Genomic DNA, 122,445 nt, shown 5'->3' on the forward strand with positions numbered 1-122,445 from the left:
TCCTGAAATGACCTAGTTTGTGTCGAGTGGGCGTTAAACCCCATTTCTCTCTCTCTCTCTCTCTCTCTCTCGCTTGTCAATTGTTGAGTTATTAATCAAGTTCGGACTACACTTTTAATTATGTGAGTTCAATGAAAAATTCAATCACATAAAAAGATATTGGTTTGTTTACAGTTTTCCATGGAACATTAATTGTGTTACATTTGTTACCTGAAAAGAAATATAAAAATATGTATTATTACCCAATCCTTGTTTTTGATATTTAGTTACATACATTTTTCATTGCTCATAAAACATTATAAAACATTATGATAAATAAAAGCATATGTTCTAGCCTACAAATGATGAAGCAGTTTTTATGTAATGTTTTAAAGGATTTGCGTCTATTTTTGCATGCTGTCAATCAGTTTTATAATGTGAAAGCAGATTTAAAGGAGCTAAAACGCTAATATATGGGACCTAGAAATTCACACAAATGGGCAGCAAAGCATATAATAATGTAATATGAATGTATATAAACTGATTTACATTTAATCATTTCCAATTTTACTCTAATTTTAAATCCGTTATGTTCGGCGAACCAAAAGTCTCAATCGAATGGCAATCTCTGGTGCCTGGATATTCTAGTCTACACCGGTGGTATTTACTGTACATGCTCTCCAGACAAGAATATTGCGTCACCGCTTGACATGACTTGTGGAATATGTCTACCCTCGTTCCTCGAGTCCCAAGTTATAAATGGCGCCGAAGCGCATTATGGTACACGATTCGTGTACCAATGATACAATTTTTTTTTGTCTTAAATATTGGATATCAGAAGTCCATCTTTTCCCGGTAAGATCACAACATCAATTTTGGCTTAAATTGACAAATAATTCTTGTTTTCAATGTCGAAGAATTTGAATGATACTGATTTAGAGACTTAGCTACTTTAAGTAACGTTTTATTAACTGGATTAGCCCGCTAAAATATCTGAACACTTTTATGTTAAAATCTTAATGTGTATCATTTTTAGTTTTAATAAAAGAAGGCCATCTGACACATTTATTATATCAACTAGAGCTGGTGTTAATCTAAAATTTACACAAGCGCATTTTTGTCTCCCAGGTTGAACACATGGGCATTGACATAATTATTTTTTAAAAATTGGGGTGCTTTTTCCGAATCTGTCTACAGATAGTATTTCCTAGCAAGGCGAGGCCTAATAAGACACGTTTTGGGAGAAAATGAGATGCTTTAATATTTAGCCTTTTAAAGGGTTCTTTCATATCTTTTTGAAAAAATCATCTGTTACTATTAGTGAATGACGGGTAAGACAATTTCTAGTATGTCTAAACATTTTTTCACACATGCAAGATGAAAACCGAGTATATGATAGGTTTTGAAAACAACACAAAATCACTATACCAAAAACTGGCTATAACTTTATCATTACTATTCTGTTCGTTTACCTAGTTTTTCTCAAACGTTAAATGGTGACATACTAAGTTATGCCAAAAGACGGTAGTATTATTTTAAAACTTATTTGATGCATATTATTGTTGTATAATATCAAATAATTGCATCGTATATATCATTTCCACATGAAACTGTATATATGTTCGGTTTTACAATTTATTATATTTAATTTTATTTTTATGTTTATGTTATATTTATCGTTTATTATTTTCTGTATCTTACTTACTTACTTAGTTGTATTTTACGTCCACTTCCACCGAGGTGATATCGCAGACAACTTTTCTGTATCCCTGCGGGTATCCCTGGGAAAGAACTTATATAGGCTTTGCCTGTTGTTCAATCCTTTTCAAATGAATAAAATATTGTTTAAACTAATGTGGTCGTTTCGGAATTGTTTAATATTCCATTATTATTTTAAAAGTTATTCGCTGCCCTTAGCAATGCAGGTAATGCAATTAATGGTGGCAGATTATTGTCATTTCGAAATTATTTAAAATTTCATGATTATTTACAGGATCTGGCTGGCATATTCGCCAATCGGGATGTGGTGTGGTGGGGTATGTGATATTAAGTCTTTGCGCAGGTTAGCTCATCTTCAAAATCTTAGTTAGCCCCCATCATGTAATTAGATCCCTCACGTGTCCCCAGTAATACTGCAGAACTTATAACAGTCTTTTAGTAACAGATGGTTTGGTTTTAGCTCAATTTACAATCCTCTTTTCAATGAATCGAAATGAACCGATACAAGTTTACTTCCAAGGCTTTCGCTGTATAGAAGAAAGACAGTTTGAACAAAAAATAACAAAAGACAACGTGGATTGAATACATGTGTTGAATATATGGCTTACATCGTTGTTTGATTCGTCAGACTCTCTGGCTTTTCATTCACATCCACTCAGGCATCACGTATGTTGATTTACATGTAATAAGGCAGCCAAGAGTATCGGTAAGCTGTGATCGCCATTGAACGGTAGACTGGAGTCGGTTTCAATTGTTTGACTGAAGTTACAACAGACCGGCGTATTAATGTATCGAATGGCATGTATTAAACATAGAAATATAGACGAATTTTACTTAACCCACGCCATTTTAAACTTCGAGAATTTGCCGATGTGAAGCATCAGACTAATAATAGTTCAGAGTAGTACAGAACTTCGCGAGGTTTCTGTGACGCCACGCGCTATTTCTGTCGTCTGCTAGTTCGGGATCAGTAGTGTGTGAGGAAGGCTGTTATTATGTTGGTAATACAAGAGACTCAGCCATAACTAAATGGTGCTTTACACCGTGGATATATACACAAAGATTACTGTAAGCCATGGATGAATCTTTTTAACGTGGGGCACATCGTTTTGTGAGAAAGGATAGCTGCAAATATGGAGAATACACCGATGCTAAAACAGGTTAAAAAGCCTCAGTTCTGTCGCTTTTTCAGTCGTTATCATTTTGATTGCGAAGAATTGGAAAGTTTATATAACCGCTATGTTTACAAACTACAGCAATCGTCTATTGAATACATGCTTATGTTGTTTATAGTGCTCACACTGTGCTTATCCATACTGAATTTTGTCTATGCTGAATATATTACAGTATTGGCACTTTATCTGACTGTCCACTGCATCTTCTTTATAGCAATCTTTATTTACATCAACACAAAGTTTATGAAAGAATCTCATTTTTCTTGGCTGTGTTATCTTTTGCTTTTGTTTCTTATCGGATTTTCTGTGTTTTCTTTTCCGTCGGATTTTGGAATAATAATACCAGGAAGTCCACGAGCAGGGCACCACCCAGCCAACGGAGTTTGGGAAACGTTATATGTTATTTTTATGATATATTCCCTAATGCCTCTAAGAACACTGATTGCAGCTGTGATTGGAATAGTGTTACCTGTAGCTCATTTGGCAGTTTCGGCCTTCCTGGCCAACACCTTCCCAGCGTTGCTATGGAGACAGGTAGGCATCTTTAACTTTTTTGATTCTTTGAACAGCTGGTGTATTTCAGCACCACTTTCTCTGTATAACCAGTTTGTAATAATCTATATATACAACCTGTACCGACTGTATACCTGATAACAGATTTACTCACACTGTCTCATTTAATTCCAACATTAGCGATTAAACGCTTCCCTGCGTTTTAACAATATACTTCCCTGTATTTTGACTAAATGCTTCCCTACATTTTGATTAAATACTTTCTTACATTTTGACTAACCGATTTCTTACATTTTGACTAACCGATTTCTTACATTTGGAATAAATTTTTCCTTACATTATGAGTAAATACATGGTTTCGTCCATTTTAAACGCTTCATTATAAATGCTTCTATATTTTGAATTTTAGCATAGGCTTCTTTGAAAGCATATATTTAGTCAAAATGTAAGGAAGTATTTACTCCAAAAGTAAGCTGGCTTTATCAATAAAACCTGAACAAGTTTTACAAGAGAAAGAAATGTCTTTTTGGATATTGCGGAAGACTATATTAAAGTTGAGTAGTCAAGTCAAGGTTTTGATTTACTTCTAGCTTACGAAGACAATTCAGGCGCAAATAATTCGAACCAGGTTTCAAAAATATTAACCACGATTAACACCATTTTTACCGCAGCATCGATAACTAACCATGAGGATCTGACTTCAATATACAGTGAAAACTCGTTTATGCTGGAACATAGTGAATCGTCCGTAAATTACGTAGTTAAGTGAATTCCGACCGTTTTTTAATCACAACGAAGGGTTTTTAATGGCAGCTCATCTGTGAAATTATCACGACTGATGCATCATAATCTTCTTATCAGCTAAATCTTTAATAAAATTGATTAAAATTGCCAAAAGCGCAAATTGAGTAAAAATTCCCAAAGACCCCATTAATCACAATGCAGCTCATTGTTTAAGCCGAATTTTATTGCTTAAACAATGTACAGCTTTATTTGGTCGTCAAGTGATTCTTTGGAATGCGCCATCTAGTTGTCAGCAGATGTGGACGATTAAAGGATATAAATCTCTAATTGTTTTATTATCTCGTTGGATGAATACGTGATGTAATGTTATATAAGCTGACACGAACCCCTGTTAAATAAACAAACGTATCTGCTGTGGAGAGAGAGAGAGAGAGAGGGAGAGAGAGAGAGAGGGGGGGGGGGCGTTCACGCGCGGATCTATCTGGATTTGAAGTATGCTAGTGTGGCTCATGGGACATAAAAATGTTTTACTTTCCGTCTTGTGTTGCTGAAAAAAACCCAAGAGAACCTATATATCAGCATATCAGGAAGAAAAACCCCAACAATACCAGAAGCTAATTGTAATGCTCCCTCCCACGCCGTCTTGTTTTGCAGGAAATTAATTGCGATATGCATTTACACTACACAGGTTCGTGTCACGAGGAGGCTAAAACGTATCTATCTTGATTATGAAAGGAAACGTGTCCAAGTTACAGAGCATTTCTGGGGAAGTATAATATATTGATTGTATAACGTTATTTAACAAACACCTATTTCGATATTCATTTGTACATGATGTCAATAAGAGACCAAACCCGTATACTTTGATTTAAAGGTCCAAGAATTAGTACAGTAACAATATTATTAAGAATGAAAGATAACTGTAAAATAATTATACAATATTTAGTTACATTAATTTTGTGACATCCGTTAGATCGGCTTGATAACTGCTGGTTACTTTTTATCATTAATCTCAGTGGTGTGTGTCGTTTTTTTGCCTTTTCCCATAGATTCCGCGTATTACAATTTGTTACAGATACGTGTATATCATCCCCATCCTCATCATCTTCATCATCATTGTCGTCTTCATCATCAACGTCATTTACACTGTTGATCTTATCCTCCATAAACGTCTCTTATCAGTTGTTACAGGTGCATTATTACTTTAAATCATGTAATCGATGTTATGTCTACTTAGAGCCCATTTATCAGCTGGTCAGTGAAAGCTGGTTAATTGCTTATTAAATCTCATCTCTATAACAGAATACCTATATAAATATAATCACCTATTAAACTGATTTACTCTATTCACTGGACACACGGGTCTTTAAACAGATTAACAGTCACGACCATCTTAATTAGTAATATTTTTTGTTTTGTTTGGGGCTGTGTATAGCAACGGCCAAAGGTAACAAATGGTTCACCATAGCTTGGGTTTAAGCAATCTAAGTCAAAACTATGGGTGTAATGCAGAAGGTACGGTATGCTAAATGTTTTCCAACACATGATTCGGGATCGAAACCACAGCGAAATAAAAATAAATTGTGAAGGGGTGGATTATCGTGTTTTGATTTTTTACATGTTAATCAGTGTCATCGAATTTAAACTATTAATTTGTTGTCCTTAAGAAAACTGGATTTTACTTATCATTTACAATCGATCATTGTAAATAACCCAGTGATGATACACCCTTTAATCCCTGCTAATACAGACGCCACATTATCTACACCCATAGCAGACCGTTTTGTTTCGGATGACCGGAAGTGTCTGACAACAGTATTATTATTGAAGACAACGTGAATCGAAGCTACTCATTTGTTTGTCACGACCCATTAAGCCCATTGACGAAAACCAGGTAATACTTCAACACCTTTCTGAGTTTTTATTATGTCTATTTTCAGAATTATTGCTTATTTCCGCTTGACATTTGAATCTCGTTCGCATTAAATGGTATTTCGTCTCTAGGGACTTATTGAAGATGCATTTTTAAGTCTCAAAACGACCAAAGCTAAGCATACTTATAATTGACAAATTACACATCCATCAAAAAGATGTCACCGGCACTCGCTTGAATGAAAGGATTTTTATTTATTTTGGATTTAAGTTTTACTTTGCTTATCATATATACTCTTCAAAAAAAGTAGGGGATATTCAGAAATAATACGAAACTGCGGAAATGCACTGGTGTTTTTATTAGAGGTAACCAGTGTATGTTAATAACAGGCTAATTGCCTACACATGAACATAAACAGTTCATATGGGCGGCTTATCTGACGGCCCCATTTCACTCGCAAAGAGATACACTGTCAAAAGTGAAAATGGACGTTTTTGATTTTTGTCTTAATAATGAGTAATTGCTCCACCAATCCTCAGACATTCAGCAATTCATCGTGGCATGCTCCTAATCAACCGTCCAATCACGATTTGGGGCAATCTGACCCACTCCTCTTGCAGTGCCACGGCCAATTCTTGCAGTGTTGTCGGTTGACGTTGACGTCGACGAACAGGTCTCCCGATCACATTAAACGTAACACACTAAAGCAAAGATACACTAAACAGTAAATCTTATGCAAGAACCAATGGGAAAGCAAACACGGATAGTATAAACCAGCAAGCGGCAGTTTTCATCAACCCTTCCTTGAAGTGTCAAATTTGACAACTAATCCCTCCCACGTGTATGGTGCTATTGCGTGTCGCACATCCAGTTCAGTGGTTCTGTTGGGCGATAAGTTCTTCATCTGTGAACATACTCTCAAAGCATGTCAAGTGTCCATTACTATTTATCATGTCACAACCTGCATAGGTATTTGCATTTCAATATCCCCTACTTTTTTGAAGAGTATTACAACCAAGGATCTAACGGTACATTTGTCCATCATGAAATATCTAATTTAAGCCACTGTGATTGGTTTAAATATTCTTACCCAAGCAGACATTCTCAGGGAAATCGCTTACTAAAATGACGCCACTGCCTACAGATTCACTTGGCCAGGCCTAGCAAAACATCTACACTATTATTTCTATTAGATGATCGTAATGTATTGTTTTTTTTGTGGTTATAGAGTTAAAGATAACCGGAATATAGGCCAAGAAATGACATGGCTTTAATACTGATGTCGTTGGGGGAGAGAATTACTAGCCTAAGTGTTTGAACATAATAATAGACTGATGTACTATGGAAAAACAAATCAGAACTTATTACCCCTTCGCATACATATTTCCAGATACGACATGCTTTAACCCGCTGTTCACTTGTTGGTATATTGATCATTAGAGGTTTCCGGTTCCTATGATAATCCCCAATTCAAAAGCCAAGATCAATACATATCATTCATATATAATTAGAGGCATATTGAATTATCGCTATACCGATTAGTTACGAGTAATGATCAGCAGTGAAAGTCAATATGGCCGTTTAATACAGAGCTCAATATCTAGTGTTCCTTTAAGCGAACTATTTGTTGGTATTGTGAAGTAATAATTCCAATGTGGCCCCAGTGTAATTAAGTCTAGTTCGGACAATCAATTTATAAGAGACCAACTAGCCTGTCGATTGCTCTTAGTAGTATTAAGTATTAAAGACAATCTGTTCACCACATATTACCATGTGTACATTATAGCTACTTTGATAAATGAATTGGACCAGGAACAATTATTGAAAGTGAATTCCGTCTTCCCTGCGATTGGCCGCTATGCATAACTCTAACTTAAATATGCAGTATCTAAGATTTAAATAAAGATTTAAATAGTAGTTTGAAAATACTAAACTATAACACATACTTATGGAAAACACCAGGACCTACTATTTATTTTGGGCGATGTTTCGCAGGGCATTCTCTTATCAAGCGAATACAGTTATACGTAGTTCTCAAAAGCCAAAAACACACTTTTATGGATAACAATTACTATGGTTTATTTCACTGCGACGTTTCAACAAGGTTTCACAAGTCGTTATCAACCTTGTTGAAACGTCGCCGTGAAATAAACCATAGTAATTGTTATCCATAAAAGTGTGTTTTTGATTATATTCCAATTACTAAATGCCATTCAAAGAATAAATACGTAGTTCGTTCCCGGAGTTTTACGTCCACTTCCACCGAAGGTGATATCGTAGACAAACAGTAATACAAAATTGCCAATATATCCAGAAAAACTATAACAACAATCCATGAAATCATATAGGACAATAACAAGATCAAAGGACATGGACTCAAGGGGATGATAATCTACAAAAACTAATTAACTAAGGATTAGTGAAGCCATAAAGTAAAGTTAAGCAATTAAATAAAAATAGATAATGAAAAGGGAATATATTAAAACTTTCAGTCAAGTTAAGCAATTAAATAAAAGTCGATAATGAAAAAGGAATATATTAAAAATTTCAATCAAATTACTTTATTTGATATGAATGGCATTGTCTTTATTTTCATTACTACCATTGTTACGATTATCCATTCTTAAATTGAATTATTAAATGGCGAGCTTGTTTCAATCAATTAAAAATTACAACCATCCGATGCTCTAGAAGGTTGATTATAGGCTTGTCATGTGAGTAAATGACTAATTAATAATTTTTTATAACATTTGAGGTTAGGAAAGACCCGCGATAGGCAGATTTAGCTCTAACACAATGCATACTTAACAAACGTTGAAGAGCTAACAATATGACGTCGTCTCATATATTTACTGACAATAAAAATAATAACGAAATGTTAGCACCAACTTATTGCAATTGTTAGACTAGCCTAACTCTTCGGTTTATACTGAATATAACAAAATATGGAAAACATAACCAGGATTATGATGTTTATGAGAGCGAGTGAGAGAGATAGAGAGAGAGAGAGAGGGGTTTAACGTTCACTCGACACAAACTAGGTCATTTCGGGACTAACATATGGTTTAATTTTATTTCAATAATTCGCTTGCACGTAGGGGTCTTTAGCAGTGGGAGGAAACAGGAAGGCTCGGAGAAAACCCACGAGGTTGGACAGGCGACAATACACCTTGTCACGTACAACCGGGGATTCGAAACCACGCCAGTTGACTCAATGACAGGCCTTATGATACAGCACGCACGTGCTAACCATTCGGCCATCCAACCCCGCATGATGTTTATGAAATCAATTTCTTGTGTGGGGATATTCTCAATCTGTGCCATTTCTTTAGCGTGATTGACAAAGTAAAGTCAGAAAGTTGATCTCTTTAGAATTTCGATCTCATCACAACTGCCAGCCACTGTGTTACTCTAAAACAGTTATATTTCACGAGTGTTACATTTTCCGTTGTATTGAAATCAGATCAATCTGATATTTCATATTTTTAAAAATACATACCAGTTTGATGAACAGTTGTGATTCTCCGTTGAGACCACCGAGAGCACCAGTTTAGATCTATATTTTATTCAGATTGTAATCATATTGAAGTTTCAAGAAATACACGAATAAATAACCCACAGCACACCTTTCGAAACACCTTTCTCTCAGAGATCGTTTAATAAACATGGCAGCTATTTCGTAATGCATACCAACAACAGATGGCACACCCGTCACTGTTTATACCATGTGATAATCTAACTCAGTAAAATAAAACCTTACTACAAACATCAAACAATCCAGTTTTGTGTTTCTTATGACCAGATGTTTACATAATAAGTAGATCGTTGTGAAGACCCCCTTCGAGTCATGTCTGTAAAGAAAAAAAAGCGCCAACACCTAGTATTTTATATCAAAAATATCATATAACACACGGAAATAATTATACACATTCATGAAATATCTGAGTGTTTTATATCGAGGTGATATAAGCTAAACCAAAAACTACATTTGCCTACTTTTTTGTATGCCCAATTGCATATAAGAATGATTATATTATAATATGCGATCATACCAAATTGCAGCTTTTCAAAACTAACCCCTCACATCAACCATAGCGGCTTATTTTAACAATTCTTCCAGATCCTCGTGTACTAAAGACAAGTGAAACGAAATTTGAACTTTTATTTTAAATTATATGTATGACCAACTGAATGACGCCAAACGTATGTAATTGGTTTGTTAAGGAGATAGTCAAAATGTCTGACATTTGAACAATTTACATTTATATCAATTTAAATCAATTTAATACGTGTTCTTACACAATTCAGACTCGACAATAACCATATTAATATTTTAAATACAATTTAGATACATAAAAAGAGAACATAGTCTAGATTTGTGTTCTTAAGACATAGGCACACCAAACGATATGATCTGATATATGTTTCTCGATCCGACATTAGGATTGGAAAAAAATGAGGTCCCACGTGAACTCTGGCGTGCACGTAAAGGAACCCATGCCAGACGGACTTCAGTTACGGCCCGGGCAAAATTTCCCTCATAGCACACTTCATGGCGTATGTCCGTCGCCATTAACCCGGTTGGAACCGAAAAATAGGGGGTAAAGTTCAATTTCATTCATTCATTCGATCGGAAATATAAATCGCATACAGCCACAATAAGAAAAATAAATCGACTAAACGCGAAATAAGCTGTCCTTTGAAATATGGATGTGCCTATATATGTGGTGTAAATGAGCTTTTACGACTACTGTAATTATTATGTCTTAATTACATACATTATTTAATCATTGATGTAAATTATCACAATTATTGATATACATGTACATTATTACATACATATTATATAATTAGTATCTATATATGCTATGACCTGTATATAGAAATGTCTATTATCAGTTTGGTGCACATTTCATTAGTAAAGTTCAAACATCAAGTATTAAAACTATAATATTCATTACTGACTGTAGCCATTTCAATGGATTTTTGAAAATAAGGTTGGAATGGCCATTAGGGATAAAAAAAAATAACCCATAGATTATATACGTTTAGTCTTTTAAAAAAACTATGAAGAAATACATGGCATACTTCTCAATTTATTGCTTATTAGGCCATTGCAAAAACCTTGTCAATATTCAAAAGTCTCTTATTACAAATCCAAGTCTCCGCCCACCTCTTAGAAATTTCAAGTTTGTAAACGCAGTGTAGGGCAGATGTATCCATGGAAGATTTTAAAGTTTGTGAGAATCTTCATCAGGTCACTAACATCACAATTTAATTAAGGCGACTTTGCTGATCATGATGATGGGCGTATAAAGCTAGTCGAGTGGTAGACCATCGTTTCTGTTATTCCGGTTAGAAAACTAAATTAGCTGAAGAATTCGAATTAAGCAGTTACATGTTCTTTGAAATACTGACACTAATTATGCAATAATGTTGACTGTTATTTATTTAATGGGATCGATGAAGATAAATGTTTCTCTCGGTGGGTAATAAATAGCTACTAACCTTACCTAAAATAACCTAAAATAAAGAAGGTTGTCTTAAGATAGCCAGATATTCTCTTATATAAATATTTGTACACCTGACTAAATGGCTTAGGTTTGTTTGATGATATTGTTATGGATATGTAAAATTCATATGATATATTACTTAGATTTTATTTTTACTTAGAACGTTATGGATGAAACTGGTGTCTGAAAACATATCAGGCTTTCTAGAAGTGTGTCCCTGGAACTTGTCCAAAAGTGCACCATTGTAATGTTCAACGTTTATGATAAGTTTCCAGACTTATCAGTGGGTACCGAGTGCAGTGCAAGAGATTGGGTATGCTTAATACAAAAACCTAAAGTATACGCTTAACTCCCTGACTGCGGCAATTCATTGATAAACTACGAACTGGTGTAGTATATGAAGCGAAGGATTTTAAACACGGATATGCACAGCTTTAGGCATCTCTTTTTAAAGCATCCCATACCACCTGTCGATTAGTTTAGTTAGTTATCTAATGCTAATTGATACCTGAACACGGATTATTGCCCTAAATCAGTTTTAGTGCCTTGTAAATAAGTCCAGTTAAGAAACGAAATGAAACAGCCTTGATGATCTGTTCAGACAACCTAGCTAACATTGGCGTATGTTTCGTTACCTGGAAACCTTTATTTCTGGATTCCTAATTGTCATCTTGTATTATTAAAATAAGACGTTTCTTTGATCGTTTATTGACATTCTGTCTCAATCACTGTCTTTGATGAGAGGGAATTTGATTGACTTCATCAACTATTATTTAGTTTTCAAAGACATGCTTTTATCGATAATTGCGATAAATGTAGCATTGTACGTCGACTTTGAAAATACAAGACCGTGCATAAAGACAATGTTTTCTCTTTCGATTTCCAACGGACAATGCCAGGGTCTAGAGGATATGCTGAGTTTATCTAAAATAATTTGAATAATACTCCGAAACTAATTTTAAAACTGAAAAAAAAACCCCGACAAAAATAAACAAAAACATAAAAGCCCCCCCCCCCCCAAAAAAAAAAAACCAAAACAAACAACCCAGAACAAAACACCACCTTAATAAGTAGCATGGTTTCTCATTCGATATATTTCGTGCCATACTTATCTTTACTATGAGGTCCTTGAATTGTGTAATTCCAATAAAAAAGGGGCCATGAAAATTCCCGTTTCTCGCATCGCTAATGTAAACATAGAAACAAAGTTATAATTTGCAACCACATAATGCAATTGTCAAAAAGACAATATTATTGGGTTTACGAAATAATAATCGCCACTTCATTTACTTTTAGTGGAATTTTAGGGATTGTTTCTTATAATAATAATAATAATGTCATTTATATAGCGCTAGTCCACACAGAGTATGCTCATAGCGCTTGTGATTCAGTACTGTACAATAAAAGTTCACTACCAAGGCACCACTAAACATAACGTTTAAATAAATATGTCTTCAATAAGGTTTTGAATGTCGATAAGGATGGGCATTTTTTTAGGTGGATAGGAAGATTGTTCCAGTATACTGCAGCAGTGTATTTAAAAGATCGTGCACCAAAAGATTTCAACTTGTAATTAGGAATCGTTAGAAGAAGTTTATCATTTGATCGAAGGTTTTTAGACGAGGAATGGTGACGGATAAGCTCTTGTAGGTATGAAGGTGCAGTTCCATTCACTGATTGGTATGTCAGACACAGCAATTTGAATTCAATCTGCTCATTTATCCGAAGCCAATGTAGAGAAGTCAATACAGGAGAAATGTGTTCACGTGGGTTCGTTTTACAGATTATTCTGGCGGCTTTGTTTTGTATTCTTTGTAAATGTTGTGATTGTTCATGTGTTATGCCAATTAAAATACTGTTGCAGTAGTCAAGTCGGGAAATGACCAAACAACGAACCAGTGTTGACGCAGCATCTTCAGTGATCAGATGGCGTATTGATCCAATATTCCCGAGCGAGATGGTAACTACAGGTTTAACATAGAAAACTAATGTGGGATTCCATAGAAAGATTATTGTCCATAATCAAACCAAGATTTCTAACTGATGCTTTAAGGTTTATAACTGATTGTTCAATATATAGATGGTTGATTTCACATTTTTCCAGTCTGCGAGCTGGACCTACAACTAGGATTTCAGTCTTATCAGAATTTAGTTTCAACATGTTGGTGTCCATCCAGGATTTCACATTTTTATCAAAGACTAGTGGATAACCAGGCGCTGATCGGGTTGTGCCCGTAATACCGAAACTGGAAGCGAGAGGCCAACGCCACCTAGCCTATGTTATTCCTAGGTCCAAGCTACCCCTTTATACCAAATTTCAGCCTTGGGACAGCCCTAGTGTAGCCGCGAACCCTGAACAGACGATCAGACAAATAGACAAACGAGTCACATATCAGCCGATTGCCACTCTACTTGTATACGTAATTACACTGACAAAAAGGCCACCCGTGTTTGACCTCCTAGGATGTATTTTAGTTCTGTAAAGTTTTGTGATAATTTATCAAAGTATTTATCACTGTGATAAGATATAAGAAATAACGTTTAGTACTTCTCTATAATCTTATACGTACTCTTCGTAAATATTTTGTGTTTATTTAACACTTAACTGGGTCATACTTGTCGGGTCCAGTCAGTGCCGGATTAACCTACAGACTTGACACACTGGCATGGGCCTTTCTCACACGCACTATAGCCTTAAACACCCGTTGTCATTCTCGGCAGTTTTGTTTATCATTTCTTCCATTTTACTCTAGTCGTGAGGGTGGGGGATTGAGAGGGTCCTCAAATTGAAATAACCTACGGCCTCTCTTCACCTAAATCCGACACTGGGTCTACTAATGCCATTAAGAATACAGAATAAGCACGGGTGATTTGGAAGTTATAATATTGGAAACTAAATTTACATAATATATACTATATTGTCTAATTCCCCAGAAAGCAATTAAATATATTTTATTTTTTCTTAGAACAATATTGAATCAACCGATAATAAAGTTGTTTCAACAAATAAGTTTATCATCACTAGTGTGTGGGTGTGTCATTGCTTCTCAGTCTATCTTTTAATCATTTATGCGAGGACATCCAAATGGGTCTGTTTCCAAAATCTAGTCTTTTATTCTTCTACACCATTTCTAAAAAACTACGTTCCACTAACCCATAGTTTTAGGCTGTGTTCATATTGGAGCTAGAAATCTACCCGGGGTATGTGAACGAACATTATACTTCTGGTAGAACGTAGGTTATTGATTTGGATAGAACCTGTTCCGTTAGGAGTAATGTCAGGTAACATACATAGGCGTACGGGGAAATTTTTGACTGGGGGGGGGGGGGCGGTGGTTTTTGGTGCCCAAAAAATGTAGTTAAGTTCTTAGTATGTTACATAATAATAATGAATTCGCTGTTAAATTGGACACATTCAAGAACGCAATATTATTTTATACAACTTTTACAAAGTACAATTGTGTGCCCGAATTTTCCCAGCATTTGGTGCCCCCCCCCCCAGCTCGTACGCCTATGGTAACATATTTCAGCACTATTAGCTTAAGTACAAGCGCAAATTTTAATCCGAACCTATCAGTTTGTTAGGATTTTAATGGTTGCAGTACCAGTCTTTTCTAAATATTAAACCCTTTTCCCTCTGTTTGTATAAACTATATAGTGTATTAGTTGTAGTCAAGAATGGGCGGTTATTATACAAAACATGGTAATAAAATATTTATCTCTCCAGAAATAATTATAGGAAGCTTGTTATAATGATATTCTCATCTAAGTGGCAATGGAGTGATAACGATCTTAAATAGTTGACATATCACGTGTAAATTGTCTGGTAGAAATACCACGTTATTATCAGAAATTAACAAAACCTGATATGTGTTAATAAGTTTATGTAGATTTATTTTTTGTTGTTCTACACATGCTTGGGTGGCACTTGTTCTGTATTTTAAGCCATGTTATCTATGCAAGTGCCATGGGTTCGACCGCATACACGTATACGTGACAAGGTATAGACTAGCCTTCTGTCTTGGGGTATGGCCAAATACTCCGGTCTCCTCGCACTTCTACCACGCAAACGCAAATTATTGAAATATCCTTCTCCCTCGCTCTAAAACATTCCTGAATCATATCCACTGCATGATTTGTATTAAATTTCAAATCAAGCACCTGCCAATATTTTTTTTTCAAAAATCCGTTAAATTACACATTTTTAAGACGATAAAATAGAAGTCATTTAAGTACCGACGTTATTTGTAGCTCTGCCGGGTGTTAAACACCTAAATAAATATTTAACCCAGGTTGTAAATGTACTCATGTATATTACGACCTAATAATCGTATTGACTAGACTATTTGTAGGAATGTCTGTTCTGACCTTATATTTATTTATAAACTCTGCCATTCTGTTCTAGAAATATTATGAGACTAGAAGCAAAACATGTACCAACCGTGCATTGTTCTATTCATGTGACTTCCATAACAATTTGTCTTTTGTCAGACATAACTTAAGGATGACTGGCAGACGAGTCATAATAAGCAGTGCTTTGAATTTGAAAATATCTCAAAATAAAATGCGATTTGGAAAGAATTTTATATAAAAAATATATGAGTAATATTAGAATACATTGACCTATTACCATGCAATGTTATGGGTTTCAACTGAAAGGCCAGCTGTCATTATCTGACCATATGTATAATTTAATTACAGTCCCCATTTCCTTTCAATCACTGCCACACCAAGAAGCCAGAATTCATAAATGAGCTACTTATAATTCACGTATGTTGTAGATCAAAGCAAAATGGGTTATAGTTTATATTTGATCGTAAATTTTTGTCCGCATAATATAGTTCACGGCTAATCCCGTGTGTAATATAGAATGTCACGCCTAATATATCGAATTACTATGGACTTAACTGACCACCTTCAAGCAAACCCTCTTTCACTATACACCGGAAACTGGTCAAAGTAATATATTTGTCCAAAGAATAAAAATATGACACATTGAATACTTTTTTTTCCAATTAAAATACGATATTTCAGACTTAAAGGAACATTTAGACTTTTAGACCATACACCAAAGGTAAGCATATTAGCCCAAACGTTATGGTAGTTCCTATTACTTATTATTGATTACTAATCGCCGCCTGAACTATATTCATATCTACGAATATCTATTTCAAGATGGCACCTTATCTACGTTTGTTTTTGTTTTAATCTTTTAAATAACAATCTAATTTTAATTAAGGATACGAGTATTAGCCTTTAAAGAATAACATGGGTCAATACGTATAGGTTAAATATATATTTGTTATGCTTAATATAAAATTCAGAATCGTGACATTAAGATAACAAATAGATATTAAAGTTATTATAATCACTATTGATAATCAGTTGTTATCCCTATAAGTTTTTCGTAATAAAATACAAAATAAAATTTAAATCCGGAAAATAGATGGAAATAGGTAAAACAATATTTTGAACTATAAAACATGAAACGAAACAAGATCTGTGTTTTAATCAGATTGAGATCTAGAAGAAAAATCATTTCTTGTTACGTTTTGTTGGATACTTAATATCATGTAGCCTTTTCTAAAAAAACTAAAATATCATACTCCTTATGTTTAAAACGTCCCAGGTTTATTCTTATAACACGCCGGCATTGTTTGCTGCACGTTCTGCAAGGTGATCCGTTGATGACAAGTAGATGGTAAAAATGGGACAAGCGAACACATTTAACACAATATTATCGTAGCTGTATATAAGTTTACCTTTCAACTAATACTGATATATGAATTAAGCTCTTGGAAAACACCGTTTTTGCAAACTTCACAATTTCTCCGCCAAGAAAAGTATCTTTTGTATATACGCAGAAATATGAATGAATGTATGAATAGGGTTTAACGTCCTACTTTTCTGAAACTATCGGGGTAATGAAGACGGGCATAGGCCATAAAACGTGCCAGACAGCAATTGAATTCCAAGTATCAAATATTGTTTTTTTACCTGCACGCCAATGTGTACATGGACACGCAAAGTCAGAAGTAACATGCAGGAAACAAAACCACAAGTTATTTCTCCAAATTCTCCTTTAAAGGCATCGATCTTACCAATTATATATCAAATGTCTTAATAACGAGTGCTAAGTTGTGTGTCACTGAATTATTTATTTGATAGTTGCACTACGTTAAAGAATAAAAGATTGTAAACTCGTCTTCAGATACTTTTTTTGTATCACTCCAGTGCCATTTACTCCACGGCAGGTGCAAGTCTTTAAGAAACGCACAAACTAAGATAGGTATAGGACCCGGGAAAAAACGCCATTTTACATATTTTTGCAATGCAAAGCATTTTTATCCTGTCGAGCTGTGTTCTTTCGTATTTCTTTTTCCTATTTGATTTGGATCTCTTGGAGTGTTTGCGTTTCGACTTATTGTCCGCTATCTGACTAGATATAGTTGGTCGTTAGAGAACAGTTTATTCTAGAAATAGATCATTACTCAAGTTGGAATTGGGCTATGAAGTATGAGAGATATCGGTTGAGTAAATGTTATATATTTAGTAAAGATTGGTAGTATGGTAGTAAACTTGACGGACGGCTGCTTATTTTTATAGTTTTTATATACCGAAACAAGTGTGGAAAAGTATTAATCAGAGTTCACACACATAACCAGTTTTGTCGAATTTTAGAGAACGTAGTTGTTTTATTTTAAGTGTAGGATAAAGCATGAGACTGAGGTATGCTGGGAAAAGAAAGACTAAAGAAAATAACCTGAGAATTTTTTTTTCTTCTGAAGTCTTTCTTCTCAAGCATAACCGAAGTCGAGGACTTTATCTTGCTTATAAACCGTCTATGTTTACATGTACGTAAAATGAGAATATCCCAGAATTTCAGCAAGAAAACCTCTATATCATGTTATCTTATGGAAAAAAACCTACCCTGGAAGAATAAACCGATACAGGTTTAAAGAAACACCTTTAGACGAATAACCCCAAATTCCTCTCTATATATTCAGACTGCAAGTTATTCCGGGCATAGAATATACTCCAAAGATCAAAGAGATTTACCGCTATAGGTTTATAAAGCTCCATCTTGTCAGAATAAAGGTTATGTATTTATAGTTTAAGACTATATATAATCACAATTACTTAACAGTTTGGTCCAAAATCTATAAATGGTGACTTGAGTTCTGACCATTTTAAGTATACATTGGTTTATATTTATCTGACCCTTATCTCTCTTGACAAATATAATACATGTAATGATAATTGTTCTATCTGCACGCCAGTTTTATATATGTATTTATATATTCAGATGTGCTTGATTAAATAACAATAATAAAAAGAAGTATACATGTACATATTTGATTTTTGACGATAGGTTAAGACCCGGATGCTTGATAGACGATGGTCTGGATGATATCAACTTGACATTAAATTAGCTCTCCCGGTTACCACATTTATAATTCATAGTCTTTGAGATATTATATTCAACAGACTATTAAGACATTGGCAAAAATTCAAACCCAATTCATTTTAAAATTTTAACGTGAGATCGCTGTTAACATAAGTTATTATTTTAAAGAATTCAAACGATCTTCCTTACGCTTATCCTATTTTGTTTTTATCAAAAAGAATATTTAAAACCACTTTCTGGCAATAGAAAATTGAATGATAACTTTATTAGGGAACATTTTTGTAATGTGTTGAATTGCGGGCTTTTATCTTTGAATGTATAAATGTTACACCTCTTAGGTTAGCTAATTCAATTTTAGTGCACAATATTGGCCTTGATATTTAAGGAATTTCCGAACTTTAATGAAAGTTTCAATGGTCGCAATTCCCAGCAAGTATTCAGCATTGTGTTCTGATAACTGAGGGGCCTTTGAAGGAAATAATTCAATTGTGATACCGTTGTTCACAATATTCTACGAGGTGAAATTATTTGAGGAGAAAAGTCCTTAACTACACTAGTCCAATGCGTGTCAAGCAGATGTAGTATCTCCCTTGAATAGTTCTCGATTGCCAAACGGATGCAATCTTTAACTATTGCAGTTGAGGGGGGGGGGGGGGGGTGTCAAGTGGGTACAATCATCATCTAGAGTTTTTCCAGGGGTGTCAAAAGAGCGTAATCTTTAACTTCAGTAGACCACAGAATGTCAAGCGTATGGAATCCTTAACATGGATGTCAGGAATACTGCAAGCTAGAAGTATCTATTCAAAGTTTTGACCGCGAGTTTTCAAGCGGATGGAATCTCTTCCTAGATTACTACTTGGGTGCCAAGCAACCCGAATCTTTAACAAAAGTTTCCCGAAGGGTGTTTCAAGCGAGCGCAGTCCTTACCCACCATAATCAACTGGGTGCCAAGAAGGCTTAATCTTTAACTAGAGTAACTCATGGGATGTCAAACGGAATCTTTAACTGATGCAATCCACGTGGTGTCAAGCGGGTGGAATCTTTATCTAGGGTATTCCGGCTGGTTTAAAGCGACCACAGTTGTTACCCACAGTAGTCCACGGGCTGCCAAGCGTGTGAAGTCTTGAGGTGTCATGCGGGGGCTAACTTTAACTACAGGACTCATCACAGTGTCAAACGGGTGTAATCTTCATGTAGATTACTCTAAGCGGTGTAAAGGTAACCGAGACGTTACCTGCAGTATTCTTTCCGGTTATTTGGCGGAAGGAATCTCTTCTAAGAGCAGTTTGCGGTTGTCAGGGGGATGAAATCTCTTGCCAGAATAGTTCTTAGGGTGCCAAGATGTGCCAAGCGCGAGGAATCTCCGTCTAGAGAATTCGCGTGCTTTATCTAGTTTTACCTTTTGTTTAGTTACATTCGTGTATTCACTGATACTCTGAGTTAATCAAGCTGACCATCTAGCTTTGACTAGAGGACTTTAATTACGCAACTTGTCAGACAGACTAAGCTGATTTCCTTTTGGCAAACTATTTTCAGTATTTAAATAAATTAAGATTTGTTCATTGTAGCGATTTTCAAATAGTAATTACACTGTGATCACATGAACTTAGACAATTCTCCCTGCCTTTAGTGTTTGCTTATCTAATGAAAGCGCCCATATTGTGATCAGAAATTACAGACAAGGAATGGGGAACTTACACGCACATTCATTGATACGGCTGGATGTTAGGATGAAAATGTTAAAGAAACGTGCATGATCTTCGATGTACATCACAATTATTGAAGCTTGACTAATTCCTGTTTCTTGTATGTTCCTTATGTATCCAGTCAGCTCAGTATGTCTGCAAACAGTTCTTATTGTAAGCAACAGATCGACCATTTAACCGATTAGTTATTATTACAGGACACACCAACGAATTCATCACTGATATATTTACGTTTTAACGACTAATTTCTTTTTTAATACCCGCAATACAGTGGATTTCCATCAATTGCAGTCAAAAGAAAGTTTCTTTGCTTCTCCACATAATATATCAATGGTCCATGTTTTTTTCTCTGGGTTGTCACTAGACGCCATTGCCCTCGCTTCCCGTGTGGGATTCACTCTTAACGCTTTATGCTTAGCCGAGGGTGGTGCAAGGTATGTCCAAACCATCTGTTAATGGATTCAATGGTTCCCTGGTTTGCTCTTTGCCATTAGGTTCCGTATACCAATTCTTTACCAATGAAAAATAATAGCGGTGATAGGAGATATCTTTGTCTTACTCCATTGTCAACGCTAATGAACAGGAACAAACCTTTATTCTGGATTATGTTCCGGGTTCTGTCATCATATAGTTTCTTGATTAAGCTTGCAATCCAAATGGGAATCCGATAATGCCTGAGTATTTTCCAAACTAATGCACAATGTTCACAGTGGGACGGCTTATTCTTAAGATCCATGTTTGATCTGCAGATGATCTTGCACAACATGTCTTACACAGGGCAGGCCAGCACTGGGAGTTTGTATGTGTAGGTGAATCTAGGGTTAGTTTAAATATAATATCAATCAATACCAATTCAACATATGTTCTTATCGAATGTAGAAAACAAGTTTTTCTATCTATGAAGGACATAACATCCCGTCTTCATAAGTCTTGTTGGTCCGGTAAAGTTGAACGTTAAACCCCCGTTTATTTCTATGAAGGACAAGTTTATGTAACATACTCTATCAATTACTAAGAAATTATTAAAACGAATACTTAATCTTTTAAATTTAGCATTCTGATTTATACTGCATTTCTAACCAAATCCTACGTACCTGTGTAAGACATTGTATAAGTTTATTCGCTAACAAAGATTTATTCACTGTTTATAGTTACAGGAACATTTGTCAGAATGAATTGGCGCCCCCGGATGTTTGAAATTCCTAATAGACAAATTGAAGAGCATTTAAAGACATTCTCTGATAAACATATCAATGTAACAGAGATACATGGCAGTCTTGTTATAAACAAAGATAACTCTGTCAAATTTGGAACTTGAAATTTAAGGAAGAAGTTAAGAATTTAGAAAAATCAATCCGCGGAGCAGTTTCTGAGCTAGAGACATGAAAGGTGTTATCTATAAATTGACTGTTGGTCAAAGAGGCTCTGTTCATTAGCCAATCTTAACCAACCAAAAAGACCACGATGTAATGTTTAGGAGGAAATTTGTTCGACATAAACTTATAAGTTAAACACATGAATTGGGTTTATCACTAAACTACATTTTTGGAGTGTGTGTGTGTGTGTGTTGGGGGGGGGGGTGTCAAAAGTTACTTGCCTTAAAGCAGCAACTGAAAATATATTAAGACACAGCTGTTCCGTATGTATGAAGGCTTTTAGGTCATAAATCTCAGATCATGAACCATTTTGACACTTCCCCGACTTTTAGATCCCTTAAAATAATCTGGCTATTGTTAATTAACTAGATTGGCGCATCCATCTAAAAAATCTTTCGTACAGACAAGTGACTAGGAAGTTGCATTTCACCAGGTTACCAAACATAATTGAATGTGGATACGCAGGACTATATCAGTAACTTTTATCTCGCATCTCCAGTTCTCTGTGTTGTACTCGCTGATCTGGAAACATGATCTGAAAAATAAACATAACGTTTGGTTAGTCACACTTTTTAAAGAAAGCAGAAGTAACATAGAGGTAATGAAATAACACGTATTGAACATGGTTATCAGTTACCAGGAAGTCAGACTGTGATAATATTACCGTTTATTTTGATTTAAGTCTGGTAACCCAGGTTTTAACCAGGCCGTATCACACACCAAAAATAAGCTTGTTAGATTTTCGTTTTCTTAGCAGTAAAAACCAAACACTGTAACATTGTTTCAAATGAAATGGGTTTTCTATTATCATGAATTGAAACTCAACACGATTTTTCTTATTAATATAAAAAAAACAACATATGCAAATCATTCCCTATTTGGTTGTCAAAATATGTTTAAAGTGCATAGACTAGACCTGTTTTATCTTTCTGGCCTCTTCCTCCCACCAATATGTCGATGTTTCATTTTATATGTTTGTTTGCTTTGTAGGGAGACAATGGTTCTTCATTTAAAATTTTAATTCTAGAGATAAGTCCAGCGAACAGCGTTGCGATATAACCGATTGTATGTTCCAGTATCCACACAGAAAGTCCCAAAAAGAAATTAAAATTAGTGAACAAACCGACCACTGCTCAATCTTTCGAAACATATATTTAACTGTGTCTGTCTCATCACATAGCAAAATAACACACAATTTTTTCCAACGAGGGTACTTTATTTTTATACGTCCATCGTCCACAATTTCTTGTGAACACTCTACAGACAACATTTATCAACCGATAGTTTTGAAATTAATATATATGTTGTTTGCATTAGTGAGATGAAGAAGCCTATTTAATTTCAATAACTTCCGTTAATTTCTTCTGGAGTTATGGGCCTTGTTTCACTTTGTTGCACCTTGTGAACACTCTAACGACAAAAGTTATCAACCGATCTGTATGAAATTTATATGGATCATTTAAATTAGTAAAACAAAGACGCCTATTGAATTTCAGCAATTTCCGTTAATTACATCTAGAGTTATGGTCCTTGTTTCACTTTGTTCAACCTTGTTAATGCTCGATTGATGACAGTTATCATCCAATATGTATGAAATTTATATGCATCAGTAAAATTTTTGAAACAGAGGTCTATTGAAATTCAGCAGTTTCCATCAATTATTTCTAGAGTTATGGCGCTTGTTTTACTTTGTGAACCCTGTAAATGTTTGAATGACAAAAGTGATCATCCGATCTGTATGAAATTTATGTGCATTATTTACATTAGTAAAACGAAAAAGCCTGTCAAATTTCAACAATTTCTGTAAACTACTTCCAAAGTTGAGACCCTTGTTTCAGTTTGTAAAACCTTGTGAAACCTAATCCTTGTGAAACCTCAAACGACAAATATTATAATCTGAATTGTATGGAACTGTCTTGTAAAGGCTCCCAATTACCTACAAAGGAATAAATATGCGACAACCCATGTCGACCGCACGGACGATTTAGCTGCTGTGGGTGTATGTTTCGTTGTCTGGCAACCTATCTTTACCTAAATCAAGGAGGTTTAACTCCATTAATTTTTATACTGGAAATTTTCGTTCATGGGTGAACTTGCCTGTACTGTTTTTCACTGAGTCAGATTTGTACGAACACGAATGTTTTAATATCAACAGAGTTATGTTGAAATTGTAATACACTATTCAATATTTGCTAGATCGTTTGTATTTGCACGATCTGTAAATTGAGCCATGGGTGGAGAAATGAGCAGATGTTTTATCTGTTGTATGGACCGGGTACCAACGTACTTATCCCTTGCGTTCCTCCGGTATAGTTTACGAGAGTCCACTGGGATCTTGAGAATCAAATGCTTCGGTTATGATCTTAATAATATCACAAATACGGTCACACCCTTAGATGAACTGAAGAAGAAAAGCAGAAGTTTGTGCAAATTGACAGCTAAATGTTTTAAAGTGTACAAGTAATCAAATTACCGTGTTTAATAATCCACTGGTAATTCTAAATGTCTAGACACATTTTAGCTAATAAATATTTTACCACTTACATATAACCAGTGTTTCTCTTCAGTTCCACAATGTTTTCACCAATCGATACGTTTTTATGATCTATAGCAATTTAATATTTTCGGATGATTTGACTCGGGGGTATTATTGAATGTTACATTGATTATTTGGGGTCCTATGTAAGAAATGCTGACTAGAAGTAGACGATGTCATATTATCCGAAAGCACTTAAATAAATGTTCGATTTATAATATCGCTTATGATATTCGTCTGTATTTAGAATATATAAAATTTTATATTTCATATCACCATGGCTGATATGCTACTGGCGGGATGTCCGGACGTCTGTTATATGATGTGCTGTAATGCCATCGTATTGTCATCGTCCTATAATGCCATTAGTCTGTATGTAATCTGAATTACGACCTAATGACAATGCCTGTCTAGGTAACCAGATCATCAAAAATGAATAAGCATTTGCTATGACTTTTCATTTCAATGTTAGGTTTTATATGACGTCATAGGCGTACGGGCTCGATGACAGCTAGGGGGGCAGAACAAAATTTCGGGTTTACAGAGAGCGCCGGTCTTCCTTGAGAGGCGGAGAGAGCTGAGCTTACCTTACCTTGCCCCCCCGCCCCCTCAGGTGGCTGACTCGAATTCCAATCAATCGTTTACAGTCCACGAAGACGGGACCGTTGGGAGAAAATTTTGAAAATTTAACTGGCACAAACGCGTTTTCCTGCTATTCCAGCCTGTGAATACAGCAACTTCAATTTGGTCCAATATAGCCTACCTGGCTGACCGGAATCCCAAACAACCATTCAATCGTCGCTGGGTTCGGGGGTATACCGTCCCGGAGAGAATTTTGAAAATTTGACCATCGCAAATGCGTTTTGTGCTATTCTAGCACGTGTAAATTAGTGTTTTATTAGATTTCGGGCACTTTATTTTGCCAAGTAGATGAAATAAATTTTTGTTTTCATTTTACCCGTCTGCCCGAAAAGTCAGCTTGCCCGAAAGTTAGGGGGGCAGCTGCCCCCCCCCCCCCCCTGCCCCCCTGGCTCGTACGCCTATGTATGACGTATACATTAAGGTATAAGACTTCGTTCTTTCAGCAGGAGCGGATTAAGGAAGTGATGTTGTATCAGCTATGTTATTAACTAATATTATACACAAAAGCACACCAAAAACGTGACAGGTCAAATAAATGATACGTGGCATCAAGTGTTTCAGAAAATTGAAAGTTTGTCCTTCCGTATACCCAACACCCATCATTGGTTCTGATAGGGGCAACAGTTGATCAGTCATTTCAGGTATATTTTCTTAGAAAACGTAAAGATGACGTACTTACTGGCTGATGAGTTCACATTCGGGGCATGGAGTAAGTCAGCCATTTGTCAGCTGTCAGTAGTTTAAGACGCTGGAGAATTTTCTAGATAATTAGCAGAGAACCTGTATCCGTATTAATTAGCGCTGGCATCCATGAAATGAGATACATGTACATGTATAGGGAAGTTTATAGCTTGTCAAGAGGCACAGTGTATATGTCATGCTAAAGTTCGTGCTATTTTGACCTTTTAATTAAGAGCATGCATTGGCATATTATTGGGCATAAACGGTGACTTTTACCAGGTGCATATTGCAATGTTTTGAATATAATTAGCTAATGATAAGAGATATATAAATAGCATATACATGTAATTATATTAGGGACTTCGTAATTAGTGTAGGTGGTGTAGAGAGAATTCTACAATGATCACTGAATCAATGAGTAAGAGGTTAAATAGAGAATCTCCTATCAGCGCTCGTCGATAAAGTAAAAAAAAACAAACCTCGGAAGAGCCTCGTTTTTGTTTTACTTTATCGACTGTGTTGATATTTTTTGATATCAAAACAGACGAGTAAAAGATTTTATTTATCACCCAATCCTTTTACATGCACAAATAAATAAATATAATTCTTTGCTATAGATTTCACTTTTACTGTACCTGATTACATTACAGCGCAGTGATACATCATTTTTGACAGCAATTCAATCATTTCAAAGTCCTTTATATTGACCCAGTGTTTCCATCAAAGTCAATTAACTAAAATGGTTCCTTTTTAATAAGAAGTTACTTTTAATAAAAAATGGACTGTTCTTTGAAAATAAAAAAGTAGTTCCTTTTTGATTGACCAATCAAATTCATGTAAAGTGATATCTCCTTAGGAGATTATGAAATTTATCACGCAAGCGATCTCTACTGTAGAATGTATTATTGGGTGATAAAGCAAGATACATGTACCTATTTCAAGGACTTGGTGGGTTAGAACACTTTATTCCCTTTCTCATCCATTTGGGATGCTCACCAAACTGGTAATTTTCTGTTTTACATTAGTAATTTAAATTGGTTCTCCATATTTCACTAGATACAGTTGTAACCCATTACTCACTTATTCTAAATTATTTCAGTTTCTATTTTTCTATTTACATTTAATAATTTACAATTAATAACATTATTTCCCTTCTCATTAATTCTAGTCTCTATCATCCAGACAAACTTTCTACGAATATTACGTTGAAGACTAGGGGGTTCTGGGTGATCGAGACTAATTCATTCAGGTAGTTGACCAAACCGGTAAACCTTTTGTTTTACATTAGTAATTTAAATTCGTTCTCCTTGTTTCTTTAGATACTTGTAACACGTTACACACTAATTCTAGATATCATTTTCTAATAACTTTATTCCCCTTCCAATTCCTTCAAAAAGTTCACCAAACCGATAATCCTTTTGTTTTACATTAGTAGAATTTCTCTATATTTTACTAAATACCTTTAAAGCGTTACTTACTAATTCTAGATTATTTCAGTTTCTATTTACATTTAATAACCAATTTTGATATACATTTTTGAACCCTGAACTAGGCCCCAACCGGTACATTTCTTGCTGCCCTTGTTCTTGTTTTTGGAGGCGACGCTTTTTATACGCCCACATTGAAATGTGGTCGTATATTGTCGTCGCCCCCGTCCATCCGTCCGTCCGTCCGTCGGTCCGTCGGTCCGGCGTCCACAATTGCTTGTGGACGCTCTAGAGGCTAAAGTTAATATCCGATTGACTTTAAATTTATACAAAGTGTTTAAGGTCATGAGACAAAGAAGCCTATTGATTTTCACCGATTTCCAATAAATACTGCCAGAGTTATGACCCTTGATCACTTTGAAAAATCTTGTGGACGCTGTAGAGGCTAAAATTATTATCCGATTGACTTTCAATTTATACACAGTGTTTAAGGTCATGAGATGAAGAAGCCTACTGATTTTCAACGATTGCGGATAATTACTACCAGAGTTATGGCCCTTGATTTTATTTGAAAAATCTTGTGACGCTCTAGAGGCTAAAGTTATCATCCAATTGACTCCAGATTGGTACACAGAGTTTAAGGTCTTGAGACGAACAAGTATTTTGATTTTCAAAGAATCTTTGTGACTTGAACAGCTAAATCCATGATGTTAAAAGTTTTTTATACTAAACATTAGCATGGGACAGAACTTTATAAAAACCAAACAAATTCTAATGGTTTTCTGATAATTACTTAATGAGTTGTTACTCTTAATCAGATTTAAATGTATTATAAATGTTTCATTACCGAAAAAAGTAAAAAATATGCGACAACTCTTGTTGACTGCCCGGACGATATAGCTGCTGTGGGCGTATGTTTCGTTGCCTGGCAACCTATCTTTGAAAGTAGCCTAAGGCTCCGTCAATTCAAATACGATCGACATGCTTGTTCTTTATATGAAATTGCGAATTGTTTGACGGACTTTCATATTTGATATGGCACCTCAATTCCATGATGGCGACGCTTATGGTTCTTTCTCTATATTATTGTTTTTAGCCGAGCAAATCAACTGTTATACATTGAGAAAAAAATCTCATGACAGAAATGGGTGGTGTTGATACCTTTATCCTTTTAGTAAAATATTTCTGTCTATGCCAAAGCTAGGTTGATATAAGGAGGACAAACATAAAAGAGCCTTTTTTCCCTAGGATCAAAGTTAATTTTGAGTTTGTGTTGGTCTTTGTAGGCGGCGGGATTCAATTTCAATCTGTGGATTCCTGTTAGTCTTTATAAAAGTCTTTGAGATTTTGGAACTGTAGTTTGATTGTAAATATGGTACCGATAGACATACGTCAAACAGGCTGGTGAAATTTCAGCGTGTTCATGGTTATAGCTGGCGTAAAAAATGGGAGAGAGAGAGAGAGAGAGAGAAAGAGAGAGAGAGAGAGAGAGATCTGAACGCCCACTCGACACAAACTAAGCCATTTCGGGACAGCGATAATTTTATTTAGATTGATAAGGTTAAAACGAGCACTAACTTTTGTGATGAAGTTACGAATCTTTCTGTGGCAATGATGGTATTTCTATAAAGTAGACTTAAAAACGTATTTTAAGCAAAGCTGTGCGATTCTGGAAAAGATCATTTATTTTTTTATTTCTATACCTACACCTGATTTCAAACCTAGAGCATTCATCGGCAGTTTGACCATTAAATAGTATATTTCTGTCAGTATAGGCTACAATATGTTCAATATATAAACATGCAGTAGACAGCCGTTTAAGTTATAGTTCTTATACACATGTTTTATACATATATCACAGCAAACTAGACTATTATACTGTCTATATTTATCTTATATACACTATAACAACAGTAACACATACTACATTTACAAGGTATTCTCAATCATTTATAACACGTGTACAAACTGCCAGCAACCAAATGTTCGTCTCTGAGAGTGACATCGCGCAGATATCGGAATCCCAAGGGCTGAATATTCAGTTCAGACACTAATGCACATTTCTTATAATTCCTGTTAGCATTTACATTTTATATTATTCATATTGAATATATACGCAAAACTTAGAAAGGCTTGAAATGTAGATATTAAAATCCATTGGACATAGATTAGTTCATTTCGGGACTGGCATTCTATGTATTTATTTCAATAATGTGATTCTGTAAAACGACTTTAAGCAGTGGGGAAAAAATAGGAAAATCCGGATAAATTACACTTGGCTATACGGACCCCCTTTATAGGAGCACACACCCTGCGTAAAACCCGAGGAGACTTATAGAAGTTTTTCATATAATATTATTATGTATGTAAATATGTATTTCGCCGATTTCACAAAATGTTCATACTGGAGGTGTTCAAATTAGATTTTATGGAAAACTTGTCACAAAGTGGTGTTTTCACTTGCGATAGACATGGGCCTTGGTGCGCTTCTTATTTTTTTAAAAAGTGGTTTAACACACATTTGCTCCAATAAGCATACTTTGAGTAGGTCAGTGGTTGGATTTTCGATAATTAGTTAGGTCTAAGGCGATTTTCATTGTTCAAAATTAATTAAAATTAGTTTCTTGGAAAAGAAGGGGACGTTAAATTGTACATATATGTTATATTTGAATAATTACATTATATATTGGCATGAACACCCAGAAGAAAACTTGTATGCACTGTCTGAATTCGATAATCCCAAGTATGTTACACTTGATCTATAGCGACACAGCATGTATTTTAAATCAAGTAGATCCAATGAGAGTATTTATATATAAAATGCTGACCTGGACTATTGATTTATCCCGAAATGAGATAGATTCTTTTAGTCAAATGTTGTGTATATATCTCTAGAGATTCCACTGTGAGAATACCACAACAACACAGCTGTATGTTTATACCTCTCCGCAGAAAGATACAGCCATGCTGTTGTATATTTAACAGTAATGGAAATTAAATTTTGACAAAGAGATACAAGTGTTTAGAATGCAATATTTCCAGCGGATCGTTGAGTTGAATTGTACATTTTTCATTGATAGCACGATAAAATCGAGCATATCGGTAGACTATTAACAGCAACTGAAAATACAATTTTGGCACACAGTTCGAGTGGTTTAGAATGCAATTTTTTCTTGAGTTAAAGGGGTCGTCTTATATGGAATCTAAAATTTTGAATCAGAGTTTTAAGTTGAACATGACTTGAATAAATATTTCACGCAGAATTAACCTGTTTTATTCACTAAATTACATCTGGGATAGCTCCTTTAAAAACTAGTGGAAACAATTATATTCCAATACCTTGCACATTGGTGTTTTTTGACATCCGCTTCGTAATAGAAAAAATATGTGGAACCATTGAAATTCCTTCAAATATACATGTTGTTTTATTCACGTAAATCAACCACCTCAAATAAAAGCTATTTTGAAGCACGGAAACAGTTTGCTAGCTTTCGATTTTAAACTGTTTCGTGGTAATAAATGGACAATAGAATTTGTTCTTCTCTTGCGTTTAGATACTAATCGAACATAAAGCGAAATAACTCTTTAATAGAACTAGACATCAATGAGATTATCAAGTGACTCTTTAAATTGTGTCGGCGCTAGCTTTGTTATAGACTCCCATTAACCCATTTAGCCAAGCATTTAAGCAATAAGCGAGGTTTAATTAAAAGACAAAGAGCTTTTTTATTTATTTAATAAAACATGAAAAGCGCTCCTTCTTAGTGTACTTTGCTATGAAGTAAGAGTTGGTTCTTTGAAGATAGTGTTGTAGTAATATTGTATGATGGCTAACCCAGTGTCTGCTGAAATTCATGATTAAGATACTCTTGAATAACTCTAACATACCACCCATCGATCGTCTCGGTAGGTGGCACCACATATTTTATGAATTGTAATTGATATAAGATGCCAGAAGTTGAATTGTTGAAACAGACGTTAAATAGCATTACAACCATAGTCTTTTCCTATAAACTACCAACACAAAATATTATTCCAATGCGTATGTTGAGACTTTAAGCAACTAGGTATTCTTTTCAATTTTTCTCTCAGTTACAGGAAACTATAAAAACAGTAACTAAATTTTATGCGAGGGTGACCTAGAAACGTTTTTTGTATAGCATACCAAGATCTGCCTGAAACATTATCCCAATTTATGTACATGTGGGAAACATGATTACTCTCTCTCAGATTACTGGGTTTAAAGGAGCTAAATCTCTATTTTTTGGCACCTAGAAATGAACACAGATGGGGTGCAGCGCATATAATAATACAATATGAATGTATATACATAGACTGATTTACATTCAATCGTTTCTGTTTTTACTGTTACTTCTAATCAGTTATTTTCAGCGAAATACACAAAGAGTCCATGGTCTACACTGGTAGTATTCTCCTGCGGGGTATGCCTCCTTTAAATTTGGTTTGGATTTATCTAACTCAGAGTTTTAGCCCACGGCAAGGATTTAAATCTATGTCTTTGATGTTGTTCGTGAAGTTGGCCACATGCTGCTAAGAAAAACGAGTTGAAATTGTAGAGAAGAAGAAAAAGGTTCCTTTTGCCAAAACTGACCATCAAATGTGATGCCGTAAATACAATATTTTGAAAAAGCATTTCCATTGGTACATAGCCAAGTTAAATGAATCACACAAGATACTTAAACCTTTGTGGATATAGCATACAATTAATTGAAATCTACAGATCTCTCAGTCTTCAAAAGTTTCCTTTTGCGATTGTAGTAACAAAAATGACAAAATTGTGTATGATAAGTTTAACTGTCTGTATATTTCTTAAAATGATATTTGCCAAAGTAATTTGTGTATCATGTTTTCAATTGTTTTATTAAATGATTGACATAATTGTGGATAATATAGAATCTATCTTCCCCTTGAGCGTCTCTTTTTGCTATTCTTTGGACTCAATTGGCGAAAAATGATATTGTCTGTTCTTGTCGGTGATTAGTAGGACCGGAATATCTTTGTGTCGATAGGATAGGGAGGGAGAGTTAAACGTCAGCATTAGACACTTCAAGAATGACATTGTGTTTCTTTAATTCAACACATCAGTTCCGTTACTCCTTTTGGCTATGTGTTCAAGAAATAGTAAGCAGAGCTTAATACCGTGCACAACACACGTCAAAACTAATCAATTATTTTTCATGTACTCAGATTAAAGAAGCGAGAAATTACTGTCGATAATTCTCTAGCCTTCTGGTGTGTGGGTGTGGAAGAGACGAAAACCCCGAAAGCTTGACAGTCGATCCCAGTTCTAACGTTCAGATCAATGAGACTTTGCATTATCAGAATGTTTTAACAGTATAATATTATTATTTAAAATAAACCTATTGAATTTACAACTGCAGATACACCAATAACATACTTGCATAATATACATTTGGCTATATACATGTATATGCAACATTAAAGGAAGCCAAGTTCACAATTCCGCGTTTGTGGATTTTGGCAAAGATACACAGAACGTCTACCTTGAAATGTCTTGGTAACAGTGGAATGGATTCGGGTTACTTAACGACCCAGTCTAATTCCTGTAAATTGTAGTACAAGAAAACATTCATGCCAATCTGGCATGCTACAAAAGCCCTCGTGTAAACTATTTGTAAAGGCATATTTCTTTCTACAGATCATGGTTAGAGATAAATAAAATGTGAAGTATTTTCTCAGGTGGTGAAGATGATAAAGCTGATAACATTTATTATTCATGATTTATGTACATGTGATGGGGCTAGGATTTGATATCTTGAATTTAATAATAATTAGCTACTTCTTAACTCAGTGTAGTTTGATGCGAAAGAAAACAAAGGGAAAGTTTAACGTCTCGCCAACAAAATATTTCGGTCACCTTTGAGACTAACATACGGTTATATTTACTGTTAAAAGTTTTTCGGACAGGGCCTACTCGCCATCGAATTCCGACTTTCAAGGGCTATTGTAGCGGTTCTCGATACGAAACAGTCGAATACCTACAAAACATGAAACGTGAAAATTTTGTAATTTTAGTATGTATTAAACTCAAATTTCATAATATTGACTTCCGTTATGAATCAGTCCAAATTAAAAAAGATTTTTTTCTGCATTAGTTATCAAATGATGAATTTAATAGAGCATACATGAGTGTCTGGTTTTCTTGCGTACAAGTACAACTATAATAGTGCCATCCTAGACACCATTCTAAAATTATATTGAAGTCTGTTTCTTGTTAACATACTGACACAAGAGGGCATGTAGACAGAGACATGTTGGGCTCCATTCCAAACTAGAAAGCATCTGCGTGGTGCAGTATTCAACTATTAAAGATTCGTGGGCTACGTTATTACCCTATTATCTGTATCCATTTTACCACTGAATCTAGTATCAGCATTCATTCTCCATTGTTAGCAAAGAAGTTTATATAAATACTATGCTACTATAATTTCTATAAATATAAAGAACTAAAACAATGTGTGGCGAAGATGTCCAACATTTTCAGGTATCTATGTTAAATATCATAACTAAGAAATAAGAAAAGGGGTGGCACACGCTATCTTAGATCATGATTTCCGATTCTGTTGGTCTTCGCTACATAGAGATTTAGCCACTATTTTTATTATACAGTATATATATGCTCAAAGAAGTCTGTTTGGCTAAGGGACAATCACATCGTCATTTGAACACAACGTCGCAAAGATGATATTAGACTACACGGGTGGGTTAAAAAAAAAAAAAAAAAAATAAATGAACACCATAAAATGAATACCACAACACAAAAATTATACTGCAGTTTCAGATATCTGATTTTCGAATGTGTGTATGTGTATGATTTGTCGTGCAGTTTTCCAACTATACCTTATTTTTTCGTAGTAGCCAATTGTCATCGTAGCCCACCCACCTTCATACACACACTGCTCATGTAAAAATAAAAAGTATAGTATCGTGTGACAATATTTTCTGGCTGTTGAACTATCGGACGTTAAACTCAAGTCAATTAAATTACATGAAGGACATTAGCAGGCTATAAATACACGACTGGATACTGTTTAGTAATAAGTTCAATCAGATCAAGATACACGCAATGTAGTTACGGCGCCTGTCACTCCATTAGATGATATTGTCTTAAAGCTACCCACGAAATTTCAAAACGATCCCAATAAAGTTAATTACATGAAGAGGCAATATTAGAATAGCATTGGATTATTATTGATGGATATTGATAAAACGAGAAACTCAAGAGTAAATGGCCAGATATTCATTCTGAGCATTATTAGCTGATTAACCATTGCTAGTGGTCATGTCCAGTTCCTACGTCAACATAAAGATAGGCGAAACACGACAACCACGCCCATGTCACGACTTATATACTCGCCTCGTGATTTAAATTTGCAACCCTCCTACTACTGCATGCACATCTGAGTTTAAATAATACATTTCTAGAGAGCCTAAACGTTTGGGTGGTGTATGATACTTAAAGCCATGCCCGTTTTCCACAGTTAACCTAAAGGCTACATTTATCATCTGATTGACTAAAAGGATCATATTATGAATTGATCATAGGCGCACGGGCTCGATAAATGTTATGAGGGCAAAACCTGAAATGCCCGAAAAAATTTCGGGTTACAGACGTCTAGGGACCCCCTCCCCCCACCCCGCGCCATGAAAATTTGACGGCCGCAAACGCGTTTTCTTGCTATTCCAGTCCCTGAATACAAGTGATCTAATATAGCCTAACTTAGGTTTACAGTACACGGAGAATACAACAACTTCAATATAGCCTACCTTAGGTCAGTGGCTTACCTGAATCCTAAACAACCAATCAATCGTCGCGGGGTATGAGTGGCCTCGCGATCCCCGAGAAAATTGTGAAAATTTATTCGCCGCAAATGCGTTTATCTGCTATTCTAGCCCGTGAGTTAAGCAACTTCAAAATTTCAAATCGTTTTGTAACCGAAATCCCACTCTATGCCGACCTGAATTCCAAGCTGGGTGGAGGTGGGAGAATGAAAGACATTTTATTTTTGAGTTTTATGTAAGCTTATGCTTTTAAACTTTGTATCCTGTTTTATATAAAACATATTTTAAGAAGAACTTCGTGTTTCTGGTACATACAGAATTTGGTTGTCGAGTATGTGAAGTCTCATATTATTGTTTGTATGATGGACTGGTGGATGACGTAGCTCTTTTGGGTATGTGTTTCGTTGTCTGGCAAAACTTCTCTAAAAAATATAAGACACCAACACAGAGTGCTCATGCACAATAAGACCCGTATCTCAGACAAGCGTTAACAGTACACAGAGATGATGATTCATATTATAGGAAGCATAATATATATAAGGATGCTATATATAAACAATGTTAAGTACACAGTAGATACTTTACTTATCTGGTACTTGGCCACCTTTTAACCTGTCACGACTCGCAGAGTTTTATGTCATGTTGAATCATCAACTTTATACCATGTTGTTAATAGGAGGAAATCGAAAGTAATTTGTTTATCTTTAAAGGTACCTTAGCTCGTTAATTATAAGTCTATAATTACCTTGATAGCAACTCTAACCAGAAGCAACGTGTAAGTCGATAAATATACCTTATTAAGTAAGCTTGGGTATGGAAAATCACGGATGCCGGTCGTTTTATACTGATCGGTTCAGTCCACAGCCAAATGGGATGATAACGTGGTATCATATAATTGTGTGTATGTCTAAAGTAAATGAAAAGTGGTATCAGGTGTTATAGAAAAAAAACCCTTCACAACCTAGGTGTCGTCTACGAGCCAATTTTTACACTTTCTAGATCCACTTTTTAGATATCACTTCTAATTTATTTGGAAAATTCATATAGCTAATAATATATATTTTTGTAACGACGTCATAATAGACTAACAGATATATTGACCTTGCTTAAACCGGTTAAAAATTGCGATGCAAAAGTCTTCATTCTGTAGGCGATGCAAAGATAACCTTCAAGTTAACGGTCTATTATTCATATCAGATACACAGAACGCCAACAATGTGCCAGTTGCATATTAATATATTACAAAAGGTTATCTGATAACCAACATAAGATTCATCCTGTCTTAAGCTAAAGGCTCCATGAATCCAGTCTGGTTGTTGATGCCAGTCTGTCTTGAGTCGATCTTTTTTATGTGGTGTATTAAACAAAGTACTGGGTAAATGTAGTGATTAAAGATATACACGGAAACAATATCAGCAATATAAAGTATTTATTACGTTAGGTCTATTTAGCAATAAGTATTTATTTGGAGTTCATTTAAAGTGATTTAAATTTTTTGAAAATATACCATTTCTCACGGCTTTTTAATCCACGTTAATAATATATATTGTGATATGATAACACGTTAAATCTAGTTGATGGGCCTGTATTCAATCCGACTGAATCCAAACCGAGAGATTATCTAGCTTTGATATTTTGCTTTTGTTTTCTTGATTAAATGTTAAATAATCAACCTGAGTATACAATAAAGTAGATTAAGTCGTGATAAATTTAATATTTTCCGACAAAATTCAAACCGTTACTTGAACTCAACATTAGCTACAATTAGTTAGAAGTATTGGTGAGTGTTGTGTGGGAATATTTCGGGTATTCGACGTAGCTATCAATTTTTATGTCTGAATGATTTAGCTGGTTACCCGTATTAAGGTTATGGTTACTGAAGTGATCCGGCATCAACATGTACGAATTAGCTTCGTCATCTGAATAATCAAGTCCAATTGTTCGCTCGGTTTAAGTAAAAAATATTGATGTATGCTATGCAGTGATGGCACGAGCCGCCAGTGGTTGGAAGGGCAAAGCTTGGGGCATAGTCCAAGATTAAGAGGGCAAAGGCACGAGTTTCAACTAGGGGTAGGTGGGCCTCCCCCAGAAATTTTTGGAAAGCAGGCTTCCGAAAATGGCAGTATTTCAGGCACTGATCGTTGAGATAAGTGTCAAACGAACGGACTTGCGAACCTCAACGAACCCCACTCACGAGCGCCAAAGCAGGGAGTTCTTACGGAGGGTATGGGGGACCCAGAAAAGTTTGAAAAATAGACTGCCGGAAATGCTGTCTGACAGTATTCAGTCAGGCACAGATCGTCGATATAAATAGAGCTGACCAGATACCGTCCGTCGACTGATCACTAGTTTATCCGGCCAGAGAACAAGTGTCAAGCGAACGGACTTACCTCAACGACGTTCCATCATGAGCGCCAAAGTAACGAGTCCTTCCCAAGAAATTTTGAAATGTAGACTGCCGGAAATGCTGTCTGACAGTATTCAGGCACCGATTGTCGAGATAAAATAGAGCTGATCAGATACAGTCTGTCGCCTGATCACTAGTTTATCCGATCTAACCAGAAGCAACGTGTAAGTCGATAAATATACCTTATTAAGTAAGCTTGGGTATGGAAAATCACGGATGCCGGTCGTTTTATACTGATCGGTTCAGTCCACAGCCAAATGGGATGATAACTTGGTATCATATAATTGTGTGTATGTCTAAAATAAATGAAAAGTGGTATCAGGTGTTATAGAAAAAAAACCTTCACAACCTAGGTGTCGTCTACGAGCCAATTTTTACACTTTCTAGATCCACTTTTTAGATATCACTTCTAATTTATTTGGAAAATTCATATAGCTAATAATATATATTTTTGTAACGACGTCATAATAGACTAACAGATATATTGACCTTGCTTAAACCGGTTAAAAATTGCGATGCAAAAGTCTTCATTCTGTAGGCGATGCAAAGATAACCTTCAAGTTAACGGTCTATTATTCATATCAGATACACAGAACGCCAACAATGTGCCAGTTGCATATTAATATATTACAAAAGGTTATCTGATAACCAACATAAGATTCATCCTGTCTTAAGCTAAAGGCTCCATGAATCCAGTCTGGTTGTTGATGCCAGTCTGTCTTGAGTCGATCTTTTTTATGTGGTGTATTAAACAAAGTACTGGGTAAATGTAGTGATTAAAGATATACACGGAAACAATATCAGCAATATAAAGTATTTATTACGTTAGGTCTATTTAGCAATAAGTATTTATTTGGAGTTCATTTAAAGTGATTTAAATTTTTTGAAAATATACCATTTCTCACGGCTTTTTAATCCACGTTAATAATATATATTGTGATATGATAACACGTTAAATCTAGTTGATGGGCCTGTATTCAATCCGACTGAATCCAAACCGAGAGATTATCTAGCTTTGATATTTTGCTTTTGTTTTCTTGATTAAATGTTAAATAATCAACCTGAGTATACAATAAAGTAGATTAAGTCGTGATAAATTTAATATTTTCCGACAAAATTCAAACCGTTACTTGAACTCAACATTAGCTACAATTAGTTAGAAGTATTGGTGAGTGTTGTGTGGGAATATTTCGGGTATTCGACGTAGCTATCAATTTTTATGTCTGAATGATTTAGCTGGTTACCCGTATTAAGGTTATGGTTACTGAAGTGATCCGGCATCAACATGTACGAATTAGCTTCGTCATCTGAATAATCAAGTCCAATTGTTCGCTCGGTTTAAGTAAAAAATATTGATGTATGCTATGCAGTGATGGCACGAGCCGCCAGTGGTTGGAAGGGCAAAGCTTGGGGCATAGTCCAAGATTAAGAGGGCAAAGGCACGAGTTTCAACTAGGGGTAGGTGGGCCTCCCCCAGAAATTTTTGGAAAGCAGGCTTCCGAAAATGGCAGTATTTCAGGCACTGATCGTTGAGATAAGTGTCAAACGAACGGACTTGCGAACCTCAACGAACCCCACTCACGAGCGCCAAAGCAGGGAGTTCTTACGGAGGGTATGGGGGACCCAGAAAAGTTTGAAAAATAGACTGCCGGAAATGCTGTCTGACAGTATTCAGTCAGGCACAGATCGTCGATATAAATAGAGCTGACCAGATACCGTCCGTCGACTGATCACTAGTTTATCCGGCCAGAGAACAAGTGTCAAGCGAACGGACTTACCTCAACGACGTTCCATCATGAGCGCCAAAGTAACGAGTCCTTCCCAAGAAATTTTGAAATGTAGACTGCCGGAAATGCTGTCTGACAGTATTCAGGCACCGATTGTCGAGATAAAATAGAGCTGATCAGATACAGTCTGTCGCCTGATCACTAGTTTATCCGATCCCAGAGAGGAAAATGTCAAATGAACGGACTTGCGAACGTCAACGAAGCCCCCGAAAATTTGAAAAGTAGACTGGCAGTTTTTCAGGCACTGATCGTCGAGATAAATAGAGCTTATTAGATACTACCTGTCGCAAAATCACTAGGAAAATGTCAAACGAACGGAGTGAGTGAATCAAAGTGAATGAATATTTTCGCCACGATATTTTGGGAAATAGACTGCCGGAAATGCAGCCTGAAAGTATTTCAGACACTGGTCGTCGAGATAAAAAGAGCTGACCAGATACGTTCGTCGCCAAATCACCAGCTTATCCGAACAGAGAGGGGGGTGTCAAACAAACGGGGGGAGTATATCAAGTGAATACCTATTCTCGCCGCGTTGACCCTATACCACAAAAAAGCATCATAAAAAACACTTCTCAAGTGGTTAACATGTTATTGTTTACAGTAGGTTTACAGCAGGATGGGCTTGGTAAGAAATCACTCAGACTCTACAACATGCAAGCATATGATTGAATGGGGATGTGGGATTTAATCACCGTAGAAGGTATTGATTACCGAAACGTATCACAAATCCTTTTTTAAATTTCTAAAATTATTGGGGGGGGGGGGCGCAAACAGGGGGCCGACCAGATTTATGGGGGGATCCCCCCATTGCCCCTCCCCTCCTTGGCGCCGCCACTGATGCTATGCACTACATATGACTTTCATAGAACACCAGATACCGCTTTTTTTGTTTAGTAAATCCCAACAGCTATTCAGTACGTAGTGAATAATTTTTAAACTTAGTACACAGATGATCTTCTTCATAGCTAACCTAGATCCCAGGTCATAATGTATTCTAATGTACAACCCTTCCAAAGGTTTCACGTTGTTTGATTTTGTTTATTTCTCTAAAAAAAATGGCACGTTATGAGCAAGGTCAGTACGTAATGCTACATAAATTAAACCATAACGTCCGTTCTTCAATTTCAGTTGATGCGTACTACATGACACTGATCGTAATGAATACACGAGGAAGTTCTTCCGCGAATACAAAGTAGTCCTTGAGGAATAAGACAGGAAAAGTTATTGAGTTAAGGCAGTGTTCTCATTTCCTTCTTTACACACCGGATCGATTAAGGGGTTTTTAACTACTGGCCTGGGGTAAATCATGGACGTGCTGATTGATTGGAAAAACGTTCTCACCAAACAGGAAATAATCGCCATCTTAGCTAATCTTTAAGATGATTTCTTCAGAAGTCCTTAACATTGTGGAGACCCCCCGGGATATTACATCATTCCAGGAATTCCTATAGATATTTGCCAATTGATATTCTGAATAGTTTGACGTGATTACAACTATAATGGCCAGTATCGGATTCTGGATACAATTAGAAACCACAGAAAAGAATTACAGTATATGACTTGCTACCGTTTAAATATTCCCAGAATTATTATCCTTGTAGATGCAATATAACAATATCAACTATAGTTTTACTGTTTTGTAACGATTCACACGTTCAACGTTTTATAACCAGATTTGTCGTTACGGAATTCGCAATTGGAATAAATTGGATGTTATACTTTTTGTCATGAGAAAGGATCATGTTATTTCTCCACGAACAAATGCATTCGTTCTTTTAACGAATAAAAAATTGATTGATTCAAATGACATTTGCTTTTTATAATGCAGCAATCTCTGTAATTTTTCAAGGCGGGATTAATAAATGTTAAATTAGTTTTGAAATGAGTTTCTCTGTAGAAGAAGGCGTATCTTAGACGTGATAGGGTAGGCTTAATGATCACTATTGTTTCTGTTTATACAATAAAATAACCGTTGATTGCCCCTTTTGACCAACAATGTTGTAAATGGATAATGGCAATGTCACGCCGAGGAGCTTGTGTAGCATACACGCAAATAACTTTAGCTTGGCGACTTGCCCCCCCCCCCCCTGCCCATCTTCAATTGAAGGCTTTATCTCTCTCTTACTCCATACGTCTTATCAAGGCCTTCACGAAATACCCTGCATATTTCGGCAAGAATTTTGATTGGGTATTCAAAGGCATGAGAGCCTATCAGATTCCTCGATCATCCTCAATACCAGGTCTCGCGCTTTCCAGCTAAAAGGTGTACCTGTGATAATCGAGTTGCAAAGTTCAAAGTTTGTTCAATGTCAAGGTTTCCGTGGAGGTCGCTATAGTTGATTTGATTGTCTTGGTATAACAACTTCTGATTGGACGCTACTGTTCACTTGTCTGCAGTAAAGGGAGAAAATGCAGCTATAAGTTTGGGAATCGCAAAGTAATCTAGCAACGTCCAGATTTTGTTAAACTCGCAGTCGTTGCTTCAGGAACATACTTATCCCCAGGACAAGCACTATCTCGACTGGCAGATGTACAAGACACCTATATACCGTCCAGACGCTTATTTTTAAACCAGTTCAAAATCGCCTGGGTTTTTAAGACACGCTCGTGTTGGGTTCACACGTACTATAAGCCAAACCAGTTTAACTATTCTGACCTTTTCGGTCGGAGGTTAGAGTTAACTATGCATGGGTAGCTTCATATTTTTTATTCGGTTCTGGCACGCTTTTGATAACACTTGCACTGCATGACGCCGCCATTTTCCCAGAAATCTAACTTATCGCGTACTGCTCATGTCCAAAGCGAGTTGGAGCCGGGTTTTTTTTTAAAGACAACCCGTTCAGACGGCCAATATGAACTAGTTTAAAATAAAAAGCCTTCTCGAAGACAGGTTGCGATCTGGTTTTTTTTTTAAACTGGGTTATTTGTCCCACATTTGCGTTCAGACGACAAAGTTAAACTGGTTTAACGAACCCCGGTTTTTTTTAAAACCAGTTTAGCTTAAGCATCTGTACGGGCTACTAGACAATCATTAGACGTTCTCTTGGGTCCTACTAATCAATGACGAAAACCGACAAGAGAGTTGTTTTGTCAAAGCTCCCAGTGTATTGCAAATAGTGACAGATATGTGAATATATGTTATAGATATGTACATTCTAGACATCATATCCAAAATTAAATGGTTCCATGAAAAATGAGAAAATCGGTGATTAGCATGTTTTTCTTAATGAATAATGGTTTATTGTCATAATTGCACTGAAATATCATCAAGTTGTAGATCCATTGATGGATTAAACACACTATATAAACACGTACATACGTAATGCATCTATTATAAGCTCTGTTATGTTTGCTCATGTCTTTTTCTGAAGTTTTATAAACCATCTGTATTTATCTAACATATTGGTATGCATACTGTTATTGTTATAAAAGAGAACCACGATGGTCTATTGAGTAAGATGTTTGCTTGCTAACTTGGAGGTGGCGTGTTCGATCCCGGTGTTGGCCGAGAAAGTTAATCGGGATTTTCGGGCGTGGTACCCGCTTGTTAGTGGTGCAGAACGGAGGGCCTGGCGAGGGACAAAGTATAGTTGTTCGAATGGGGCGAAAAACCAAGTTCCAATGTACACATTGGCCTGTACTTAAAGAACCCCTGATAGTTGTCATTCGAAATAAGAGTAGACCGTAGTGCCGCTGTCGGGGGAAAAAAATACTCCAAAGCACACTGTATCGCGTATACCGTCTTCATTTCATATCCATTTCAGTTATCTTTATACTGTTAAGAAAGCACAATTTCCACATAGTATTTGGTGAAAGCCATAAAGCATCTGACAAATCGTTATGGCTATTAACAGAATGATTTCTATCTATGTATGATTCGGGTTAACATAATTAAACATATCCAACTGTTAATGAACCCAAACTTCTCAAGAAAACATGCAACTAACAATACACGAATATGACAAAGGTGAAACAAATAGATAGTTATATAGTACATGTATAATATATCAAACGATCGACAATTCTCGTAGACGGTGCGGATACAGTTGATGCCTATTTCTAGTCCAAACTTCCAACAGTGACAACTCCGTTCAGAATAAAGTAATTTGACTGAAATTTTCAATATTTTCTTTTTTTATCATGTATATTTGCATTATTATAGCAAGAAAGGCCAACTCTTTATTAAACTCTTAATTAATATATCTTTAATGAACCCAAACTTCTCAAGAAAACATCCAATTAACAGTACACGAATACGGTACTAACAATGTACGAAAGTGAAACAAAGAGATATGTGGAAGACTTTTGTAGAATTTTTGCTCTTTTAGCTAGTAGCATTATATTAATTAATATCTTGGCTAAGTCGTGTCTAATGTACTCAAAAATGAGTGACAGATTGATGTATAAAAAGAGTTATAATTTGGTAAACATTAGCTGGTTCCGTGGGAATGAGAAAATCATGTTTAACACGTGGTCGGAAAATTTCCATTGCATCATTTGGCTTAATTAACCAATCTTTATAATTATTTACATCATATTTGACCAATTAGATAATTGATAGAAGGTCCAAAACCCAAAGCTACAAAACTATCATATTTGTGAGCATTGGTCAGACAGCAGCTTGATTCCAGAAGGAAAAAGATGTAGCAATTTCTATCCGCATGGGGTTTGAGAGAGAGAGAGGGAGGGAGAGAGAAGAGAGAGAGAGAGAGAGAGAGAGAGAGAGAGGGTTTAACGTCCACAAACTAGGTCATTTCAGGACTAACATACGGTTTAATTTTATTTCAATAATTCGCTTGCGCGTAGGGGTCTTTAACAGTGGGAGGAAACCGGAGGACCCAGAGAAAACCCACGAGGTTGGACAGGCGACCCTAATCCTTGTCACGTACAACAGGGGATTCGAAACCACGCCAGTTGACTCAATGACAGGTCTTATGATACAGCGCGCACGTGCTAACCATTCGGTCACCCCCCCCCCCCCCCCTGAAGTGGAAGCAAAGACGACAGGTGAATATACAAGACGATCACAAGGCTACTAAGATATGTAGTAAGATGTAGGTTGTGGCGACCGGTTTGGCTACATATGTACATGTATACTGTACGTACCGCCTTCTCACAGATAAGCCTAATGGCGCGATAAAAGCAATGAATCAATACAATATATAATTTAGAACAAAACCACGATATTCAAACAATATTATCAATAATCAGTCGTTTTGATCAGTCATTTTTTAATGATCCACCCGTTCCAGTATTATTACCGCCCAGAAGGGGATGATAATAACGAAATAAATGTAATTAAACTGCAACCCGCTTTTACCGTTTGGTAAATTTATTACCTCCGTCATGTGGACATACAGGCACACTTTCCAGAATATGCGTATCTTATGGTATGATGGTTAGGGTTAGGGTCTTGAAAACTGACTTGATAACAAAAGCCCCCTGTTGTCCTTTATATCCCCTTGATGGAGGTCATAAAAAAACCTAACGGTAAAAGCGAGTTGCGGTTTACCGCCTATTTCGTTATTATTATCCCCTTCTAGGCGGTAATAATACTGGATCCGATGCATGATCCATGTTGAGGGCTGTAATGTGATACTTACACTTCATTGGGTTTGCTTCTATGTACTCATGTATAGTCTGTTCAGTATACAAATGCAACAGAATCCCAACTGTCAAACCAAGTTAGCCAACATTTGTTCTCCCTTAAAACATGCCCTATACTTACTGATCAGAGAATATGTGTTGTCTGAGTTTAATAAAGATTGGATTATTTATCTGCAATGTTTTGTGTGTAAATGAAATCTTGTAGTATGTTTTTATTTGCTCTCTAATACTAACATCTGTTAAAGCCGGGTAGGAAATGAATGTTTCCTTAATATAATTACGTCTAGATGAATTAGTGTATGTAGACGTAAAAATCAATGAGGAATAAAGTGGAAAATAGGAGAGAACTGTCATAGATAATAATCATTAGAAACATTATATAGCCTACAAATAAACAATCCATGGATTTAGAGTTGGGCGATATTGATATTAAGTATGCCTCTGGATTTGTGCTAAAATTATGCTTTGAGTTACATGGACATTAACTGATATTACTTGTATTAGAGAAATAGTAAGAATCAAAATAATGAGATTCGATCTGAAATTGTATTCTATAAAAGTTGTTTTCAGAAAAAAAGAATCAGATAATATCAGAAATAAGGATATACAATAAATTACGTATCACATGTTGTGTGTTCAACACATCAAAGTGTATCACTTTTTGCATCATCCAAGCGACTGAACACAATATGGAAGCTAGGAACGAACCTAAAACAAGTTTAATTACGTTTCGTTTAAAAATGTCATTGTAAACGAAACTAATCTATATAGTTTTAATTATCATGTTCAAACATCACAGTGTTTTAGTTTTCATCTGGAACTAAATATTAACAATATCCAACTTTGCCTGTCTTTATTGGATATTGTTATATTTTTATCTCTAGTAATCAATCCCTGTCAGTATATTTCCGATACGTTTCGGTCGCATGAGACCAAATTTATCCAATTACGTAATTAGCGGAATTTTTAGAATTCGATTAATGTAAATAATGTGTTTAGACAGCGGTTTTAATGCATTTGTCAATTACAATCTATTGAACTATAGGATTTCATAATACGATATCGTTGTAAACCGGTAGTCGAGGGTTCTGTAAAGTTCGCAAAAAGATCGTTTATTGAAAAAAGAAATCCCAGCTAGGTCTACCTCATAATGAGAAAACTTTGATTTATGTATCGTTTCCTATCAATATTAGAAAATTATCGTCGTTTGCATTCTCGTCAACCCTCTCAAGACAATGGGTATTTGAGAAGAATCCACATGTCTCAAGCCCAGTTGTTGTTCAAAGCCCTCGTTTGCAACGGTGGTAAAATAGAGTACATACTTGACAATCAAGGCTACAGGTTTTAGGGCTGGGTTTATGACAGCAAGCCCCTTTCGACCAAAAGGCCGGAGGAAGGAGATCATCAGCGATTTTAATCTGTATCAGACGATTGTCATGACTTCTGGCATGGCAGATAAAATATAGACAAAGTAAAATGGCCATTTATACGCGTGCTTATGGAAAACAGCTAATACTGATTTGTTCAAACAGGTTTAAAGAAGCCTTATATGTATCTACCCGAGGTTCCATGATACCTTTGAAATGTGACATATCTAATATATCGCGTGTAATTTGACATTTATGTGTATTTTATTCTATTTATCGTAGACGGCATCATTGAACCTGTATGGCAAGCAATACCATAAAGCCCAAGCATAAGTGTTCATTGGGGAGTATACAAGCAACTTGAGCAGCCTGTAGAATATGTGTATGCTACAATAGATAAAATATGACTGTTTTCCATAGACCACAATATCATATTATAATACGCCATGACCTCAATTGTTATATCCCTTCAACATATGAATCAATTTAATTTCAGTGTTTTGTTTTTTTTAAGTAATAAACAATAGCATCAACAGCGCTCAGACCGTAATATCAAGGACAATCGCTCAATTACAAAGCACAATTCACTTAAAACATAAACAACAACATCAACAACACCACACAGCTCACTATAATGAAGTCTGGGCGTATTTATATATATATGAAAAAAAAAACCCTATTCAAATAATAGTTGCTGAATTTAAAAGGACAATTCACGTACATGGAATCAACAGGGCCATCAAAATTAGGTATTATGTTATGTCTATTTAAATTATTTTGATATTCGCCCAAAAAACAAAACCCTAAAAAAAAACAAACAAACAACCCAACCCATGTAAATAAAATATTAAAGATGCATTATGTAAGATTTAGATAAAAAGCTGGCCGTTCTTGCTATATAGTTCCAAAATAGAAAATTCAAAATTATCATATTGAAAATTTATTCAAATTACTTTATTCTGCGCGACTTTATCACTGTTTGCAGTTTTGTCATACATTGTTATACCTGATTAAAATCGACACACAGTCTCACTTCTCGATTTTTAAATTAAATCATTAAATGGCGATCGTATTTTAATCCGTTTACATCTGTGCCATCCGATGATCTAGAATGTTGATTAAAGGCTTGTCATATGAATAAATGTCTAAAGAATAATTTATATAACATTTTAAGCCAAAATAATAAAAAACATGCAATGGGCATATTTAACTCTTAGATAATACATCGTTAATTTAAATACCATGTATGTTAGGATAGCGCGCTACATTATTTGAAGAAATGAACTACAAATCCCCATGATCAAAATCACGATTTGATCCTAGTCACGAGAATTGTAAATCTCAGACTTAACCAATTTAATCAATATTGTTTAAGAACTAAAACATTCATGGATCAAGTGGTTAATGTATAATCTACTTGTGATGTTGATTTTTTAAGGTTATTTATTTAATAGATAATTTGTTGTTAAGATAATCAGTTGTATGCCTTATTTTCGATTTTATCATTTTATCAATAGCAAATGTTATTTCCTGTTGGAAATTTTAACGAAATATGCATTCGGGTTGTTTGTGGGCCTTAACGCCCGCTTTCACCCAGGGTTATATCGCAGACAAAGGTTGTATTATGTGCAAAAGTACAACAAAACATTGTTAGTTACGTGAACTCCCCCACTGGAAAGCAGTACCAGGTGTACAATTGACGGAATCACACTCAATCCCATTGTATTTGATAATGCTGGTTGATTGACTAAGAGATTCAAAATATACGAAGTCAATAATTACTTCAGCTTTCCAAGGTAATCTGGTACTTGGAGTTGGCGTTGTGTTCGTATCATATACTTAAATCCAACAAGTATTAAAGGCGTTCATCACAGTATCAAAATTCTTCTCTTTCTTTTTATAATGGTATTTTGTCGTTGCCTAGTTTTATTAATAAGGATACATGAAACTATACAGTACCAACTTATTGTGGTATGGAATGATATATATTTTGTCTGTAACAAATGGTATCATTACTACTATTATTTTTAATGAAATGAAAAGGAGTTTAACGTTCTAATTTTCTGATCGATACAAGCTAATGACGACAGGCATACGCCATGAACTACCATCGACTCTTATTTCGAATTCCAACTATCAATGGTTCTTTTACTTACACGCCAACGTGTACACGGGACTTCAGCTTTTTTGTACCATCCGAACAACTAGACACTGTTTCTATACATTTCAGCTGCGAATAAGGCATAGCGAATTCCATTTCCAAAAATGTAATGAACCATTATAATATGTTTGTATTAATGGCTAATGTGATCGATTGAACTAAGTGTAGATGAATAAATCAATAATATTGTATGTCAGGAAGATAGATATTTGACTGGAAAATCTACTCAGGGCCTTTCGCTCGGGGCATACCTTTATCAGTTAGGCTTCAGCCGATGGGAATTCCTGTTAAAATTAAAGTATGCATTAGAACACATTACACTATCTTTCACTGAGAATTAACATGCTAACAATTTCTGCCGTGCTCTTGTATTCTTTTCATAAAAGTCTATCCCCATTTTCGTGATGGACGCAAAAATTGCTGATTAGTACACCTCTAAAAATGTGTATTAACAGGACACCTTTCAGATTTTTAAATGTATGGTTAATTCAGTTAATAAAGGTTAGACTCGGCCTTCAAACAGCATTATTAAATCGCTTCGAAGTAATTATCTATAGATATGGAGGGTCTTCTATTTAGTGAGAAAGTAAGATCGAATGTGGACAAGTTTGTCATTTGGAGACTTCACTTGTGTTACTTGCATAATGTTATATAAATTGTATATTTTCAGTTAATAGCGAATGGTATATTATTTCTATGCGTTAACGTGGCTGGTATTTTGATTCACAATCTAACAGAAAGATCACAGAGAAAAACGTTCATGGACACGAGGAATTGTATAGCAGCACGACTTGAGATTGAAGATGAGAACGAAAAATTGGTAAGTTGCGTGTATCAGTTTTCCACGTGCATGTCGCTACCAACAGGCACCAGATGGGCTCCTCGGATTCAACTCCTGCGGTTTCGAGTTATACAGCCCTAATGGCCGAATACATTATATTCATTTGTCACAATCAAATTATAATATTTTGTTTCGACTTTACGGTCCTTAAACTAAACCCGGTAAAACTTAAAATAGGGAATATATAATGAAGTGTAAAGCGAAAGAGACCGAAAATGGAATTGAAAAAGTTCTGATTCTCTGCACTAGCTGGGCTAATAAAGACGGACATGTGCCACTCAGTGTGCTATAAGGGGGGGGGGGGATTTTACCCACATAGCGCCACTACGGCCTACTCTTATTTCGAATTCTAAATGATAAATGTTATTTTAAGTGCGTGCTAGTGTGTACATGGGAGCTAAGTTTTTCGTTCCACCCAAACGTCTAGACACTATACCTTGCCAGGCCTTCTATCCTGCACCATTGACAATGAGAAACTTAGTCGGAAAATCGCGAGGAACTTTCTAGGCCAACACTGAGAGGGAACTCGAAACCTTGTTAGAGCTTTACTCACTGAGCCAGTGCGACTCTCAAGATTTTAATCAGACTGCATATATCTTTATGTAAAATCATCGATACAGGTATAGGTCATACCAATAAAAAGTGTTTTTAGTGTCGGTAAAAGAACCACAGCAATATGTCCATTTGATCAACAAAAAATAGTGCCGTAATCGGAGAAAAATTATTCTAAAAAAGAGTTCCTCTCGACACGATGAAAATCCTCCATGGTGCACGAAGATGGATTGTAACTTAAAATGCAATTTTAATATATTTTAGTTAAAATTGCTTGCGCCCGCCCAGTGTACCTTTTCGGTGCGGGCACTTAGGGAGTAAGCAAATAGGCTTCGGAACTGAAAACTGTTCACAGGTTGAACTAACGGTTACAATACCGATTGGGAGAGATTTATACGTTGTAACAATGTTTGCACATAGCCAGACTATCGTAGAGGGATGAAATAAATGAGTTTCTTGTGTATTATTCGTTTCGAAATGTATCGCTGGGTTGGCCTTGAACTTGTTACTTTCGTGACCTTGGCATTATTGTCGAATTTTAAAAGTATTTTACAACTTTTAAACTAATCACCAAATAGCCAATGTTAGGATGCCTAGATTTGAAATGTCAGTCCTATAGACCCTTTCAATGATACTTTGAAAATGCCAAAGTTCCACACTCCTTATTGGATAATGCCTATTGATCTTACTAAATTAAAATGATTTTTCCCAAGATAAAATACATTTGGCTCCTAAAACTTCTTTGATTTACGTTGTGTAAGCCTTCATTAAGAAATAATAATAAATTTATGACATCAAAATTTAATTTCAGATAAGCCTATAACATTTTCAATAAACACTTTTGAGATTATTGATTTATCTTTTTACAAATCATCATAACTCCAAAACCATACGAGTACATACTTTGCATATGACATGTCTAGTATTATAGGCCTTTAGGCTTTTTTTTTGTTATACGCCCACATTTTCATGTGGACGTATTATGCTGTCGCCCCTGTCCGCCCGTCCACAATTTGTTTGGGAACACTCTAAGGTTGAGTTGGAATTTCGTAAACATCCGACCAAAACTACCGGACAAATGGCCGCTCCTTGTACGCAGTGTAAAAGTATGTTATACCAAGATTGTGAACTCTCTAGAAGTCGCAAGTATGTTGATAAACCAACGATCTTGGTACCCTTCGATATTCGGGCATATCGGACCGTAACTTCTGGATTAATGGCCCCTGTCCATCTCTTGCAAAATGTGGGCGTATCTTGCCTCGCAACCGTTGGTTCAGTCTGCTATCCCAGATCGTATTGCTGTGTTTTTTGTAAGATCCATTTAAAACATTTTAAATATATGGTCCTGAATTGAATAAATATATAATTTCTTTTCTTTAACCAGTTGCACAAACCGCTAAATTGTATTAGAGGGGAAAACGAATTCAAATTAAAGAGATAATTGAATGAATAAAGAAAATACTGCTCACCCAAAAAGTTAGGTCAGGCGATCATAACAAAATGTTTTTTATTGCACATTTTGTGTTTTTCTAATTAGGATATCAGAAATCATTTATACTGTGATACTTATATAACTGGGTGGGCGAATTATATTGAAAGATACATTATGTAATAGAATCGTAATTTTGACATAATTATTTTTGTGTTAAAGGCTCAATACCACTCTTGTAACTGAATAATATGTCCCAATCTTTATTCTGGTCAACAAATTGTACTATTTTACAAAATTCCAATTAATTGATGATACAAATTTCATCTTAACATACCTAATTTAAAAAATTGGAAAAATTCAACTAAATGATTTGAAAAGCCTGACGTAAAGCTTTTCAAATGTGACTTGGATTTAAAAATATTTTTGAACCCTTTAAACAAGTAAAATAGGATTTAATGGATAATTTACACAACAGGTAGGACACTAACACATCTAGTACTTAGAATACGGCTATTTTTTATTTTCTGGAGCTGTCAAGCCAGCAAGAGTGTTAGTGTCCCTTTAAGGAAATCTGTATTCAACATAAGATCACGTACACTTATCTGAAACAGCCTTATATGGGCAACATTAGGTCCATGAACGTAATACAATAATCACAAGTGGGCAAAAACTATTTTTCTAGCCATTAAATCCGCTCCTTTTCAAATAACTCGAGGGAAAGCGGGATACGGATGATAACGGGGGGCGGGGAAAAGGGACAGTTTTTGTTGACATTGATATTTGAGCTAGAATGACCGGGACGTATTATGGGACCTAAGAAACCGCCTTCCATGTTTGAACAAAGTTGTCAAAAGATTATATCGAACGTTTGAATTTAATCCAAAAAAAAATCTTAGAGAGAAAGAGAAAAAAAATTACACGATCTATATTATCAGCTTAACTCTGAGATTTTTAAAGACAGGGAATTTTACAGAAATTGTCTTGTAATACCAAAATAATTCTATAGCGTGACTCCATTCCTATAAGATAATCAGCTTACAGAAACTGTTTCTTAGATTTTTTTAGACCGATAATATTCTCTACGGGTTATTAAAACACCACTTTTACAATTTTTAAAAATACATTTCATTAAACACAGGAACATTTCAGAGCCAAAAAACGCATATCGATCATTTTGAATTCCACTACAGTTAAGATGAACGCCATTGATTTTTCGTGCCACCATCGTGGCTAGTGTTTAGGATCATGTCAAATCCGCGTTTATAACTTCTAAATTTGGTTCAGACAAGCTTTTACCGAAATTCGTTAAATATCGTTAGATTAGGTGTCGGCGTGTTTGTTTCGTCTTCCATTAATTAAATAAAAGTGATTGAGGGGATACTGACGGTAAAGTACTACAAATTGAGTAGACGTTTTAAGGTGGCTACAAGGTACTGTCATTTAACTAGACGTTTTTCAAGTACCGAGAACGTATTTCAAATTAAATAGAAGTCTTAAAGTGACATTAATAAAATTACATAATATGTTGTAATCTAATAGCAGTGTACGGCAATTTAAATAGCTTTTTGTATGTATCGAAGTTGTAAATCAAGTTAAATTGACATCTTAAAGTGACAACAGGAAATGAAATATGTTCAATTTTAAAGAATTGATAACGTGTACTTGAAAATGTCTAGATGCTGCAGAGTGAAGACAATGCCTACAAAATCAACAGATTTACTTTAAGTAAAGTATGCATCTGAAAGTGACCATAGATTTTTACAGCAGCGGCAATTAGGGTTGCAAAATTCCCTGGAATTTTCAAACAGGGTAAATTTCCCGGGAATTTTCCGGGAATTTTTGGGGAATTTTGGGAATTTTCAATTTGGTGTCATAAATTGAAACCTGTGTCACTATTAATGAATTGCAAGTGACAGTAATATTTTAATAACTAAAAGATACAAAACATATTATCTGATATGTCATTTATACTAAAATCTAATAACTAATAATGAGATAGTTCTTTTAAATTGTTTATATATAGGTAACTCTGCCATTTCATCATTATCTTCAAAATCATTATCTACATCATCATCGGTGGATAAAAGGGAGATTTCAGGTTCAGATGAATCCTCAAGAATATCTGAGATTTCTGTGCTGGAAAAAGAGTTTCAAATTAGTTCTTATACAGACCAACTTTTCAACACGTTCATTTGTTAATCTGTTTCTAACTTTTGTATGAGTTGTACCAAACAGAGACCAAATGCGTTCTGATGCTGCTGATGAAGGTGGTATTGCAAGAATTAATGAAGCTATATTCGAAACAGCTTCTGATGCACACAGTCCCATCCACCAAGCTGATGCAGAAATATATTTTGATGATGCCCAAATACTTTCTCCTTTCCACAATCTATCTTTTGACTGATATTTAGCCAAACTAGCCATTACTTTGCCTTCATTAAGTTTGTAGTGTGATGCAAGGGAACTAATGAATCCATATGCTTCATCAATTTCCATATCACCAAGAGGTAAAGCATTTCGGTAACAGTTGGGATCTAGCATATAGGCAGCGGCAAAATTGGTTTCTTTTTTGTAAAAATCCAAGTACGGACTTCTCTAAATCAAAGAGAAAATATGAAATTCCAGTAATTAATTATAATTTTAGTACTTTCCAGTTCTAAAAAATGTGATTTGAAAATTCCCAACACTGGCATTTTTTTGTATACCTTTTAGAGCAGAATTTACATAAATTTATCTCTTTAGTTTTACCATTTGGAACACAACTAGCATGGTTAAATAAATTTTAATAGTTTATATAGATGAAAGTAAAAGAGAAAAGGGAAATTCCAGTAAATAATTATAATGTTAGTATTTTTCAGTTCTAAAAAATAGATTTGAAAATTCCCGAAAATTCCCAACACCGAAAATTCCCGGAAAATTTCCTTGGAAACTTTCCAAAATTCCCGGAAAGTTTCCCACCCTTTGCAACCCTAGCGGCAATGTACAAATTCAAAAGATGTACTGCGAATTACATTCATGCCTGATCGTGACAATATTTTCTAAAATTGAAATGTTTAAAATGACAATGATGTGCCACAAAATGCTTTCAAATGGTGACAATGTATTACAAATTTAAAAATATGTTTGAAAGTAACAGATTACGCATTACAATAAAAAATAACTAGATTTGAAAAAGAAATGTCGATGGTATGTACAGATGAAGTAGATATCTTAGTAGTATTTCTGATTGTCTGCCTTTCAAACGCCCTAAAGCTAATTTTATGCAGTCATCTGAATGTAGGTCTGTCCTTGATGGAGTCCTTTATTACGTGATTTCAACAGATACAGCACATCACGTTGTTTTACATATATTCTAATTACAAAGTTACCATTCAGTTTTTATACGAAATGTGGCTTGCGAAAAGCAAACTATAGGTTTGAAGCACAATTTATCAAATATTTCAAGTGACAAAGTAGCCCTTTAACACTAATTAAGTAGATCACCTAAAGGCTATGTTGCGACATCACAGTATGATAGGCTTTTACTCTTATTGTATTTTACTGCCCTAGTGTCCTCTGTGATTAAATGTTATTTCCTGCAAAAGAGTTAATGTCACGCAGCCTACTGAGACCATGTCGATATGACATAATTGTGTTGAAACAAGTTTCACTCCTGGCACTGGGAAAGAAGCGCTTTATTGACCTTGAAACACGTTTCAAGATAATAGTCCACTGACTAGTCAGATCTTTGATGGGTCTTAGTTAACCATCGAATGGGATCGGGTAACAAGTAAATTTGATTATGCACTCGAAAAATCCTATCTAAATCAGTTTTTTTCTTGATGACCTGTTGCCACCCCCAGCAACCCTCCTCGTGACACATGTTTGTGAGTTCTTCGCATGCTATCCTCCACACACGACATTAAGTTGGTGGTTCCGTGGATTTTGATTCGATTTATCTAAAAATGGCTCTAAAGTGTGACGCACCGTTTTGCAGATCTTTCTATAAAGCGGATTTCCTATTATTTATCTTTCAAAAAAGAAAAAAAAAAGATCAATAAAAGAAAGATTGGGGATCACCATTCTCAACACCATTCTCTAAACTTCTTCTAATCACATCGCGGAAAAAAATAAGCTGAACTCATGTACGTTTCTAGGTGACCAATTAGCATGCCAACATGTTAAGCAATTTGAGAAAACATTGCATTCTTTGACTGCAGTTTCAAACCATACAGAAAAATAAATCTGTTCTTTCACCTCCACCTCCAATGTTTGTGATTGATGTTAATTAATACAAAAAAGGATGTATATGTCACAACTATTTCCTTTTCTTTCAGGAAAAGCTTCTTTTAAGTGTTCTTCCTCAACATGTTGCTATGGAGATGAAGCGAGACATGACGACACCACACCAAGGCCCATTTCATAAAATTTACATACAGCGTCATGATAACGTAACGTAAGTATTTGGTATAATATAGCTGGTAGTAGTATTCAAATGATTTTGAAATCCAATTATCCAATAGCATAGAATAATTTAACTCCAGGAAAAAATATCTCATCAACATAACGCTCCTGGTTTTTAGAGACAAATATACTGTTATTATTTATATAGAGAATATGTTCCCGAAAAAAAGTGCATCCATTTTCACGTGCAGGCTAATGCGTACAATGGTTAACTCCTGTTTTTTGTCACTTTCTAACGACCAGGCAACATCTACCCTGCCCTTCTCGCGGGTGCTAATCCTGGCACGGTGGAACCGTTATCCCTTAATTACAGCGATCCTCATTCACTAACAGGATAACCCATCTTTCTGAATGGCGTAAAATTTAAATTTAATTTTCTTCTCAACCTTGTTTTCTTACACTACATAATTTTATATTTTAACAAAACATTATTCGTCTAGATCCCGGACTAGAATGCCCAGGATTCCCGATATGACCTGAGAAGAAATTTCGGAATTGTTTTTAGAAGAGGGTTACACCGGTAACGGACTAGTGTACAAATTGGTTGTATACATAAAATATTCGATGGCTTTACGAATTCAAGAAGATTGGGCGGAAACACCTTGACCCGGACAAATGTCCCCTGCTTTTTGCCCGCACAACCCTACAACGTCGCAAAGTCAAGATATGACGATAAGCTCATGTAGAGTGAGTCAATCTTGAGATATAATCGATTTGTCTTTCGCCAATTTAACCCAATTCAATACTTTTAACCTACATAAACAGGTCCTGCTCCTCCAAAGTATTACATCTGAAGTATTGACTTAACGAGACGTCACATTTGGAAATACCCGGAAATAATTAATTCCGTTCTTGAGTATTATTTACTTAAGACCCAAATCTATGACACAATTTACTCAATTTGACATTAAATTGATCATTGATACCGTAGACTGCCCGTCTTTAATTATATAGCAATAGCATGAGGAACCGTACAGAAACTCTTTATTGACATTCGCCTCCTAAGATAAGTATCGTGTAGATATAACGTCTGTCTGTAGAAATGGTTGTAGCTGCCATAAACGAGCCAGAATGATTAGGTTCTGGTTTGTTGTTTCTTACCTTTCGAACTTCTTGTCCATCATACTATACCATTGCTCCAATAATTTATGTATCAGTCTTCGTTAGCTAGCTTGTAAATATCTCGGAATTTACAATACGATAGAAATATAACTTACAATGTGAGAGAGAGGCTCAATCCAAAAGAAACATTTGAAACGAATCACTAAAAACCTCACACGCCCAACCTTTCTGTCTTTCTCCTATAGCCCACAATAAAACGCTTATGATCTTTTCATGTAGTGTTCAATCCCAGACCTTCACTTGGTATTTGCAATAACGTTTTCAGATGCTGTCCATGTACAATTTCGCACTTAAACGAAATTTCCTATAACAAATCATAGAAGCTATCTGTGGATTGCATTTCCATGGGAATACGGCGTATCTAGTCCGACTGACTTGCAGTTTATGCACAGTGTTTATGTTCAGAAGTTAAAGAAGCTGCTGATTTTCAACGATTTGACCAGTGGCGTTTGTTATCAACAATCCGATAGACTTCCAATTTAAACACTGTGTTCATGCTCAACCGCATATTGACTTCCCATTATTACAATCGAGGTTATGGCCCTTAATAACTTTGTATAATCTTGTTGGGTTGGATGCTTTAGTGGTTAGAGTTTTTATACGATTGATTTGAAATTATGCATGTATTTATCTGCATGCATTTGATTTTCAACCATTTCCGATCAGCTAAATCTGTCATCTGATCATCGGTACATGTTTTGTTTATTAGCGTTGGAAGAACTAAAAGCCTATTGAATTTTGATTATTTCTGATAACCATATCATAGATTGTTGTCCTTCATCATTTTTAGTGCTTTCATTACCCACAAAAGAGAAAAAGTTTCACATACTTTACGGACCAACCGTTGTTTGTGTCTATCTATTTGACATGTAATTGATTGCACTGAATCGATCGTGAGTTGACAGACTCATATCCACAATGTTATTACCAATTTCCAATATTAGATTTAATTGACATGACTTCCATCCACATCAACATGTGAATGTCAGTAGTCTATTTAGATATTAATCTCTATATCATTGGGCTTTGTTGATTGTGTGTGGTTCTAGCACTTGACTGTCTAACCCTTTCCGTAGCCTTTCTATTGGCTTTGGTGACGGTGGAAGGCCAGGGCGGGGGCACTCAAAAAGGTAAGACCTTCTGTGCTCCAGCGCCCATCTTGCACATTTATCATCAGATCTTTTTAAAAAATTATACACGTTGTGTACATTAGTGAAATGAAGAATATTGAATTTCAACAATTTCTGGTAACTATTTCTAGAATTATGGCCCATGATTCATTTTGTAGAACCTTGCGGGCGCTCTAATGACAAAAGTTATCATCCGATCTGTATTAATTTATATGCGTTATTTGAATTAGTAAAACGAAGAATCCTATTGAATTTCATCATCTTCCGTTAATAACTTCTAGAGTTATGGCCCTCGTTTCACTTTGTTAAACCCCGTGAACGATCTACCGACAAAAATTATCATCCGATCTGTATGAAAGTTATGAGCATCATTTAAATTAATGAAACAAAGAAGCCTATTGAAATTCGGCAATTTCCGTTTATTACTTCTAGATTTATGACCCATGTTTCAACGACGAAAAGTATTTTCCGGTCTGTATGAAATTGATATCAGTGTCTTGTAAATACTCCCATAAGTACCTACAAAAGAATATAATATGGGACAACCCTTGTCGACTTCCTGGCAACCTATCTTTTAGATTAACAATGATTACCGATTACTGTTGAAGTTATCGCCTTTTATCAATTGTAAAAATCTTTTGAGCGCTCTAGGGGTTAAATTTATAATCCGATTCACAGTGTTTAAGTTCATGAGACCAAGAATATTATTGATTTTCAACAATTTTACAGTCATAAGCGTGACGTAAACACTAGATTTAAGATTATACGGACCATAAATTAGGGGTGGGACGATTTACCCACTACTACCCAATACTACCCAAGACCACCCAATACCACCTAAATATTACCACATTACTACAACATAATGGTGTACTTGATTCTTTTCAAAAATAGTGAGATACATCGTGGAAAATGTACTTCAAATGTGATTACCGATGTCTGCTGTTCCATTTGCCTCCCTATATCACCCAAATCAAGCAAATGATAACCCAATACTACCAAATACTTATCAAATACTACCAAATACTACCCAATATTATAAAATACAAATCTAATATCACCAATTAGCAGCACATCATTATAATACTTGCAACGAATATTCGATAATATGATTATTAACTTTGACAACAAAGGACCGTCTTAATTAGCCCAGACGGAGCAGAACAGTAGAACGTTAAACCCTATTTCATTTCATTTCATTTTTGTTTAAGTTTGAAATTTGATTGGAATTAGATATAGCCCGTTCTGTAATAAAACTCATAATGAACACAGAGAGAGGGAGAGAGAGTAGCTCATTTCGGGACTGTTTATTTGAATTAGCTTGCGCTTAGGGTTCTTTACCGGTTGGCCCGGAGAAAACCCACGATGTTAGGCAGGAAACCCTACCCTTTGTCACTAATTAACACAAGGCAACGAATCTAAGATTATTGGATAAAAATAGTAATAAGTAAACATGGAAATTTAATACATAGGGATACATGTAGTAGACTTGCTGCGGTCCAATTTTTGGTCCAAATTAGTCACCTTATTTGTCACCCCTGTTAGCGCAACACTATTTCCTACTGGGTTTGTAGACACATATATTATCGTTGTCTAATTGTCTTAAATATCAAAATATCACTTACTACGGCAGAGTTTGACTATATTATATAAAAATGTTTGTTCACCAGATGTTAAAACAATTTCCGTTGCTTTTGCTTTCTTCAGACTCGGTTTATTTTATACAGATACAAATCTATTTTAGAATATCAGCAAACTAGCAAAGGTTATATGTGATTGTAATTTTTTTACAGCTAGTTTCTCAAAATAATTAGCCATTTTACTTGCTAGTTCGGGGTGACCTTGAGATTCATTCCGACACAGATTGTAATATGTGCTATCCCAGTTAAACATACATTATGCAAGAGCTAAATCTGTCTATTTCAGGTCTTTCTTTAGGCCTGAAATGTTATCTAAATTATTACATAGACATTAATTAACTTACCCAGACCATAATCAACTCTCGATGGCATCGCTAACTTGCGAGATTTACTGTTACTGGATTAGGAACCGATTTTCATTCATGATTTAATCATGAAATGGATAATCGAGACTATGTTTTTTTTTATCGTATCGACTTTAGTAATAATGATCGAGGATAGGCCGAAAATACAATCGCTAAAATCTCGCTTCATAGTGGATCAATTTGACCGAAATTTTAGCAAAATCCCTTTACATTATCTAGTTTTTAACTATTATAGTGAGAGCTGCCAGCTCTTTATCTAATCTTCCATAATGTATCTTTAATAATCAAATATACAGAGTAACCTAACCCCGGGCAAGTTAACAGAGGTAACACAATTGCAGATATTGGCCAGTACCTAATGAAAAAGTCCCATTGCGCGTCGATTATTCGTCGAAAGTCTTAATTGGAAAGAACATCTGCCATCACTCCCTGTAAGGTCTGATAAAAATAATGGACTATGTCGATAAAGGTCAATATAGTGGACAATGATAAAGGTGTAGTTTGAGCAAGTGTGCATTTTGTTCGGAGTCGGGTCAGCCTTAATAATTCCGGGGACCAATTTGGTCAATCAAATTGTGATGGGGTATCTTTTTTGCATGAATACATGGTTATGCATTTCCACTCATGATGCCAACATTTTGTATAAGGTGTTCCAATGGGTCAAATAGGTCCAACTGGCGTAGGGTCAAATTGTACATGAACGTCTTAAATGCACGTTAATATGAATTATTCTTGTATTTTTTCAGGATATTGTTTGCTGATATAGTTGGTTTTACTGTGCTGGCTTCTCAGTGTACAGCTCAAGAATTGGTACGAATTCTGAATGAACTGTTCGGTAGATTTGATCACCTAGCAAAGGTATACATGCCATTTACAAACATTCCAACGAATACACAGCCAGTTTCTAAACTATTTTTTACAGATGTTTATGTATTGTATTTTTTTTAAAACCAATTGCTAAATTAAATTGTTTCGGCTATTTAGCAATTCTCTGGTTTTAAATCCCCCCCCCCCTCGCCCTTTTCATTCTTAAGCAGGCTACAGCTAAACCACATATTCTGTACTTTGGACCACCCATTCAGGTGATTTTGAAAAGTATTGCCTCATTGCCCGCTTTCCGACGTTTTGTAGAAATTATGCTCATAATAAATGTTTACCAAAGGGAAATTAAAGATCAACAAAGTGCAGAATATTTAAATAAATAAATGAAATCGTCTTTTTGAATGTTGGTGTAAATGCCCTACCCTCTGCCCACTTGCCTGCTAGCCAATTTATTGGTCCGGTTGGTGAGAGTCATAAATTAGTTTTTGGTGTCTTTCTTTAACTATGTTTTATTTATTAATTTGTATAAATTTATTTCAGAATAATAATTGTTTACGGATAAAGATTTTGGGAGATTGTTATTATTGTGTTAGTGGTTTACCAGAACCCCATTCTGATCATGCTAAATGTTGTGTGGAGATGGGACTAGACATGATTGATGCAATAGCGTAAGTAGGTTTTATGCTTAGACGAATGGAACCTTTTCATGTGGCATTTTGGAAGTGGAAGATTAATTGAGGTAGTTTTGCACAGTTACCAAATCGTGCAATAGAATTAAATTGCTAATCGGCCTTTGAATCAGATTTTGTTTGCTGGAAATCTTTTCGCAATAGAAAGAAACCAGTATAATTTATATGGACGAGCGATTTCTCTTAATAATAGTTGACTCTCTAATCACAATAGCAAACCACTCTACCAGTAATACGTGTAAAAGAATCCGCTCGTGGAAGTTTTATTTGTCTGCGGTATTATCCTTACCCCTTACATCACATGTTTTGACAGTTTAAGCTCTTACCAAGTTGTGGAATGAAAAACACAATCGCCCAAAACGGCTCATTGTTTCGATTTAGAATACCACCTCGCAACTGCAGATAGTTGGCAAGACGGCGAAGAAATTAATTTTCTTTCAATAAATGAGACAACAAGATGAAAGTCTGATACAAGTGTTCACTCTTTTCAAAAGACAAATATAATTGGCAAGTTTGAAGCTTGTAAAAATTATGTAATATCTTGTTTGCGTTTATACAAATCGGACATATTTGAAATGAAATCATTAGAATCTACTGTATCATATCTTAGGATTGGTTGATTTCAGTAATTATTGACTAATATTTACATTGAGTTGGAGTTGGCCAAGTTGTCTAACGTATGTACTTTCTTCCACTTTTAAAAACTTAAATCCTAGTACTATAAACCTATTAAAAACTGTAGAAGACTTAACAGTCGGTTATCTGCTCGTTGTCCATTTATTGAACTAACTGGTTGTTCTGTCCGCAGGGAGATACAAAACCTAGTTTATTAAATATTCTATTTTCATAAGGCGAACAGTGCTCAAAATCCTATACAAATATGAGGATCGCTGAATGTGGGAATTTTTTTTATTGTCTGAAACAACTATGTAAATTGGCGAAGACGTCAGAGTGAGTGACAAATATGGCTAGTGCGGCTTAACACGCGAACTTTTATTAGAATATATTTTTTTGGCAACGGACATAGTCAACATGAAATAAAAAGAGCTCTTCTTCCGAGATTTAATCAATAATATTTTCTCTTGGGAGTACAATTAATTAGGGTTATTTATAGAAACTGCTCGAAAGCTCCAAAATCGTGTATGTAGTCCGAATTTAATCAAATTAAAAATCGATACGCGTTGAAAAGCAATAGGACTAGAACAAGATAAATTCAAAATCGATATGTCTAGATAGTACTGATTTAGACATCACTAATCGATTCCATCTTATATTGAAACAAAGACCATATTAACTAGTTAACCTTTGTCTTTCTCTATTTATTAATTAGCTATGGACTATTCTTATCTTCATCAGGCCAACTTTATACACGCGAGGTATTTCAAATACATTGTAATGGAATCTGAAACACACGCCAGCACTTTATAACCATCTAGGTTAGTTTCACACTGTACCAAAGCAGGAAATTGTATGTGAACTTGTGGACTTCACAGGCAACTTTTGGCGCAGAATTCTCTCGTACCAGATAAAAGATCGCTCAAGTTCATCTCCAACTACACGACTTTACGAAAGAACGTATCTTTATCAAACCAATTGACGCGCTTTATCGAAACATTCCATAAATTATTTTAGCTGTAGTTTTAAGTTTTAGTGACTTAGCCCTTAGTTGGAAAGTGTTAAAGCCAAAAACAGCACCTAGACTAAAGTTAGCGTACAAAGCCGTGTGCCATGTGTTTTGTACCGACTGAGGGCACAAAAAGTATAAACATCTACCCCATTCGGGATTCCTCGGTATTTCTCCGTAACCTCCACCTCTCATTGTATGCCACACTCGGCCATTACGCTTTATTAAAATAAAAGGCATATAAGCTACGTCTACACTAGCAGCATTCACCGTCTACACTAGCCTTTTAAATCCCGGTTTTTTCCTAAAAGCCGGCTTTTTCAATTTCTCAATCGTAAAAGCCGGCTTTTTAAAATCCGGCAATTATTGAGGGATTTTTCAAAATCAAAAAGCCGGCTTTTTCAAAAAACCGGCAATTTTATGTGTGTAGACGGTAAATCCGGGATTTATCAAGTACCCGGATGTCATTCGTCCCGAGCTTCCGTACATTCATAACATTGGCATTGCTTCCGGTTCTAAGAAATTGCGGTAAATCTCAAATCCATCTATAGCCTAGCCTATTTAATTTCAACATGCCTAACCTAAAATGGGTTAACGAGGAGTGCTTATTGCTAATTGAGATTTGGGGGCGGGGGAACATTCAAGCTTTGTTTGATGGAACTGTCAAAGACAATAAAATTTACAGGGTTATATGCGCTGAATTATCCGAAGCTGGCTTCTCTAGTAATCATTATTATTATATTATTATCTCTGCAAAATTGACTGAAGCCGATGGCGTAATAAATAAACCGGAAGTTCCACAAATAACGAAGGTCGGTGTTCATCGTCTTTTTCCGTTCAGTCAGTGTAGACGCTACACTTGAAAAAGCCGGGTTTTGAAAAAACCGGGTTTTTAAAAAGCCGGCTTTTTCAAGCCTAGTGTAGACGAAGCTATATTGTTCAATAATAAAATTGTGAAGCGGATTCAGGTTGTTCACGGTGTACGACTTCCGATCAGTAAAAAAACGTCACTTCAATCACATTAGTCCATTATACTACAATATCGCGCAATGAGGGAATCGTCATTTTGAAAGATTATGTGATGCTGGTAACATACAATTGAAGATTACATCAACATTATATGTACCCTACATGTCTTGAAAATTAATGCTATTTTGTAAGATATCTAATCAGATACTGTAATGCATCATAATGTGAAATGTTTGTTCTAACTTCCATACCCATGCCTGTACATGTAGTTGTGAATAAACTATTTTTATTATTATTACAATGACGTGCGTATGATTACCGTGATCAGCATGGGGTAGCGTTGTTTTTAATGTGTGTCGTTTAAATCTAGATGAATGTTTTACATGAGATTGGATTTGTTTACTGTATCTACAACACTTGATACCACTTCTCAGTTATATAGGCAATTAAAGGGACAATAACACGCTTGTTGGCTTGACAGCTCCAGAAAATAAAAAATAGGCTTATTCTAAGTACTAGATGTGTTGGTGTTCTACCTGTTGTGTAAATTATCCATTAAATCCTATTTTACTTGTCCAAAGGGTTCAAAAATATTTTTAAATCCAAGTCACATTTGAAAAGCTTTACGTCAGGCTTTTCAAATCATTTAGTTGAATTTTTCCATTTTTTTAAATTAGGTGTGTTAAGATGAAATTTGTATCATCAATTAATTGGAATATTGTAAAATAGTACAATTTGTTGACCAGAATAAAGATTGGGACATATTATTCAGTTACAACAAGAGCGGTATTGAGCCTTTAATATTGATAATAAATATTGTAGGATAATTGTAAATATAACATCAACATACACGAATACAATATAGACCATATAAACAGATACAGTATACATATAACCAATTTATGGGATGTAAATATGCAACTGAATGTTACTTTCTAATTTGAATCATGTTTCCCCAAAAAGATGGTTAGTCGTTAGTGAAATTCATCGTTATAAAATGTAGTGTTAAATTTATGGATTGTGTATGTAGCCATTCCCCAATAGATTTCTAGGTGCTGGTTGTTTGCATCATCCCTTATTATATAAACTAGTAGGAGAATATCCTATTATAAGAAACGCGGACATTGTCTTATGGATAATTTGATTTATTTTAATTGTATTCTAATATATTGCTAGTAATCAAATTTGAACCTTGTTTGAGACACCATTACTGGATTAATGGTATACATTTGTTTAAATGATCACATCTTCTCCACAAAAACCAATCCAGCCTATTGATTATTATCACTTATCAACCATGAAGCAATTTCTTGGCGCCTCGTATGTTATTTTTCACCGTGATTGTAAATATGATAAGATAAGCAGACGACTATTTAGGTGAGCGGGAACCGGGAAGGCAAAATGACGTGTGTTCATATTAATCAAACAATCAATGGTTTTAGTTAGCTAAAAGTAACGATTTATTTTGGAGGGCAATTGATTAGTTCACGTGATACTCGCCACTCGACTGTCTAATACATCAGGAACTGCTTCGGGTTACTGGTTGGAGCAGACGATAATGTGCTAAGATATTAGTCAACGTCACCTTTGTCTTTTTTATTTAAAATCGGTCGAACATGCAGAAGTGACGTACTGATTTGATAGCGGAAAGGCTAACAGTGTCTGGTGTTTTAAACCTATGGAATAAAAATAGAGTTAACTGACTATATCGAATATGTACTATAAATAGTTTACCCTAAGGTATCTCTTTTGCTTACTAAAATGAAATGGGGTTTAACGTCATACGTTTCTGCACCAGCCGGGATAATGAGTACAGGCATACGCCATGCAGAGTACAGTCTGCACTGCGGGGAGAATTGGCTGGACAGTTCTAATTACAACTGTCAAGGGTTGTATTACGGGCATGCCATCGTGTACATGGGATCTCGGGTTTTCGTCACATCCGAAAGACTTAAGCCAGGCTGACACTTGCACGACTTTTGGCCACGATTTTGTCGTGGCAAGTCGTGCCATTTTGGGACACGAACTGGGAGGCTCCCGCACTGTTCACGACTAGTTCACGCATGGTTCACGACAAGTTCACGAATGCGTGCCCATCAGTGTTCATGTTGACACGACGAGTTCACGCATAGTTTGCGCATTGTTTACGCACTTCCCGCATTGGCACGACGAGTTTGCGCAATTCGGACGGTGTCGTGCTGCAGTAGTCGTGAACTGTTCGTGAACTAGTCGTGAACTATTCGTGGCAGTTCGTGACAGTTGTAGCATGGCGCGCACTGTCACGCATCCTCCCGCGCATCGTACCGACGAGTTCACGAACAGTTTGCGCATAGTTCACGAGCCGGTCGCTAAATTTTGTCGTCACCAAAATTTTGAACATTTCAAAATTCTCGTCCCGACATGGCACGCAGTCACGACGGGTTTACGCACACTTCACGCCAGTTTACGACTAGTTTGCAAGTGTCAGCCTTGCTTTAGACACTGTTCCTTGTCCTTAGACACTGTTCCTTGAACCCGGATCCCCTGGATAGTAAGCCAGTACCTTACTCACTGAGCCACCGTTTGCCTACCTACTATTCTATCAATGATTTAGCAAACACAACTTGGAACATTTTTTCCATCGTTTACTGTTTTATATATGTAGTACTGCCTAAAGTGTAATTCTAAACGTCTTCTGGTAGCCATTGAAAGTTACCTTCTAGAAGATATTTCGACAGTGTAGCGTATATATTCGTGCACGAACTATAAAAGTTATTCGTTTCAGAACTCCCGGTGTCACTTTTCATTTATAAGTGGGAAGTTGGCCTAGCTAATTTACAAGTTTATGCATTGAATTATAAGACATCTGGGACCCACTCAATTGGACCCAGTGGAAAGTGGTAACCGTGTTCCTAAAAGCTGAATCATACATCTCGTGCACGACAACCTTGTAGCTACGAGAACAAAGTGCATGAAGATTCACACGAAATTTTAATGGCATAATCTACAAAAGATGGATTATATTTTTCACGTTTGTTCCCCCTCTTATCAGTAACTCAAACGACGCGAAGGCCATTGAAAGATTTTATTTTTAGCAGCGTATTGATTTGTACATCGGAACCATTTAAAACCAGATAATGCCGAACGCGTTTTGTCAATATTCAAGTGAACTCAGATATTTGGATTAATTACTATTGATAAGAGAAGAGATAGCATGACCCAAAGTTAACTCAAACCCCTCTATCATTTGATATAAATGAAATATGTATTTGATCAAAGGGACTGGACCGTAACATTAATATCAATAAAATATTCATAATTGCTGTTTACTCGTTTTTGTATGGACTAACCAACACCGCCTCCAAATTGATCGTTCTCACAGAGCGCAAATCAGACATGCAATACAACTCAATATTATTATAAAGCCCTAAAAAATGTTCAATACGAAAAGGTTATCCGATAAAATATAAGTAGTGATGGATATCGCACACGATACAGTATATACTTATTTGATTGGTTTGGCACTTTGTATAGCTATTAAAAGTAGGAAATGGGAACACCTTGTCGTCATCAATCAGCCTATAATCATATTGTTAACTTATTAATTTGAAATTTTAAAATTTAAAATAGCAAGTTGGAATTGCTTGTCGCCATTAATTAACCTACGTCATATATTATAATCATATTGTTAACTTATTAATTTGAAATTTTTAAATTTAAAGTAGCAAGTTGGAACAGCTTGTCACCATTAATTAGCCTATATTATAATCATTCTAATTGTTAACTCATTAATTTGAAAATCTAACATTTTAATCTCAGGTAAATGTTAACTTCTTAAATATTACCCTTTTCTTTATATCTAAATAATTTCACATATTTTAAACAACTGCTTTCAGAACTTGTATTTTCAAACAATAAGTGGCTATAAGGCTTCTGGGTGCAATTAGTAATCGATAGCCTAACAGGACCGCTGTAGTGATGGCATGCAGGCTGAACCATGTTGTTACCTGAGCTCCAATCTAAAAAAAAAGGAGACTGATTCATATTAAGGTTGAGCGTAGGATGTCGATTTTACTTGATTTCATGTACTACTATGTCTTGCGTGATGACAGCCTATTGTCATTGCAAATTGTGCGTCAGGGATGAGATATACAAATGACCCCTCACCCCTTCAACCATTTCCCGTTACTAATCGAAATAGCACATCCTATCAGCACAATTCTATTTTGACCTTTATCAAAGAGATTTATGGTGCAATGTATTCGTTAATAATATTAAATTTAACCAAATGTGTTTATACATTGGATGCCAATCGAACTTCTTTTCTCTTACATCAAAATGTCTAAAATATTTAATACAATTTGTACACGACCTTTGTTATAAAACAAAAGTAAATTACTGTAGTTGTCAGAGCTTTACAGATAATCGTTAAAATCCACTGGCTACCTCTGGGTATTGTGGGCGTCTGATCACCAACCTGACAGATCTACACCGGAAATCTTTTACAGCCTCTAAGAGCAATGTTCTGTAATTTCAAAAACTTAAACATTCCTATATGCTGTTATGTCCATATTGGAATTTCTATACAGGAAATTGTTTTTGGGGGAAATTGTTTTGAAACTGCATGTTGAAAAACATTTTTTCTTGTAATTACGTTAACAAGGTCTAACAACACATGTTATTGTTTTCTTTTGTTGTTACGTAATGTTTTATTTTCCTGAAGGCTAAATAAAGTATTTATCATGTTGTATTAAACTCCAGCCCAACACCACCATATTGGGTAAATGTCGGATGGTGCACGAATCCCAATAAATAATGAGTTGCTTGGGGCGATGTAATGGCATGTTCTGATCCCACAGGGCTAATGAAGACGGGGCTTGGGGTGACTTAACCTAAGTAGTGTTATAAATTACTGCATGTCTTTGGGTGAGTTAGAGTTAGACTTATATGTGACAATTTGTGATGGGTTATACTTGTGCTAGTTTGACTTAATGGGTTGTCGCCCTTGATCCGTTTTAGTTACTTATAAATGCTCTATTAATCTGATAAATAGAATGTCTCGTTTTTCGTTTTGTGATGGATAGAAATTCGATGTCTGAAATTACAAATCGATTCTAAAAGTTATTTTATGATTTGTCCCGAGGATGGCTGCCGCTCACGAAGACTCCCCTAAATCACAATGCTGCCATGAATGTCTTTTGTATTGCCCGGCAATATATCTTTAATAATATAAAGTCATAATGAAATACGGAAACAATTTTATGCGAACGCCCTCCTTTAAATATAAATGGTGTTTTCAAAAGGGTAAAGTGTGATTACTTTCCTTTGTATCTTGTTATATTTATATTATTGATTATTTCTATAATTTCAGTTCCGTCTGCGAATCTACTGACGTTCGATTAAATATGAGAGTTGGACTCCATACCGGCGCAGTATTGTGTGGCGTTCTTGGTCTTAAAAGATGGCAATATGACGTGTGGAGTCATGACGTCACTCTAGCTAACCAGATGGAGGCTGGAGGCTTACCTGGGTATGTGATTAGTTAGATCTTTATGAACTGCGTCCGTTACATGATGTTGAGCCAGGGGGTGGGTTGGGTGATGAAGTCAGCTTTTCTGATACCCTTCTAATGCGCTCATTAGTTTGATTTTTGAAAGGTCAGATCCTCAAAAATTCGCGCCTTGCATGTCCAGGTTAACCAACTCTATAAACCCCTTTCCATTGTACGATACGCTGAGAAGTTAAATGCATTGAAAATAACACGGAAACAGATATATTTGATATTCTTTGATAACCCAGTTTGGCCCAAGACCCCACATTTCGTCATCCCTCGCGCCAGACAGGGATGCATTGATATGTCATGTGTTGCCATTTTATAAAAAATTTACACAGGCTGACTCATCTACAATTACCCTCGCATATCAGCACGTTGGTGTAAAAATGGGTATAGGATGTCAATCGTTCAGGAACTTTACTTACGACGGACCTATGGTGCCCTCTAACATACAATTAAAATTAAAATATATGAGGATGATTCCATTGCTTCTTTCTCATAACCTTAAAGGACAGAGGGCAATATTGAAAATGTCGCAATACAACGACAATACTTTATAATATAACATGAATATTTATGTTTTTGTCTGTCTTTTATTTTTTTCCCACATAATGTATATTATTATAGAATATAACTGTATGTGTTTATTCAGCATGGTGCACATCACGCAATCTACATTGGATCATTTACATGGTGAATATGAAGTAGAGCCTGGAAATGGCGGTGATAGAAATGCTTTCTTAAAACAGCACACCATTGAAACCTTCTTTATTAAAGCTAAACATCCTCGAAGGGTTAGTACTTCTATCCACCAATTAACACAACCTCTTTAAATATAGGGTAATATATTTAGGTTTAATTGAGATCCAGCGTGTATATCGTAAAAGAATTAGCATACTAATTATTATTATCAAATAACATACATCTATTACTACGTCAAGTTCTCGAAGTTCAGCCATGTTAATAGCAGACTGAAAGCTACACTGGTTAGACGGCTTGCATGCGATGTTCAACAGAAATGTTGTATCACTGTTATACGCCACACAGTCGAGATTCCCGGTAGTATTCTAATTCCACGGTATTGTATAAAATTGCCCCTACTTTCAAACTTTCATATGGAACTGATAACGGTCATCTACCCGGAGAACATAAATGGATCGTTTATACTCCCAGATCCAGTGTAGTAGTTTGAAATCTAAAAAAATCCCCACTGCTATAATAAAATAAAACCAAGTACGAACAATCCAAACCATAAGACAGAATTCGAAGTCCTAAAAAACGTTATAGGCAGCAAATGGACTGCTCCTCGTGTACAATAAGTAAACAAATAACGAACCTATAATTAGTAATCAAACGGGTTTAGCTAGAATAAAAATTGAATCGATGATCGAAACAGAACACGAAACCAAATTCTACTTTGAGCTGTGATTTGATCCAAATAAAAAGCCCCCCCCCCTCCTTCTTAGTTTTATTTTCAATTATTCTGTTTTCGATTCAGTTGATCAATTGAGAATTGTTGTTTTTAATTGCAGCACAGTTCACTACTATACAGAGACTGGGCAGGACTGAGACCAAAGAAACTGTCCTTTAGAAATGTTTCGAATTGCGTGATGCGGTTGATGCAAGCTGTCAAATTTAATGCTGAAATCCCTTTCTCTAATGTCTTAACACCGTCACAAGAAGAAAAACAACCATCTAAATTTGTAAGTGTAATTTTTTCCTTATAGAATTACACCCTAGAGATGCTTTTTTTTTTTTTTAAAGATTTCCATTTTCTTGTAGCCGTAGGTCATGTTGGCCTTCTTGTTCTGTCAGTGAAAAGAACATTTGACACCAGTATTTTCATAACAGCCATTTTGTCTGTATCTCTTAATGAAATGGGAGGAAAATAAAGTAAAGGAAATGAATGTTTAACGTCTGGTCAACACAATACGTCTTTCATTATCTGTTTAGAATAAAGGTCATTTCTGTAGTTACGCATATTCCCGAAGTAGTGGTGGCGAGCAGTATCCACCAATAAACTATTGCTACACTTATTATGGTAAAATGATGTTTCTGATTAGTTATCATCTTCTGGGTACGGTTCCTACGTCGATAACAGATGTCTACATGTATGCACTGTTGTCGTTTGACGCGATATCCGGTTTGGCTCTGTTAGGCTCTGTACCTCATTTTCTTTTAATTGCACAAAAGCGACATTGACCTTGACATTTTTTGTCAAGCTAGACAGTCGGAATGTATACTATACATTTCAGTACCCAACAGAGCAAAGCAAAAAAGACCAATTATTGAATAAATAAATAAAAAATCTACCAAATCAACAATTTATACTGATAATAAACAGTTGTGTTGTTGAAAAACTGTCTAAGTTTTCATAAATATCATGAAAATGTGATATGCGACATATTCAATCAATTTTAGCTGTTATGAAATATGTCCTTTATGAAATCAAATCGATGGGTGACTGACGCGCAAGGTCTCGAGCAAAACCGAATAGCGAATGAAACCGCGACACCGGGACCATGTTCACTGGTATGTTGCATGACTTGATACTTTCCCTCGACACTTAATCTGTCTTTATGTAGAAAAATATACCGTTAAACCGCATTTGATGCCATTTCGAGATTTAATTCGCAATTTCTGTCTATTGGATCGAAATGATCTATACAGTTCCCAAACTTTTAACTGTGCAAGTTGGAGTGATGTTTATAGATTTAATAGAAGTATGAGTTAAAGATACATTATGGGAGATTCGATAACGAGTTGGCAGTTCTCATTATAATAGCTAAAAACTACATAACGTAAAGGCAATTTGCTGAAAATTTCATTCAAATTGATCCACTATGAACCCAGAACTAAGCGAATGAAATTTCTGCCCAGCCTCGTTCATCATTACTAAAGTCGTTAAATCGTGAAGGAAAGTTATGCAGTAAATCGGCTCATAATCCACTACAGATCGCAGGCTAGCCATGCCATCTAGAGTTGATTATGGTCTGGATAGGTTAATTAATGTCTAATTAATAATTTAGATAACATTTCAGGCCTAAAGAAAGACCTGCAATAGACAGATTTAGCTCTTGCATAATGTATGTTTAGCCATTAGAGGTTGTACAATAGCCCGTAATTATGCTCACAAACATGATTCTTATGCAAAGAACGAAACTATTGCTTTGGGCGTTTTGTTTCGTAGACAGGGTTAAGCTAGGTATCTGAATGAACTCGCGATTCCATATATGACAGACTTGGAAACCTCAGCTCCGATCTTCAACTTTATCCGAACGATGCACGAGACTGGACAAATTGATCAGCATTGATACGGGAGCGTAATGTCGAATCATTAATTACATTGTCATTGTATTGAACCGTTGAAAAACTCTCCCGTGTTCTTTAAAAAAAAAACTACAAAAAACAAAAAACAAACGTGCATTACCATGTCCGTACAGAAGTGTAGAATGAATAAAAACGAAGGAATTTACGGGTCTTTCTATTTTTCTCGCTTTTTTTTGATATAGTGACATTCAATTATTTTTTTGAATTGTCAGATATCCCCTCACAGTCTCTTATAACAATTTTTTGTCTCCAACGGAATTATCAGTGAGCTGAAGTTCGACCGTGTATCTGTTTTCCATTTTTTGCTGCGTCACTTCCGTTTCTTCAAATCTTCGTTATGCATTTATCGTAGCAAGATCTCTGTGTTAGATTTTATTTGGAATGTGATTAACCAGTTCTATCAAATATGTAATAATGGCTGGCACCAATATTATCCATTAACAGTTTAAAACGATCGCTATCCGGGCAAAATTCTCCTAAGTCGCATTGTACAGGTAACCGTATCTCAAATGACTGAAGTATTTTGTTGACAAGACCTTAAGGTCTATGCTTTCTATATATTTCTATAATAAAATAAAGAGATTTATCTTAACCCCCTGTATTAATGTACAATGAATATGTCTTTATCTTAAAGAAGATCTTCATTTTTGTTGTCTTTCTTTAATCTTTATCTAATTAATTATTCCATTTCAGAATTTATCGTCTCATCAACGTTTACTTTTTGTCGTTATTTAAAAACAAAAATTATCTTTAATTTCCTCTAATTAATTATTTATTTATTTATTGCAGAGTCGACTTGCGTCGGTAACTGATAAACTTAGAAAGCCATTTAAAGAAAGGTAAAGTTAGATCAATTCCCATATTTTCTTGGATGTTTTATTATCAAATGTCTATGCTTTGGTTATTATTAATATAGTAACACGGTTTACACCAATTCGGCTATCTCAGTCTTTCTAATAACTGATAAATTCCTCGTCTACGTGATGTCTGTTGGGAAATTGACCATATATTGATTGTTTTTATATGTGATAGCCATTTGATAACTGAAATGAAATGAAATGAAATGAAATGGGGTTTAACGTCCTACTGTTTTGCTCCGAACTAGGCTAATGAAGACGGGCATACGCCATACAGTGTGCTATGAGGGTAATTTTGCCCGGACAGCGGCACTACGGCCTACTCTTATATCGAATTCCAACTGTCAAGGGATCTTTTACGTGCACGCCAATGTGTACACGAGACCTCGGTTTTTCGTCTCATCCGAATGACTAGACAGCTGTCCTTGTCAGGCCCTCCGTCCTGCATCACTGACAAGGGGGAACCACGCCGGAAAAATTTGATAACTGTTGTTACTGTTAAGCAAATTTTTATAATAGACAAATAATTTAGACACAACACACTAAAAATACAATATCCAATTGAAATATTTCATGAGAATGGAGCCACTATAGCTCAGAGTACTGTTTACTAACCAGCGCTTCGGATGGGACGAAACACCAAGGTCCCGCGTACACGTCGTGCACGTAAAAGAACCCTTGCCAGTTAGAATTCGAAATAAGAGCCGGTCGTAGAGTAAGCAGAAACGACGCTGTGCAGGCAAAAATATTATAGTTAACTGCATGATGAATACCTGTCTCCGTGATCCCGAAGGTTTAAAACATTCTGAGACTAATGTACAGGGGCAGATCCAGGATTTTCAGCAGAGGGTGCCGAGGATGGGGGCGGGAAGTGGGGGGGGGGGGATGGGTGTTCAGAAATTTCAGATCACAGTATTGAAGTGTTGTAGTGACAATTCGCCAGCGCTAAAGGTGCGAAAGGACCACAACGGAATAATGCAACACTGTACATCCATTTCCGACTATTTCGGGTGCCGGACTCCCTAAATTGAGCCCTGATCCGCGCCTGATGTTTGGTTACTCTTGTTAACGATGGTAACGTACATTGTAAGGGGCTGGAATTTTGACCTAAAGGCGATATTGCCGCGTAGGGCCTACTCGACCTCGAATTCCAAGTTGTATTTTATGTGTACGCCAATGTGTACAAGTATGAGATTTGATTATCGCAGCGTACGTTTGACTAGCCCACGTCGATACCAAGAATAGTATATTCCAGTCAACAGCATAATACCCTAATAATACCCTAACCGCCTGTACTCTTTTTACCGAGCAGAACAGTAGCACGTTAAACTCCATTTCATTTCTTTTCTACCAACAGGAATGTCAAAGTTTATTTAATAATGAAACACTATATTATAACATTAACGAGTATTGCAAACAACATCACTCCATTATATAGAATTCATTTGTATTTGAAAAGCAATTTTCGTTTTTTTGTAATTTATATTTTTTGCTGTGTTGTGTCATTTATTTGATTTGGTATATCGTAATTACATAGTTGAGTTTTATTTGAATGCTATTCCCAAGTTATAATTTTCTATAATAAATGTCTACTGCACAGAATTAACAAACAGAGACGTAATTTATCAAGTCACAAAAATCAATAATCGACCAAATTACGAATTGTTCAGTGATGTATATTGATACACGACTCATGTATGATTTATGGTAATCTAGTATGAGACAACGGCTTTTATTTTGTATATTTACTTAGACTAAATGCACAGAGATTTTTATTTGACTGATGATGAAAAAGACTGCATTTCAGAAAGTTCACTAGGGGCGAGAATGGAATTAACTACATCGTATGAACTATGGCGTTAAGATTGCGGCCGAACCCTATATGCGAGTTAATCCTAGATTTTACACATATATAGAAAATCTCCTACCAGTCTTTTTCGATATCAAAAAATATCAACACAAGTTGATAAAGTAATAAGAAACGAGGCTCTGCCGAGTTTTTTTTTTACTTTACCAACGAGTGTTGATATTTTTTGATATAAAAAAAGACGAGTAGGAGATTTTATTTATCCAATCCCTTCTTACATGCACAAATAGATAAATATAATTCTTTGCTGTAGATTTCACTTTTACTGAACATTACGGCATAGTGATGGATCATTTTTAACTGCAATTCAATCATTGCAAAGTCCTTTATATCGACCTAGTGTTTCCATCAAGGTCAATTGAATAACAATAGTTCATTTTTAATAAAGTAACTTTTAATAAGAAATGAACTGTTCTTTGAAAATAAAAAAGTAGTTCCTTTTCAACTGACCAATCAAATTAATGTAAAGCGATATCTCCTAAGGATTATGAAATATATCACACAAGCGATATTTACTGTAGAATGTATTATTGGGTGATAAATCAGAAATATGCATTGTTTACTTGTCATCACAAATTTGTCTTCATTAATAATACTGGAGAGGTTTTTTTTCACGCATTAACTACAGTAGTTGAAATCTATGATGGGATATTTAGTAGTAGTGCACCGGATACATTATACTTACACCATCTAGAACACCTAATACCGATTTTCGTTATTTGGAGAGATTTACAGATGTTGGATCTTACATTACTAGCGTTTGATGTATTTTACAGTCGTTGTTGTAATTTACTTTGCCTATATACAGTTGTCATATATTTTTACATAGCTAGCTGTTGCATTTTACATAGCTAGCAGTGTTTATATTTTACATATTTAAGGGTTATTTTATTTTACATAGCTATAATTAGTTGTATTTTACTTAGCTGGTATAGTGGTTGTGCTTTACATAGATAGTCGATTTATGCTCAGAGAGTCAACGAATAATCTCCCACTGCTCACTTCGTTCTGATTATTGGACGATGAATATTGCGAAAAAGAGTTATAGCAGTCAATAAATGCTATCCAAAATCAGTTTCGGAATTGGTAATTTATACGTCATTTGTAATAAAGCAAATTCTCTGTCTTGTTTTAATGTTTCAGGCATTCTCAGTTTCCATTGCCGACCAATCGTGTTAATAAATATCTGGCCCAGGCTATAACGGCTAGATATGTCGAACAAGAGAAATCCAACCATGTTAATTTTGTTACGTTGAGATTTAAGACGCCTTTGAAGGAGCAAAGGGTAGGTGGAATATATTTAAAATTTCTTTATATGTCTTAAGGGATTCATATAGGAATAGTTAATGAACCCAGTAATGGAGGTAGAATTACTGGAAGGAGAGAACGTGAATGGTCTGACGCCATATTTAGACTTTTATACGCCCACATTGAAATGTGGTCGTATATTGTCGTAGCCTCCCGTCCGTCCGGTGGTCCAGCGTCCACAAGTAGCCCTAGAGGCTAAAGTTAATATCCGATTGGCTTTAAATTGGTACACGAAGAAGCCTATTCATTTTCAACGAGTTCCGATAATTACTGCCAGAGCTATGACCCTTGATTACCTGTGGATGCTCTACAGGTCAAGGTTCGACTGATTTTACATTTATACACCATGTTTAAGGTCAAGAGACGAAGACTTCTAATGCTTTTCAAGGATTTACGATAATTACTGGCGAATTATGGCCCTCGATTACTACGAAAAATCTTGTGTATGCTCTACAAGCCAAAGTTGTCATTCGGTTATACACAGAGTTCAAGGTTTTGAGACAAGCAAATACATTGATATTCAATGATTTTTGATAACTTGAACAGCTAAATCCATGATATTAAATGCTTTGTATAAGAAACATTATCATGGGACAGAACTAGAAGCCAAACAAAATCTACTGATTTTTTGATAATTAATCAGTGAGTTGTTACTCTGAATCAGATTTTAATGTATTGTAAATGTTTCATTACAGACAAAAGAAAAAAAAAATGCGACAACCCTTTTTGACTGGCCGAATAACATACCTGCTGTGGGAGTATGTTTCATTGCCTGGCATCCCATCTTTTATTTGATCGATTCCCACACTCCCTTCTCCCCCTTTTCCAATTCCACAATATTGTTAGAGGAATCACGTCGAAATCGGTTAGACACGGGATATACGTCTCACCATAATTTAAAACAATAGGCTAAATTAAAGGTGCATTGCCGATTTTAATGACGTTGCGATATTTCACTTTTGATTTCAGGCTCCAGTGTGCAATAAAAGTAAACATTATGTATTATATCTTTTTAACTTGTGAATTTGGTATCATAATATTACACGTTTAAAAAGTTACAAGCAATAAACTAAGTATTTCAATCTTGACACTAATTCCATCAGCCAAGTTTGAATGTATATATTGCGTGGATGCACGGCTTATAGAACTAGAGAAGATATCTCGATTACTTATTCACTAATGTGGTTAAAGGATGGACTACCTATAAATACCACGCCGCGACGTATTAAACCCTTGGGCATTTGCAGCTCACAGCGTTAACTTTTCTATCCATGGCAAATTACATTAGGGAAGACAAAAATCTATGGACAAAAGGCTGGATCCAAATGAATTCGTCAATAAGGATCGACAACTCGGAAAGACACAGTATAAATTTTAGTTCACAAAAATCATCTTCGAGATGTGGTTGTGAATACCTTTAGCAGTTAAGGGGAGGGAACTACACCAATTCAAGTCATTTTATGATCTGTTGGTTATCTCTTAAAGGCGCTAAATCTCTATTCTGTAGCAACTAGAAATGGACACAAACGCGTTTGATAATGCACGCATACATGGAAAGTTTCTTACGAACAGGCCCCGTCTGTCGAATCGCGTCAGGTTCTAAATTAAGTAAGTGGTGGTGAACAGGCGCAAATGAAATTAAATGAAAAGGGTTTTAACACCCTGCTGTTCTACTCCGATCGGGATAATGAAGACGGGCATGCGTCATACAGTGTGCTATGGGGGAAATTTAGCCTGGACAGCCGCGCTACAATCTACTCTTCCATCGAATTCCAACGACTTGGTTTTTTTTGGTCCCATCCGAATTACTACATGTTGTACTTTGCCAACGAGCCACCACAGTTCCCAAATGGCGTAAATGTTTTTGCGGTGTAATGTTATTCTGCTTTATTTTATTTAGTACCAAGCTTCTGGAGATTTTGCCTTTAGTGGAAGTATGATATGTGCCATGGTTATGTTAATTTGTGTAGCCGGCATGCAAACTGTGATATTACCAAGGTAACGTACTTCAAATTATCTTAATATCTCAACGGACAAAGTTTTTATTTCCTTTTGAATTACGAAGATTTATGTAGTGTTATTTTTTTTTATTGATGATGTTTTGTAAAATTTTGTTATTATAATGATGTAGTTTTTAATGTATACAGGTCTTTTTTATGTTTTAAAATATTTTATAAATCATTATTATGACATTTATTCACATAACAATGGTCTTGATAATCGAAACTATTTACTGCGTTAATATCTTCAATCAGAATTAAGTAAATGGACTGAAATTTTCAACATATCTATTTTTGAAATATTATCGGAAGAACGGCTTACTCTTTATCGGAATATTACATAATCAGCACCAAGAACGTTCTAATTATTATAATTTATTTTTATAAATCTTTTTTCAGAACTTTGTTATTATTAATGATGTTTTTAGCAACTTTTACCTGGATTTCTATTATCCTTATACTTATTCTAAGTATAAATATTAAGGTACGTTTATACTTACCCTCAGTATAAATATTAAGTTACGCTGGCGCTTATTCAAAGTATTAACATTAAGGTACACTTATTCTAAGTATTAATATTAAGGTAGGTTTACACCTAATCTAAGTATTAATATTAAGGTACGTTCTACACTTATTCTAAGTATTAATCTTTACTTATTCAATCGTATATAATTACATTCATTATATTTGAAATAAATACAGTTGGGGATAAAATGTGCTCAAAAAGTACCACATCCATGTATTTGGCATTTCTATTACAGGACTAGAATTAAAATAATATGTAGTTCCATTCGATGTTGACTATTAGCTATTCCCAAATTATTAAAAGGTGTTTCTCAGTCATCACTAGAATCCGTCAGTTAAATTAACTATGGGAGTTTAACTTCCTGCTTTTCTGTCGGACATCGAATTCTAACTGTCAAGCGTACTTTTACGTCTCATCCGAACGACCAGGCGCTGTGCCATGGCAGAATCTCCATTTTGTACCACTAGCCAGAGGACAAACAGGCATGGAAATCCCAGCGCCTTACTCACAGAGCCTGGGCCTTGAGACACCGCGACTCTCTGTATATATTATAATCGATTGTTTATTTCTTTGTTTTTCAGTGTACATTATTTGATATACGGCGATCATCTTGTATACGTTTGTTTGTTATGGTTACGACGATTTTACTCATCTATGCAACAGCTCAAATTAATGTAGTAAGTAGATAATTTAATATTTAGAAAGTTTCGATCTTTAAACATTATTTATTGTATAGTAGCCAGGGGTCTTATTCACAAAAACTAAAATATTTTAAGAATTTAACCCTTGCTATTGTATAGCAATATTTTTCATGACAGGATTTGCACCATATGTAAATATTAAGTGTTCCACCATTTACTGATTAATCAAAGCCGTTTTTTGATGGAATGTTTTCATACGCCCTCATCATGTAATGTTTCGTTGTTTTGCAACCCATCTTCGTATTCTTAAAAAGGTAGGAATTTTTGTCTTTCTGTTTTAATGATTTATATATTTCATCGTTTCAGTTGTGCTGTAGAGATGGCAATTTCTTCAACTTTCTGGCGAATGTAACATTTACGACATCTTCTAGCGATCATCATTTATCATGTGATTTTCCACCTTATATTTATATGAGTTGTCTAATGGGTTTTGTTACGGTCTCTGTGTTTTTAAAACTCTCAGCTTTAGTTAAGTTATTTCTAATGCTGATGATGGCCGGTGGTTATGTTGTTCAGATGGTCTATACACATGATCTCCTGTTTTTGAAGTTCGATGTAAAAACCAGGTATGTTTAATGTTAAGTGAGTGTACATGTTGGAATCGGGAGATTAGTTTCAGAATAAAATGTAATAATAATATTATGTTATATGTATCAAGTAATAATCCAAATAATCACGGACATTAGATATTACAACCACGAGGGAACAGAGGAAGCAATGGCCCCGGGCATCTATTAAATGTTTTGCAATTTAAAATTAACGTTATTGACTTTGGTGTACAAGCTGCCCTTTTTAATTTGAATAAAAAGTTTATTTCGTCTGTTTTTACATATTTAAAATATCTTCCTTTCTTACATTTCTGAGTAGCCTACTAGGCCCTATACTTGAGTCTTGGGAGCATACAACAAAGGAGTTGTCCCTAGGACATCACCAAAATAGGCACTGATTGAAAGGTTGCATAACATAAATTCACGAGTAGAGTAAATCCATATAGCTGTGTTATTCTGAATTGTATACCACTACTTTTAAATGTCGTTTAACGATATAACATGATATTTATATATTTCAGTCCTATAGTGCCTAGTAATGTGATTGGTATTGTTGTACTCATAATATTTATGATAACGTTGTATATACAAGGACGACAACAAGAATGGACATCAAGACTAGACTTCTTGTGGAAAGTTCAGGTATATATTTATACTAACACACTTATTCTTTAATCGATGATCCTACTTAATTAAAATGTCTAAGCTCTTTTGATTTGTGTAAACATTTAAATTGTCAATTTCATTGGATTTTATTTGTTGACGTGTGTTGTGATGACCATCTTTTGATGTCGCCTCATCACTAATGAAAATAAGAAGGCACATCAACCCAATTCAATAAACTTTGTTTTAACCTAAAGCAAAGTGATTTAGGTCCTTTAAGTTTTCAATTAATTTAATTATTCCATAATTTTGAAAATATCGATTTTTTTTAATACTTTGTAATTCTGATAAGATCGATTATTTTTTGTTGTTTTAAAATTCTGATAAAATCGATTATTTTTTATTATTTGATTATGGGATTTATCTGTGTTTCAGGCTACAGAAGAAAAAATCGAAATGACAGAGTTACAAGTAAATAATCGGAATATATTGTGTAACATGTTACCCTCACATGTTGCCTGTCATTTTGTTGATAAGCAACGCGTCAACTTCATGGTAAGACACTGTTAATCTCACCACTGTACATACATTAAAATAATACTACCTGCCATTTCTAGTGGTGCTTGCCACATCGAATTATAGAAACTGAAGTAAGGATGTTTGAATAATAATAATGTCTGTTACATGATTCGTTAACTACTTTAATGAATGAATCTGTTTATCCCATTAATTAAAATAAAGTGTAGGAAATCTTAACTAAGGATAAAATCCAAATTTTAGTAGATACTTCAATTTTGATTGGCTAAGCACTAAAATCAGTCTAATATTATCCAATCAAATTACTAAAATTTGGATTTTATCTTAGTTAAAATTTCGTGAAACAGGCCCCAGGAGTTTAATTTAGGATTACCTTGGGTTATGTTTTTTTTTCTCTTGTTGTTCTAGTTTTATATTCATTTGTTTGCAAATATTAAAGATGCATTATGCAAGAGCTAAATATGCCTATATTGCAGATCTTTTATTGGTGGGGGGGGGCTTGGAATTTTATATAAATTTGTATTTAGACATTATTAAAATAACAAGACCATAATCAACGCTTTAGATCATTGGATGACTGGGGTATTAAATAGATTAGACCACCCGGATCGTATAATGGATTAACATTACAATGGAGGTCTCTTAATCAAAGGACTGACCGTATGATACTTGTCAATTGGCTATTTCTGTCAAAAGTTTAAACACTCCTAAGTATTTTGACTGAGATTTTCAATGTATTAAGTTCTCCTCATCTATTTTTGAACTATTATAGCAAGAAGGGACAGCTCTTTATCTAAATCTAACATAATGCAAATTGAAACACTACAGAAAGAGACATTTTCAAACAATGATTGTATGTTTAATTATATTGTATAGCTAAGCTTCAATCTGGTCGGGTTGGACAAGAAACGATCCTATTAATAGATTAATGTTTTACAGGACCTATATAGTCAACAATACAGCAAAGTCGGTGTCTTCTTTTCATCGATTCCAAATTTCTCAGATTTTTATACTGAACTAGATGCCAACAACCAGGGAATGGAATGTTTAAGAGTTTTAAATGAGATCATAGCGGATTTTGACGAGGTAATTAAAATACTATTGCCATTCTTCTTAAATGTTAAATTTACGCCATAATTTGAAATTTGAATTAAAATTAACGGCTACCAGATACATCTTCATACACTATCCATTGTCGTTTGGATGTATGTATAGTCATTTTGTGATATGGTATATTTTTCAGTTATTAAATGCACCGAGATTTCGTGCTATTGATAAGATAAAGACTATAGGTAGTACATATATGGCTTCTATTGGTTTGATGCCTGAATACATAATACAGGTATGTCAACTTATATAATTATCATAAGAACAAGCTGTAGTACAATTACGTCCACATTTTATAATTTTCGATCTCATGTCGATCTTACCACGAGCACAAACTAGTTGCAACTGGGCCATCAGCAGCTATCGATGTCCAAGAAAATCTGATCCGTCTGAACAACCCGGAAAACATCAGAACGTGTGTATCTAAAACTAGTTTTTGACCATGGTCAACTAGACTCAGACAGTTTTACCTAGTTTCTTGTGAGATACACCTATTCCACTTTTAAGACCGGTTGTACACAGGATTTCATCTGTGGCTGTCAGACTGATTTATCCAATGGTTTACACGTCACATGATACTACCGCGATATGGGAAGACCATCTTTTTGGCTGATCACGTTAACGGCAGATGGCTTCAGTCGACAATACTGGTCGGCCGCACAGTTATGATTCAGACCAATCATTTTTATCAGTTTTTACCTATCTCTAATCGTAAACGACATACCTGAGCTGTTTTTACTGATTTCCGATAGTTCTGTCGTGCCGTGTCGTAGAGCGACATAAGCACCGTCTTTTGTGTGTGAGCTTCTGATATCATGGTTTTTGCCCACAATTGGATTAGTGATGGTTAAATACAAATATGTTCATTTATTGTTTTTTTCTTCAGGATAATGATACGTCTGTCACCCATTCTCTCGCTCTGTTGGTGGAATTTGCGTTTGCAATGAAAGATAAATTGAGAATTATTAATGAAAATTCTTATAACAACTTTGTAATGAAAATAGGTTGGTTTCAGTCTCTTAATATCAATTTAGTAGAATTTTACTTTACTCAGTGTATTTTCGTTGTACTTGATTGTAAGAAACAAAATTGTAATTTGATTTAAACTGGACTAAAAAATTCTTGAAAATACCCCAGCCTCGAATACGGGTGTTGAACCCAGGGATTAAATAGTGTGTGCATTGTCTTGGGCTTTGGACGAAATTACGCGGAGCCGTGTACAAACAGTAGTAAACATAAGATACCATTTCAACAAGAGTAGCCCCCCCCCCCAACCTCGCACCCCAACCCCGCACGCATTTATACATCATATGATAGTCTCATGCGAACTCCGTTGAGAATTTCTTTACCAGTCGTCTTATAGAATAAATGAAAATATCAAACTTATTTTATGGGGTAGAATTACATGTTTTTGTTCACTCAACCCAACATCTATTGCAATGTAAACTAATATATTATTCGTTGTAGGCATGAATATTGGACCAATCGTAGCTGGTGTTATAGGAGCACGGAAACCACAGTATGACATTTGGGGTAATACTGTTAATGTGGCAAGTCGTATGGAGAGTACTGGTAAACCAGACCATATACAGGTGGGACTTTATCTGGATTGTACCTTCATTGACTTTAACGGAACACAAATGTTATGGGAAACAACCTCTAGTTTATTATATAGGCACGACGTTTCAACAAGTATCCTCTTGTCGTTATCACGCACAGTGGGATTTGGTAAAGTTGAGGTCCATATGATATTCATGGTGAAGCCAGTGACAGTATCATTGATATGGATATCAAATGTAATGTCACTGTACTTGATCCCAATAAGAGGACACTAAGTCGAAATGTCGTGCTTGTTTCTATGTTTTCTGTATAAATTGTGTTCTGTTAATGTGTTTCTCAATCGCTAAATGCCACCTAAGGAAAAGAATAACAATAAGAATCAAAATAAGTTTTATATATATTAGATGAACTTCCATCCATTTCGACTTTGAGTCAATTCAAATCTCGCCTAAAGACATATTTGATTGAACTCTATTACTAAATATTAGCAAAAACTGTGGTATATGAACCGTTGTATGTGGGTCTAGCGCGTTGCAAATGGACCATTCTTATTATTATATACAATAGTATTCAAAATCCAATCCTCTCCAAATCAAAAAATACTATCGCAGTGGTGTTTTCTTTTTCAATGTCTTTAGGTTATTTGATATTGTAGACTTATGCTGCAGTTATTTCGATTTAAACGGCATCGTTATTATTGATATAGGGAAGAGTTTTTTGAACTATTGATTATTAATGTTTTGTGTTTTTCTCGCAGGTAACAGAGGAGGTTTATGCTGCACTAAAAGATATGTACGATTTTAAATGTAGAGGGCGTATTACCGTTAAGGGAAAGGGAGAAATGATCACTTACTTTCTAGTGGGCAGAAAATCCGGTCAGATCTTCCAGGACAATCCTTCACCTTTGACCCCTGATAGTCCCCGTTTCCCGCGGCCCCCCTCGCGAGACGGAACAGCCATTGTCCGTCAAGGTAGTGGTAGCAACTTAAGAGAAATACCTCGTCACGGATCACTTGGTTCCCAAGGACGAGTGACTCCAAATATGGTAGCACTGTGTTTAGAGAGGCAGCCTAGTTTGGATTCTCAAAGAGGAAGCGGGGCTACACCTACAAGCAGTTTAAATAAGAAACGTAAAAATGGCGGCACTGATAGTCCGAAGGATGCAGGACGGAAGCCACAGAGAAAACTCAGTAATTCTTCTCTTACAAATTGTATTGCTGGCGAACCCACCTCAACGCGGGTAGAGTCTCCTGAACTACCAGCTGTCCATTACATGAATGTGAAAATGCAGAACAACCGCAATCCAGCGATCCAGAACTTTCTGTTCGATGGATTAAAATGCATCGACGCCAAAAAGTCCGAAAGTCCGGAGATGAAGCCACCAGTGTCCAAGATGACAAAGAGCAACAGTGTTCCTGGTACTCGGATACAGGTAGCTACTGTTCAACCCGTTCACCGAGTTCCTCCAGAAGCTACAAAACCACCTACCGCTAGTAACCCTCTGCAATACGCCCGACCGACACCTCTTGTATATGCTGGAATTGTCCAACCCATGAAACATCCTCTGAAACCACCACCAATGGAAGTCTCAGAAGATGAGGACTACAAATCACAAATCAATGCTCAATCCCATAAGGAAATCCCAGTGATAGAATACCATCAAATGTCGGACATGATGAAAGAACTTGGCCAAATAGTTAATCCTGCAAATCCAAACAAACCACTTTTAAAATCAAAACATAGGCCAAAATCGCAGGCAAAACAACCGGAGGAGAAGTTTGTGATTGGCACGTACCGAGAACCCTTGGAGAAGTCGCCTTCCCATACACCGTCACAAAGAAGCAGCGGATCCTCAGACAAAATTGAATTATCGCCCGTGAAACAAGCCTTCAAAGCACCAGGGGAAATCAGGAGAAGTTCATCCGGTTCAAAAGAGAGTGGTTCTTCCGGATCGACTTTAACGCCTACCTCAGGACTTGTGGCAAGCATCGACGGGAAAACGATGTCATTGCTCCCCTTCTTGGAAGGCAATCAGATTTCTGCGACTGGTGTAGTTCGCGATGGTGAAACGAGTGTTATGGCTAAATATATACCCCCTGCTCGATTTACACCTAGCATAGCTACCAAAAAGTCACCAGTTACATCCCCGGATGGAAGTAAAAAAGATTTTGTGCCCACTAATTCAGATAGTGATAAAGACTCGGTTAGTTCCAAGCCAATGAGTGATCATTCCTCTATTGTTCACCTGCAACCAATACATTTAAAGAACTCAAAATCCGCTAATATTCGCAACCTCAATCACCCGGATGTCAAATACGTTGAACTGGACTACAAACCCTTAGGTGGTGTTACACTTAACAGTTTAGACAGACATTTTTCACGCTCTAGCGAAGCCGTGGACGGTGTTCCGCGATGTCCACCGACGCCTAAATTTCCCATTTTATCAGCATCATCATCGTTGAATGATCTAATTTATGAACTCACTGAAGATAGTGATTATATACGTCATCCGTTGCAAAAGAATTCGGACCGGAACCGCATATTGCGCAATCGTCAAAAATCTAATGACATCGTTAGTGAAGGGAACGGAGACGGCAAATCACCCACTAAAGATAATACTGACAAAAAGGGTGGACGCAACAGGTATTCAATTAATCCATATCAAATCAAACGACGTCAAGCCTACACCATACCTCCTCGCCATTGTCGTAGTTTGGACTACATCCCAGGCGACAGGGATGACTATGCCTCGAATGCTTCCTCGGCCTGCGGTAGCCCTAGAGCCAGGCACGCCTACTTAATGCCGCTTATTTTTGGTAAAACGCCGATGACGGCGGATAACACTAGTGTCTCATCGCTAGCAAGTAGTAGTGAAATGTCTAATTGTGATGCGGCAGTGAATTGTGATTCGGGTTCCGCGGCGTACGAATCTGAGTATGATAATTATAGACCAGGTGTTATGAGTGATGATGATTTTTTTGTCAATGAAGCTATCAGTGATATTGATGGTGGTTTATTAGACGATATTGATATAGACAACGTATCAGTTAGTGACTGTTATAGCTTTGATATGCCTTTAGCCGGTTACAAGAAAAAGGTCACCGAAGTTTAAAAAGGGTCTGAGCATTTTGCTATATACTATGTTATTATAGTTTCAATTGATAAAACATATTTGTGCTATAAATAAACTCTTGTTGAAACTGTCGACGTGCACGTGAAAACGGTAAAGGACAATGAAAAACTCAAATATGGTTTAGCAAAATCACACGCTCTAATTCATTTTATATGCCAAATCTGGAAAGGTTTCGCGTTTTCCCTACCTATGCTAATAAATATATACATAGGCTATTTATTTGTGAACCCAATGAAAAAATTCGCAATTTCATTAGTGTTCTGAATCCTGTCCTTTTCTCCATAATGTTGTTAAATTGTATTAAGAAGTTATAGTCCCTAAACGTGTGTACTTTAGAGTAATGGCGGAAATAGTTTCTCTCGTACCGACTTTTGTTGTCACAGCTAGCTACGGACTTTCATAATAGATTATGTTTGGTTGTGTAATCAAGCCTAATTCTGTTAAACATTGTACATAACATCACAATTTGCCTTATTATAAAAATATTTATTCATTTGTCATGTAAAGTAAAAGTAGATTTCATGTAAAACATTTGTCAGTATGTATATAATTTTTAAACAAATGTCTCCAGCGTTGGAATTTTTAAAAAATTGCAATCGTTTGTCTCAATCTTCGTTATCCATTTTAAGATCTAGAATTGGCTAATGTCTTAGTGAACTTTCTGATTTGTCAAAGGAATTGTGGGTTTTAAGGTGTGTTCTCTAATCTAGAGAACCTGCCGAATTTAGGAGAGCGGAAAGTTTTAGTAAAACTTAGCACTGAATTTCAATTTGTCAGCGATTTCCATATATTGTTTAAAATACCCTTTCGAAGAGAGTAAGATTGAAAACGTATGATTAAATAACACAGTATTAGTGATTTGAAAGTGAGAAAAATTTTTCTGTAAGAATCTAAAAATCCCCTCAAAAGAGTCTAGTGTTTCTACAGTCGTACATGTTTCATGTGTGCTTTCAGATACAGAGAGATTGGGATTTAAACAGACTGCTGCATCTAAAATACATGGATACACTGTTTCTAATATGTATGGAAATTTGTTTATAAGAAAAAAAGTCAAAAATGTTGATAAGTTTACTCATAATTTTAGTTGCTTCATGTGTAATCGCCAATTTATTGTTTGACATCATTACGGATATTGTATATATGTAAATACGCTAATTATAATATTGTTTTATCAATATTTGTATGCAGATATGTATTATTGTTGTTTACAAATGGGCTGGACGATTTACCCAATACTACCCAATACTATTCAATACTACTCATGCTACCTAATATCACCCCAATAGCACACCGGTAACACCACATACTACCCAATACTACAACATAATGATACTAAATGGGCATATTACTTAATTCTTTTCAAAAATAGTGAGTTGTATCGCGGGAAATGGGCTTCAAAACCGATTACTGAAGTCTGGCTGCTCCATTTGCCCCCCCCCCTGTATACGGGACCTCGGTTTCTCGTCCCATCCGAACGACTAGACAACTGTCCTTCTCAGCCACCCCCCTCCGTCCTGCATCACTGACAAGGAGGGGACCACACCGGAAAATCTGGATGAACTTTCTCGGCCAATGCAGGGATCGAACACCCGACCTTCAGGCTAGCGAGCCAGCGTCTACAAACTTAACCACCGTCTCCCCCCCCCCCCATCACCCAAAACATGCAAATAATAACCCAATACTACCGAATACCTATCTAATACTACTCATTAATATGAAATAACAAGCTAATATCGTCAAATAGCAGTACATTAGTATAATAACTGCAACGAATATTCTATAATTTGCAGAAAACTGAAATGGAGGCAGACCACCATTAATTTCCCCATTGACTTCAATGTTAATTCTGGCCTATTTGCCCACCTCCAACTTTTCCCCAAATTTTCGTTGGGCTGAATGTTTTCCACTACAGACAGAGGAACAAATGGTCATGTCTTTGCACTAAAATTTGTATGAGGTTGACCACCAAAATTTTGAGATACACAAACTTGAAGAAGCATACTAAAAACATGTAACTAGTTGCCGTACATATCGCCGTAGCTAACCTGATAACCCTCTTATCCTTCCGCCTCAAAATCATGAATATTTACCAAAACCTGGCAGAAAATGTTAATTCAAACCCTCTTCATCCATTCTAGACCAAAAAATCAACACAAATGGGCATGCAAAAGGGGAGAAAAGAGAGAGAGAGAGAATTGCTATAAATAGACGAACTACAATTCGTGGGTACCGGTGGTCTGCCTCCAAATATTTACCCAGTTATCTCCCTTTACAGCCATACTCAGATTAATCTTAGATGTAGACCGTCATTCCCGATTCTTCGAATGATGTCACTATTGAACAAATTCTCCGGTATATATTCACGGGTGACGATGTCGCGGTGATTACCACCTAAATGAATAAACGCGGCCTCCGGTTTCCCTCCACTGCTAAAACCCTCCACGCGCTAGCGAAGTATTGAAATAAAATTGAACCATGTTAGTCCCGAAATGACCATCTATTAGGCGGTGGCAATAACAAAGAGTTATTCCAGATGTCCCCGCTATAGTTTTTCTTCCAATTAACTTGAGGCCATATTATACAATATGTGCAGGATAAAGAACGAGACTGAGGCTATGCTAGAGAATAAGACTGAAGAAAATAACCTGAAAAAAAGAAAAACGGAGACCGGTATACATGTACGCAAGATGAGAATATCCCAGAATTCCCGTAAGAAATACCTTATGTTTTCTTATTCAAAAAAACCTGCCCTGAAAGAATAACTCGTTATAGGTTTAAAGAAAAACTTTCAGAAAATTAACCTCAAATTCACTTGTACATATCAATAGCCCCCCCCCCCTCTCCCCGACTCTCAGACCACAAGTTATTCCGGACATAGAATATACCCCAAAGATCAATAAGCTAATATCCATTTTAGCGTTAAATTAGTAAATAGCGATTGCGTTCTAATTCATTCAATATCTAAGCCATCCGATGGCTTAGAAGATATATTATGGGCTTGAAGCTAGAAATAAAACCTACAATAGCCAGATTTAGTTCCTACATGATGCATCTAACCGTTAAGTTGTTCGACCAGTCTGTGGATCAGTTAAGTCTTTCCATCATTAGAACAGTGAAGTCCTGGGCGTTCTTTATAAGAAGGAGAGAATATCCCCAACGGTGAAAATGATTTTGTTTATTTTATTTCTAATGAAAAGTTCACATTGTTGACAGGACGAGAGAGTGACGAGTGACACCTACTGCCTACTTGTCACGGATTACCAAAATGCAGGACCTGGGATCTGTCACTCCCAGCATGATATGCTTCAAAAGGACATCATTTCCCAATCCATTGTCGAATTAACCAAACTAATGAAGACATCAAAAATTGTTTAAAAATATAACTCTCATCCCATCTGGTGACTCGACTACAAAGAATTAGTTTACCGAAATGATTCCTTTCACTGAATGCAACTTAACCAATGCATGCTAACTTGGGGTTTGATCTTTGAATTTGGTCCAAATTTGCTGAATGTGGTAATAAAAATGCAATGGAAATCCCAAAATATGCCTTTACCTACAATGAATACTACGGAAAATAGATTAAATCCATTGGACAATTGTTGGATGAGACACAGCGACTGAAGGAAAACATATATATTTGTTTTTCATAGAAATGCCAATTTAGACCGTACTAATTATTATGTAATGCGCAAAATACTTCATCATATGGGGTCGACATAAACAGTTATTTCTGACAATTAAAGGGCCTAGTATGTTTATAAGAAGTGGGAATTTTGCGATGAACGATTTCAGTGGTCTATTGTTTGAAAGAATGGAAGAATTTTCGGAATTTAGTGAGCGAGTTGTAATGTATATTTAAATATTTGGGAAATGAATATGGCTTATGCCCCCGTCAGACCGGGTTGGCGTTCTTACTGCGCTACTGCGACCGTACGGCGACTAGAAAATGCATAAGGTCGCCGGCAAACGTGAACACAACGCAAGAAAGTGTCCCAAAAATTACAAACTTGAAAAAAGTCGCGTTCTCACAGCTGTCCAGGTCAGATCGCAGAACCTTCGCGTTTGTTTTGAACATGCTCAAAACAAACGCCGTGACTCGGCGATCATTGGCGACCATGGAGACCACAGCACGAAATTTGGCGTTTCCACCACGTTTTTACCACGCTTATAGCGATCTTGATGCGCTCTGAGACCATTTTCCGTCGCCGTAGCAGCGCAAAGATCTCCACCCAACGGATCCTATGTTGTGGAACATGCTACGGCGTTTGTTTGGACATGCCTATTCTTAAAGTAATGATCCAGGTTGGAACAAGAATTACTAATTTAATAAAATTTAGGTTTTTTTTTAATTTTGTGTTTTCCTGTCTCTATTGCATGATTTTTATAGTATTTCTGACTAAAAAAACCCAGTGCCATAGTCCAACACTCGTAAGTATGAAAGATGCCATTTATTTCTCCAAATATTCATGAAGTGATAGTTTGATAATATACTAAATCCATTGTAGTAATAGAGTTAGAATATTTATGCTGTATGAATAATAACGTTAGTGGAATATGAGACTTGTAACAATAGTATGTCCTGGACATAAACAAGTTAGATATCACGTAAACCAACGGAAATCTGTGGTATATTGATACCATACATGAACTACAGGTTAATAAACACATTTGCCATAATATGTCTTCTTCATGGTCAGAAATAATATCATATCCTCTCTTGTTTATGAAACTGCACCAACAGTGATGAAAGGTAGTTTGTGGATCAAATCAGTTAATAATCCCCGCCCGTATTTGGAAATTGGAACTTTGATCAGGATATGACGTAATAAAGTGAGGGCTGGGTCCTATAAACCAGGACTCAAATAGCCAGACACCTTTAGATACCGTTTAATTTATATTAGAACCATGATGTGAGGTTTCCATCAGCAAACTCGCTCGGTGAATTTAGTGGAATTTAGATAGCTACAATTAAATGTATCGTTAAACTGTGTTGAACGCTACAATTGGTACAGTCTAAGACTCCTTGCGCAAGTTCAAATATGTTCAAACGCACAATTGTCAACACATATCATTACAGTTTGTATTGAAATAAGTAATTCTATCACAAATAGTGAGGACTGGACCACTAAAATAGTTACCGAACAGTTTTTATTTGTGGTACCGGTAATGCGTTCGTTGAAATAAGTTCGGTAGGCGAGAAATTTCGTGTAGCAGTTGGGTATCATATCATATAATTATGCGGTAAGGCTACACCTTTATGTCAATGGAAATTGATTTATTATATGTTAAGCTATGTGCAGTGCAGTTTTGGATTAGTTTATGTGTAAAGTAAGGGAGCTACAGGCCAATAACTTTTTTGTAGTCATTTGAATAGGTCGAACCACTACTGTGGCTGGAGTAAGGCGGAAGACATCAGTAGTGGATCCATTTCTAGGATTGAGATAGAATGGGAGACATGTTATTTATGTAGTCTACGCTTGTAACCATGTATCCTGCTTTGACATAAAATGTAGAAAATAAACTGTTGTAATATTGTTCCTGATAGAATGCGTACGCAATGGGGGAAGTTCAAGTGAAGTCCAAGAGTATAGTGAAGTCCAAGAGAGGAGAATTACAATAATATCCACGCCAGAGGCAAACCTAGACGATCGCAGGCTAATAATAGATGTGTAGCACGGAATTCGTCACACGTCGGATGTGGTAAACAATTTAGCGGCACCGCTTTCCATATTCGACCGACGGATAGTGCTGCACCACGCGGTGTTCTAAATTTGTAATCACTGTGTATTTTGTTATATCTGTGCTTAGTATTGCGATCTCAAATGACCATGCTCGGCGTTGCTTTATGTTCCATTCTTTGATTTTAACAATGCGCATACGATCTGTTAAATACTCAATAACTGTTAGTATTTTGATCTTTGGGATGAGCAAGTCCTTATTTACGCGGGTCCTCCTGTTTCCTCCCACTGTTAAAGACCCATACGAATTATTGAAATTAAATTAAACCATGTTAGTCCCGAAATGACCTAGTTTGTGTCGAGTGGACGTTAAACCCCATCTCTCTCTCTCTCTCCCTCTCTCTCTCTCTTTGATAGCATTTGTCGGTCTTATTCGGAATATGTTCCACAATAGAAGGGCCGATTTGATCATGTGTCAAAGACCATAATTGATCTACAGAAACGTCAGCAGGAATCAAAAATAGTATTGCTTATTATAATCTAAGTAAGAATCAGGATTATGAATGAGGTCAGTTAACAGTCTTATTCAATATTAGAGACATCGGTACGAAAAGGGCCACGAAAACTTCGTCGATTCATGTATACAACCGTGTTCGCGAGTAGAAAATTTTACTTGAAATGCTCTGGATTCAGGTAGGTGTGTATAATCACGTGTTTCTCGTGGTATTAGAGTCCATATGCATATTACTGATTTAAAGCGGGAGCCCAGGGATGCCAATCTAGCTGAAAAGTGTACCAATTTTCTCAATATGGTTTCAATGCATGCATATTTGGTATCATTAGAATGTAAGTCTGCCGGGTATCTGGTGGTGGGCGGGGTATTCCACGCCCAAAATCCCATGCCCCCAACTAGGCTAGATTAGCTCAAAAGTGTACCACATGAAAATCGTATACAGCAGTGTACCGTGAATCTTCAGGTGTTACAAAAACACTCTGATAGACATTTCTAGTGGTGGGGTACCCCTGACAGAGCTATGTAATTGCCAGACATTTGTAGTCGTGGAGTATCCCTGACAAGAGTTATCTAATTTCCTGACCACGGCTAGGCTAGATTAGCTGAAATCTGTACCAAATAAAACTGCCTTGAAGTTGTTCGGTACCACGACAGAAATCATGAATGACCACTGCGGGAATAATTATTATTTTCTAACATATCGAATAAGCTTAGATTATACTTATTTCTAATATTTTCGATCATCTGAATAAGGCATAAATTTAGATATGATCGTACGGCGGATAGAATAACCGTTTGTAAGAGAAAACATGGACGAAAACGTAATGGAACATTTTTATTACTTTCGTTTTCAAGTTCGTTTTCGTACCAATGCGAAAGATCCCTATAATTTGCCAAACCAACATATCATCTGAAATTTGGAACGCAAGTTAGAAAACCACGCTGTGGTGTAATTTTTCGCGGAGTGAAATATCTAGTGTTCGTTGAATGCCTATGCAACAGTCTGATTGATTGATTGGAATCAGGTGGCATAGAGTGAGATTTCGGTGGCAAAACCAAATAACCAAGGCTACACTATATGGAAGAAAAACTTTGCCATTATTATTTTAATGTTCACAGTCCAAAATGCATATGTTTGCAGTTCAAAATACTTATTTTAGTTTTACAATTTGCTTTGACGAAATTAGTTATTTTGCGTATATTGATTTTGAAATTACAAAAACAAATAAGGGGGGGGGGGTCATTCCGTTGGGGCGTATGGAACTTTTAGAGGGTGTTCTCAATCGCTCAGGCAATATTGTGTTTTTTTTTCTATCATCTAGGCCTTGATCACATTAGCGAATGCGCCAAACGGAAGGATGAATATACGACAAGGTCAGTAAGGGCGATGAATCGTTTTCAACACCTTATAAACCCCAATGAAGTGATTTGAACGCATTTGGCCCAATTTAAGGCTTTCTACAATTCCCTTTCCACCTTTAAATACAACAATAATAAGAAATCTTCTGAAATCCCGGTCTAGGCTATGTGACAAAGTGCTTCATAACTTTCATCAAAGTTAGAGCATATTCTCTCATATAAAATATTAGAATTTATTTAGATGCAACGACGTTATGAACCCCATATGGGCATATTCTCTCTTATATAAAGATTAGCATTTATTTAGATGCAACGACCTTATTGAACCCCATATTATGTTATTGATCTACGATATAAGATATACTGCCCACTACATATATACACGTCCACGACATATATACACGTATTTAATTACAGACTTAAAGATACATTATGGGAGATTCGATAACGAGTTGGCAGTTCTCACTATAATAGTTAAAAACTAGATAGTGTAAAGGCATTTTGCTGAAAATTCCATTCAAATTGATCCACTATGAACCGAGAACTAAGCGATTGAAATTTCCGCCTAGCCTCGATCATCATTACTAAAGTCAGTACGATAAACAGCATAGTCTCGATTATCCATTTAATCGTTAAATCGTGAAGGAAAGTTATGCAGTAAATCGGCTCATAATCCACTATAGATCGCAGGCTAGCGGTGCCATCTAGAGTTGATTATGGTCTGGATAGGTTAATTAATGTCTAATTAATAATTTAGATAACATTTCAGGCCTAAAAAAAGACGGCAATAGACAGATTTAGCTCTTGCATAAAGTATGTTTAATAAATCCCACATGTATTGACAATGCTGTTTATTAAATAGAATTCGCACATTCAGCTACACGGACGTATATAAGACCCTGTGTTTTCTGTAATTAAAGAGAGAGAGGGAGAGAGAGAGAGAGAGAGAGTTGGTTAGGAGAGGGGAGACACTACCATGGCAGAGGGGCGGGATGGTTGTCGTAATATAGTCATGTACTGAACATGTTAATGTTATTGTTTCTGTGTGTGTGTGTGAAATAGCTTTATTTAAAGTCCGATTCCACCGAGATGATATCCCAAACAATATTGTTTCTGTTCCTGATGTATTTAAGTTCCTGAATGATTTATGTTCCTGATATATTTAAGTTGCTGTTTGATTTATGTTCCTGTATATTTATGTTTCTGTGTCCGATGTAAATACATCATATATTTAAGAAAATGATCTTCTGTTATCATTCATAGTGTTACAGTTATCGCTCCAGTAATCGACAAGTATTGACGAGTGGCGGGGGTATGACTCTAGCATTATGTTTGACTGAAATATGACTTTTTAAATCGGGGTACCCATTCGCAAGTTTTATAACTACTATTCTATAGTTTTAAAAGTACTATTCTATAATGACTCGATTTTGGTGTATTGGTTTTATACCTTCTAATGAAAATAAGCAATGGTGAAGTAAAATATCTACGATGGGCCTTCGCAACATTTTCCCCAAATTTCAAAAATTTCATGGAAGGCTCCTATGCATATTTACGGAAAGACGTGCTAATTTTGATTAACCAGTCGTGTTTGGTGACAAAATATAAGTTTTTCGGGCGCAGGTTCCATTTCTATTATTTAGAACTGTGTGCAAAATGATTACATGTTCAGCTGATGTAGCATATTTCCAAGATGGCTGCCATTTTTGGAGAGAAAATCGAAAGATGTGTTGATTTTGATTAAGTATTCGTGTTTCGTGTCAATATATATGTTTTCAGGGGAGCAGATTCCATTTCTCTTCCATTTACAACTGTGTAAAATTATATTATTTTTACCTATTTTGCATATTTCCAATATGGCTGCAATGTCTAAACTCAATTCTGTACGTGTGACAAATTTAAGTAGAGCTGTGTCATGGCGGGTTTATATTTTATTTAGAAACCTAGCCAGGAGCAACATTATGTACCATCACGTAAGGCACCCAATCGATAATTCACAAATTTAAAGTGGATTTTGTTGCATAAAAAAACCAAACAAAACAAGATAGAGTAGCTGGGAATTTGTGCAAAATCTTATCTGAGATAGTAAATATACACTATACATCCTGATAAATAGGGATCTGGAGTATAATATATCACGCCCCACAATAATACTTACCATATTATAACACTATATATACAACTACGCCCAGTTAAAAAAACAACAACCGCTTTTTATTTCATTCTGATATGCATCAAAGCATAAGCTATCTGTCTGTTATAATGTATGTAAATAGGTATACATCAGTCATACAGTTTTATACATACGTTATAGAACCCATAAAGCTGTTATTATATATGCTCCGTAAAACAATGATAGGGTAATAGGGCAACATGAAAAGATAAACATGGAAACAGTTTAAATTAAGCATTGGTAATACAGATAATGATTATGTTGATAATGCTAATGCAATGTCTATTAAAATCCAAACAGGAGAGAGCAACAGTTCTTGGACCATTTCATAAAATAATGTCTGTTGGTTTTTAATTACAGTCACTGTTCTACCACCATTTATTAAAATCTTTGTAAACGTTTCGATGAATCTTTTTATCGTGTAACATTTTACACATATCACACAGACCCTTTCTAATGGACACACTAAAATCTAGAGATCGGTAATTTCTTTGGATTTTAAATAATTCAGATAAGCGTTATTATCCTTATCTAATATTAGAAGAAATTTCCCCAGTTCGTGGGCATTTTTAAATTTATTAGAGTTTATGAATGATTCTTGTGGGTAAAACTTTGTGTAATCACCTCCCCCTCTTGTTATGAGTACAACGTCTAAATTTTGCCGCATGAAAAACTTTCCCGTAATATAGTCCTTACATAGGTAATTTTCAAATGAGAGATAAAATTTGTAGGTCTGATTTATCATTCCGAAAAGATCTTTTGGGATTGACGAACCACACCTTCCAAACACATCCACTGGAACTATTTCTTTCAATTGTTTTACGTATCTCATACGGTGTCCTGGTGTGTGACAGTTACGACCCAAGCGACCATTTTCTTTTTATTGGTCATAATTTTCCCATAATCTTTATTTGATTTGTTCTCAATTTTTTTAACAATTCCGTAAAGCACGTGAAAATCAGAATCTAAACGATACGTCATTGTCCAGTTTATTTGACCCTTCCACCCTTGGTTTGACCATGCGTTACTTCCAGAATGATATGGAGTTTCCCATCCCGACACTACCCAAATTTGGTCGGGCTTACTGCGCTTTGGCGGCGTTCTCAATGACGAATGCACCCCATAAAACACCACAGCAACACTGGTGTTGAAGTATTTCCATCCTTTTCTCAAACGGCAAGTTTTTATTTCACATTTTAAAAAATACCTTTTCCTTTGGTACGCAAGCCAAATACCAACCATCGTAGTTGAATTATTTTTTGATGCACTATTCGGTTGTATAGTTGTTGTCGCGGTGGTTGCCATTCGTGTTGTTACTGATGGTTTTGTGGCTGTAGGCACCCTTGTTATAGTCTTTTCTTTGTCTTTTGTCGTAATTGTACCAAATTTAAATGTTTTGTTTTCCCCAAATTTTGTAGTTTCGTCCGTATATAAATTGGTATTTGTCGCTGACTTTAGTGTTTCCGAAACATATTTTACAGATACACCGACGCGCTCACATGATATTCCTTTTACTGTAGTTTTTGTCGGAGTATAATTAGGTTTGAGTCACGCGACAGCCAAACATGCGGTTATAACCGCGTTGACGTTTCTGTCAGAAGGGTGTAGGTTTTTGAGTTGTATGACCAAATTATGGCATTCTGAAGTGTATCTTTGATTTTCGACATCATGCAAATTTACTTCTTCCCCACGAGGTTGGGACTTACAACCAGTTTTGTTTTATTTGCCAAAACTTTATTATTAGCCTTGGTGCGAATCAATTCTTTTGAGGTCTTCCTTAGTCGATTTTTTTAAACGGAAAATTACTTTCGTATACCAATTGATCCTACTTAATAAATTCTTATTTTTGTCCCCCGCCTTTCGATGAAAGCATGAGACTATTATAATGGATTCGTTTGTCTGTCCGTCACACTTTTTGGGACAGAATAACTCTCTTTCTAATTGAGCTAGAATGTTCAAACTTGGTGTAGGAGTTTATTAGGTCAATGCCTTGATGGAAGATAAGCATTTTCTGCCTAGGGTATGCAGAGATAAGCAATTTGATTGGTTGATGCTTTGGGACACGATAACTTTAGTTTTAATTAAGTGAGAGTGATGAAATTTGGTGTACAGTTTTATTACTTCAATACCTTGACTAAGTTCGATAATGAGCATTTTCTGCTCTGGGCAAGCAGAGTGATAAGCAATTTGATTGGTCGAGACTTTGGACAACAATAACTCTCCTTCTAATTGAGCTAGAATGTTCTCACTTGGCGTAGGTGTTTATTAGGTGAATGTCTTTGTGGAATTCGAAGATGAGAATTGTCTGCTAAGAGTAAGCAGAGATAAGCAATTTGATTGGTTGATGCTTTGGTCAATTCCTAAGCAAATTAAAAAGATTTGTTTCCCCTTAACCGTAAAATAGTTTCGAACAGTAAATCTGGTCAAGCGAGACTATCCCCTCGTTTCGATTAATTCCCAAAACAATTTGTTCATTTTCTAACTTGGCAACGAAGATTTTGGGAATCGTGCAAAATTAAAAGAAAAATACGAGTTGTATTCTTATCTTGCCTAACACGAGTGTTTGGGAGATATAAAATCGCCCAAACTAAACGGCAGCACACCGTAGATAAGTAGCGAATTGAAAAATAAAAACGACAATAAGTTTTAGAATTTTTAACGTAGTTAGCGATCCAATAATATCTAAAGACAAACGCGTAATGGGAATATTTTTAAAGTTGCAATTGCAAATTTTCAAGTTATATTTTTAAAATGTATTAAAATAAAGCCTTAAAATAGATGGTATCCATAAACAGTCCTACTTTGTTAAAGAATAATCCTATTAATCCTATAATTCGCTATTGCCAGCTGAGAAATTTGCAAAAATATCACTTTTAACTTCAAATTCCAACGTTGGAAAATGGCTGCCCCATGTTGTCAATAGCAAAACAGGGGAGGTAATTGTGTTGTTATTTCCTGTGTCATAGATTTTTAAGGGTGAGAAATAATGCCCATGCTCGTATAATAGTGATTTGATAACCTATTGAGCAAAAGACATAGAAATGCATGTAATTATGTTTTGACTTTCTTAGAAAATTTGAAATTCTCGCTTTAACATGGTCTTTATTTACCACTTGATGTTTTGACAATACTACGTGTATGACCATATATAGTGAATATTTGCTCCGAGCACGTGCTCCCCGTAAGTCCACGCCTATTTCGTCATCATTGAGAAATTCGTCATTGGACAGTCAACACCTCTCCAGGTAAGACCAAATGTCTTAGAGGTTAAATTTGACTGCGCGAGGCACCCTATTTATATGAAGACCAAACAGCTCTTTATTATCGTGTTCACATGCTTGTTACATCTCTGGGACAAAAAACCTTATATTGCTGAAAATTAACAGGGGTCATCCTTGTAGCGGAACACTGAATTTCGAAAATCCGTTAAAAACAATAAAGTTCATGACCCCAAAGCTTCACACAAAATTGTAAAAGTGAGGCCTCTATGGCGTAAACAAGGCTTTCAGGGAGCGGGCGGGGAGGGGGGTATATTAAGGAACAGAAGGTCACCGAATGCTGAATATCGATAGGGTTCGTCCTCTCATCGTCACATATTTGAAAGAAATACGGACAAAGTTTGCGGAGGACTGAAAATCGTAAGGTCCTAGTGCTTCACGCCACATTTAAAAAACAAAATCAGTTTAAAACTGTAGCCTCTATTGCGTTAACAAGTTTTTCGGATAAGGGGGATACCTCCAGAACGATAAGGTGCGCTATAAGCTAGAAGCGACAGGGACCGTCCTCTCATGGCCACAATGCTTTACACTAAACTGTAGGCTCTATCGTGCTATTAAGGTTTTCGGGAAAGTGTGTGTGTGTGTGTGGGGGGGGGGGGTATACTCCAAAACGACAGGTTGTGGGGCGCTGAGGAAACCTTAAAACTACGTGTACACATAAAAATACCCGAGATCTCGAGAAAATTTACACAGGATGGCAAGATCCCAAGAACATTAACCAGAATTCTCGAGATCGTTAACACAGGATGGGAGATTCTCGAGAAAATTATTAGGGGATTTCGCGATCATTAAATTGAGATCTCGAGAAAGTATCACAGGATCGCATGACCCCTATACGCTTCCGTATATAAGAGACATGTACAAAATATTTATATACAGGCCATAACCAAATGCTAGGGTGTGGCGGGGGGGGGGGGGGATGGGGCACGGTGGTTCAGTGAGTATAAGGCGTTGGCTCGCTACATGGAGGTCCTTTTTTGATCTTGGTGTTGACCGAAAAAGTTCATCTGGATTTACCGGCATAGTTCCCCCATGTCAGTGGTGCAGTACATGGCAAGAGACACCCCCTCCCTGTGGGCGCTGCCACGCCAACTTTTTGTTAATATTTGGACAAGTTGAAACCTAGTAGGAATAAGGAACAAATTATTGCCTTCAAAATGGCACATTCAAAAATTTTGTGACGGCTTCCGGAAATTAAAGAGGCCTTCCGATTTTTCCCGAACATAAATAGTTCTCTCCATTTTAAAAATAGACAAAAAAAATGACATATGATGGTGTTAGCCCCAGATATTATCTTTCATTTTCAAACACCTTGTTCCATAACATTCCCATCCGCTTGGCCATCATATTGGATTTTACAAAAAACATTCAAATCGATATTCAGCGACCATTTTTTTGTATTGAACCCATTTCAAATTGCAACAAATCTTAGGGAGCCGATTTTTGAATTTCGATTTTGTTTACTTCCGGTTTCACTTTGAATTTTGTTCGACTTTTCACCTTCTAGATGGTGATCTAACCTTTCAATGACCCTTGATCTAGTATGTATGATGACCCTGACGACAACAATATACGACCACATTTCAATGTGGGCGTATAAAAAGAGACGTGAAAAGGTGCATACATAGATCAAAAGCAAGTGCCAATAAAATATGCTCAATAAGAAAATATTTTTCTTTTCAGTTGCTGTTTCATGTTAGATGCTATGTCCATCAGAAAACAAGTGGATTACAACCAACACAATGGTCATTTCACGGGTTATGTTGATTTAGGTTATGGAGAAGATGAAGAGGTTGAAGCCAAAGAAGTATTGGTATTTATGGTTGTGGGCCTTGGTGGGCATTGGAAAGCTCCTGTTGGATACTTTTTTACAGGCGGTTTATCTGCAGAAACAAAAAAACAACTGGTCACTCATTGTCTTGAAAAACTGTTTGAGCTAGGGTTTAATGTATATGCTATAACTATGGATGGGCATGTCACTAATATGGCTATTGTGTAGATTGCTTGGAGCCAAGCTTGATTTTTCCACTTCTACTGATGAGATTAAGACTTCTATATCATCATTAGGTCAAAGCCACACTACTTATATCTTTCCTGACGCTTGTCTTATGATCAAATTATTTCGAAACACTCTTCAAGCCTATGGTGGATTTACTAGTGATGATGGACAGGTCCTTTGGAAATTTATAAAAGAACTTAATGATGTTCAAAATGAATCTGGTCTGAAGCTAGCTAACAAACTATCACTGAAACATATACAATTTGCTCAACAGAAGATGAAGGTCAGTCCGGTTGTTCAAGTTATCTCCTCATCAGTAGCGAAGGCATTGAGAACAATGAAATACATCGGTGATAAACAATTTGCAGAATGTGAAACCACTGCAAAATTCCTTGAGGTAAGAAATCATCTATTTCAACACTGCTTTAAATCAAGATCAGCTTGTAGTAAAATTGTTAATATTTCATATAACATGTATTATAGTAATATCTCTTATGTCATAGTAAACTTAAAATTAATGTTCACGTACTTTTATATAGCGTGTGAACCATCTCTTCGATATAATGAATAGCAGATCTCCTATAGCAAAGGGCTACAAAAGTCCAATAAACAAACATAATTTGCAAGGCAAAACTAAGTTTTTAGAGAAGACTAGGGCATATTTACTCAGTTTGAGGTTACTTAACAATGGCCCATTTCTTGTATCAACAAAGAGGTATTCATCGGGACAGTTACTTGTTGATATAGTTACGTTCTGTGTTAAAGATACACTATGTAAGATTTAGATAAATAGCTGGCCGTTCTTGCTATGATAGTTTCAAAATAGATAATTAAAAATGAATATATTGAAAATTACAGTCAAATTACTTTATTGTGAGCGAAGTTATTAATGTTTGAAGTTTTGGCAAGAAATATCCTAAATAGTCTCGATTGTACCAATGCCACGATAATAAACAAAGTCTGGATGACCTGGCGCCTGGTACGTTCGGGCATTTTTATGCGCGAACTCTTAGTTTTTTTTTTACTGGCACGCGCACAGGTACTATTTCTTTTTCTTTTAACAAGTACCCAAATCGGGGATTTCGTGCGGAGGTAGTTCGGAGGTAAACAGTCTGTGAAGTACAACATTTGCCACTGTACCTGTGTATCGCTAATTATAAACCGAATGTGTGAAGACAGTTCATACATATCACTCAAAAATTTTTCAGTACAAACTCAGTTGATTCACGCTCGATTTGCTACTAAACAAACCCATCGGTTTATTTTCTCAACAGTGTGACCCGAAGTGACCGCGGATTTATTGACCTTGTATGAACTTATCCATAGCTATATCCTTACACCGAGAGAAATTATGTAGTCTCGGTGAAAAGAACCATGGTCATCTGGTAGAAAATTACTTTTGTATTTTTTGGAACGGAAAACAGTGTTTTTAGAAGCAAACTAACCTGCCGCACATGAGGAAGTCATTATACTAATAATAAAAGGCGAGACCTCTTTTTGCGGCGCAGGCTTATCACTGAGTAGTAAACCGTCCACAACCAATAATATAGGAAGCCAAGTGACAGTGTAGAAAGTGGGCTATAGACTACAGGTTTGAGTCGAGATTACTGGCTTTCAGTTTACTCTGTTTTTGCGATAACCAATTATGTGAGAAATACCATACTGACATTCGGTTTTTAAAAGTTGTACGCGAACTAAATGCGTTTGTTAGATACTGACAGAGCAGCCCCGAGTCGAACAATCGCCGCCCGAGCTGTCTTCGTCAGCTAGTTTCACAATATCGTGCAATAGGTGTATTAATGTGATTTTTAGGTTTAACCCCGCAAACAATGCCAAAATAGTGTTTTCACTGCTTACAGAAAACTGAAATTTAAAAAAAATTTTTTTTATGAGGGTGACCCTCCCACACACTCCCTATCGAGCTGCCGCTCGGTCTGCGCAGCCTCATGCCTGGCACATACTGTCAACATTGTATATTTTTCCTTTCCGCCCTTCCCCCCCACAATATATATTTCACGGCTACGTTGCGACGGTACCAACATACCCAGTTGTTGACACCCATTACATCACTCCTGTCTAACAAATCATAAAGCTGTGGTGTTACGGTGGCGGCATAGTATTTCACCGTAACACCACAGCCACTCTAACCATTCATAATACATCTAACTATCCCTTTACAGCACTCCCTACACATTTCCCCTCGTCCTACTTTCCCAAACGTCAACAACACATCTCATACATCCAGTTCGCTGATTAACCCTTGTACCACGTCTACTGGATGGCCTGGCGCCTGGTACGTTCGGGCATTTTTATGCGCGAACTCTTAGTTTTTTTTTTTATTGGCACGCGCACAGGTACTATTTCTTTTTCTTTTACAAGTACCCAAATCGGGGATTTCGTGCGGAGGTAGTTCGGAGGTAAACAGTCTGTGAAGTACAATACTTGCCACTCTACCTGTGTATCGCTAATTATAAACCGAATGTGTGAAGACAGTTCATACATATCACTCAAAAATTTTTCAGTACAAACTCAGTTGATTCACGCTCGATTTGCTACTAAACAAACCCATCGGTTTATTTTCTCAACAGTGTGACCGCGGATTTATTGACCTTGTATGAACTTATCCATAGCTATATCCTTACACCGAGAGAAATTATCTAGTCTCGGTGAAAAGAACCATGGTCATCTGGTAGAAAATTACTTTTGTATTTTTGGGAACGGAAAACAGTGTTTTTAGAAGCAAACTAACCTGCCGCACATGAGGAAGTCATTATACTAATAATAAAAGGCGAGACCTCTTTTTGCGGCGCAGGCTTATCACTGAGTAGTAAACCGTCCACAAACAATAAAATGAAATGAAATGAAATGGAGTTTAACGTCCTACTGTTCTGCTCCTAAACTGGGCTAATGAAGACGGGCATACGCCATACAGTGTGCTATGAGGGAAATTTTGCCCGGACAGCGGCACTACGGCCTACTCTTATATCGAATTCCAACTGCCAAGGGATCTTTTACGTGCACGCCAATGTGTACACGGGACCTCGGTTTTTCGTCCCATCCGAACGACTAGACAGCTTTCCTTGTCAGCCCCTCCGTCCTGCATCACTGACAAGGGAGAACCACGCCGGAAAATCTGGATGAACTTTCTCGGCCAATGCAGGGATCGAACACCCGACCTCCAGGCTAGCGAGCTAGCGTCTTACCCACTTAGCCACGTGATCCCCCCACAAACAATAATATAGGAAGCCTAGTGACGAGTGTAGTTTTTGTCTACGATATCACCTTAGGTGGAAGTGGACGTAAAACACCAGAAAAACGAGTGTAGTAAGTAGGCTATAGACTATAGGTTTGAGTCGAGATTACTCGCTTTCAGTTTGCTCTGTTTTTGCGATAACCAATTATGTGAGAAATACCATACTGACATTCGGTTTTTAAAAGTTGTACGCGAACTAAATGCGTTTGTTAGATACTGACAGAGCAGCCCGGAGTCAAAACACGGTTGATTCAACACGACTTCATTGGTTATTCAATACGTCGTTAACCCCGAATAACCTTACACACGTCCAATCACAATATCGTGCAATAGGTGTATTAATGTGATTTTTAGGTTTAACCCCGCAAACAATGCCAAAATAGTGTTTTCACTGCTTACAGAAAACTGAAATTTAAAAAAAATTTTTTTTATGAGGGTGACACTCCCTATCGAGCTGCCGCTCGGTCTGCGCAGCCTCATGCCTGGCACATACTGTCAACATTGTATATTTTTCCGTTTCCGCCCTTCCCCCCCCCCCCCCACAATATATATTTCACGGCTACGTTGCGACGGTACCAGCATACCCAGTTGTTGACACCCATTACATCACTCCTGTCTAACAAATCATAAAGCTGTGGTGTTACGGTGGCGGCATAGTATTTCACCGTAACACCACAGCCACTCTAACCATTCATAATACATCTAACTATCCCTTTACAGCACTCCCTACACATTTCCCCTCGTCCTACTTTCCCAAACGTCAACAACACATCTCATACATCCAGTTCGCTGATTAACCCTTGTACCACGTCTACTGGATTTTCAGTCCTTTATTCCGCAGTCTTGTGAGCGGCATCCATATTAGTGTTTAACGAGGATATGGCGAACATTGTGTGATCTAACTTGGTCTAGAGAGTTGATTATGGGTCTGTCATGTGAATAAATGTCTAAATAATAATTTATATAACATTTGAAGCCAGAAAAAAGACCTGCAATAGTCAGATTTAGCTCTTACATAACACATCTTTAGTTTTTCCCTTATTATTTATATTGTTTTTGTTTTGTGTTAGAACGAGTGTTAGGGTTTCACACAGTTTCAGTGTGAAACACTATTATTTTTGTTGGTATTATTATTATTCTTTTTCCACTTTGCTTATATCTCAGAAACTACTTTTCGGATTGTTCCCATATGTTCGATTTTGTTGGGAAAGTATGCATGACTGACAGATTAAATTATTATTCGATTTTCATTTGATGTCTAATGCCTCTTGAAATCAATTCAAATCAATTTAACATTTTCACTGTCACTGTAAATGAGGTCATTTTGGTAAAAACTATATTTTTATCCACTGTTATTCAGTTATTGTTTAATATTATATTTAACCGATCATAGCTGCATTGCATGTCTAGTTTGCTGCATGTTTTATATTAAGTTGTCAAAGGTTTTTCTCTGCCCTTTTTTAGTTTGCTATATTTTCAGTTTATGTCTCAAGTATTTTGAACATTGTAATGATATGCGTTTAAAAATAGGGTATTGGTACATTGCATATGACAAATCTCTTTCAGAAAAATAGTTCATTTGATTAGTAATTCAGAGCTAATAAGACTGATAGTTAATTTTCAAAATATATTTATAGGAATGTCTGTGAAGGGGTTTATAATTTTGGTATATATGACTTATCTCTTTCAGAAAAATAACTAATTTAATAAGTAATATTGAGCTTACAAAAATGATTTATGTTAATTTTTAAACTAATTTTAGAGGAATGTGTGTAAGGGGGTTTATAATCCTCATTGATAATGATAATGATAAAAATGATTTATTTTTAATATAGCGATTTACATAAAAGCATCTCAAACCGCTTTACATCAATATAGTAATTACCTATATAATTCAATGATAGACAGTACATAAAATCATTCTAAAAATAACATTACAAGTAATTAAAAGAAATATCAACAATAACTAGACATCTTAACCTAATACTATAAAACTCTCGAGTATGTTATATAATTTCTAGTTGCATATTTACAATGTATGGCATATTTCATAATCTTGCGGCCTCAACAATAAAATTTTCTAAAAACGTGTGTTTTCAGTGCGGTTTTGAAGGAGGCGAACAAATCTATATCACGGAGAGAGACTGGCAGGCTATTCCACAGATGTGCATAGATGCAAAAAGCGCGGTCACCGTATGCTCGTGACGGTTTTGGTCTCATATTGTGATTCACCAGTTTTACACTATCGCAGCTTTTAGTGCGGATTTTAGGGACATGAATTTCAATCAGTTCAGTCAGGTAGAATGGTGCCGACCCACCATGATGGATCAGTTTGAATATGATGCATAGATTTTTTAATTCTACGCGCGCTTTCACTGGTAGCCAGTGTAGTTCACGTAGAATTGGTGTCATGTCAATATGACGTTCTAGCTTTCGTCTGATAACCAGTCTAGCGGCAGAATTTTGTATGTGTTGCAGTTTTTTGATTTGGTAATCATACAGGCCGTAAAACAAACTGTTACAATAATCTATCCGAGAGCTAACGAAGGCGTGAACTAATTTTTCGGTTGAGTCTTGATCTAAAATATGTCTCAATTTACTGATCCGCCACAGTGAGTACGACGCCGTTCTACATACCTTAGCGATATGCTCCTCCATGGTTTCACTCGAGTCCATCATCACTCCCAGATCACGAACAGGCTGCGCAGAAGCGGCAATGCTGACATCACCAATCCTGACCTCCGTTGAGGTAGGCAGGGCTTCAGCTTTCTTGAAGCGAGAAGAAAACCACACAATTTCGGTTTTCGAATCATTGAGTGCGAGAAGATTTTCTCTCATCCACCCTCTGATCTCATCAACGCAGGCTTCGATTCGGCGGACCACGGAATAGTCAGTCTTAGCATCGCACGCGATGTAGAGCTGAGTATCATCTGCGAAAATTACCGTGTCTAAGCCGTGGCGAGTGATGATGTCCTCAAGTGGAACCATGTACAGAGCAAAAAGGACTGGTCCGAGGACCGAGCCCTGGGGTACACCATAACGTAATGGATACTCCTTCGACACAATCGATCCGATCGACACTTTCTGAGTTCTGCCATGCAAGTATGACCCCAGCCAATCCAGCACTGGACGCCCCAACCCGAACCTCAAGCGCAGACGTCTCAGAAGTATCTCATGATCGATGGTGTCGAAGGCCGCAGACAGGTCAAGCAGTACAAGAATGAGGTCCCGCTGCCCATTGAGAGCGAACATGACGTCATTTTGCACTCTGAGGAGTGCAGTTTCCGTACTGTGGCCCTCTCGGTAGGCAGACTGGAACTTGCCATACAACGAATTTGACTGAAGATACAGGTGAAGTTGACTGAGAGCAGCTTTCTCCAAGAACTTGTCTAAAAATGGACAATTGGAAACTGGGCGGTAATTTTTCATGACCTCCTTATCAAGTCCAGCTTTTTTGAGGAGGGGACGAATGACTGCTTGTTTACAGATATCTGGAAATACACCAGTAGAAAACGAAGAATTTACGATACTAAGTAGATGTGGAGCTAGTACATCAATACATGATTTGACAAGATTAGTTGGCATGGGATCAAGCGAACATGATTTATCAGGAATGTCACAGACTATCTTACGAACATCATCAATGTTTAGCAAACCAAAGGATTCCAGTCTGGTGTCACATTCATAAACACTACCAGTTGATCCTGAATGAGTCACGTTCACGCTCAATGCACTGTCCTCATACTGGGACATTACCTCACTCGGGGTCATTAGGTCCGATCGGATGACCTCAATCTTCTGGGAGAAAAAGTCTGCATATATGTCCGGTAGAGTTGAATGGTCTTGGTCAGGCAAGACCGATGCTAGAGCTCTCTTGTTTCCAGATAGTTTGTCCACAATTGCAAACAATTCCTTAGTGCTCGCTTCCCCGATTTTCGTTCGATGGAAGCAAGATTTGGCGTCATTCAGTTGTCGCGAGTAAGCGGATCGTGTGTCAATTAATATCTGACGGCGAATCTCAAGTTTTGAGCGAAGCCACTGGCGTTACGTGCGTCTCAATTCCTGACGTCCCTCAATGAGTTCGTTATTAAACCATTCAGAACGTGGCTTATCAACCAAAACCTTCGTCTTACATGGTGCATGCTTGTCTAGAGCAGATCTTAGAGATGTATTGTACAGGGTCGCGAGATCATTGACATCATCAGATGACCTATTGACTGCCATCGAATTACGTATAGTGTCCCTAAATGAGTCAATGTCGAGGTTAGTTAGAACACGATGTTGTTTAGTGACCTTAGTGGTCGGTGGGCGTTGAGTAGATGACGTAAAGTGCACTGCGGCATGATCAGAAGGCATTGTGTGATCGATCGAAAAATTACATACACATTGGTCCTCGGCACGAGTCAATACTAAATCGAGTGTGTGACCCTTGTTGTGTGTGGGTCCCTCTACACACTGGACTAGATCAAATGATGTGAATAAATCGATGAATTGGCTGGCCTCGGTGCATTGATCATTATCCACGTGAAGGTTTATGTCTCCGGCTATGATTAAACGGCCAGGTGATGTTCTTGGAGTTGCTAACCAAGAAGGATGGAGTCCCTTGTAGAAAATGGTGTAGTTTATATAGCAGGTGAACAGTTTTAACTGTTTCGGTTAACCTTTGGGATAGATTTTGTACAATTAATATTTATACATTACATATGTAAATCACAATGACAAAAGGGTTTTAATGGTCACTATTATAATATTATGGAACTAAAAATCAAGACCCTTCCTGTATGTGTTCAACATAAAAATAATGTTGTTCCCGGCTTTATTTCAGGTTGGGTAATTCGGAAATTGCCTCACCAGGCAAAGATTGCAAAACAATATTGGCAACAGATAAACCTTCCCAGGCTTTCATCTCATCATATTGTTTAATTTTCAATAAACAAAATGGTGAACTTATCCTTCCTTCAGATGGAACCATTCAAGTGTTACTTTGTGCAGATAAGTATATTAGAAGATTTTCACACAATTGTGACTTGTCAAATTACAAGAATTATATGACTTTATTAAGAATTCAAACAGATGTTTTAGTCGAAATTGGAGTGTGTAATGTTTTTGACACAGCATGAAAAGGATACTCAAGAGGGAATTAACAATCATTATCTTTCACTCATCAGATCTTAAGTTACTGTCTCTTTTAATTTACGTATTCATCATCTAGTGAAATCCCATAACGTAAAAGTCAAGGGAAACAGTATTAGACATAAAATGACTAAAGCAATTCTTTTTAAAGGGCAGTGAATGTCTTATGACCTAACTAGGTATGAAGTTATGGCAGGTCTTTTTCTAGGCCTGAAATTTGATCTAAATTATTAATTAGACATTAATTAACTTATCCAGACCATAATCAACTCATGATGTCATCGCTAGTCTGCGATATTTACTGGATTAGAACCCGGTCGGCTGCTGCTGATTAAATCAAAAAATGGATAATTCAGACTATGTTTTTTATCGTTCCGACTTTGGAAATGATGATCGAGGCTAGGCCCAAAACTCAATCCTTAAACTCTCGGTTCAGGGTGTATCAATTTAACTGAAATTATCAGCAAATTCCCTTTACATTATCTAGTGAGACCTGCCAGCTCTTTATCTAATCTCCCATAATGTATCTTTAATTATTATACCCTGAGGATGATCCCTATCAGGGTTGTCGGTAATTCTTCATAAATGAAATGAAATGAAATGGGGTTTAACGTCCTACTGTTTTGCTCCAAAACTGGGCTAATGAGGGAAATTTTGCCCGGACAGCGGCGCTACGCCCCTACTCTTATATCGATTTCCAACTGCCTTGATTGAATTCGAAGATGAGCATTTTCTGCTTAGGGTAAGCAGAGATAAGCAATTTGATTGGTTGCTGCTTTTGGACACTACAACTTTAGTTCTAATTAAGTCCGAGTGATGAAATTTTGGGATTTCAGCGGGGGACATCAGCCTCCCTCCACTGTTGGCATGTTAATGGTAATGGTTGGATGCCCATGCCTTAATTTTTTCAATATATATTTTTTTTTATTTCGAATCCTTACAATTTTAATGGTAACGGTTTGATGCCCATGCCTTGATTTTGTCAATAATTTTGTTCTTTTGAATAACTAAAATTTGAATGGTAATGGTTGGATGCCCATGCCTTAATTTTTTCAAGTTTTAATGATAATGGTTAGATGCCCATTGTACTGTTTTGTCGGCTTGCAGACGACTCTTTAACTCTGACAGTACCGTTGAGGCCTTACCCGCAGCAAAGTCGAAGATGTCAACAAACCGGACGCGTCAGATCAGCTTAACGCACTCCCACAAATAAATCATAGAACGACGATGTCCTGGAACGATGTTAATTTAATGGGCAAAGTGGTAAAAACACTGTGAAGTTTCACATACAAAATTATGACGAACAAAACAAATATCAACCCATGTTGGAAACAATGGCGGGTTCTAACCAGTTCATAGATCTCATTGTCCAGTCTCTCAGATATAAGACAGCACCGACACTCGCTGTGACGCTCAAACCAAATGCAAATGCGAAATAAGTGTCAGTAAATTATATGGAATGAAATGATAAGCTTAATAAATGTCCATTACCGAAGTACACAAAATAATGGTAGGTTTAAGATAAAGAAAACACAAGCGTAGCGTCAGCTTGGTTACCGTAAGATGCCTTAGTTCTAGTAACAAGTGTCTTATTTGACGACTACAAGTTATAATCTATGGCAAGACGGTAGGGTCACGAAAACGTAAAACAGCACACTCCCCACCTTAAAGGCGTACGTCTTTAATAATTAGTTCTTATCAACAAATCACTGGTCTATACAGAAATACAAGCTGAGACACAGGTCGCGTAAATGTCTTCAGTTTTCCACTAAGCTTGCTCGAACCTGGTTGATCGTCCTCAAAGACTACAACGTCAGCTGTCCGGACAATTCCATCTTGACTAAGTTCCACATTCACTATGCGTCCTTTAAGCCATGATCCACGAACGGCGTCCTTTTCCATAACTAACACTAAGTCACCAACATCTAAGTTTGGAAAAGATTTAGTCCATTTACGTCTTTGTTGTTGGTTTTGGAGGTACTCCTTCCTCCACCGAATCCAGAATTGATCAGCCAGATACTGCACTCTGCGCCAACGACTGCGGCAATACAAATCCGGTTCCGTGAAGTTTCCAGGAGGAGGTAAATAAGGTCTAGTTTTCATGGTAAGGATACTAGCTGGTGACAGAGGCCGAGGATCCTCTGCATCTGAAGGTATAGCTGTTATAGGTCTGGAATTGACAATGGCTGTAGCTTCCGCCATGAGAGTAACAAGAAGATCGTGGGTGATCTGAAACTTCCCAAGTCCCAAAAGCATACCATCCAAAACACGACGTAGGGTTCCAATCTGACGTTCCCATACGCCACCAAAGTGAGATGCGTGTGGCGGATTCCATTTCCAGTCACAGTCGTGGTCCAACAAGAATTTCTTCACTTTATCATTATCGACATCCCTCAAAGCATCATGGAGTTCATTATGGGCTCCTATGAAGTTAGTTCCACGATCAGATCGAAGTAAAGCAACAAAATGAAATGAAATGAAATGGAGTTTAACGTCCTACTGTTCTGCTCCTAACCTGGGCTAATGAAGACGGGCATACGCCATACAGTGTGCTATGAGGGAAATTTTGCCCGGACAGCGGCACTACGGCCTACTCTTATATCGAATTCCAACTGCCAAGGGATCTTTTACGTGCACGCCAATGTGTACACGGGACCTCGGTTTTTCGTCCCATCCGAACGACTAGACAGCTTTCCTTGTCAGCCCCTCCGTTCTGCATCACTGACAAGGGAGAACCACGCCGGAAAATCTGGATGAACTTTCTCGGCTAATGCAGGGATCGAACACCCGACCTCCAGGCTAGCGAGCTAGCGTCTTACCCACTTAGCCACGTGATCCCCAAGTAAAGCAACAGGACCTCTTATAGCGATAAAGCGTCGTAATGCGTTGATAAAGGCCGAAGTGTCCATCGCGTCAACAACTTCTATATGAATTGCTCGACTGGCTAGACATGTGAAGATGATGCCCCATCGTTTACTATTGATAGATCCACCTCGAGTTTTCTTCGTCGTTATGTCCCAAGGACCGAAGGCGTCCATTCCCACGTTGGTAAAGGGTGCTGTTTGCCCTACACGATCTTCTGGGAGATCGGCCATCTTAGGTGTTTCAGAAGGCCGACGTAGAAGATTGCATCCAACACATTTTCTAATCAAAGAGTTTACCAAACTGGAACCTCCTATGACCCAAAATCCGGCTTGTCTGATGGCTCCATGGGTTATAGATCTACCTTGGTGATGCACTGTTTCATGGTAATGTCGCACGACAAGCAGTGTAACATGGTTCTTCTTTGGTAATACAGTCGGATGCTTCTCCGGAAAGGACAAACTGGAACGACGGAGTCGACCACCAACCCGGATAAGTCCATCTTGATGAAAGAAAGGGTCAAGCTGATGAAGATGTTGTCCAAGAGACCGTTTTATACGTTTACTTTCGTTCTGATGTTTTTTGAGATTTGCAACCACTTCAGGGAAGGCTTCATGTTGAACATGTTTTAGGATTACAAGTTCTGCTTCATGTAGGATTTCAGGATTAAGATCCATGCTTTGGTCTTCTGACGAGCCACGTTTCCTATGACGAAGCAGAGTCTTCAAATAGGCAATCGATTTACAAAGTTTGCGCCAATTACTAAAGTAAGCGAAGTATCTACAAAGTCGACAGATGTTGTCTGTAACAGTAGAGGTTGCACACGACTTAACCTCTGGACGAATCTCTTGGTCACCATCATTCAAGGTGTATGCGCCAAACGGAATGTCGCTACAGTTCCACAGAAAATCTGGACCAACGAACCACTTTTCTTGCATGAGTTTTGATGCTGAACAACCACGGGTTCCTAAGTCGGCAGGGTTGTCTTCCGATCTCACATATCGCCATGATTCTGGTGATGTAAGGCTTCGAATAAGTTCAACACGGTTGGCTACGTAGACATAAAATCGTCGTGATTCATTCATTATATAGCCTAGAACAATTTTGGAGTCGGTGTAGTGGTAGACATTGTTAATGTTGTACTCTCACTCCCTCTGGGTTTGCTTTACAGTAGTTGCTAACAAAACTGCTGCGCAAAGTTCCAATCTGGGTATTGAGAGGTGTTTCTGTGGTTTAACTTTAGATGCACCCCTCACAAAGGCAATGTGGGTATCTCCTTTATCGTTGAAGAGACGCAAATAAATAACAATACTGATAGCATCTTGACTAGCATCAGAGAAGGCGTGGATTTCAATATTAGTGACTACGCCGAAGTCTTCAGGTTTAAAACAACGTTTTACCTCAACCTTGCAAATAGACTTGAGGTTAGTATGCCATGTATGCCATTCAGACCATAAATTGGGCGGTAAAGGGTCATCCCAATCGAGGTGTTGTCCTTCAGTAGTACTAAGATGAATCAAATTTTGAAGGATCTTCTTCCCAACTATGATGAATGGCGCGGCGAAACCTAAAGGGTCGTGCAGCGAATGGATTATGGACAGAACTCCACGTCTTGTATAAGGTTTATCCTTATCTGTAACTTGGAAGGTGAAAACATCCTTTTCCAAATCCCAATGTACTCCTAGAGTGCGTTGACTCGGTAGCTTATCGTGTTCAAGATCGAGATCTGTCAACCCTTTAGCTAGATCTTGATTCGGAAAGGCTTTCATAACGTCTGGTTTATTAGAAACAACTTTATGCAGGCGTAAGTTCGAATCTGATAGCATGGACTGAGCTGACTTGAGTAGATCAATAGCTTCCCCAGAACTTGAACAAGAATACACGCCATCATCAACATAGAAGTCTTCGTGGACAAATTTATGTGCGGCATTTCCATACTTGTGACAAGCGTCATCAGCTGATTTCCGAAGCCCAAATGTAGCTACTGCAGGGCTAGGTCCGTTTCCAAAAAGATGTACATTCATCTGGTAGTCAACAACAGGAGCATTTGGATTGTTATCCTCAAACCAAAGGAAGCGTAAGAAACTTCGATGTTCAGGATTGACGTAAAAGCTTTGAAACATTTGCTCAATGTCACACATTATCGCAACTTCATCTTGACGAAAACGAAGCAGTCTTCCGAGAAGTCCATTCATAAGGTTGGGACCTTGAAGTAATTCTTTGTTTAGGGATGTTCCTTGGTATTCTGCTGACGAATCAAAAACAACTCTAACTTGTGTAGGTTTCTTAGGATGATACACTGCAAAGTGGGGAAGGTACCATTTCTGTCCTTCCTTGGTATCACCTTGAGTCGGATCAACTTGTGAAGCGTGGCCTCTTTGGACAATCTTTGACATAAATTCAAGATAGTCAGTTTTAAGTTGACTATTTCTTGTGAAGTTTCGTAGAAGACTTTCGAACCGCTTATCTGCTTGAGCTCGGTTATTTGGCAAGTTTGTTTTAGTCTCACGAAATGGAAGGGGTGCTTCCCAATTTCCTAAACAGTTCTTGTGGAATCCTTCCTCCATAATTTTCAAAAAGTGACGATCATCTGGAGATGTTCCATTGTCCGAATCATGTTCTGAAGTAAAGAATTCATCTTTAGCAATACTGTTCAGTAAACCTTTCTGATCAACTGATGTCTTCTCACAAATGACAGATGTGTACAGCTCCTCCCCAGTCTTGGTTTCAAGTGCTTTTGCTATCTGTTCTTTACAATGAATTTCATATTTACAATCCTCTAGAGTATATTCTGTTCCAACTAAGGTTCGGCGACATGAGAGGTGCACGCTACCTCCAAGACGATTCAAACAAATATCTCCAGACACAGTCCAGCCTAGGTCCAGACGTTGAGCCCATGGTGCTCCTACGGGGCCGTTGATGGATTCGCGAACTTTAAGAAGCTCTGGAGCGTCTCTTCCAATTATCAAATTTATTCCTGTGGCTTCTTCGTAGGGTGGAAGAAATTTAGCTATATGCCGAAGAGGTGGGATTTGCTGTATAGCTTTCTTTGTAGGAATTTCAGATTTGTCTTCCGGTATATTATCGGATTCGATGATTGTCGGGAGCTTGAATGTTTTGCCATCCAAAGTACGGGCATATAAGTTCGTGCCTCGTCGTCCCAGACAAGTTTCTTTGCCATGACAGGTCTCAAGTGTGTACTGGTGCCTATCTCCTGTGATGCCAAGGTCATCGAAAAGAGATCCACTACCCAAACTATGACTAGATTGGTCGTCGAGAGTGGCATACGTTCGGAATACTACGCTAAAGTCGTCTCCACGGAGAATGTCAATGAGTGAGAACTTTCCACAGGTTCTCCCTTTGATGCCTGGTGATCTACATATCTTCATGCAAGCTGTTCCAACGTTCTCTCCAGTTGACCGAGAAGGGTTATGTGACGAGTTAGATGCGCTGTAATGCAAAAGTGTTGGATGTCTACGTCCGCAGCTATCGCATTTGACATCTGATTTGCATCTTGTAGAGTAATGTTTTTTGGTGAGGCATCGAAAACAAATGCTAGCATTTCTGACAATCAGTTCCCGCTCTCTGGGTTCCTTATCTGCAAATACACGACAAGTAAGCAAAGTGTGACGATCTTTACTTTCAGGATGAATAGGGCATAACACGTCTTCTTCCGGATTAATGTCTTCAGAAGTTTTGATATCCGTTTTCAATGATTTGGTATGTCCTGCTTTGTTCGAATAGAAGTTCAAATTACGAGGGTTTGGAGATTTGTGTAGTTTCGAAGTAGATTCGTAGTCAACTCCAGGCATTTTGATGATAGCTGGATGGTTTTGTTTCAAAGCAATGTTATGCATGAGTTCAACAAAGGAAGAAAATGGAGGATAATCATCAGATTGTCTTGACATCATGTGTTTGGTAACTTTGTTTTCCCATTTGTCACGTACCATTTTAGGGATTTTCTCAATCAATGACTTCATGTAGTATGATGAATTCAAAATGGACAGACCGTTCAAAAACGGAATTTGTGAACCAACGTCTTCACAAACATCATAAAAGTTCTGATACCCTTGTCGGTCGTCGCTTCGGAAATTGGCAGCTTTCTGCAAGTTGTTCAGGAGGGCGTTTGTAATTTCTGCACTATGACTGAAACGTTCTTCCATAGCTTTCCAAAGGTTGGTGACTTTCACATGAGCGTCGGGATGTACACGTCTACGAAAGGTGTTGACAAGATCCTTTGGTTTTCCAGATGTATGTCATTTCCTGGTCTGGTGAAGCATCGACATCAGCAATCATTGATTTAAAAGCCACTTTCCAAGGCAAAAATATAGGAGGGTCTGTTTTGCCAACGAAGACATAAGCTTAGCACTTGTTTCATTTTGCATATCAAGATGTCGAAACAGGGTTTCATTGAGTGCGAAAGTTGCATTATGTTGATGTGATGTTGCTTGATCAAATGGTCGAAACAGTGGGTCGTTACCAGCAAATCGTTCTGGTTGACAGGTAGCCGATGCTTGATGGTTATCTTGATTGACTTTATCCTCAATGTTAGGTTGAGTATCAAAAACTGGTTTCACGTCGTTTATCCAGTCCTGGGTTGCTTTAGAGCGATCAAGCTGTGATGCCAAATCATCAACAGAGCCAATGTCTGATCCCCCACTGTAGGCCTTTACTGCTGCTTCAGCCATTGCGAGGCCTCGTTTACTTTTAAGTTCATCTAATTTGGAAGCATCTAGTAGTTTCTGGCGTTCGAGGTCAGCTTCTCTCAACTTTTGGGTTAACTGAAACTGTCGAATCTGTTGATCAAATTCAAATTTTGTTTTCTGCTCAGCAGCTCGTACCTTAGCTTCCAGTCGCCTGGCACAACTTGATGTAGTAGAAGCTTTTGACAAATGAGCAGATTTTTTTATCGTCAGAGGGGTGCTCTTGGGTGCCTTCCTTACAAGGGATAGGTGGTGGAATGCTATTAGCCAGTGCACTATCTGATATCTTTAACCATTCCACTGTTCTAGACGAAATTTCAAGAGCTTCAGCTTGTCCAGATTCCGATTTATCACGGGTAAATAACTCTTGAATCTCTGTGGCTTCGTGCTTGAAGGCAAGTTGAGAGACAACAACGTTATTTTTTAACTCTGGGATTTCTGGTGATCCGGCTTTTGCTCGCAATAACATGTCAACGTGGTGTTTAAGTTCTTTATGAGACTTCCAAAACTTCTTAGTTTTCTCCATTATAGCGTTTTCAACGAATTTCACAGATGGCGTTCGGTTTCTGGATGAATTTTGCGCAATTGGAGTTTCATTGTCGCCTTGATTGGCTTCCATACTTTTAAAACTTCGTCTTGAAACGTTTTGAAGAAACTAATAATTTTACCACAAATAAGGATCAACAACTAATTCGCGTGTTGCAAAGTGTTCATAACAATTACTATGAATAACTTTACTGTTTTTTACTGTACTGTTTTGTCGGCTTGCAGACGACTCTTTAACTCTGACAGTACCGTTGAGGCCTTACCCGCAGCAAAGTCGAAGATGTCAACAAACCGGACGCGTCAGATCAGCTTAACGCACTCCCACAAATAAATCATAGAACGACGATGTCCTGGAACGATGTTAATTTAATGGGCAAAGTGGTAAAAACACTGTGAAGTTTCACATACAAAATTATGACGAACAAAACAAATATCAACCTATGTTGGAAACAATGGCGGGTTCTAACCAGTTCATAGATCTCATTGTCCAGTCTCTCAGATATAAGACAGCACCGACACTCGCTGTGACGCTCAAACCAAATGCAAATGCGAAATAAGTGTCAGTAAATTATATGGAATGAAATGATAAGCTTAATAAATGTCCATTACCGAAGTACACAAAATAATGGTAGGTTTAAGATAAAGAAAACACAAGCGTAGCGTCAGCTTGGTTACCGTAAGATGCCTTAGTTCTAGTAACAAGTGTCTTATTTGACGACTACAAGTTATAATCTATGGCAAGACGGTAGGGTCACGAAAACGTAAAACAGCACACCCATGCCTTAATTTTGTCAATTATCTTTATACGTCCACATTCATATAATGTGGACATATTATGCCATCGCCCCTAGTGTTTGGAGGGAGAGAGAGAGAGAGAGAGAGAGAGAAATGGGGTTTAACGTCCACTCGACACAAACTAGGTCATTTCGGGACTAACATATGGTTTAATTTTATTTACATAATTTGCTTGCGTGTAGGGGTCTTTAGCAGTGGGAGGAAACCGGAGGACCCGGCGAAAACCCACGAGGTTGGACAGGCGACCCTACTCCTTGTCACGTACAACCGGGGATTCGAAACCACGCCAGTCGACTCAATGACAGGCTTTATGATACAGCGCGCGCACGCTAACCATTTAGCCATCCAACCCCCCGTGTTTGGAGGGGAGTTGGATAGTCGAATGGTTTAAAGCGTGCGCTTTAGATTTTAAGATCTGTCATTGAAATAATATTGAGCAATATGTTAGTCCCGACCAATTTTTATATTTATCACCTACAGGCTGCAATTCTGAATGGATCATCTTGGAACTTGGCATACTTATGCCTTATGGTTCATTTCGAAGACAGACGGGTACCTATTGATTTTTGTGCATGTCTGTAAACACTATACAGGCTGCTATTATTAACAGAATTTGTTTATATAGGCATGATTATTCATTTCAAAAAATCAATCATTGCAGCCATTTCATATTTCATTTTAAAAAAAACTACCACTCAAAGCAGAATGTGGATGTAAATGCAGCCTTAGGGATGCTCTTGTTTTTATTTTGAATAAATACAATTTTAATGGTAACGGTTGGATGCCCATGCCTTATTTTTGTCAATTATTTTTTTTATTTTGAATAAGTAAGATTTTAATCGTAATGGTTGCCTTACTTTTGGTCAATAATTTTTTCATTTTGAATAACTAAGATTTGAATGGTTGGATGCGCCTGTGGCTGAATTTTGTCAATTAATTTTTTTAATTTGAATAAATAAGATTTAATGGTAATGGTTTGATGCCCATGCCTTGATTTTGTCAATACTTTTTATTTTATTTTGTATACCCGTAACGTAATTTTAATGGTAATGGTTTGATGCCCATGCCTTGATTTTGTCCATTATTTTTTATATACAGATGTAATAAATTTAATGTCTGTTAAATAACGTAAAATTTTAATGGTAATGGTTTGATGTCCATGCCTTGCTTTTGTCCATTATTTTTTATATACAGATGTAATAAATTTAATGACTGATAAATAAAAAACTAGAATTGTTTTATTCAACATATAATTCTATATAATGGAATTTATTACGGTACAAATTATTTAAAATGTCAAATTGATTTATCGTTACCGTACGCATTGATTTTTCCAAGATTTTTTTTTATTTTTGAAGTACAGACGTAATAAATTTAACCGATAAATAAAAACTAGACTTGTTTTATTCAGTAGCCTATATGATGGAACTTATTACAAATTATTTGATGTAAAAATGATTTATCATCCAAACCAACCATCGTATCGTTGTTCTAACTTCTTTTAATCCCTTTTTTCGGTCCATATTCTTAAATTTCTCATCTGAATTCCCGAAAATTTTACCTTTTCTATAAAAACCTTGAAATGAACATGCGTAATCCCAAAATTGGAATTTTAAACGATAAAATACGCCGATCAACTTTTTAATCGTGCAATGTAAACAAACAGCTGTCACGGGTAGTCATTTGTCCAATATGGCGGCCGCTGTTGACGTCTGATCGCGTCTCGTGTTCTAATGATTCAAGCATGGTTAAATGGACAATAAACCCACTCCAAATACGTAACAGGAAGTGTTTATCTCCCAATTAAACTATCGATTTAGCAACTAATCGGAATTATTAAGCTATGTAATTGCACAAAATATAAAACGTAATACCCCTACAAGAAACGCAAAACAGGTATGCTGAAGAAATCGTACTATGGAATTGTAGTTATAAAGGCATAAAATAAGGGCGATAATCCAGATAGGATTAGAAAATACAGAAAATTTTAAATAAATATTAAATACGATCACTATCCAATATGTAGTCGGTTATATACTTATAAGAAAGGTCAAATTTAGTATGTTGAAGAAATGGAAGTTTCGAAATTTCTGAAGGGGCGAAAAGTAGAAATCATGAATGGTAGTTATAGATTGTCATAATGTACCGCCTTTGGCAGTGCACTTAAAATAAAGAGATTTTATTCGGGAAAGAAATAGTTCTTTAATATTGTCAAAAATCGTAATTCCTGTAAATAGAAAACACTATATAGCGTGGTATCAGGTATGTTACTATAAATTGACGGGTATTTTACTACTTCAAAACCAAATTTGTCCGTTTGTTGTAAATTCCGACATTAAATTTATTGTTAATTAGCACGATACCCGGCTTCGCTCGGGGGTCATAACTCCGAAACCAGAAGTGGTAGACTAACGCCACCTGGCCTATGTTACTCCCCGGTCCGAGCTACCCCTATACCCCAAATT

The 122,445-nt window shown here is 36.4% G+C and overlaps 1 protein-coding gene across 1 annotated transcript; it reads left to right on the forward strand.

Moving 5' to 3' along the window:
- Positions 1-2,399: 2,399 nt before the first annotated feature.
- On the forward strand, positions 2,400-88,863 carry LOC126831524 (adenylate cyclase type 1). Its single transcript, XM_050562056.1, has 21 exons — positions 2,400-3,407; positions 49,116-49,265; positions 55,587-55,705; positions 60,717-60,828; positions 61,333-61,460; positions 69,425-69,583; positions 70,260-70,401; positions 71,140-71,310; positions 73,727-73,776; positions 76,805-76,946; positions 78,870-78,967; positions 79,369-79,453; positions 80,077-80,172; positions 80,503-80,762; positions 81,266-81,386; positions 81,783-81,902; positions 82,824-82,970; positions 83,128-83,226; positions 83,878-83,995; positions 84,459-84,583; positions 85,309-88,863. The coding sequence occupies exons 1-21, from the start codon at positions 2,832-2,834 to the stop codon at positions 87,661-87,663; spliced, it is 5,373 nt and encodes a 1,790-aa protein (XP_050418013.1). The 5' UTR covers positions 2,400-2,831; the 3' UTR covers positions 87,664-88,863.
- Positions 88,864-122,445: the final 33,582 nt, after the last annotated feature.

The sequence above is a fragment of the Patella vulgata genome, chromosome 9, assembly GCF_932274485.2.
Source record: "Patella vulgata chromosome 9, xgPatVulg1.2, whole genome shotgun sequence".
Taxonomy (NCBI): Eukaryota; Metazoa; Mollusca; class Gastropoda; family Patellidae; genus Patella; species Patella vulgata.

What these genes read in the sequence shown, in the direction of transcription:
- LOC126831524 (XM_050562056.1), top strand. Translation starts at nt 2,832, where the DNA reads ATGGAGAATACACCGATGCTAAAACAGGTTAAAAAGCCTCAGTTCTGT. An exon ending in CAACAGCTCAAATTAATGTA is followed by an intron (nt 80,173 to 80,502) that starts GTAAGTAGATAA and finishes TCATCGTTTCAG; the next exon opens with TTGTGCTGTAGAGATGGCAA. An exon ending in TCATAGCGGATTTTGACGAG is followed by an intron (nt 82,971 to 83,127) that starts GTAATTAAAATA and finishes TATATTTTTCAG; the next exon opens with TTATTAAATGCACCGAGATT.